The sequence below is a fragment of the Apodemus sylvaticus genome, chromosome 13 (genome assembly GCF_947179515.1).
Source record: "Apodemus sylvaticus chromosome 13, mApoSyl1.1, whole genome shotgun sequence".
Lineage (NCBI taxonomy): Eukaryota > Metazoa > Chordata > Mammalia > Rodentia > Muridae > Apodemus > Apodemus sylvaticus.
Window position 1 is genome coordinate 71,001,825 of NC_067484.1, and position 141,296 is coordinate 71,143,120.

The 141,296-nt window shown below is 45.6% G+C and overlaps 4 protein-coding genes, 1 long non-coding RNA gene and 3 other non-coding genes across 10 annotated transcripts in view; 4 read left to right on the forward strand and 4 right to left on the reverse strand.

Moving 5' to 3' along the window:
* Positions 1 to 28,633: 28,633 nt before the first annotated feature.
* On the forward strand, positions 28,634 to 44,818 carry Hspa9 (heat shock protein family A (Hsp70) member 9). Its single transcript, XM_052155404.1, has 17 exons — positions 28,634 to 28,826; positions 30,182 to 30,240; positions 30,460 to 30,547; positions 31,492 to 31,673; positions 32,923 to 33,047; positions 34,114 to 34,187; positions 34,276 to 34,382; positions 35,434 to 35,596; positions 36,041 to 36,133; positions 39,396 to 39,605; positions 40,258 to 40,485; positions 41,399 to 41,503; positions 42,243 to 42,360; positions 42,762 to 42,856; positions 43,201 to 43,293; positions 43,685 to 43,825; positions 44,054 to 44,818. The coding sequence occupies exons 1-17, from the start codon at positions 28,746 to 28,748 to the stop codon at positions 44,129 to 44,131; spliced, it is 2,040 nt and encodes a 679-aa protein (XP_052011364.1). The 5' UTR covers positions 28,634 to 28,745; the 3' UTR covers positions 44,132 to 44,818.
* Positions 40,040 to 40,113, forward strand: LOC127664326 (small nucleolar RNA SNORD63). Its single transcript, XR_007973171.1, has one exon. It is a non-coding gene; the product is annotated as a small nucleolar RNA SNORD63 (small nucleolar RNA).
* On the forward strand, positions 41,040 to 41,109 carry LOC127664327 (small nucleolar RNA SNORD63). The gene has a single exon (XR_007973172.1). It is a non-coding gene; the product is annotated as a small nucleolar RNA SNORD63 (small nucleolar RNA).
* A 3,634-nt stretch (positions 44,819 to 48,452) lies between the features above and the next one.
* Etf1 (eukaryotic translation termination factor 1) lies at positions 48,453 to 77,738 on the forward strand. 2 transcript variants are annotated; one of them, XM_052201367.1, is made up of 11 exons: positions 48,453 to 48,603; positions 48,764 to 48,867; positions 66,140 to 66,315; positions 66,758 to 66,897; positions 70,527 to 70,665; positions 70,846 to 71,036; positions 71,334 to 71,463; positions 72,642 to 72,797; positions 73,164 to 73,228; positions 74,401 to 74,548; positions 75,457 to 77,738. In XM_052201367.1, the coding sequence occupies exons 2-11, from the start codon at positions 48,782 to 48,784 to the stop codon at positions 75,537 to 75,539; spliced, it is 1,314 nt and encodes a 437-aa protein (XP_052057327.1). In that variant the 5' UTR covers positions 48,453 to 48,603; positions 48,764 to 48,781; the 3' UTR covers positions 75,540 to 77,738. The 2 variants fall into 2 exon arrangements, with proteins under 2 accessions (XP_052057327.1, XP_052057328.1); XM_052201368.1 differs by lacking the exons at positions 48,453 to 48,603; positions 48,764 to 48,867 and adding an exon at positions 48,894 to 48,994.
* LOC127664280 (small nucleolar RNA SNORA26) lies at positions 71,959 to 72,078 on the reverse strand. Its single transcript, XR_007973137.1, has one exon. It is a non-coding gene; the product is annotated as a small nucleolar RNA SNORA26 (small nucleolar RNA).
* Positions 73,238 to 92,345, reverse strand: LOC127698111 (uncharacterized). The gene is made up of 4 exons (XR_007980682.1): positions 92,130 to 92,345; positions 79,760 to 79,852; positions 78,610 to 78,736; positions 73,238 to 74,103 (listed from the first exon to the last, which is right to left on the reverse strand). It is a non-coding gene; the product is annotated as an uncharacterized LOC127698111 (long non-coding RNA).
* Positions 92,346 to 113,176: 20,831 nt separating this feature from the next.
* Positions 113,177 to 116,116, reverse strand: Egr1 (early growth response 1). The gene is made up of 2 exons (XM_052155736.1): positions 115,529 to 116,116; positions 113,177 to 114,850 (listed from the first exon to the last, which is right to left on the reverse strand). Exons 1-2 carry the CDS (start codon positions 115,824 to 115,826, stop codon positions 113,547 to 113,549), a joined length of 1,602 nt encoding a protein of 533 aa, XP_052011696.1. The 5' UTR covers positions 115,827 to 116,116; the 3' UTR covers positions 113,177 to 113,546.
* Positions 116,117 to 132,553: 16,437 nt separating this feature from the next.
* Reep2 (receptor accessory protein 2) overlaps positions 132,554 to 141,296 on the reverse strand; it is an 8,830-nt gene continuing 87 nt past the window's right edge. Inside the window, exons 1-8 of one of the 2 annotated variants that reach the window (XM_052155768.1) lie at positions 140,970 to 141,296; positions 139,225 to 139,297; positions 138,777 to 138,853; positions 134,582 to 134,702; positions 134,332 to 134,445; positions 133,933 to 134,074; positions 133,701 to 133,831; positions 132,554 to 133,619 (exon numbers count right to left, since the gene is read on the reverse strand). The exon at positions 140,970 to 141,296 is cut by the window's right edge and continues 87 nt beyond it. In XM_052155768.1, the coding sequence (XP_052011728.1) occupies positions 133,551 to 133,619; positions 133,701 to 133,831; positions 133,933 to 134,074; positions 134,332 to 134,445; positions 134,582 to 134,702; positions 138,777 to 138,853; positions 139,225 to 139,297; positions 140,970 to 141,001 (759 nt within the window). In that variant the 5' untranslated portion in view covers positions 141,002 to 141,296 and the 3' untranslated portion in view covers positions 132,554 to 133,550. Of the gene's footprint in view, positions 133,620 to 133,700; positions 133,832 to 133,932; positions 134,081 to 134,331; positions 134,446 to 134,581; positions 134,703 to 138,776; positions 138,854 to 139,224; positions 139,298 to 140,969 lie in introns of both variants that reach the window. The other variant, XM_052155767.1, reaches the window with a different exon arrangement.

The window sequence follows — 141,296 nt, forward strand, 5'->3', positions numbered from 1 at the left end:
CAAGGTGAACCAATGCAAGAGTATCATCATCAAAGACCAGAGAATTGTTGCAAGGTGAACCAATTCAAGAGTGTCCTCTTACTCTCTGGGGGTTGTGTTTATATTCTTTCTAAACATCAAACACCCTCTCAAGTGTCCACTCCAGCAAAACATCACAAGTCCTTTTATAAGACAGCTTCCAGAAAAACAACACATGACATAACTGAATACCCAAAGAATCTAGAAATTTCCACTTCCCTTTCTATATCAAAGCAGTCTCTGCTCTTCAAGATATATCAAACTAGTGAATTCTTGACTGGATACTAACTCAATAGGTGTTTTTGGACTTTTATTGTATAAGAAAGAAACTCATGCCATGTCTATGACTAAAGGGAACACCAATTCTCTACATTATTTTATTCTCTCCTTATTTTCAATATACACATGCCATTCTGGACTTTTCCTTTGAATCCAATAGCTTTTGTAGCATTAAAGATAGGCCTTGAATTTAGGAAAGAGGATGAAGAAATGAAAGTAACTCCTCCCATCTATATAGCATATTACCTCATATGATTTTGAAAATAGTATTCTGAGAAACATATTTAGAGACAGGGTCTCAATTTTAAACCCTTGCTGTCCTGGAACTCATTACATAAACCAGGCTGGTCTTGAACTCACATAGATCTGTCTGTCTCTGCCTCCTGAGTGCTAGGATTAAAGGTGTGTGCTACCACACACACACACACACACACACACACACACACACACACACACACACACACTTATTACTCTCAGTTTTGTTCCCATCTTGAGATTAAATACCCGAAAACATTAAGAATTTAGCAATAGCTCACACAAGTAAAGGAAGACACAATCAGAACCTGAACTCTGTACTTTTCACCTCTTAGTCAAGGGCCTGCTCCATATTCCCTCTTCTGTGGCCACTCCCAAACCAAGAACACTGACTCCACCTGACCAAGAACTTGTATCTGAGTAGGCTATACCCAGTTTTGTGACTTTGTAGGTAGGCAGCACCCCAAATAACTAGCTTAGGTTTTGAAAGTGAGTTTGAGTGTAAGGAAGCTAGTAGAAGCCTTCAGGTATGCTGGGAGCACAGTCTTGGATTAGAGCTCTTTTGCCTGCTTTGTCACACACTTCTCTCTGGGGAAATCCCCAGCAGCTGTGATATTGTAGGGTTCAATATTCTGCCCTAATGTGGTTTGACAGCAGCTAAAAGGCTGGTATGGGAAGATCCTAAGGCTGAAAATCCCTTAGTGGAGATGTGATTACTGTGGGCTAGGGAGTGGCCAAGTCTCAGGCCCCACAATTATCTGATATTTTGAGTGTCAGGCATAAGCCATGGTAAGAAGCAGCTCTTCCTTTCCTTGCTATTAGAGGGGGTCTGATCCTAAGTATTCCTTAGCAGACAATGAGTCTGTCTGTTTTATTTTCCTTTTTAGATCTGCCCCATCTCTCTCCTGCAACTCCTATACTAGCAGTTTCTTCACTCACACCCCTGATACAGAGTCCTGGGACTCACTTCCCTCTCCTTTGCCCTCTGCCTAACCAGTATCATTACAAAATCCCTCTGAGAGGATTCCAAGACCCCACTCCCCTTTTTGACATGCTGGGATTTGAACCCAGAACCTCACAGCTACTAGGCAAGCACACTGTAATTGAGCTATATACCCAGCTACTCTCCTATAGTCACATTATAGGAGCAACAATTTCTTCATTATAAGGGAAAATGTTAAATTATCTCCCTAGCTTGTGGAGCTGAAAAGAGGGTGGTCTAAGCTCTACCCCAGTTGCTAAAGCCAGTGATGGTACAGAGCATAAGGGACCCATAAAGTTTCCTCAGGAAACCAGGCAGTGGTAGCTCACACCTTTAATCCCAACACTTGGGAGACAGAGGTAGATGGATCTCTAAGTTTGAGCCAGCCTGGTCTACAGAGCAAATTCCAAGACTGCTAGGACTATATACAGAGACCTTATTTCAAAGAAGAGGAGGAGGAGAAGGAGGAGGAGAAGAAGCAAAAGGAGGAGGAGGAGAAGGACGAGGAGAAGAAGGAGGAGAAGAAGAAGGAGGAGAAGGAGAAGGAGGAGGAGAAGAAAGAGGAGAAGGAAGAGAAGAAGGAGAAGGAGGAAGAGGAGGAGGAGGAGAAGAAGAAGGAGAAGGAGAAGGAGGAGGAGGAGAAGGAAGAGGAGAAGGAAGAGAAGAAGGAGAAGGAGGAAGAGGAGGAGGAGAAGAAGGAGGAGAAGGAGAAGGAGGAGGAGGAGAAGGAGAAGAAGTAGGAGGAGGAGAAGGAGAAGATGATGATCCTGGGGTGGGGGAGGAAGGGGGAGGGGGAGCTAATTCTTTAGCTTTTTTTTTTTTAGACCAGACCAGCCTGGTCTAAAAAGTAAGTTTTAGGACAGCCAGGGCTATACCAGAAACCCTGTCTTGAAAAAAAACAAGCCGGTTGTGGTGGTGGCGGTGGCGCACGCCTGTAATCCCAGCACTCTGGGAGGCAGAGGCAGGCGGATTTCTGAGTTCGAGGCCAGCCTGGTCTACAGAGTGAGTTCCAGGACAGCCAGGGCTATACAGAGAAACTCTGTCTCAAAAAAATAAACAAACAAAAAACAAAAACCAAAAAATCCAAAACACAAAAAACAAAAAACAAAAAAAGAAAAATAACAACAAGCAAACAAACAAAAAAACACACAAAATAGACTCTAAGAAAATGCAAATAGAAGTTCCTATTTATGCTTCTTTGTGACAAAATCTCAATCTCTCTCTCTCTCTCTCTCTCTCTCTCTCTCTCTCTCACACACACACACACACACACACACACAAGCTGGGTGGTAATCCAGCACTCAGGAGGCACAAGCAAGTAGATCTCTGAGTTGGAGAGTGAGTCCTAGGATAGCCAGGGCTACACAGAGAAACCCTGTCTCAAAACAAAACAAAACAAAAAAAGAAAAAGAAAAAGAAGAGGAGGAAGAGAAAGAGAGAGGGGGGAGAAAGGAAGGAAGGAAGAAAAGAAAGGGAGGGAAAGAAGGAAGAAAGGAGGAAAGGAAGGAAGGAAGGAAAAGAGGAAGGAAGAAAAGAAAAGAAGGAAGGAAGAGACAGGATCTCTCGTGTAATCCAGCTTGCTTCAGTGTAGCCAAGGATGACTGAACTGCTGCTGGTCACCCTGCCTTCACCTCCAGAGTGCTGGAATAACAGGCATGCACCTCCACGAGTGGAGATGTGACCCACTTCAGTGCCCCTACCCATTTATTCACCCCAACCCTCTCAGGGGAGAAGCTAGTGGAATTGTCCAGGAAGAAGTTAATGGGGTTGCCCATTAAATGCAAGGCTTCCAGAGCATTGGGCCAACTGGGCAGAAGGCCTCAGCCCATTTATTACAAACTGCCACCCCTATTGTGTATTTCATTTTATTTTATTTTCATTTCCATGTTGTGTTACATCCAGATTACTGCAGGGCAACTCTGGCTCTGAGAATCCTTCCAGTTTACATTGATGCTGTCTTATGCATTATCCACAAAGGCTTGGGAAGGTGAGAGACAGGGCAGTGGGAATAGCAAAACAAACATCCATCTCTCAAAACCCCATCCGAGCACAAGAAAAAGCTTTTTTAAAAAGCTCTGGTTGGGGCTCTGGAGAGTTGGGTCAGCACTTAAGAGGTTTTGGTGTTGAGCAGAAAGCCCAGGTTCAGTTGCCAGCACCTACATGTCGGTTTACAACCATCTGTACCTCTAGTTACAGGGGATCCAATGCCTTCTTTTAGCCTCTGTAAACTTTTGCACACATGTGATACACACACATATACTCAAATACACATAAATACTTTAAAAAAGCAGTCAGGAGGCTGCAGCAGGAGGAACTGCAAGCTGACATACCAGGCATTGTCAGCATACCTGTAAATCTGTATTTGTAAGAGGAGGGATAAAGATCAGAAGTTTAAGGCCATTTCTGGTGTGTGTGTGTGTGTGTGTGTGTGTGTGTGTTTTAGACAAATGACACTTGAATGAAAGAAACAGCACTGAATGAATTTGGGGTGCAGCTAAAGAGTTGGGTACTTTTTCCTAGCATGTATGATGCCCCACTTTAATATCTAGCACTGGAAGACAAAAATAAAAGCCTGACTGTGAAATCTTTCTGGATAAAAATTGTCTATAATTGTAAAAATTTATAGCAATGTCACAAATTCTAAAGGTTACTCTCAGGAAGATTTCTGTTTTATGTTAAGTTAGTCTCTGAGGCAGGGTCTCTCCTCACAGCCGGTCTCAGCATCCTGACGGTTGTGACTACAGACATGTAAAACCACACCTGGTCTATTCCTCAAGACTGGCCCCAAAACAGCACTCAGAGATCAATCACTTCCTTGTCCTGCCTTTCACTGGGGTTTATTAGTTATATACTTTGCTTCCTGTGCCTGTTTAGAATGAAGACAACAGAACCACTTTATACTACAGTATAGGAAAATGCTAGCATAAGTCAGCTCTACACAATGTAGCAAATTGTAGGAATATAGTTTGATCAAAGAATAAATTCTGAGTTAGCACAGGAGTCTGCCTTCAATTTTCCCTTCTTCCTGCATCTCCCAGTTTTTATGATTCTCTGAGAAGACAACGATAAATACTGAGAGCCACAGTATACTAGACTGTTCTTCCTGGTAAAACCTTCAGATCCATAGGGAAAAAAATGCCTCCCTGCATGTGATGTTTTCCAACATAGTTTCCCAGATAGTTTTCTGAATACTATGATCATCAGGGTACTCAAAATAGCTGGTCTGATTAATACTTTTTATACTGATTTACAGCCATTTTTAAAATTAAATTTATTTATTCCCTTTTTTTGTTTTTTGTTTTTTGTTTTGTTTTTTGGATTTGGTTTTTTTCGAGACAGAGTTTCTCTGTATAGCTCTGGCTGTCCTGGAACTCACTCTGTAGACCAGGCTGGCCTCGAACTCAGAAATCCGCCTGCCTCTGCCTCCCCAGAGTGCTGGGAGTTTATTCCCTTTTTAAAAACAATTTTTTTATTTGTTTGTTTTATGAGAAAACACTGTTGCTGTTCTTCAGACACACCAGAAGAGGGCATAGAATCTCATTACAGGTCCCATTATAGATGATTGTGAGCCACCATGTGGTTTCTGTGACTCGAACTCAGCACCTCTTAAAGAGCCATCAGTGCTCCAAACCACTAAACCATCTCTCCAGCCCACATTTATTCCCTTTATAGACCAATATCAGCCCTTCCTCTCTTCCCAGTACTCCCTCACAAGTCCTTCCGCCATTCCCCTTCTTTTGAGAAAGGGAAGCCCCCCTCTGGCTGTCAACCCCTCACACACACACACACACACACACACACACACACACACACATACACACACACACACACACACACACACACACACACACACAATCTAGTTGCTGTGGGACTAGGTACATCCTCTCCCACTGAGACAAGCCTGACCTTTTTTTGTTGTTGTTGCTTTTTTGTCGTTGTTGTTGTTGGGTTTTTTTGTTTTTGTTTTTTTCGAGACAGGGTTTCTCTGTATAGCCCTGGCTGTCCTGGAGCTCACTCTGTAGACCAGGCTGGCCTCGAACTCAGAAATCCACTGCCTCTGCCTCCCAAGTGCTGGGATTAAAGGCGTGCGCCACCACCACCCAGCTAAGCCTGACCTTTTAAGGGCACCAATCCACAGGCAGGCAAACAGGCAACAGATTTTGGGATAGGCCCTGTCCAGTTGTTTGGGGAACCTTCACAAAGACTAAGCTGCACATCTGCTAAATATGTGCAACGGGACTAAGTCCAGGCCATGCTCATACTCTGGTTGGTGATTCAGTATTGTGAGCTCACAAGAGCCCAGGTTAGGCGACTCTGTTGGTCTTCCTGTGGAGTCCCTGTCTTCTTTGGATCCCTTAATCTTTTTCCCAACTCTTCCATAAAACTCTTTGAGTTCCATTTAATGTTTGGGTGTGAGTCTTTGCATCTCTTTCCATTGGCTACTGGATGGAGCCTCTCAGAGGAATTATGCTAGGTTCCTATCTCTACAGGCTGTCCCAGACAGACCAACTTCAGGCAGATCCCGCTAGGATGAGGGGTCCAGCAAGGTTCCAAGTTGGTTAGTTTTGGAAGGTTTACACAGAGAGGCAGGATACTCTTGGGGTCCTGCAAGATTCGCCCTGAACGGAGAACAAGGCCAGAGCTAGACAGTGGTGCTCAGGGTACCCTGATCTGAGTCTAGAAAGGACCATTCATAATTTATGTTGACCAACTGCTATTTTATTATTCTCTCTGTAAAATATGCTGGGGAAAATGTTATAGAAGTGGTTAAGAGTAGTCCCAAATTCTCCTGTTACCTTTAGGTCTAAACATGAGAGTCCAGATCTCTTAAGAATAAGAATTAGGCAAAGCATGGTGGTGCATACTTAGGAGGCAGAGGGAGGTAGAACTCTGTGAGTTCAAGGCCAGCCTGGTCTACAAAGTGAGAGCAGGACAGCCAGGGCTTGTTCACAGAGAAACCCTGTCTCAAAACACCAAAAAGAAAAGAAAACAAAAAAGCAAACAAAACAACAACAAACAAACAAACACACACTCTACAAAACAACACCCTTTCCAAAAAAAGAAGAATCAGGACTCAGTGTCATTGGAAAACACTGTGAGTAAACTGAAATATATACTAGAGAGACTAGAGAGTAGGAATATTTGAGATGTGCCCTGAACCCACTGCCCTGGGTGTTACTATGAAAACAGATCTTGGCCTATTCCAAGAGGTGTGGGAAGAAAGAGCTCTTTGCCTCTTTAACTTACTCCATTTTCCCATTAAATCTCTACCCTCAGAGCTCAGGGAAGCCCTCCGAAGGGGGGGGGGGGGGAGTTGGTGAGGCAGAGAGGATGGAAGACAGCAGGAGAACAAGGGCCTCTAAAACAAATGAACCAAGCTCCCTGAAGCCACAGAGAGTGAAGCAGCAACCACAGGGCATGCAGGTCTGTGCCAGTGCCGTGCACATACACTACAGCTTTCAGCTTGGTACTTCTATGAGACTCCTGCATATGTAAACAAGTGGATCTCTGATTCTTATGCCTTCTCTTGGGGTCTTTTATTTTTCTGTTGGTTTGGCTTGTCCAGCTTTGATATGATGGTTTGTTTTACCTGAAGATATTTTTTTATGTTTTATTATCTCTTAGAAGCCCACTCTTTTTCTTTTGTTTGTTTGTTTGTTTGTTTTTGTTTTTTGTTTTTTGTTTTTGTTTTTTTCGAGACAGGGTTTCTCTGTGTAGCCCTGGCTGTCCTGGAACTCACTTTGTAGACCAGGCTGGCCTCGAACTCAGAAATCTGCCTGCCTCTGCCTCCCAAGTGCTGGGATTAAAGGCGTGCGCCACCACCCGGCTGCCCACTCTTTTCTAATAAGACACAGAAAGGGAGGGAGTGGGTCCCTATGGGAGAGGAAGCAGGGAGGAATTGTAAGTAGAGGGAGGGTAAATTTTATTCAGACTGTATGAGAAAAGAATCTATCTTTAATAAAAGGTGTAGGGGGAGCTCACTTTTATCCCTCCCTGACAGAGCCAGGTCGATATCTCACAGGGATTAATAATAACAGTGAAACAGAAATAAAGGGCTAGAAAGGACAGAGTGGGGTGGTGGAAAGAGACAGTCTCAAAGTGTAATTCTGGCTGGCCTGGAGCTCATTGTGTAGACCAGGATGGCCTTGAAAACAAAGAGACACTCTTGCCTCTGCCTCCTGAGTGAGGCCCTCACCACAATACCTAGCAGGTTCTACAGGAAAGTCAGGCTGTGTGACTTGCAAGCTCATTCCTTATACAGTATCCTGTAGGTGACAGCTGACATGTCTAATGCTCCTACCCAGCTTGGAAGCAGAGCCATTGGCACTCTTCCCTCACTCAGACAGTTCTCTTCAACCCTTGTTAGTCTCAGTTTCTTTCCTTCTGACTTTTTCATCAAGAGCAGCAGCAGCTCCCTTGTTCCCAGAACCTTTTCTTCTCTACAAAGAATTTAAGGAGGCCTGTCACCAAGAGACTTGCCAGACAACTTTTGATTCTCAATGAAGAAACTGTACCACCTGCTTTGCAGCCAGGACTCCAAGCACCCTGACGATTACCTCCAAAGACAGACTTTAGGACTGAGCCAGAGCCAGGCAAGATGCCTGACATGCGGCCTTCTCTGGTCTCCAAGACAACTGCAATGGTTAGGACTTGCTTATGGAAGTGCTCCTGTTGAGTCCCCCAGTTTACCCCTATTTTTGGGCTTAAGCTATTTCAATAAAACAAGTCAGATGGAACTACAAGGTAAAAAGGGCCAAGGAAGGAATACCACAGTCCTGACTTGACCCCAGGCTGGGAACCAGGGCCAAGAGAAACAAGCATACCAATCTCTGAACATGTAATCCCACCAATCCCTGGGCTTCTTCCACACTCAGGACTTCAAATCTCAACAATTCCCTAGAAATTTCCACCCTAAAAAGCTTCTCCCCACAAAACCCATATAAGCCTGTCTCCACTCAGTTCCTTGCTGCTTCTCACCCAAGCAACGGCAGCCACTTTGTGTCCATCCCAATAAATCTCGTGTGAGGTTGTGATATTTCCTGACTCCCAGCTGCCAGGATACCTTTCCCCTCAGAGCTACATCTCCATTGGGAAGCTTTTCCTTTTCCTTTTAGAGTTGTAATGTTTTCATAGCAGAAGCCTGTCTCCTCAGAGCCGTAACACAGGTACAATCACAGGGTCTGGGCCAGACACAACAGAAGCTCATTTACTGTTCTTCTTTCATTCTGATGCTGGGAAAAAATGAAAGAACTCTCTGAAGTGGGAATTTCTGGTTTCACTGGAGACTCAATTGTGTCATGTGATGTTTTTTTGGAAGCTGTCTTATGAGAGGATGTTTTGCTGAAGCAGACATATGAAAGGATGTTTTGCTGAGAATAAACGTGGTGTTTTTCCGGAAGCTGCCTGGTGGAAGGGAATGTAATGTTTTGCTGGAGCAGAGGATTGAGAGGACACGTGATGTCTGGGAAGAGTCTAAGTCTAAGCCAGCAGACAGTGGACAATGGCCTTGCACTGGTTCACCTTGCTACTGTCTGCTGGTCTTCCCTGGGCTTTGCGGACACTGGACTTCACTGAAATGCTCTTGTATTGGTTCGCCTTGCTTTCTTTGCTGACCTTCACTTGTCGTGACTTCATAAGGGAGAAACACACCCAGGAACTCCTGGTGGTGTTCTTGCTGCTTCCAGGGACTTGTGCTGATCCATGGAGGAGCCTGCAGTTCCTTCAGAGTAGCGATGCCACTGTTGATTCATGTTTGGTGTTTTGATAGTGGATTGAACTGCTGAAAATAAAGATTAGAATCGCCCCAAAAAACTACTTGTTATAGGTCCACAACTCCCATTTCCTATTAGCCTTTCTTTTCCCTACCTCTGGTGGGAGATAGGCTAGAAGAGAGGTTGAAATATTAGGGAACCGATTAGAGAGATGGCTCAGTGGTTAAGAGCACTGACTGCTCTCCCAAAGGTCCTGAGTTCAAATCCCAGAAACCACATGGTGGCTCACAAACATCCGTAATGGGATCCGATGCCCTCTTCTGGTGTGTCTGGAAACAGCTACAGTGTGCTCATATAATTAAAATAAATAAAAAGTAAGAAATATTAGAGAACCATAATTAAAGTTGGTTTTTAAAAATCAAAGCCTTCAACTCTCCATTTCACAAATATCCTGAGGGCTAGAAAGGGGCAGAGGTTTTGGCGAGAATGCTGCCCAAATCTCTAGTATTTATTATGAGCTGCCATATGTTCAACTATGTAGCAGGTACTTAAAATTAACTATCCCCAAATTATTTTCTTAAGCAGTCTATAGACTTTAATAAGAGTTCCAATGCCTGTGAATTCAGGGAGGAATGACATTGGTAGATGAAAACTCAGTTTTGCTTTCCTCTCTGGTGTACACTAGTTTCCTCCAAGGTTGAATCTTTTATTTTGGAGGAAACTCCAGAAGATAAAGATGCAAAGCAGGAAATGAAACAACAGGTTTAAAAAAAAAAAAAAAGCTGGGCAGTGGTGGCACATGCCTGTAATCCCAGCACTCTGGGAGGCAGAGGCAGGCGGATTTCTGGGTTCAAGGCCAGTCTGGTCTACAGAGTGAGTTCCAGGACAGCCAGGGCTATACAGAGAAACCCTGTCTCGAAAAAAACCAAATCCCAAAAAAAGAAAAAGAAAAAAAGAAAGAAACAACAGGTTATTTTAGCACTGGGTGTTCACAAGGAGTGAAATAACAGAATATTCTAAGGGGAGGCGACATACTCCATCCTACAGGGAAACTAGTTAAGACAAGAAAGAAACAACTCAAAATAGCTTAGGAAGTTCATGAAACTGACCAGATTCATTAGGCCTCTCTGCCTCACCTCCAAGAGTATATAACCAATAAAGGCATAAAGACTGCTGAGAGTCACTCTCAGACAAGCTGAGCTCCTTAGAAGAGTTATAGACCAAACATCTTGAAGACCTAGAAGAAGCTCAGATTAACTGCAGCACCGGAAAGGACACTCTCCAATCTATTGAGCTACCCCAGGCTGTGCAGCGTGCTTCAGCTCTCCTGCTTTTGTGAGGTGTCATCTATGCTTAAGAACACTTGAAGCTCTTGAAGACCTGGGTTTGATTCCCAGCACCCATATGGTGGCTCATAGGCATCCATAATCCCAATTTCAGGGGATCCAACAGGCATTTATGTTGTACATATACATCTATGCAGGCAATTGTACTTATATGAACAAAAAAATAAACAGGACATAAACACAACATTCAAACAAAACAAAACCTCAGGGGTTAACCTAGTTGGATTTTGGTGGTATAGTACTTTGTGCTATCATTAGTTCCTTCTCTGGTGTAGGTAAATATTTGTTCATATCTACCCAGAAACAGTGTCACACAATGTCCTTTCCTACAAAGGCCACTAGATTTATGTTTGGATACTCTCAGGTTTCCCAGGTCTGAGAGAATGAGGCCAGTCCTCTGCTGCCCAGGCCTCAGTGCTGTCTTTCTTCTGTTCCCTCTCTTATGGCCTACTCTCACTCCTCACACTTGTTTCTGTAGTAATTCCAGAGAGGCACATGAAAACAGTCTGCCGGGGATCATATGTTAGCAAAGCCCTCTGCAGACAGGATAACAGTCACAGCAATGTGATGCAATCATTTTTATTCATTGCTTTGTCCCCTCTGGCCAGAGCTGGACCTTACATCACAAGAGTACCAGCCCAGCTAGGCCCAAAGGCATACAAAGAGCTGCTACTCCATCTGCTGGCTTGACAGCAGCTCTGGGTGAAAGCCTTAGTTCCTTGTAAGGTGGCCTCTGGCTCTGAACCTGGAGACCAAGATCTGCTTTGAATGATGATAAAGATGTCCATATCCAGCCATTTCATCAAAAGTGATGAGATCTACTCTTCTCACTTCAAACCTATAGACAGACACAGGCCCAGATACAATCAAACCTATAACACAGGCCCAGATATAATCAAACCTATAGACAGACACAGGCCCAGATACAATCAAACCTATAGATAGACACAGGCCCAGATACAATCAAACCTATAACACAGGCCCAGATACAATCAAACCTATAGCTAGACACAGGCCCAAATACAATCATATCTCCAACAGTACCTGGGGAATGAGCCACTCAGGCAAGGGCTGCTCTGGGACTATACTACAGACTTGCCTCAGCTAAGAGTGACATTTAGAATGCTGACAAAATTAGCCTTTTCTTCTTTTCATCAAGCCTTTCATCTCAGTCACTTTTATGAAAAAAAGCCTCCTCTGCAGGTTATTTAATTACTGCCTAGGGTCTGTGGCCCATCCAGAGGTATCGTAGTTCTTATAACTTGCTATTGCCTATCTTTCTTACTCAGAAATTACCTGTTTCCTGCAATCCTGGATACAGTAACTACCCTGCAATGTTGAATTCCCTCAGAGATTTCAACTACAGAGTGTGTATGTCGACCAAAGTGAAGCACCAGCAAAAAGGAAATTCACATAGTCAACCAGCCTTCTTTATATGTATGCTATATAGCCAACAATGTCCTTGAACTCCTGACCCTCTAACTCCTGAGAATAATCCATTGCCTTCTCCTGGCCTCTGCAGGCATATGCAACCCTCAATGCATAAACACATAATCTTTTAAAAAACAAAATCTTTTTAAGAAGGATTTGAGAGGATCAATAGGAAGTTAGTGGAATATATATATATATATATATATAAAATGTTCATTGGTGTGAGGGTGTCAGATCCCCTGGAACTGGAGTTACAGATAGTTGTAAGTTGTTGTGTAGGTGCTTGGAATTGAACCCAGCTTGTCTGGAAGAACAGCCAGTACTCTTTTTTTTTTTTTTTGGATTTTTTTTTGGATTTGGTTTTTTCGAGACAGGGTTTCTCTTTATAGCCCTGACTGTCCTGGAGCTCACTCTGTAGACCAGGCTGGCCTCGAACTCAGAAATCTGCCTGCCTCTACCTCCCAGAGTGCTGGGATTACAGGCGTGCCCCCCCACCACCACCACCACCCAGTGACACAGCCAGTACTCTTAACCACCGAGTCATCTCTTCAGCCCAGGGGATTATAAATATTAAGAACATGACAACTAAATCAAAGAGATAGCTCATGAACTACTCTTGTAGGAGACCCAAGTTCAATTCCCAGCATCCATACTACCTGCAACTCTGACTCAGCTCCAGGTGACCTGACACTTTTGGTGTCTGCAAGAAGGCACTCCCCGGCAGTGCATGCCTTTAATCCCAGCACTTGTGAGGCAGAGGCACATAGATTTCTGAGTTCAAGGCCAGCCTGATCTACAGAGTGAGTTCCAGGATATCCAGGGCTATACAGAGAAACCCTGTTTCAAAAAACGCAAACAAACAAACAAACAAAGGGGCTGGAGAGATGGCTCAGTGGTTGAGAACATGTATTGTTCTGGCAGAGAACCCATGCTCAATTCCCAGCACCCACATTGCCACATCAGGCAACCTTACAACTGCTTGTAACTCTGGCTCCATGGAATGCCCTAACCTTGGGTTCATGCACATACATATACAGACATACACACAACCTGGGAAGCTGCTAAAAGTGTGTTGATTAACCACAGATCATTAGGAGGATGATTACTTTGAACAGGTGGCAGGGAGGTTGATTTGTTCAAGAAGGCCTAGCTTCTTTTCCTGTTGGTGAGGGCTGGACAGGCAGCATGCAGAGAAGCCAAAGGACAGCAAAGGCAGAAGGAAGTACCCGAGCAGCCCGCCACACACCCTGACAAGGGGAGCTTGAGCACCATCGCTAGGCCACATTCCAGTGTGGCAGCAGCACTGGGAGGCTGCTCCTGCGGATGCAAACCAAGGACGGTGGTTATTAAAGCAGTAAGGAAGCCCGGCCCTTCTCTTCATCCCTTACCCTCGCTGCACAGCACACTGGCCACTAACTCAGGAGATTCACCTGCTTCTGCCTCCCAAGGGCTAGGATTTAAGGCATGCACCACCACACCTGGCATAAATAAATCTCATCAAACAAACATTCGGTGGTTAAGGGCACACAACGCTCTTCCAGAGGATCCAGCTCAAACCTCTAGCATCCACACCAGGCAGCTCATAACTGCCTGTAACTCTAGCTCTAGAAGTATGTGTCAACTCTGGCCTCTCCAACCACCTGCATACATGTTACACAGACAAGCACACACTTAAAAATATTTTCCTCCTGAGACAGGGTTTCTCTGTGTAGTCCTTGCTGTCCTGGAACTTACTTTGTAGACTAGGTTGGCCAGGAACTTAAGCTGTGAGTTACCACACCTAGCTAAAAATAAATTAAAAAAAAAAAAAAGCCAGGCGGTGGTGGGTGGTGCACGCCTATAATCCTAGCACTCTTGGGAGGCAGAGGCAGGCGAATTTCTGAGTTTGAGGCCAGCCTGATCTACAGAGTGAGCTCCAGGGCAGCCAGGGCTACACAGAGAAACCCTGTCTCGGGAAAAAAAACCCAAATCCAAAAAAACAAAATAAATAAATAAATAAATAAATAAATAAATAAATAAAAATTTAAAAAATGTATATTAGATGGAATTAGAGCATATAATTAGAGTTTATCTTTACTTAAGAATATAGCACTCACCGGGTGGTGGTGGGGCACGCCTGTAATCCCAACACTCTGGGAGGCAGAGGCAGGCGAATTTCTGAGTTCAAGGCCAGCCTGGTCTACAGAGTGAGTCCCAGGACAGCCAGGGCTATACAGAGAAACCCTGTCTCAAAAAAACCAAATCCAAAAATAAAATAAAATAAAATAAAATAAAATAAAATAAAATAAAATAAAATAAAATAAAATAAAAAATAAGAAAAAAACCAAAATCCAAAAAACAAAACAAACAAAAAAGAATATAGCACTGGACAATGGTGGCACATGCTTTAATCCCAGCATTCAGAGGCAGAGGCAGAGGCAGGCAGGTATCTAAGTTCAAGATCAGCCTGGTCTACAGAGCAAGTTCGAGGACAGCCAATGCTATTCAGAGAAACCCTATCTCAAAAACAAAACAAAGAGAAAAATCCCCCTCACCCTAAACAGGAATATGAATAAATGTGGTACTTCCTGCACACATGAATTTATGAACTGAGTCAGACCTCCTATAATTGCTATAGTTCAAGTGTGAAAAAGTAAGGATTTAAATAAATGTACTGAGAAAGTAAGGCTGTAGAAATTCTAGTGATATAATGCAGAAATGAAGATCAGGGCTTCATCTTATTCAGAATCTACAGAAAGAGCCCAGAACTCCCTAAGGATTCAGGAAGTTTCTTCTTGCCTGTTGCTCTCTACCCACAGGCATGCCTATGAGGGATTCCAACAAATGCAATGAATCAGTTTTAGTATCTATACATTATGATGAAATATAACTTTAAAAAGTTTTTTTCTCTCCCAAGGCTATATGCTAATGCTCAGGTGGGCAGATTCATATTAATAAAAAAGATTTAGTGACTAAGATTTTACTTATGTCCCACATATAGGATACTAGTAATAGCAAGATTACTAAAACTGTTCCTACCCTTGATACCAACCATCTATTGAGAGGGATGATACACTAACAGATAGTTAAATCCTCTGTGGCATGTCATGACAAAACTGCATAAATGCTCTGGAAGTGCCAAGATTCAAGTGACAAACTTTGTCTCAGGAAGCCAGATTAGGCTTTCCAGAGAAGGTGAGATTTAAGTTTTATAAGATGAGAAGAAGGTTGACATTTGGATAAGAGAACATTCTAGAGTATGGGGAAAGAATGCATAAAGGATAGAAGCATGCCGGGCAGTGGTGGTGCACATCTGTAATCCCTGGGAGGCAGAGGCCAGCCTGGTCTACAGAGTGAGTTCCAGGACAGGCAGAGAAACCCTGTCTCAAAAAATCCAAATCAAAAAAATCAACAACAACAAAAAAGGATAGAAACATAAAGAAATTATGTATTTTGATAAGAAATTATACTTTTATATTTTTTTTATTTTTACTTGTATATAGCTGTATGTGATGTTGTGTGCTGATGCCCATGGAGGCTTTCAGGTTCCTTCTGAAGTCAGTACCCTTTTGGCCCAGTAATCTCCCTTGAGGCTTACCCCTCAACAATACTACCACACTGAGGACCAAGCTTTCAGCACTCAAGTCATCGGAAGGAGAAACCACATCTAAATCATAGCTCAAAGCCCAAGTGAGAACTTGACTGCACTCAGTGAATAAACAAGTGGTTCTGCCTAGAACTGGCCTATGCACAGTCACCATAGGACTACTGAGGAAGACCAAAGGGAAGAAATCACATGTCATAGCTCTATAACCCTGTTCTGGCAACCTTACTGGGAAATTTTAATTATCTCTGTCAAAACCATTTTTCTGTTTTCTCTACAGTTTTCACTACAACCAAGTGCTTTTTACTAAAAGCACTAGTAGTTTTTCCATCTCAACAACAGTCAAACATAGCTTTCTTCATTTATCAAGTGAGGAACTTTTAGAAGACAAAAAAAAAAACCAAAACAAAACAAAAATTACCTTAGTTCTTGGACAGTCTGGAACTTAGAGGGTTATGTCAGGTACTGCACACATTCGGCTACGCTGTCCTGAAGATGGCTTCTCTTTAAGCCTGTCCCCTTCCCTTCCTCATGTTATGGAAAAGGGACAGACTAACCTAAGTACAGTATACCTTTAATTCACGGCAACTTCATGTAAAAAAATAGAAGTAACTCCTGCCCCCAACTCCAGAGAGATTTTTCTCCTAAAACTGAGCAAGATTTAATGAAATATCTAAATCTCATTAGCACATTAAATCTCAGCATATTAAAGATTTAGATTGCAAATGTTTGTGATACATTTTAGATAGAATTCAGGCTTCAGGGACTAAAAGACATTGTTATTGATAGATGCTTTGACAGTGAAAGGAGAATCTCAGAAAACTAACTTTGGCTTAGATCATTTGGTCTTAATTTTCAAACACAAAGGTCATTTGAGTTTGAGAAACAATCCCAGGGACTCACATCTTTGTGTTTAACAACCACCTTGACACTGGCCAGCCTCAGATGACAGCATGGTTCTGGGTACCTCAGCAGGAATGATTTATGGTGTTCATGAACCTGGTAACCACATCAGCTTTTCTAAACCTGGCACCTAACAGTACCTGCATGGTAATTGAGGATTTATGACTTATAAAACTCATCTCATTATGCAGAGGTACATGAATTGTCTTCTAAGTATAGTCTATAACTCCCAAGACAGATAAGACAGTCATGTCACAGAATTTATAGCTCCTTTCTTCTGAAGCTGAAGATTTAGGAAAAAACTAAAGAAATAACTGGCCTTTTGGAGAAAAAAAATGGCTTTAACTAACCATTACCTTCAAATAATGAAATAGCTGTAACCCACTCTCATAATCTTACAAAGAGGCCAATAGCAAAAGACACTTTAATCACAACCCTGAACTACATGCTCTCTAAATAATGTGGCAACAGACAAACCTCAGTGACTCCTTGGAATATCAACTACTCTGTCAGTTTAATTTTTCCTCAGTGTAGTGAAAGGCTTCTTGCGGGGATTTCTCAAGAGGCCCAGCCAGATCCACAGACATCAGTCTGGAGTGAAGACAGCATTACCTTATATTCCATGGCTTCCTGTGTACACCCTCAAAATGAAGAAGCTCAGATGCTGATTGGGTTCTGAGATGTAGCTTGTTTTCAGAAATATTTTAGGAATAAAGCAGATCATTCCCTGTACGATGGGGAAGAAAAAGGAAGTGGTAATCAAGGGACTCAGTGGAATAAAAACTATCTTAAGAAATAATTTAACTATATACATAACCATTAAAAACACAGGACCAGAATGGCATACAGAAAACTTTAATTTCAAGAAAGGGAAAAGGAGAACACAAAAGTGAAAGAAAAGAAAAAATGTGTTTTTGGCTTAGCCAGGTGGTGGTGGCACACGCCTTAATCCCAGCACTTGGGAGGCAGAGGCAGGTGGATTTCTGAGTTTGAAGCCAGCCTGGTCTACAGACAGGACAGCCAGGGCTACACAGAGAAACCCTGTCTCAAAAAAACCAAATAAAATAAAATAAAATAAAATAAAAAGAAGAGAAAAAACTGAAATTCTAAGCAGTTTTTTTTTTTGTTTTGTTTTGTTTTCAAAGTTCCCCCTCAGGAAACAGACACATAGACATGACTGCTGATGGTACTGAATGCAGAAGTCCTTTCCTGCACTGCAAACCTCTGTAAATAGTGATCTTCCCTTTCCCCTTTCGCTTTTAAGAGTGTATGGGCTGAAGCTTAATGTTCTGGCACATGCCTCCAGTCCCAGCATTGGGAGCACAGGCAGGTGAATCTCTGAGTTTCAGAACAGCCAGGGGTACACAGAGAGGCTGTGTCTCAAAAACAAAACAAACAACAATAAATATATAGAATGTAGAGATGGATCAGTGTCGTTCATGCAGAATACCTATCTAGGTTTGATTCTTAGCATCCACATAGCAACTCACAATCATCTGTAACTCCAGGGGATCTGATACCTTCTTTTGACCTCCTCAGGTACCAGGCCTCTATGTGGTACACATACATCATACAGGTAAAACACTCACACACATACACACACACACACACACACACACATCTAAAAAAAAGTAAATGAAAATAATATAGAACCATTAGTACTAAAAGAATATAGAAAAAAAAACCCTGAAAATTAAAAGGTCTTCGATTAGGGGTAGGAAAATTACTTGAACAAGAGGAAGGTAATGATTAGGGTATGACTTAATGGTTTTTTGGTTGTTGTTTATTTGCTCAGCATGTATCAGTTTCAATTCCTAGACTACACACACACAAACACATATACACATAATCTACCCTTCAAATTTAAAATCTATCTTTTAGGAAGATTGTTCCCTTGCTATTTATTACATATGCATACACCCATAACCAGGGCAAATCAGACTTCTTTTTTGGAATTTATGCCATGTTGCAGTGCATAGGCAGTACATAGCCGTATCCACAGTCTCTGAATTGCCTGTGCACTTTAGCAACCTTAAAAACAGTTCAGTAGCTGAGCTCAGTAACAAATATAGCCTAGGAAGGCATCAGACTCATTATGTAGCCAAAGATGGCCTCCACCTTGAAAATACTGGGATTACATGTATGAACCACTAGTCCGCATTAAGAGCAAGTCTCTGCTTTTGTCATTCCTACCCTTCCCACAAATAAGAGTCTTCTCATGGGTCTGTCACCTGTCTTATATGCAGTGTGCTCCATGTCTGAAGGAAAATCCAGAGCAAGACTGATAACTTCTACCTCTATAGTGTAATTTCATTATTCCTGAAATGTAGATGTCACAGCTAATCAAAGTGATATCTTTGGGGAGGGGGAAGGGTTGCTTCAAATAGGGTTTCTTTGTATAGTCTTGGCTGTCATAGAACTTGCTCCATAGACAGGTTAGCCTCAAACTCACAGAGATCCACCTGCCTCTGCCTCCCAAGTTCTGGGATTAAAGGCATATGTCACCACAACCCAGCATGACACCTTATTTTGATGTACTGTAGTTCTTTTTTTCTATCAGAAGGCAGCCAAGCTGGTGGGTTGGTAGACATCTCATAGAACAAAAGCTACTAATTATCATCGTCCCTGGGGACAGAGACATTACCCGATTTAAAAGTTTTTCCCAAGGGAAGCTCAATAGAAAACTTGAGAACAGCAGAACCACACAATGCTCTCCAGTGCAGTGTAACTAACACCAAAAAGACAAGCTTGAGAACTGACTCCTGAAAGCTGTTACAGGAAAATGAAAAGTTATAAGAACCAAAGTGATGCCGGGCGGTGGTGGCACACACCTAATCCCAGGACTTGGGAGGCAGAGGCAGGCAGTTTTCTGAGTTCAAGGCAGCCGAGTTCGAGGCAGCCTGGTCTACAGAGTGAATTCCATGACAGCCAGGGCTATACAGAAAAACTCTGTCTTGGGGAAAAAAAAAAAAGAACCAAAGTTTCAAATTCCTAGAGTACCCCAAAGTTTTATATCCTGAAGATGGAAGGTGCCACCACATGACATTTATCTTTGAGGAGATTGAATAAGATGTCTTATGAGTCACCAGCTTAAAGAGACATTAATTTAAAAACATAAAAGTAGCCATGTGCTAGAGCCAGCAGCAGGTCAGTCAACAAGGGAACCACGACTAGGGGAGTGAGGATGATTATAGGAAAGGCAGGAAGAAGATGCAAGAGGCAGAGACAGCAGGAGGGCCACTGGTCAATACCATGCCAGCAAGCAAGTGCATTTTCTGTGGCTTTTAAAAGCAAGCAACACAAAGCATAACCGATTTTAGGAAGGTAAACAATGACCACAGATGCTTCCATGGTAATTTTATAGTCCACGGTGTCTATGTTTGACTAAGGCCATTTCCTTCAGGCTTGGACAGTCTCTCAAGGATGTATGCATAAGTAGAGGAACTTGGTAGGGTATATAACATGTCTTCATTAAAAACAAAGATTTCAGTAGACTCATTCATGATTAACCATGAGCAAGAAGTCAGCCAAAGTTAATTCCTGAAGTGTTCCCCACATGTCCCCCCCCCTTTTTTTAATCTATACAAGCCAAAGCTATTTCAGCTATTGGCACAGAAAGACTGTGCCTGTTTTAGCTTCCCCTCAAGAAGTATAGACCTTACCCATCATGAGTACATGAATCCTAGCATTCATGCCCTGTCTTAGGTTGATCCACCTCTGAGAGAATCTTACCCATCTTTTTTATCTATAAGAGGTACTTTATCAATCACAAAGCAGAAAGTTGTGCCTGTCTTAGGTTGCCATCTGAAAACACAGTTCTTACCCATCACTGGAACATGAATAATCTTGGATTTGTGGCCTGTTGTAGATTGAGGAGGTTTTCAACACGATCTTACCTGTCATTGACTACCAACTTCTGCTAGGGAAAACATTGCAGCTTGAACTTGTGTAACTCTGTTTTTACATCTGTAAAAGATCTAATGATTTCTCTCAAAAGAAGAGGTAATAGACATGCTATAAAAAGGATCATAAAGCCAGGCAGTGGCAGCATATGCCTTTAATCCCAGCACTTGGGAGGCAGAGGCAGACGGATTTCTGAGTTTGAGGCCAGTCTGGTCGACAGAGTGAGTTCCAGGACAATCAGGGCTATACAGAGAAACCCTGTCTTGAAAATAAAAAAAAAAAATCATAAAGCCAAGTCCTGCTATGCCCACTAAGAGAGATATAAATGAGTACCATGAAGAAAAAATGGCCTGTAGCATTTTCAGAATATCATTTGCAATTCTAGCAGCATCAAAAGGCAAAGGCTTTGCATTTCTTCAACTTACACCATCCTTATGCAGGACTAACAAATCTAAAGAAGCATTAGTATTGTGCCAAATACCCTGAAGGTGTCTTTTTACTCTGGTCTAGTTTTGCTGACTCTTATTATACATGTTTGGGTTTATACAAGCCCAGAGATACCAAGCATGACAATTCCAAATGGTTTCTGACTTTCATTCCTGTGCCTCGTCTCCCATGATCTGCATTATATCATATAATAAGTCAATTCTATGTTCTAGCTATCTATCAAAATCCTCTTGTATGCTCAGGGCATTAGTTACATTTTCTGTAAGATGATTAACAAAACTAGCTGTTTGTACCTCTTGTGCTAAAGCTAATGCAGAAGTAGCAGCACTGGCTATGGGAGCTATGAGAGCAACAGTACCGACAATGATCAGCCCAACTATACGTTTGTTCCTTGCCAGAGCATGATCTAATTCTTCCAACATTTGTAAGTTTTTTTCAGATACCAGGGCTCAGATAAATTTATAGGAATCATAATAAAAGCTGGCTGATGTACTATTATTATAGATTGACCATCATACAGTGCAGAAACACAATTAGACAAGAGACAAAACAAGAAACATTGAACTCATCAGAGCGAATAACAAAGGTAACATTCCAAATTAGGTGGGGTAACACAGAATGTCACATTTACCTTAACCCCAGAACCTGTTCCAATTTTTTCCACAGCAAACATACAAAGCAGCTGCCAATTTCCAAATATGTCTCTGAAAATGTCCAGAGTCAGCCTTCCAAATGCCTATTATCATTTCCTTTTGTCCAATATTGGATTGATTTCTAGACAAGTTCATAATTGAGTTAATCTAGCTAGTCACAGTAAAGAAAAGAGGAGGGTCATTATAACAACTTCTCCATTTGATTGATTTTTCGAAGGCAGAGTCCACAGTCTCCATGTTCCCTGTCCCACAAGATTTTAAAGCCTGAGGCAGGATAACTTATCCAGTCTGGGACATAGGCATTCTCATCTTAAGACTCTAGTCTTAAGGGTAAGACTATAGTCTTAGAGGTATTCTTCTTTCAAGTCTGAGGGTCCACAGAAACACATTCAGCATTGGTAGTACTTCTAATAAAACAAATAGGTCAGCCCTGACCCACATCAGTGTAATTCACTAATTTGGAATACTTTTTACTCTCAGACCAAGGAAATCCTAAGAGCTGAGTATTTTTTAGGTCACAAGTACTTTCAGCCTTGATCATACAGAAAGTGTAGCAAAAGTGGGTCCAGAACCTATGCCCAGCACAGCTTCCCGGCAGCATTGCCAGGGCACTTAGCAAGATCACAGTCAGCGCCATTCTATGTTCCAGCACCAGCATGGCTCACCAAGCCCTCTTGCAACCACCATGCTACTTCAACATCCTGTGAAAAAACACAAGCGTGTGCTCGTCCCCATATTAATACAAGATCGGCACTGTGCCATATGCCAGTGAGTGGATTCTTCCATTTCACCTGTGCATAAGTATGCCAAGTTGTAGGATACCAAAGACACTCAGGGAGTGGGATGGGGGAGTGAGGGGAAGGACTGCTTCTCGAAATCCATTCCTCTCTCCTAGTCTAATCAAGGTCCAAAGACTGAAAGTATCTACAGGCACTTCACATAGTCCATGCACATCATAATAATCTTGAAGTCTTTCTCCAACTTTCTTACTGGTTGGTAAATTTATTGTATTTTACCCAGAAAAGAGAGTTACCAAAGAGAGTCTCTTGGCATCCAAGATCAAAAACTTCAAAATAAAATTTTGTAGTGAAGTAGTATACAACTTCCTCATTTTTAATTATTCATAACTAGTTTTTTTAGAATTCCATAATTCCCTGTCCTTAATGACATGTGAAATATATATTACACAGATTATAACTTATATTTTATGGATTTAGCTCATATTTAATTCATATCTTAACATTTCTATTTAATGTATATACTTTTAAAGTAAGTATTTAATGCATATAATTTACTACATATTAACATATAAAAATCATATTCAATGTATGATTTATATATAGCTTGTATAATCTATAATGTATAATTTGTATTTAATATGTACAATTTATATATAAATGTGTGAACATGCACATAATTATTACATACATGTTTCATTGGATATAATTTCCAATTTGTATGATGTTAGTTTATATAATTATATTTGGGGCCACCTGCTGGATTGTATCTGAATAGGAGTCCATTTGATCTGTGACAGGTGGTTCCACGTCTTAGGACTCTTGATTCTCTGAACTTTAGTTTACAAAAGGATGTATATTAATATTTACCATTACATTGAAATCCATATTTTAGAAATAGATTTAACAGGTGTCTGTTAGAAAATAGGAGTGCACTCTTGCCTTTGAGACCTAGTAAAAGCTATAGGTTTGGGTTAAAAGGCACAGAACATTTTTTCCTCGATCCAGAGGGCTAGTTATACAGAGTGAACACAGATGTTTTAAGCTTAATGAGAAGCATTTTTAAGTTTATATTCAGGAGACACCAAAGGGAAATTAAAATCTTAAGCTTGTGACTGAATAGTAAACTGCCAGGGTTCCATTAGCTTATCAGAACTCCACTGGTCAATGTTAGCATTCTGAACTGTAAAATAACAATAGCATGTGGGGGGAATACAAAATATTTCCCTTTTTTTATACCTTAAATCATATCTGACATCTCTATAATTTGTATTTATATACCTTAAAACATCTTCTTAGATCTTCCAACATGTATAACTTGCATTTACCAATTTAAACATCTTTACTTGCAATTACTAACTTTAAATATTTTAAAAACTTGTTGCCTCTGCAGCCACCCAAGAAGGGAGTGGAATCAATCTCAAGCCAGTGCTCTAGGAGGGAGGGGAGCAAGCCCCAGATGCAGCCTTGGGACTGCTTATTCTCGAAACCCACTCCTCTCTCCTAGTCTGATCAAGGTCCAAAGACGGAAACTTATCTACAGGCACTTTACATAGTTCATGCACATCATAATAATCTTGAAGTTTTTCTCCAACTTTTTTTTTTTTTTGAGACAGGGTTTCTCTGTGTAGCTCTGGCTGTCATGGAACTCACTCTGTAGACCAGGCTGGCCTCGAACTCAGAAATCTGCCTGCCTCTGCCTCCCAAGTGTTGGGATTAAAGGCGTACGCCACCAGCTTTTCTTCAACTTTCTTACAGGTTGGTAAATTTATTGTATTTTACTCAGAAAACCAAGGACAAACCTTCTCTACAAAATATAGAAACTATGTAATTGCTGCTGCTTTATTTTAGTGATGCATATTAAGCATTCAGCTTTTCCACTTTTTTCTCTTTTGACTTTTACTTTTTATGACTTCCCTTGTTTTTTTTTTCCTGAGTTCCCTTATCTGTATTTTCCTGTGTCTTTTTTTGTTTGTTTTTGTTTTGTTTTTTGGATTTGGTTTTTTCGAGACAGGGTTTCTATGTATAGCCCTGGCTGTCCTGGAACCCACTCTGTAGACCAGGCTGGCCTTGAACTCAGAAATCTGCCTGCCTCTGCCTCCCAGAGTGCTGGGATTACAGGCGTGCACCACCACCGCCTGGCTTCCTGTGTCTTTTAATCCTGAGAAATACTCACCAAGCTCCCTTTTTCCAAGCTCCCTCATAGTGGAGCCACTCGCTGGGTGGCATTCTGTGGGAGCTAGTTGGTCAGTTAACTTGGGAATCACGATTGAGGGGGTACGGATGATTATAGGAAAGGCGAAAAGAAGATAAAAGAGACAGAGATGGGAGGGCCACTGTCAATACCATGCCAGCAAGCAAGTGTCCTTCTTCAGTGTCTTTTAAAGGCAAACAACCCTTCCACTTCCAGGAAGGTAAACAATGACCACATATGCATAAGTGGCAAGTTTGTGGTACACAGTGTCTATGCTTGACTAAGGCCATTTTCTTCAGGCTTGGACAGTCTCTCAAGGACGAATGTGTAAGTGGAGGAACTTGGCAGGATATAACACATCTGGCAAATTCATTCATGATTATCACAAGCAAGAAGTCAGCCAAGGCTAACTCCAGAAGTGCTCCCCCAGTCATGGATGGTGGTGAGCATCTGTGATTCAAGCAACAGGGAGGTGGAGACAGGAAAATTTCAAGTTTAGAGCTAGCTTGGGTCACACTATATGACTGTTTCAATTTTTTTCAAAATAATATATAGTTCTCACAGTCCACAAGTTATAGTATAAATCCTACGGATTATATCACAGATTAAATCTTCTCCCGACTTTTTTTTATATGTTCTGCAGGGCTGGGGATTAAGCTCAGACACCTTATGCTTTCTTGGTAGGCACTGTACCACTGATTTACCTACATATTATGCCCTGAACTTCACTGTGGTTATTCTATAATAGCTATTTTTGACTATTCTTTTTTTTCATTCTACCACCTAAAATTATTGCTATTAGCAGTGGAGTAGGTCAGTATTACACTACTCATCTTTATATATGTGAACACAAATGTAAAAACCAAATTTGGTTTTGGTGTGACATGCAGGTTCTGGAGTTAGACTGGCTTCAAATTCTGGCTTTATCATTCACATATACACACTCAAGCAGTCAATTCAAGACCAGATTGTGCAACTTAGACCCTGTCTAACAATAAAAAAAGGTACTATGTATGGTGGTACACACCTTTAAAAACCAACATGAGGGAGGTAGAGCCAGGCAGCCCTGTTCTTTGAGGTTAGCATGCTCTATATAGCAAATTAGAGGTGAGCCAGTGATACACAGGGAGACTGGATCAAATAAGAAATGGAACAAGTAAATGTCATCTATGGTATTATGCACAGGTATTGGACTATCACTCCTGTTTGGTAAACAATGAACCTCAGGAAATTATGCATTAGTTCTTTCCTTTTCAGTTGATAAAATATGCCAACAAAGAAATCAAATGTAATGCTGTATAGTGAACTGTATCATTGGGCGGTGGATCTCACTATCCATTTCAGTTACTTGAATTCTTCTTAGATTCAATTTATTTCTCCCAGCCTTCAGGCTGTGCATGCTCATTTGCAAGGCAGTTTGCAATTCAGAAGGCTATTCTTCATACTGGTAAATATTAAAGCCATTATGTTCATACTTTGAACATTTAGCTACAACATCCCCCTTGTGGTCATAAAGAATATTTTTGAGTGGTTTAACAAAACCGTAAGAAAAAAAATCAGTAAATACATATATGTACCTCCCATAGAACTGTGGTTACCTTTCAGGTAATACCATTTGGAGTAAAGTCAGTAGTTTTTGCTTAGCATGCACATAACCTTGGGTTCCATGCCTCAAATAAATTTAGTGAATTTGAGGTAAGTCTAGGATATAAACTAAATAAGATAATATAACAGTGGATTCCAGGGGTCTTGCTCTGGCTTTTAAGTATGTGGAACAGGAAGAAAAGCAATACTTAACTTTGTTGTTGTTGCATCAGGACTTATAAAGTCTTGCTATCTTAGAGCTGTTCATTCTGGAACTCACTTTACAGACATGGCTGGCCTCCAGCTTTTGGCCATGCTAGGCTAACTTTATCTTTTTTAAATAAGATCTTGCTATGTAGCCCAGGCTGTCTTTGAACTCCTGCTTTAGTCTGAGACAAATGACACCACACCAAATTTCTGAGAATGCACTGGCTTCAATTCTCTTCACCTGCCTTACTTCTTGTTATATTCAATGTAAGGTGCAATGGTTCCAGCTTTTTAGTGTTTAGTATCTGTCATTTCTCTTTATGTCCTTTCATCAGGAAATTATGGCAGAGTATCTCTGTTTTTAGGAGGTCAACAATTTAACTTTGGCCTTGGCAATGTAGCTTCTTAGGTAATTCCTAGATCTCCTAGTAAGAGTATAATGACAAGTGTAATTTAATGAAGACAGGTGCGAGGTTCCCTTTGATTTGAGAATGTCTCCTATGTAGCCTGGTACTGGTAATATAGCCCAGACTGGTCTAGAATGTATAATGTTCTCCATCAGCATCCAGAGAGCTGAGATGAAGTGTGCCACTTCAATATGGGATGAGGAAGATGGAACTCATGACCTAGTACATTCTAGGCTAGCATGCTACCAACCGAAATATAATTCCAGCCCTTTTACTTTTCGAGACTGAGTCTTCCAGTGTAGCTGTGTTAAAATCAGACCCTCCACACATCTTTGATAGATCACAGCATTTATCACACAAGGCTTTTTTTTTTTAAATGCATTATCTAACACTAACTGTAATGTCTGCCCTGTTTAACGTAACCTTTTTTTTGAAACAGGTTCACAGTCTCTTAGTGTCATCAAGCTGGTTTCCAATTCATTTTATTATCAAAGGTGACCTTGCATTTCTGATTCTACTCCTCCCAAGTGCTGGAGGCTTACAGCACCATTCTTTTCATAATGTAAACTGTATAATCTCCTAATTTCCCCACATGTTCTTCAAAACTTGTTACAGTGATGACCACTATTACTTCTTTTTCTTTGAGATAGTCTCCTGTAGCTCTTGTTGGCCTGGAACGAGAGATGAAGTCAAAGACAACCGCTGCAATCACAGGCCGGTTCGACCACTTCCTACCCAACTATTTTCTGTTGCTATCAAACTGCTTACCTCTAAAACCAAGTTCTACATCAGTTTTTGAATCATTGAACTATTTTTTTTTTTACCACCGTCGAGAAAAACCTGCCACGACATTTGTTCAGTTGGTGTCCCTGAAAGCCTCTGGACAGTCTTGCCTCACATCTGTAATCTAAGCACCTGAAAGGTTCAGGCAGTAGAGCCTTGATTTGGAAGACAACTAAGGCTACATAGCTTAAGCTAGTAAAACACTGGGGTTGGGTGGGGTGGTACAGGTCTTTACATGGAGCACTCTGGAGGTAGAGTGGTGGAATCAAGTCCAGCCTGGTCTATATAACCAGTTCTGTGACAGCCAGGGCCATATATAGACCCTCCCCGGCGCCCCGCTATTAACACCCCGCCAGAAACCTTGTCTGTGAAAAATAAAAAATAAAACAAGCCACAGTATAACTAACACCCGGCAAGCGCAAGGTTCGAAAAAAGTAAAGAGGCGCCTCTGGCCCAGCAAACCGGTCGCTAAGAGCTCACGTAGTTTCCCTCCCCACTATCGTTCCCAAGACAGCTTTAAAAGTGAATCAAAGCTCCGTGAATCAGATTGCTGCCCTAGGGACTGGGAACCTAACCCGACTGAAGCAATGCGCTGCAACACGTCTGTGTAATACCGCGCCTATTCAGGTGTGCCTATTTCAAGCTGTGAATACACGGGGAGCGAGAACAAAGGTCCCCTTAACAACGCCCCAGGACAAGATGGCGGCCGCTGACTCCCACGCGCCTACCAGTGAGCGCGCGAACTCGCGCCCCTGGTGCTCTCTAGCAAATTCGCGTGCACTGGAGCATCCAATAAACGCTACAGTTAAGTCCTAACCCTTTTCCTCCACGCCCCTTACACATGCGCTCCAGGGCCTCTGTCCGGAGCCGATAACGCAGGCGCAGGAAGCACCTCCTTCTGCGCAACTGACGCAAGGAGACTGTAATCTGTTCGTAATTTCTCCCGTGTGACCTTGAGTCTTTCCGGCCGCAAGGACCGGGGCTGTCTGAAGCAATGCCTGTACACCTCTCTTCCCTCTCTCCCTTCTCACTTCTCCCACAGCCGCGGAAACCGTGATGAGAGAACGGGAGTTTTCAACGATTATGCTGAGGAGCGTGCTCGCGGCGTGCGCCGATTCCGGGAGCAGCGGACAGGTAGTCTCTGGTCAGGCACCACGCCCGGCGCCTCGGCGGAAGAGCGGGCTTCATTGCTGCCGCGGCCAGCCCCCGTCCCCCACCCCACGTGGTTAGAGGTTTCCAGAAGCGTAGCCACCGCCGTGCGCGCAGCACCGGGCCTGTGGGGCGCTTGTTCTCGCCCTCGTACCCCCTCTGTCCAGCCGCCATGATAAGCGCCAGCAGAGCCGCGGCCGCGCGTCTCGTGGGCACCGCTGCGTCCCGGAGCCCCGCAGCCGCCCGTCACCAGGTGAGAAGCTGCCATGCCTTCCGGTAGGGGCTCCAGGCCCGGACTCGAGTGAGGCAGGCCTTGCCCTTCGGGGTCAGAGTCTAGGAGAAATCGGGAGCGAAGGAAGGTAACGGATCTTCGGTGGTCATTGTTGGCCGCCTTTGAGGGCTTTAGCCTCGAGCTATGCTGAGTCACAATCCTTGGCGTTCTGAAGTCTTTACCCAACTAATTGACGACGTGTTTGGTCCTCCCTCGAACCTGTGGCGCATTGAATGTGCTTGGTCTTAGGCAGTGGATGTAGTTTTCTGGGAAGGCAGAACTGTGTACTCTAGGCTTTTCTTAAGAGTGGATGGACAGTTTCTCTACTATAAATATTCGTGAATGTCGCTGCTATGAAGAAACGGAGGAGGGTATCTACATTAGGAACTAAAAATTAAATTCCAACTTCATTCTTTTACGTTATAGTTTGTTTATTTGTCTATTTGTTTTGAGACAAGGTGTCTTTGTAGACCTGGTTGCCCGGGAATTGACTTTGCGGACTTCACAGAGACTCATGCCTGTCTTGTCTCTGCCTCCCGAGGGCTGAGATTGAAGGCGAGCACACCCAGCCCCAATGTTAGAGACTCTTCTCCTCCCCACCCCCCGCTTAGATTTACTTGTGGATTATAATAACAAATAGAAAAAAAAGTGTGATTTTGATCTGAAATAAAAAGTACGCCTTTAGACAATGAGACCTGTAACTCTCCAAAATAGTTGTTTAATCAGGCCAGTGGAAATGTCTCTGAGTGCCTTAATTGAGGCCAGGTGTACAGGGTTGTGAGTTTTATTTTGAGATAGGGTCTCACTATGTAGCCTTAGCTGTTCTGGAACTTAGTAGGATTAAAGGCATTTGCCATTAGGCTGGTCAACTGAGTTTTCAATTTTTGGTGTCACCTTAGTCAGGTCTAAAGAGGAAGTGGTTCCCAGACACACACACTACACACATGGGGGGTTGTGTGTGAGTGAGCAAATCTGCCAGCTTCCAGGTGGTCCTGACTTTGGGGGACCCTTAATTTATGGGCTTCTTGTTGGTAAAGGCCAGAGTTGCTTCTAAACATCACACACTCAGTTTGTCACAGCAAATATTGGTACAAGATCAATAATGTCAAAGTTGAAAATCTATTGGCAATGTAATTATTTCTCTTTTGGGGTGAGGGCAATTCAAGACAATTTTATGTATGCTTAATTTTACCAGACAAGTCTGGAAAATGTGTGATATGCAAATAGATCTATGTATTTTACCTACTAAGGATTAAAGCATGTGTTTCTGAGAATAATTGGAAAAAGACCAAGTTTCTTTGTGTAGTTGATGGCTGATGCAATTTTTTTTCCCCTAGGATGGCTGGAATGGCCTTAGTCATGAGGCTTTTAGATTTGTTTCAAGAAGGGATTATGCGTAAGTATAACCTCAGTTTTCTATGAGAAAAACACACATATTGAACCTCAGGGCTTGGATGGGTGCATTTTGTTAACAATTAACTATTCCTCTTTATAACTATTCATTTGTATTTGTTGTTTATGCAGTGTGCCACTGTTAACGCCAACATAAAACATAGTTCTTCCTGTCATATTGGAGACCACTGTTAAAATGACCATGCTATTTCATTTCTTACAGATCAGAAGCAATCAAGGGTGCAGTTGTTGGTATTGATTTGGGTACCACTAACTCCTGTGTGGCTGTTATGGAGGGCAAACAAGCAAAGGTGAGAATCATTGGAAGCCTGAGGTCATGTAGATGTCCAGTCTGTCATAGGAATGCTGAATGGGTGTTAAGGTTGGTGGTGGACACCTTTAATCCCAGCAAAGGCGGAGGAATCTGAGTTCAAGGACAGCCAGGGCCACTCAGAAACTCTGTCTCAAAAACAAACACTGGTGAATTTAGTTTGCTGGTTTTACTTCTGAGATACTGTATCCTGGGCCAGCCTCAAGGGTGCAGTGTTCAGTGCTAACATTACAGGCATTAACCACTCCAGACTTCTAATTTGCATTTAAAGGCTGTTTTTGCTTTTTTAAGACTTAGAAATTAACCTTTGGATGTTCATAATTGAATGGATCTAATTTACAAGAGTGCAATTTAAACAGGTCTTTAGAGGATTTGAAATGGCTTGCTCTGTTAGGAGTCCAGCAAGACTCAAGGTTGGAAGCTTCTACTTGCTAGAAACAAGGAGAGCTCCACATTTGTGTTATATAGAGATTGTTGAAGCCTCTTCACAATACACAAACTTTTTCTTTTTGAGTTGTCAAGAGTTAGAACTCCTGGGAATCTACAGTTCTGTTTCATCCTTGATACTTCAAGCTGCTTTACTCATGCCGGGGCTGGGTAGAGGCTGAAACCCCACATGTTTGATACTAAGATAAGCCCCTCCTTAGTCCCAGTTTATGTTGCTCAGCCTTTTTTGTTCTCCTCTTTGTCTGAAATTTTAGCTTCTGTATATAAGAGTGGATGTAATAAAGGTGGTATGGCCATAGACTTCTGCATATATTTGAAATATTTACCATGTAGGATTCACAGCAATAAAACATGCCAGTTTAATGATTATCCTTTTAGCATTTTTTAATATGATTCAAGACATGGTTGTATTCAAGTCACGGTTGTAGAGATTCCAGCGATGACTAGTACTTTAATCAGTGTCTTTGGGAATTTTAGGTCCTGGAGAACGCTGAAGGTGCCAGAACTACCCCTTCTGTGGTCGCCTTTACAGCAGATGGGGAACGGCTTGTTGGTATGCCAGCAAAACGTCAAGCTGTCACCAACCCAAACAACACCTTCTATGCTACTAAGCGTCTTATTGGACGAAGATATGATGACCCAGAAGTACAGAAAGACACGTGAGTAGTAGGAAAAGGAACCCAGGAAACTCACTGACGCTTTGATCAAAGTTCTGTGAATACCTTGATCACTTTTTTGTAATTCTTGGGGAAAACTCACATCGCCAACAGAGGAGTATAGGGTTTTTGTTGTTTTGAGAGGGTTCTGTGTGTACTGTCATGAACTCAGATCCTCGTACCTCTGCTTCCCTAGGGCTCAGACTAAAGGTATGCAACACCGCTGCCTGGCTTTTATTTGTGTGACAGAAGGCCAGAGCATACCTTGCACAAGTCCATTTTCTTGTATGTAGCTTCTATCCATTGAAGGTTAGGTTATTAGACTTGGCATAAGAGCCATTACTTGCTAAACTATCTTCTCCAGGTATCATGGTACATGCTTAATTTGCTGTTTTGTTTTTTTTTTTTCTCCCCTCCCTTTCTCCCTCTTGTTCTGGGTCTGGGCCTGCTCGCTGCAGCCCTTGGGTTTGTTTTGTTTGTTTCACATTGTGGATGGTTGTGAGCCACCATGTGGTTGCTGGGATTTGAACTCGGAACTTCCAGAAGAGCAGTAGGTGATCTTAACCTCTGAGCCATCTCACCAGCTGGGTACATGCTTTTGATCCTACCACTCAGGAGGCAGAGAGTGAGGTAGATTTCCGAGTTTCAAGACAGCCTACACAAAAACATCCTGTCTTGGAAAAGAAATCCAAAAGAAAGGCAGGGTGGAGACTGCTCAGCAATTAAGAGTGCTGACTTCTTCCAGAGGCTCTGGGCTTGATTCCTAATGCCTTTATGGTGGCTCACAAGCCATCGGTAACTCTAGTTCCTGGGAATCTGGCACCTCCTGGTCAGGTCTATACAGACTTCTGCAGACTAAACACCAGAAGGCATTGAATCCCTTTACAGATGGTTGTGAGCCACCCTGTGATTGTTGGAGATTTAACTCAGGTCCTCTGGAAGAGCAGTCAGTGCTCTTAACTGCTAAGCCATCTTTCCAGCCCAGGAATCTGCTTTTTAAGCTCTGGGGATGAAGTGTGAATTTTATACAAATGGAGCCGAGTGGGCCTGGTTAGCTTCAGGTTACTCTGAGTCAGTGTTCAACTGTCTCCTTCCTGCTTCTGTACTTGCTTGTGACCGAGTAATGTTACACAAACGTTCTCTTAGAGACTACCTGGGCTCTTAAAATTTAAAATGGGTGTGATATATAATGACCTTGCAGTGCTAAGTTTTACAAGGATAGTTTTCTTACATAATTCTTTTTGTCTTTAAGTAAGAACGTTCCTTTTAAAATTGTCCGTGCCTCCAATGGTGATGCTTGGGTTGAGGCTCATGGAAAACTCTATTCTCCAAGTCAGATCGGAGCATTTGTGTTGATGAAGATGAAAGAGACTGCAGGTAAGTAGATTTATTTCACATCAGGAAAATTGGAAGTGCTATTTGTTTCTCTGCATTAATACTGATTAATTTCATGTTCTGTAGATAAATGGGGTCTGGAGCTTTTTGCACAGAAAATTTAGGAAGGGTAAAACTTTGAGACTCTTCATACTTAATCTGCAGATTGAATTTAACTTTCTTAATGATGCCTACTGGGTTGTTTGTTTGTTTGTTTGCCCCCCCCCATAGGGTGCACTGTAGTATTTTGTGTTAAAAGCCAGAAAGTTACATGTTAAATTTGAGTCTAAAGGTCACTGGATATTGATAAGTCTTGACTGAAATGCTAAAGGTAATTTAGAATTTCCACCAACATCTCTGCTGTTGAGCTGCACAGAAGCACTTCCCAGACCTTCAAACACTTGGAGGGAGTGTAGCAACACAGGCTGGCATGAGCTTCCTACAGTTGTAAATACCTAAGTACTAATGTACTTAGGGTGATTTGTTTTTTTGTTTTTTTGGTTTTGGTTTTTTGGATTTGGTTTTTTCGAGACAGGGTTTCTCTGTGTAGCCCTGGTTGTCCTAGAACTCTGTAGACCAGGCTGGCCTCGAACTCAGAAATCTGCCTGCCTCTGCCTCCCAGAGTGCTGGGATTACAGGCATGCGCCACCGCCCAGTGTGAGTGCTTTGTTTTTGAGACCAAATTTCATACTGAAGTCTAGGCTATCTTGGAACTCACTTTGTAGCAAAGACTGGCCTCAAACTGTAATGATCTTTGACTCTCAACTTTCTGAATGCCAAGATTATAGGCATGAGCTACTGTGTCTGCAGGTCTTGCCTTGTAACCAAGGACAGCTTTGAACTCATGTTCCTCTTGCTGCCTTCTGTGTGCTAGATCACAAGGTGCTAGATAACAGTACTCTAGTTTCTTGGAGGGTTTCTCTCCATGGTCTCTCCGCATGTTAAGCCACAATGGAGTCTTGCTCCACAAGGGGATGAGATGGGAAATGTTAGGCTTCATTAATAATTTTGTTGCTTTTTTTTTTCCCTGACATAGTACCACAATTGAATTTTATTCTTTGTTTCCCAGAAAATTACTTGGGCCACACAGCAAAAAATGCTGTGATCACAGTTCCTGCTTATTTCAATGACTCACAGCGACAGGTAAAATTAATTAGATCTCTCATTTGCTGGGAGTGGGGGTGGGTGCCTGAGTTAAAGGGTGGAAAGATAGACTTAATTCTTTCTCTAGGCCACTAAGGATGCTGGCCAGATATCTGGGCTAAATGTGCTTCGAGTGATCAATGAACCTACAGCTGCTGCTCTGGCTTACGGTCTGGATAAATCTGAAGATAAAGTGTAAGTTGATACAGTACATAGTCTTACCTGATACACAGGTTTTTGGTGTAATTTTACAACATTTTGTAGGGGCCGTGTGCTGTGGTACATTTGTTCCGTGGCATAGATATGGAGGTAAGAAAATAAAAACTGGCATTTGCCTTTCCCTAACGTAGATTTTGGGTCAGGTTGTCAGGTGTGGTGGCAAGTGTCTTCACCTTCTATGGTTCTGCTCATTTGTTAATTAAAAAATTACTCTTATTTTCAGCTATTAATTTATTTGTATATAGGTATATGCATGTTATTTCTGACACAGATGTCAGACTCCCCTGGAGCTGAAATTGCAGGTGGTTGTGAGCTGCCTGCTGTCGGTACCTGAAGTGAGACTGATTTGTCCTCTTAGCTGTGGAGGTGGGACAATTTAGAGAGCTCAATTCTTTCCTTCCATGTAGTGTTCTGGGATTGATCAGGCTTGGAACCAAGCATCTGCAGAGAAGCCATGTGTTCTGACAGCCCTTGTGCTTGGAATTTGTTTTGGAGACAGTGTCTTTATGTAGCTCCGGCCCTCCTGGAATTCCCTTTGTAAACCAGGTTATTCCAGAGGTTTGCCTGCCTCCCCCACCCCTGGAATAAAGGGTGCACCACCGCCACCTGACTTGTGCTGTAAATGTAACCTAAACTCTGAACTAAGTTATAACAGCTATAAGATTTTTCCCTAGAGCATTACCATTTCATAGTGTGAAAGCATTGTGCTTAGGCAAAAAAAGAAAAATGTACTTTATTCTCGCTAAATTTATTTGTATGGTCATTAATTCAAGACCATTTTACTGTTCATTTTAGACCCTTGATAATTTTCTTTTTGTTATATGTTGACTTTGGAAACCATAGTTGGTGCGTTACTAATTTTACTTGTTTCTGTATTACAGTATATTAACAGGCATGTCGCTTAGGTTGTTAACTATATTTCAGTTATGAAATATTTCAGGAAAATATGGTTAATAATTAAGCTTTGGTATTTTAACCCATTCCTTTGTTTTGTTTCTTGGAATTTATTTATTTATTTATTTTTTAGCATTGCTGTGTATGATTTAGGTGGTGGAACCTTTGACATTTCTATCCTGGAAATTCAGAAGGGAGTGTTTGAGGTGAAATCTACCAATGGGGACACTTTCTTAGGAGGTGAAGACTTTGACCAAGCTTTGCTGCGGCACATTGTCAAGGAGTTCAAGCGGGAGGTCAGTTTCCACTGTGGGTAATGGGGAGGGAGCTGCAGGGAGCTGTGGAGAAGTTTTTGTTCACATGACTTTTTGCTTTGGTAATAGTTTTTCTACTAAGGTAACTAACTGCATTTTAGATTCATGGGTATACTAAACCATTTTAGTTATATAATCTTAGATTGGGAACAAAAGACCAAGTGACCTTGGCTACAATATTGGAAAAGGAATTTTAGGAACTCTGAAAAACAAGACCTCAGGCTTGGCAGAGTTAATGGGAGTTACGTCTACTGACATAGGTCAGATAACTTAATACTTGGTTATTTTCTATATATATATATATATATCTTTAAAGGTGATAATTTGTATTTCTTTATAGAGGATTGGCCCCTTAATAAGCAAAAAAATGTGTTCTACATCCATATGCAATTCTGTACTAATTGCCTCATTAATCCTATTTTGTAGACAGGGGTTGATTTGACCAAAGACAACATGGCACTTCAGAGGGTTAGAGAAGCTGCTGAGAAGGCTAAATGTGAACTCTCCTCATCTGTGCAGGTAAGGGATGGAAAAATCCCAGTGCTGAGCATATCTGAATAGTGTATTCTAATTTACCTGATGTCAGTGTTGCCTCTTTCTTGTACAATTTTATGTTTGTGGAAAACCTTCGCCATGAGTAAAAGAACAACTAGATCAATTCTTTTCATTTTTATGAATATGTTTCTTTTGCCTGCCTGCACATTTGTCCTTGGTTTCTGTGGAGGGCGGAGGAGGGTATCAGAACTGACATGTCATTGCTGGTGATTGAACCTGAGTCTTCTGTAGGAGCACTTAACTACTGAGCCATCATCTATCCCTGAACTAAAAGATTTTAATAAAAGATTATAAAGATAATGCTAGAGCCAAATAACAATTCATGCCCCTGTTTGAATGAGATTGGTAATCCACTTTTAAGTTAAAGATTTTTTTTCTTCTTTCTCCGCGCTCTCTCCTCCCACTCCCCATCTGGTTGCTGGGAATTGAACTCAAGACCCCTGGAAGAGCAGTCTTAACTGCTGAGCCATCTTTCCAGCCCCCTTTGGTTAGGTTTTTGAGACAGGGTTTCTCTGAATAGTCCTGGCTGTCCTGGAACTCTGTAGACCAGGCTGGCCTCAAATTCAGAGAGACCCACCTGCTTCTGCCTCCCAAGTACTGGGATTAAAGGTCTGGGAAGCCATCCCTGGCTTGAAGTAGCAAGTATTCTTAACCACTGATGTCTCCAGCCCACGCCTAAGGTTCTTAGCTCTGTGATTTTGGATGAGTCATTTTACTTTTTCTTTTTAACCAACAACTGAGGCTAATGAACGGTAACTTTCTCTACACTTGTGAGGTTTACTAGATGAATATATACCTTCCTAAGAACACTAGTAAATAGTAAGAACTATGCATTAAATAGTAATTTAAAGGTAAAGGTGATGACTTATATCTGGAATCCTAGCACTCTGAAGACAGAAACAGTTTTAAAGGAACCTGACAGCTGGGAGTGCTAGTTCACAGGAATATAAGAGTTTAAGGTCAGCCTTGCCTGATTAGTGAGACCCTTGGTGTGTGAGAGTTCTAAGTCTGAAAAAACATCTGACTAGGGCATGCAGCATGTTAAGGACAGATGGTTTGAGGTGGCAGGGAAGAGATGGCTTGTTGAGAGTTGCTATTCTCCCCAACGGCCTTTTGGTTCCCAGCACCTGCTTGCAATACCAGGGAGCTGACACCTTCTTGCTTTTTGCTTTTGTAGACACCTATACTTACATAGTACACATCTACATACATTTAGGTAACACACTTTTTAACCAAATTTTGAAGAAAATTTAGTGGGCAGATTGTATAAGACTCTGGGATAGAGATCTGGGGAAAGGTTGGAAAAGCTGAGTGCAGATGGAGGAGATGGTAAACCTAGACACAGATGTGGATCATTAAGTACAGACTTCAAAAGAATTATTAAACGTGGTCAAACTATGATTTGTGAAAAGTTGAAATAGAATGGAAAATGTCTTGGGGGAGTTCCAGGTCCCCCAGAGCCACATAGTGAGGACTCTGTTTTAGACACACACATAGATATAAAGACAGTTGTTAATCCTAGAAAGTTCTCAGTAATTACATATGGCTAGTGGTTGCCAAATTGAATGAGACTGTTTCTGTTGACAAAATGGCCAGACAGCATTGATTGCTACTTTCTGATTTGTTGTTGAAGTTTTCAGAGAAGTTGTCATTATTCTTTCAAGCAATATACATCTCCTTTATTTATATAGGCAGTGTATTGACTATGAAATACTTAACTGCCTAAGGTAATTTGTCCTGAAGAAAAGTGCTTAAGAAGTAGCTTTTCTCCGGTTGTATTAGCCTTTGATAGAAGTGTAAGCAATTTGGGGGTGGTGCAGGGGTGGGGGGGAAAGATCTGGATGTGTACTTCTCAATGTTAATAGCAAATTCGTAGACTAAGGAACTATAGAAGGATGACTTTGAACTTCAAGAGACCCACCTGCCCATGTGGCACTATACCCAGCATAGGACTACTACTGACTTTTAAGGCAATGCCATTCTATGACAAAGTTCTGCCTTCCTTCCTCACTTTAACTCTTGTTCATCCAAGACTCTTTTAAGAAAATTTTGTTTATCTAATTTTTAAACTGTTTTTCTAGTTACATATACACAAACATGTATTTATATGCTATGAAACAGATTGAGTGCTGAGATTAGATATGTGCTATATTCTTCAGTATATTATACATAATAGATGAGTTTTATTAAGATTTTCATACAAATATACAATATATTTGCCATATCAAGTCTTTCTTGATAGCACATTATATGGCCCCAAGCTATGGCATTTAGGATTAGATATTAGATGTTTTTTTAGGATGGATGGATACATAACATGCATGTATGCCAGTTCTCTGGGGGTGTCATGGCAATACAGGTCAAGTGTCTCGAGTCAGGGTCTTGAACTCAGTATAGCTGAAGACAATTGCATGTCTGATCTGCCTGCCTGCAGCTTTTTAGGGCTCAGGTTATAGGCAGTGCCATCACACCCAGTGTATACTGGTCCTGCTTTTTTTTTTTTTTTCTGGTAAGAGATCTGGTAACACTCTAATTTCCTGAAACTTAGGTAGGATATGTTAAAGAGGTTGATTGGGAACATTTCTCCTTATACATGTGATTTCTTTCCTTTTTTTATGATTTTATTTTTATGCAGAGAATGGAAGAAGGTGATTGAGGATTACCAGTGAAAGGTAGAAGAGAAATATCAGAATCCTTGAAACTATAGGCAGACCTTAGCTAGGAGCTAGATACTGAACTCTGGTTCTCTGTAAGAACAGCAAGCCCTCCTAACTACTAAGCCCTCTTTTTAGCCCAGACATGAGATGTTTTTAAACTTGATGTGAAAGACAACCCCACAGTACCACTCTTTTTTTGTTTGTTTTTCAAGGCTGAGTTTCTCTGTAGTTTTGGCTGGCCTCAAACTCACTACCTGCCTCCTGAGTGCTGGAATTAAAGGCGTGTGCCACCACTGCTCAGTCATAATATGGTTCTTAAAAACTTTTCTGCCACTACATATTTGTCAGATGTTAATTTTTTTAGCTTGTCTACTCCAGTCTTTATTGTTAATATGTGTAGACTCCATTAAAATAGATTCTGTAGTGTGTTTCTACGTAAGAATCATTGCTTTTGGTAGCTACTCAGAGCCTACCCTATGTTATGTGCTTTTCAAGTCCATGGTTATGGTCTTTGAATGGAGTATCAAAGTACCAATTGGGCTCCCTACTGACATGTAGTTCCTATGCAGACTGACATCAACTTGCCGTACCTTACAATGGATGCTTCTGGACCAAAGCATTTGAATATGAAGCTGACTCGAGCTCAGTTTGAAGGCATTGTCACAGATCTAATCAAGAGAACAATTGCTCCTTGTCAGAAAGCTATGCAGGATGCAGAAGTCAGCAAGAGTGACATAGGAGAAGTGATTCTGGTTGGTGGTATGACAAGGATGCCTAAGGTATGGACTCGTGGTATTCCTCATAGAGGAAAAAAGTACATTTGGGACAAATGGCTTATGTTGTGTATGGACACAAATGTGATCCATTCTACTAGAGTACTTTAAAGGGTGTTGTGACCAGACTTTTAGTTGCCTGTGATGGCTCATGCCTATAGTCTCAGCACTTGAGCAGGAGGATGGCCTTGAGTTCTAGGTAAGATGCAGCTACAGAATTATACCTTGTATATATACTCCCCCCTCCCCCCCAAAAGGCTTTTTTAGTTTATTGGAATTAAAGGGTGCAAGAAAATGTAGCAGAGAGAATCCTAAACCCAGGCTGGTAAAGATAATGTTAAGCCTTGATAGTAGCCAGTCCCTGGTGGGTGTTTTGGACACATCTTCCCAGTAGTACTTGGGGGTGGGGGGTGCTGCTTGAATTCCTTCAACAAAGATCTATGCAGTGATGCTATTTTATTAATCAACACATCATTCTGAAAACAGATGTGTAGAGATGTAATAACTGAGCACAGATTTGTTGAAGGTGCAGAAGTCAGCAATCTTGGATCTATGTGAATCTATCTGACTTGCTGTCTGGCAGGCATACTAGTGTTCTGTTTCACTCCAGCAGTTGTCCTGGGTGTTGGCTAACAGGTTCTTTCTCCTGGATGCTTAGGTTCAGCAGACTGTGCAGGATCTTTTTGGCAGAGCCCCGAGTAAAGCTGTTAATCCTGATGAGGCTGTAGCCATCGGAGCTGCCATTCAGGGAGGCGTGTTGGCCGGTGATGTTACAGATGTGCTCCTCCTGGATGTCACTCCCCTCTCTCTGGGTATTGAGACACTGGGAGGTGTCTTTACCAAACTTATTAATAGGAACACCACTATTCCAACCAAAAAGAGTCAGGTAAGAGCCATTCTTTCTTCCTGCCTCTTTGCCTCTTAACAGTTTTAAGTTCTACAATTGACGTGCTTCCTGTCACTTTATGAACTGTTTCTTTAAAACTTTGTTACTAAGTCTATGCTAGCTAGACTGAGTATTGAGACTCAGTTTTTGTTTTCTTTCCTATTTTTTTTTTTTCCAGTTCCTGGAAAGGTTGTTAGACCTCAATTAGCAGTTGTAATTGTGGGAAAGATAATGCAATTTCCTAAAAAGACTGTTGTCATTTGTTAACTAAGTCCTTGTAGTCTTCTGTTATCAAAAGCAGATGAAGGAAAGCCTGGGGCTAGGGACATGGGAGTAGGTTGATGCATTGTGCACCACCAAACAGGAGTATATGGGCATGGTCTTAGATGAATTACTTTTTTTGGCTGTTAGATCATCCCAGCACTTGGGACATTGAGGCATGAATGAGAATTTGAGAACTGCCTTGAACCATGTACTGTGAACATGTCTCCAATATTTTATTTCTAGACTAATTTAGTTGTCAGTTTTTCTTGAGCACTCTAGTTCTGTTGTTTGTGCAGTGATGTATTTGTCAACACATCATTCTGAAGGAAAGTATGTGGTGACTTCTTATTACTGAGCACATGGTACATTGCCTATCTTTGATCCTTTTCCCTGGACTGGCAAACTAGTATTTAAGACCTTGTTTTTTGATGCCTTAAACTTTTAAGGCTTAAAGCTTCACCCTGTACACATTAACTTGCTTAATTAGCTGAAGTAACAGCTATTGTGTATCCTTTAAAACTAATCCTGCTCCTGTGTTTTGTTTTATATACATTAGGAATTACCCAGTATCTGAATAAATTTCTCTCGCTAGCCTTTTTCTCGTAATAGGTGTAGTTAAATCAGATTATCAAGTTTTCTTTTTCCCTAGGTGTTTTCTACTGCTGCTGACGGACAAACTCAAGTAGAGATTAAAGTGTGTCAGGGGGAACGAGAGATGGCTGGAGACAACAAGCTTTTAGGACAGTTCACTTTGGTAAGTATTTTGAGTCTAAATATCATGCTTTTGGAGCCTATAACTTGCAAAGATGATAGTATTTTAATCTTGCCAAACAGCTCACATACAGATATGTGTATATGTGTGTATATATATATATATTGGGGGGGGGTTGGATTTGGTTTTTTTCGAGACAGGGTTTCTCCGTGTAGCCCTGGCTGTCCTGGAACTCACTCTGTAGACCAGGCTGGCCTCAAACTCAGAGATCCACCTGCCTCTGCTTCCCAGAGTGCTGTGATTACAGGTGTGCACCACCACGACCTGGCAGGTATATTATATTATTGAAAAGAAGTTTTTAAAAGTGAATTATGAAACCCATGATTTTAGTTTTTACCTAAAAGTGCTTTGTGTGTTCAGAATTTGAAAATTTTAAAAGCCTGGGAAATGTTCAGACTCAGAAGAAGCAATGTTAACTCAGAAGTTAGTTTTATCTCATTTCAAAAAACACTTAATAGTTGTTTCTGGTCAGCATTGCTACAGTAGAGAAGTTTATTTGCTGTAAACTCTGGGCACCACATATAACCATCATGGTTATTAACTCCTTGAAGCCCAGTGATTTCAGAAAGCACTAAAACTACCACCATCACTTAAAAATCTCAACTTTTTGGACATTTAGTAAAGATACCACTTGTTTTAGAAAGCAAGTAGTTAGTTGGCCTGTTTGGAAATGAGAGTACATGGGCCTCCCAAAGGAACTCACTCTGGATGTTTATTTTAGATTGGAATTCCCCCAGCCCCTCGTGGAGTGCCTCAGATTGAAGTTACATTTGACATTGATGCCAATGGGATTGTGCACGTTTCTGCCAAAGATAAAGGGACAGGACGTGAGCAACAGAGTAAGTCATCAGACTTCTGTGAATGGTTTCTCCAGTGCCTCCTCTTCTCCTCCCACCACCACCATCCCTTTTTTTTTAAGGATAGCTGCCTCCCTTACATTGATACATAGAGAGTTGTGTTTCTGGGTGGTTTGGGTGGGGGGTGGTATCAGTTTGCTTGGAGGAAGATCACTTGAACTTTTTTATACAATTTATACATGATGATGAGTATTCATAATTTGAATCATTCAGATGAATTACTATATAAATAGTGGTGGTCTGTAGCCATGGCTGGCCTTGAACTCAAATCTGCCTGCTTTCTCAATGCTTCAATCAGAGGTGTGTACCACCATGCCTAGTGTAATAATTTCTCAATGCAATAAGAGAACTAAAGAGCTGCCTTTTTTTTTTTTAAACTACAGTTGTAATCCAGTCTTCTGGTGGATTAAGCAAAGATGATATTGAAAATATGGTTAAAAATGCAGAGAAGTATGCTGAGGAAGACCGGAGGAAGAAGGTGATTGCTTTTGCTGAACTTGTTAATTGGGCAGGTTACAGATAGCCAGTTTCTCTTGCCTCCCATCTCTTAACGTCTTTGTTTAATGTGATATTGCACCATGTAGTCAGGATGTTTGAGACAACCCTCCCATTTTCTCAACCTCTCTAGTACCTGGGATCAAGGGCACATACTGGGTTTGCAATGATAGTCTTCCACTGTTAAAATTTCCATGTCACAAAAGCCCGCTCAGCTCTCTGAGACAAGCCAAGTAATTCAGCTGTGTGGCAAGTAACTTTACTTGCTATAGAAGTTAATGAAACCTTGATTGGAAAGTTTTTTTATGTTCAACTAATTTTTCTAAGGAACGTGTTGAAGCAGTTAATATGGCTGAAGGAATTATTCATGACACAGAAACCAAGATGGAAGAATTCAAGGACCAGTTGCCTGCTGATGAGGTAAGAATTCAAATAAAATCTCACTGGTTCATTGAAGCACAGTTTTCTTTAGGTTTGATAGTGATTTGGTTTCTTAAAAATATGAATAAGGGGGGCTGGAAAGATGGCTCATCAGTTAAGAACACAGACTGCTTTCCAGAGGTCCTGAGGTCAATTCCCTGCAACCACATGGTGACTCACAATCATTTGTAATGGGATCTGATGCCTTCTGGTGTGTCTGAAGACAGTGTATTCATATACATAAATCAATCTTAAAAAATAAAATAATGAATAAAGGTTGGAGGTGAGGAGACAAAAACTATTTAGAAATCTGAACAGTAAATTAAATGTAATGAGACAAGAGACCTAGATCAAAAAGATGATTTGTGTGTGTTTTGCTTGCCTTTTCCAGTGCAGTAAGCTAAAGGAAGAGATTTCCAAAATGAGAGAACTCCTTGCTCGAAAGGACAGTGAAACAGGAGAAAACATTAGGCAGGCAGCATCTGCCCTTCAGCAGGCATCATTGAAACTCTTCGAAATGGCATATAAAAAGGTACAAGGGCTGGGGGGGAGCGGTAATTGAGACCTAATTACTCTGGTTCCCTATATACCATTTATAGAATTGAGAATGCGACAGTAAAAGATGGGGAATACCATTGCTATACAAGGGAGGAGGGGGAATCAGTACACGATGAGGTCTGTATAATGAATGAAGCCTGTTGAACAGAGAGCAAACTTGTGGCTGTGAAATATTAGTGATTCTCAAGTATTTTCTCAACAGATGGCATCTGAACGGGAAGGTTCTGGAAGTTCTGGCACTGGGGAGCAGAAGGAAGATCAGAAGGAAGAGAAACAGTAATAGTGGCAGTGCATTGTGGAGCCAGGAGGAGGACATACTATGAAGCTTGGGAGTAAAGGGACTTCCTGAGCAGAAAGGGGGCAGACTTCCGTCTTTTTACTGTATTTTTGCAGTATTCTATATATAATTTCCTTAATATATAAATTTAGTGACAATTGCTAACTCATTTAATGGGTGATAAAGTCAGCAATAGCAGGTTCATTCTGTTCTGTCACTAGCCTGTTATTTCCAGCTGCATGTAAAGGGGTGGGATAGGGCTGTGTACCAATCATTAAGGTAAATTTGGTTTGTACTCAAGTGGCTGTGATTTCAAGGTGGGAAGCCCGTTTCACATGCAGTGGAGGTAGTCTGTCGTGGACCTTGAATTGAGATCATATGCAGATGCTTGTTGGCCAAGAGCACTACTATAAAGAATGACTCCTGTGCACATTTGCTCCTTCAACTGATGCCTCACAAGACTAAGCTACCTGTGCCATGGTCTACAGGTGCAGAAGCTAGGTCAGTGGGTAACAGCTATGTTAGCCATAGCTTAAAGTGATATATGAGAATGATATGAGCCTCTCATGGGCCTAAGGCATACCTCTAGCTACCATCTTGGCCACTGTCTGGCATCTATATTCTTGATGATTGTTCCTTTTCCATCCATTCTGGATTTTTTTTTTAAATAAAATTCTGAAAGCCTCTTGATCTCCTTTGTGAATGGTGATAGCTCAAGGACTGTGACTGTACTATCAGGTTTGTATGGAGAAGTAAAGATCAACAATGGCTAAAAGTGTTTAAACAAATTAAACATGGGGAGGGACTAATGTTGGCATGTCTGCTGAATGTGGAAGTCCACTCAGGAAGCAGTTTGAAGACAGGCAGGGCTGAGACACCCTGTCTTAATAAAAGTACTAGTGTAAACAAATCCAGTTGTTGTAGTCTTCTATCTAGAAAAACTTAAGTGTTGTTTTTACCTTGAACTGAGACCTGGTATCCTTGGTTCTGGTATCCTTGGCCCTAATGTCTGCTGAGTTCAGTGATTAGAACAGTTGCCCTGAAGTTTTTTTTTTTTTTCCCTCCCAATCCTTGGTGTTATCTCCACTGTCCTTCAGAGAAAGACTTTTTTTTAAAGTCTATTGTTATGTGCACATATCTCCTGGAGCTCTAGTTACAGACAGCTGTGAGCCCTGGTGGTGGCAGTTCATGAGCCATTATGTGCTGTTGATCTCTACCTAGATCCCTTTATTTCTTGAGACAGGACTTTGATATAGAATGCTGGGATTAAAGGAATGTACTACCAAGCCCACCCTACTTCAAAAATTTTGAAACATTAGGATAGGGTTTCCAAAATAGAAAAGTAGCAGGATATTCAGGTATTATTTGCTATACATATTTCATGTGGAAACAAATCATGATTCAGACAACAAAGGTTTTGTTCCAAAAGATTCACCTCAGATGAAGCAACAAATCTCAGTTTTCATGTTCTGCTTGACACTTTAGGTTGTTGAATTATTTGTAATGATGTACTAAGCAAAGTATTGTAAGGATTTTCCCTTGATCTTTAAGTGCTTGCTTTAGATCCCTTCATAGTCTTCCATCTTCCACAGTGCACCTTTCTGCTCTTGGTCTTATGGCAAAATAAATACACTAAAACTAAGATTGTTCAAACCAATTGTTTAAAAAGCTGTCACTTGGGATTGTCCTAAATTTTCTATTCCAGTGGATCAGGCAGCCTCTGTCTACCTTATATCATGAATGAATGTAGTATACTTAAATACATGGGAGGCAAAATAACCATGGCTATATTGTAGAAATTAAGCCATATGTGCTAGTGGGTGCAACGTTTATCAAACCCCAAAACGCCTCAGATTTTTATAGTTTTCTTTTTTGTATATGAGTACACTGTAGCTGTAAAGACGGTTGTGAGCCACAATGTGGTTGCTGGGATTTGAACTCGGGACCTTCGGAAGACTAGTCCTAACTGCTGAGCCATCTCATCAGCCCTCTTTAACCTGAGTGCTAGGGTCATAAGCATTATATCACTACACCTGGCTACATTTATTTACTTTCTCATCACTGGAGATGGAACCTAGAGCTTCAAGCCACTAGGAATAAATCTCCCAGCACATAAAGGTATTTTGTGTGTGTGTATTGCTGCTAAGGATCAAACTCAGAACCTTGCTTTAAGCTAGCTCAATTGACAGCCTTTTTTGTTTTGGTGTTTTTGTTTGGGGACAGCTGTGCAGTGTGCATCAACATGCTCAGAAAGATAAATTCTTAACCAGAAAGAGCATAAGGCCAACTTCCAATCTCTTAAGCTAGAACATGACCAAACACATTACACACATTAATAGTATAGGGAACACCCTTCATACGGATATTTTATTTACCTAGCACATTCACACCCAAGGTTTTTTAACCCAAAAGTATTTCAGCATGAATTTTCATGATTCTCATAATTAACAAAATCAGAAAATTTAACATTGATACATTTTCATATATAATCCACATTTAAGACTTCCATCAACTGCAATTCCAGCAGCTAGGAGGTTGAGGAATTCCCCAAGTTTGGAGCCAGCCTGGACTGCAGTTAGACACTTTTTTTTTTTTTTTTTTGGCTTTTCAGAGAAAGCGGTTTCTCTGTGTAGTGCTGGCAGATTCAGAGCAGTGTTTCCCAGCATCTTTAACACCCAGGAAAGACACTTTAATTTTAGTAACAAATTGTTTACATTCAACCTCTGTGGCAGAAGGCCTAAGTTTTTTCCATACTAAGCAGCAGTTGGGTGTTCAGGTCAGTTCTAACAGTACCGGGAGTCAGTACTAGATCTCACAAGTAAAGAGCAGTCTCTAGGTCTACCCCAGCTTTGGGTGCCCATTAAGAGAGTACCTGACAGGTCTGGCTGGGTCTGATAATTTGCTAGAGTGACTCATAGAATTCAAAGCAACAGTTTATCAATTCCAAAGGCTATTACAAAAGATACAGAATAACAGCTTGAAGATACATGGAATAAGGTCAAGAGGGGTTCTGAGCCCTGGACATGTGTCCTCTGGTTCTTCCTGCTAAGATGGATCCACTGCCTTTCAAATGGTAGGCTTGGCCTAAAAAATCCCGCAATGTCTTCTTCCCCCGCGGCTCCAACACACTGCCTTTTTTGTATCTCCTCAAATATGTTAAACCCCCCTCTGACAAAAATCACTCATTCTCCATTTCTCATTTCAGAATTAGATTTCTTGTCATACACTCTCGGAGTACCTAAAGTACTTGAATATTCGTGCAATTATTTTATCATATAAAAATGAAAAAATAATCATCTGGGTTTAAGTGGTTCACACCTGTAATCCCATCATTTGGAAGGCTGAGGCATGAATATTGTCAAGAGTTTGAAGCCAACATCAAGATCCTGTCTCAAACACGAAAGTAGAAAAATTACAAGCGATTATAAACTCAACTAGACTGAACTCCATTAGGGTTATCTGACTTAGATCTAGTACTTGCTTCAAGGTCAAATATTTGAATGCTCCCAAGTGAAGCGAAGGGAGACAGACAATTGAAAAGCTTAACTCATAAAGTAAAAGTTCTAACGCTTTCAGCATTCTCCCTACCTCCACGCCCAACAGATAAGAACAAAACACGCATGCTCTGAGATACCTTGGGTCTCCAACCTCAGGCAACCCCTGAATCCTTCAACCCCCCCAAAAGTCCCAAGTCCAAAGTGAACCCATACTCGTTAGCACTGAAACCCTTCTTCAGCCCTGCGCAATCGATCGGCTCCAGGCTCGGTGAAGTTCCCGATCTCGACCTAGCCGCCAGGATTCTGAACTTTTTGTTCGCAAAGCCATGATGCACACAGCCCACCGCGCTCGGTCGGCAAGCGATAAAGTTGAATCTCGTTGCGACGTTTCCTCCTTGCTTCTCTAACGCGGTTGACCTCACGCTCGTTACGTACGTGTCCGAGAAACTAAACTTTGCGTCGCAGAGCTTCAGATATTCATTCAGGTCAAAGGGGAAGAACGAAAGACAACGACCACTCCCTCTCTCTCTTCTCTCTCGCCCTTTAAGAAGCACTCCCATTCTAACCCTTAGAAGCTGGGAAAATGCTCGCGAGAACCGCGGAATTCGGCCGCTTCCTTCTCCAAGAGAGCCGGGCCGGAAGGAAGACCGTACCTCCCGCTCCCCACCCATACCTCACAAGGCAGGAGCCGCATAGGCAGCCAATCAGATCGCCTCTTGTAAGCAAAGGCGCGGAGAGCCAATGGGAAGTCGCGGCGCGCGCAGAGCCTCTCCTCGTCGCACCGGCCCCCTCCCTTCCGCCCGCCGCCTTCCACTCCGCCCCTGGCGGAGGAAGTGAGATCAGAGGCCCCATGTGAGCGGATTGCAACACATGCAGCTGCCTGGAGAGAGGGAGCCGGTGTCCTACGTCAGAGCCGCCGCCGCCGCGGAGCCGCCGCCGGGGAGGAGCAGCCGCTACCGCCCAGGACTGGGCCCTTAGGTAAAGCGGGCGTGGGGAAGGCCGGCGCCCTATGCGGCGGGCCGTCGGGGCGGGGAGAGGAGGGCAGCTCGGGGGGTGGTGAAGAAGGGGGCCGCTCTGCCCCAGCGGCGGCGCTAACTCTGTGGTCTTGGTGTCTCCGGGCCCCGCCGGGCCGCTCTAGGGAGGAGGAGGCGAGAAGATGGCGGACGACCCCAGTGCTGCCGATAGGAACGTGGAGATCTGGAAGATCAAGAAGCTCATTAAGAGCTTGGAGGCGGCCCGCGGGTGAGCGCCGCGTCCGGCACCCCCGTGCTCTCTTGGATCCCGGACCCCTCAGGATGGCCGCCCCCGCGCCGCATGGCCGGATGAGGAGAACCCGGCACTAGCCAACTCCCGCCTTCTGGACCTCTGGGTAGTAGCCTCTGACTGGAGGGCGAGGGTCGGCGCGGCTGGCCAGGAAAAAGTCCTTACTCCTCTTGGTGGTAATGAGGCTGGCTCCACGGCTCAGATCACTCGACCCCCTCTCCGGATAAAGCCACTGCTACTTTTGTACTCCTCTCAGGCCTTTAAATCCAACTCCTCACTTTTAGGGCTCCTGGTGCTGCCACCCAACTTGGGTACTGTTAGGGGAAAGTACTTGGCGTTCCTTCCCGAACGCCCTACCCTGATTTCCTCTCTTCCTCTCGCTTCACGTCCCTCAACCAGGCCTCATTAAAATGGCCTCCCCCACTTGGACTTACAAGTCCTGTGTGGGTGAAGTTTTGATAGGGTGTAAAAGAGTTGACCAAGAGAGAGCTTGTTCTTCTTCGCTCCCCTTTATTTTTCATGGTCATAGACCTCTCTGAAGATGACTTCCTCTAAGTTTTCTAATTACCCGAAGCTTCCTGGGTTTAGCTGTTCTAAGACCCGCCTATAAACCGAAAATGCCAGCGTGTGCGGGATGGAATGGTGGTGGTTTTCGTTAACAAATCTGTTATGTACATATTCAAGAGAAATCCAGGGAATAGAGTCCCTGATAGCTTTTCTGTGGGACTTCTTGGGAAAATCTCTCCAGTTGCCTGGTTGAGTAACAGTGCTTGTGGGAATTCAAAAGTGACTTAAAGTGAGCTTTCTTAAGTTTTTATAAGTGAGTCTCTTAAGTTTTTATAAGAACTTATGGGTGTTGCCTCTAGGTGTGTGAATAACATAGGTTGCAAGTAGCCATATGTTTGTTTTTTGTGAGAGTGTGCCGGAGGCATTTGTGTCTCTTTCATGTGTTGCCATGTTTTGTTACTTTCTCAGTTATAGAAACTTTTTACCTCTTGGGGTGCCCTTACCCTAAAAGTGGAACATTGTAAATTCCTGCACTTCAGAGCATTCTTAGAGTGACTCTTCTCAGATGCTATGTGGAAATTCAGTTTGAGCACACAAACCATACATTCTCATTTTCAGCTCGTTTGTCACTGATGGGTAGGTTGCCATCGATACCGTGACCACCTTAGTGCTGTGCTCATTAACTGTTATAAATGGATTCTGATTGATTACTCTTAGTCCATGATTTTTAAGCAGTATGGTTTTGCTGTGGTATTTTTCTTTTCTTTTTTTTTAAGAATTTATTTATTATATGTAAGTACACTGTAGCTGTCTTCAGACACTTCAGAAGAGGGAGTCAGATCTCATTACAGATGGTTGTGAGCCACCATGTGGTTGCTGGGATTTGAACTCGGGGCCTTCGGGAAGAGTAGTGGGTGCTCTTAACCACTGAGCCATCTCTCCAGCCCGTGGTATTTCATTCTTAATAAGTAAGGAACACTAATTTCTGTTTGGGATTAGACTTCTGAAAGTTTGGATACATTTGGTGTGTTGCTCATTCCTTTGATGGATGAATTGTAAAAACTTGAATTGAGGGTAGATATTATTATTATTATTGTTTCTTAGAGGTTTTTGTTGTTGTGTTTTACTTGAATATAAAGATTTCCAGAAAGGAACTTGCATCATGTGGTAGAATGACAATAAAATACCAATGTAAAAATGTATCAGGCGTGTTAATAAAGATCATGGTTTGTTGTGAAGTCTAGACTTAGCCAGGCACTTTTGCTTTGAACCTGTAGGTTGTCGGGTGCTTTTTAAGGCAGGTTCCTGGATTAGAATGTGGATACAATTCATTCTCTGAATTCCTTACTAATTTGTTTGAGTGAGATGACATTGAAGATAACAGCTAGCTGGGCAGTGGCAGTGCATGCCTGTGATCCCTGCACTTGGCAGACAGAGGCAGGCGGATTTCTGAGTTCGAGGCCAGTCTGGTCTACAGAGTGAGTTCCAGGACAGCCAGGGCTACACAGAGAAACCCTTGTCTCCAAAAAACCAAAAAAAAAAAAAAAAGAAGAAGAAGATAACAGCTATATTTATTTCTCCTGCTTGGTGAACAAATTCATTCTTAGATTTCTTTGTTCCTAGCCATAGTTCCCAACTAGTTGAAGTTTTAAAGGCCTTTGGAAACTTATTTTCTAGTTTAGAAAAGTTAAGTTTGAATCACACCAAACAATATTGTAGACAGGATTGCACTGTCTACAATAGCCAGGAGTTGTAAATGATGTGACTTATTGTCCTGTCCTATCTTGCTTGATTTACCATGGATTTGGTCGCACCCTGAGCACACGATAACTAACGTCCTGTCCATTTCTGGTCAGGGAATCAAGTTTGCTGTATGTGGCTCAGAACTTTTTTTTTTTTTCTTAGTACAATGGCAAGATTTAATTTTTATTCTGAGTTGTGCTAGATTTTTATAGTGTTTTATACAAAAAATAATAATGATTTTTAAGCCATTTTTTTAAAGTTGGTCTCCAACTTATGTGGCTGGCTGAAGCCGGCTTGCCCTCCTGATCTGCTTTTGTCCCCTAGGTGCTGGTGTCACAGGCATGTGCTGTGCCTGGCTAATACTAAAATATTAGGATACTTGTGTTGAGCTTTAAAGACAAATTGCTTGGCAAATGGATCCATATGTGCCAGTATTGGGCATGTTCCAGTTAGACTTTAGTAGAAAACATGTATGTTGTCAGATGCAGCAGCACAGGAGAGAAGGTAGTGACAGGTGCCTAGTGTTGTCTCTAAATGAAAAGGGATTTATGGGCTAGATTAGCATGTGGGTCTGCCTCTCTCTGTCCAGTTAACTTTGTGTCTTTGTATATGCATGGTCAACTTTTGAGGGGTTGGCTTTCTCTTACCATAGGTCAAGTTCTGGGGCTAGGGTTTTTGTTGTTGTTTGAGTCAGATTTTCACTGTAGACTTGGCTGGCCTGGAGTTCAGTATATAGCCCAAGGATGGCCTCTGGCTCATAGTGATCTTCATGTCCCTGTTCATACCTGCTGTCACAGCAGCAACTCTAAACACTAATTTTTTTAAAACATTTATTTATTGATGTGTAAGTACACTGTAGCTGTCTTCAGTGTACTTCAGAAAAGGGTATCAGGTTTTAAAGTTCACCAGAATGAGAAATTTTGAAGTTTACTCAGTATGTGGTTATCTTTATTATGTAGACAAATGTAGTATAGTTTTAAAAGAACTACCGGTAAGATGGACTCAATAGTTAAAACACTTTGATGGATGAGGTAACCACAAAATTATTTATTGAGCATTTTGTCATAGACCTTTGGAATAATACATTGTCATTTATTATTCACAATAAATGTCAACATTTGATACACAAAGTAAATGAGACTGAGATTTTAGATGACCTGCTGTCTTGAATGTCATGGTATGAAACTGTAAAACAAGATGAACTTAAATTCAGAGGTCTACTTAACCTATAAGAGGCTATTCTAAGCTTTGGTTTCCGTGTGTGTAATTGTATAGTAATCTGAATATATGCAGATTCTGATTTGTGAACTAGTGTGCTATATTTTGTGCTCTCCAAAATCTCCAAGAGTAGTCTTTGTTGTTGTTTTGCCTTTTTTGAGACAGTTTCTCTGTGCGGCCTCACCTGTCCTGGAACTCATTCTGTAGATCAGGCTGGCCTAGCCTGCCTCCCTCGCACTGGGATTAAAGGCGTGCACTGCCACCACCAGGCTGCAAGTCCAGTCTTAAAACTTATTCTGAGTCCAGCCAGGTGTATTTGTGAAATGACATCTGCAAAGACCAAGGTACTAAAGGGAGGCCTCGGTGACTGTTTCGTAGCATCTGGTTGGTTCCTCTGTACCTTCTTCGTTATCCTTTAAATGAGGTTGAGTATGGAGTGTGTACATACGTAGGATAACCAGCCAGTTGTTTTCATACTGACTTCCCTTAACAATTGACTATGTATGATATTTCTCTCAGTTTATGGTTGTTACTCTTGGTATATTATTCTCCAAAGATGACTTATAAGGAAAAACATGTGCGTAGCCAAAATGGATATAGGACCATGTGAGTTGAATCACAGTTGGTTTCAAATAAGGAACTTAAAGCAGATGAACATTTCTAGGCCTCTTCGATTTTCCTTTTGAGATACGGGTCTCCTGTATTCTGGGCTGGGATTGAACTCTTGGTCTTCCTGCCTCATCTCCCAAGAGCAGAGATTACAGGCCTGAGTCACCATGCCAGCGTCATTCCAGCTGCTGAGAAAAGAATGGCCCCTAGTTCAAGGTCAGTTGGCTACCAGAGACTGGTCTGTACACATTTTTCTCCTACTCTCCCTGGGAGGAAAAAAAAACTTTTTTTTTTAAACTAGTGATTTCAGGAAGTTTTGTTTTTATTTTATTTCTCAATACTTTTAAAAATTCTTTTAAAAGTGGGTTTTAAAGATGTTTTAATAAGGTTTAAGTATGAGGGTTAAGAGAATGTGTTACTCAGAAGATACACTCAAAGTGGTGTGGGCTTTTCAGAGAAGACTAAGAAAGTAAGCTTTTCATGTTGACAGGGTGGTCAAGACTGGGCTAGAGATATAGCTTTGTAGTAGTTACAGTGCTGGTATGTTTGGTTTTCAGCACTTCCTCCAAAAAGAAAGTCCACAAAGTAACAACCTTACCATCATTCTTTTTCATCATTCCTCTCTCCATCCCTCCCTCCCTTCTTTCCTGTTTTGCATATGCAAATATGTTTGAGGAAGGACATTAAGAGATTGAAGTCAGGGTTTTGAGCCACGACTCCTACCACTGAGTGAATATTCCAAGCCATTTTTAACCATACTGGTTTTGTTGCAAAGGATTGAACTCAAGGCCTGTCCATTGTAGGCAGACACCCTGTTTCTAAGCTACAAACCTCAGTCCTCAGAGACTTGGGAATAAGAAAGGATCTCACTCACTTTGTGCTCCTGGCTTGTCTCAGGCTTGGCAGCCTCCTCGTAGGCTTTCATATAGCTACCTAAAGCATTAGAGATTCAGCCTCTGAAGGGGGCTTTTATTCATCCCTTACCTTGTGTGCCACACTGCCATCTCTTTTAAAAAATTCTTATAAGAGTCAGTAATTAGAATGGTTATGATTTGGGGAAGAGATGGATATATAACAAAACTGTTGGTGTCTGTTTAGGCTATTCTTTTAAGTTTTGATTTTTTTTATGCATAGAAATCTTGGATTGAAGCTGGGCGGTGGTGGCGCACGCCTGTAATCCCAGCACTTTGGGAGGCAGAGGCAGGCGGATTTCTGAGGTCGAGGACAGCCAGGGCTACACAGAGAAACCCTGTCTCGAAAAAAACCAAATCCAAAAAACAAAACAAAAAAGAAAGAAATCTTGGATTGATAGTGATGTTTGGCATAATGAGGGTTAAAATGTCTAACACTACATTTCTCACACAGTGAGTCTTGGTATGTAGCCTAAGTTTACCTCCACTGACTATTCTTCAGGATTATAAGCATGTAATTCCTGGCTGCAATGTTGTTAGTGCTTTCCTATTACTTACACATTGATCCTTTAGAAATATCTTAAAGGAGCTTGGTCTAATGGCACAGGATTAATTTAGCTACCTATGAAACTGAGGCAGGAGGTTGTTGCATGTTCAAAGTCTGCCTGGGTGACATGGGTGACATCCTGACTCAAAACATAAAAAGCAGTTGGGGTGTCACTCTGGTAGAGTACTTGACTAGCATGTTCAAGGTCCTGGGTTCAATCTTTTACCTAGTCCTACCAAAAAATAGAAATAACCTAACGGAGCATTATATTAAGAGATGAGAACAGACAGATGGGGTTCAGAATACAAGTTAATGATCAAGCAGTTGCCTAGCATACACAAAGGCACAAAGTTAATTCTGAGCACTGAAGAAACAAAAATATTGGGGGACTAGTAAAATAGCTCAGTAAAAGTACTTACAAACTTGGGGGCTCTAGCCCCCACATAAAAGCTGAGTGCTAGCTTACCCCTGTAATTCTAGAACTGTGGTCATAGAAACAGGAGAGTGATTGAGTTCCAGGTTCAGCAAGAAACAGTCTCAAAAGAACATGATGGAGAGCAATTGAGAAAAACCTCTGTTAACCTCTGGCCTCTGCATGCATCCACACAGAGAAAGACATGGACAAAGAGGAAAGGGGTGGATGAGCTCATCCATAGTAGGATGTGTTGGTCTTCTCAGATACTCCACACACCTTAATTCAGAACTTATCTGAACTGTAGTATTCTGGACAAGTGTCCTATGTTTTGTGAAACACTGGAGTTTCAAGTCTTGACAGACTTCCCATTGTGGTAGGAGATACAGTTATTCTTCCAGGGAAAGAAACCTCTTTAGACACACTCCTCAGTAAGCAAGAGAACAGTGTAGAATATATTTAAGGCAGAATATAGTAAGATTTGTCCAGTCCTTCCTCTACCATACCACATAGACCAATTGGATCCTTTAACGGGAGGAATATTTTTCTCTGAACTTAGGGGTTGAGGGCGTTGTTGCATGCTAGTTATGGTAAGATACTTGCTTGATTACTAGCTTTATAGCAAGGTTTTTAATGGTCTGGACTCTGCTTGAAGGTTGGGAAGAAAATTTTTGTTTGCCCATTACCAGGTTTGTCCAGTTGATCATTTCCAGCAGCAATCTCTGAGTCTGGCCTATTCTCCAGGAATCTCAGAATAGAATCTTCTCCTAGGATACATTCTGTAGGTGTCTTCTCGTTCTTTAGCAGCCTGCTGTCTTAAGAGGGAGTAAGGGGGTTGGAGGGTTCGAAGCTCTTTTCTGTCAGGTTAGAAATTATGTGTGACTTCCCACTCAGGAGCCAAGAGCTTGGTGAATCTGCCTCTACTAACAGACATTATCGTTGCCACATGACATACTTTGGACCCTTGACTATTCTTATTGTATCCCTTCCTATTATATTCAGTGGGCTTGGCATTTTGGGGTTCCTAACAGTTCATTCTTGCCATGCAGATAACCTGGGGCTGTTGGCCTGTGTTTGGTGTTTAGAAACAGGAGTTTGCTTTGTTTGTCCAGAATAGTCTTGAGCTTTCCACAATCCTTAAGTAGATGTATGGTTCTTTTTTTAAGATTTATTTATTATATGTAACTATGCTGTAGCTACTTCAGACACACCAGAAGAGGGTGTCAGCTCTCATTACAGAGGGTTATGAGCTGTGGTTGCTGGGATTTGACCTCACGACCTTCGGACAAGCAGTCAGTGCTCTTACCTGCTGAGCCATCTCTCCAGCTCAATGCTCTTTTTTTATCCCCCTAGTTTTTGCATTTTATTTTGTTTTTGAGACAGGGTCTCCTGTATAGCTTTAGCTTTCCCAATACACATTCAGCACACCAGGCAGATCCACCTGCCTTTGCCTCCCAAGAACTGAAAAATTAAAGAGGTGCACACCTGTCCTGCACCTAACTAAAGAATATCTGGAAGGAGTGGGAGTTAAGACACGGATTTTCTGTGACCCCTGGCTGTTCTAGAACTCACTTTGAAGACACAAGGCTCTAGAGATCAGCCTGCTTCTGCCTCCCAAGTACTGGAATTAAAGGTGTGTGCCACCATCACAAGCCTAAAAGGTTTTCTTGTTTTTCATTTGTTTGTTTAAATGAGAACATGGTCTGCTAGCCATTCCTGGATTGGTGACACAAGCCATTTTCAGTCTCATGTTAAGTACAGAGTAACATAATAGTTTGAGGGGTTAGTGCAGGCAGCAGAATAATTGTGTAACTACTTAGACAAAAGTTAGAAAGTAGCTTAGCAAGGCAGGTAGTTTGTTTCTAATGTTACTTTGAGGGGCTGGAGAGATGGCCCAGCAGTTAAGAGCCTGCATTTCAAAGATTGTTACTTTGTAAGCCAAGTGACAAGGAAGCCGTGCCAAATTTATAATCCATAGTCTGAGGCTGAGCGGAGGGAGGGTCACCAGTTCAGGGCCAATCTGAGCGATGAGACCTTTGCTCAGAACAGAAAAAGGATTACTTTGTGCTGGTTTAGCATGTTCAAGACATTGCAGAAAAGTTGGCTTGGGCGTTAGTGCGAGTCTTTGGCATGGTAGAATAAAACTATGCCTACAGTTTTGTAGTTGTCATTGTGATGTTTCATTGTTTTGACATAAGATCTCTGAAGCTTACAGCCCTGTCTCTACTTCCTCATAGCTGGTGTGGTTCATTCTAGTTTTATTCTGAGGTTGAAATAGTTACAAAAATTTTGTGATAATGGAAATTGAACCCAAGACCTGTAATGCTAGACAAGTATTCTTAGACTGAACTACATTCTTGGGCCCCCAAATTCCTTGTTTTTTGTTGTTTAGATTAATTAATATATTCTAATTGTGTGTGTGTGTGTGTGTGTGTGTGTGTGTGTGTGTGTGTGTGTGTGTAAGTGCCCAAAGAGACAAGAGGAGTCAGGCGAATTATAGGAAGTTACAGGGAGTTGTGAGCTGCCTGTTTGGATATTAGGCATTGAACTCAGATCCTCTGGAAGAGTATTACTTGATCTTAATGGCTGAGCCACCTTTTCAGCCCCTAAAATTCATTTTTGATTAAAAGCAAAGTAGCCTCAAATTCAGCGCAAAGGCTTAGTATTAGTTAATGGTTGATCTGACCTCAGGATACTGAAATAGTAGCAGAGCGTTTGCATGTGTGCCTGCCTACTAAAGTTGGCACACTAGAATTTAAGACCATATGTTTTAAAAATTAAAAGTGGGGCTGGAAAGGTGATGTGAAAGTTAAGATAATTGATTGTTGCTGTGCTTGAACGTGGAGCTGGGCCTTGCTAATGCCAAACACAGACTAAAGAGTTAGGCCCCGGCCCTAATTTTAAAAGGTTCATTTTATGTGTGTATGTCCAAGTTTGTGTGTGTGTGGCCCGTGTTTATGTATGTGTGACCCATGTTTAGGAGCCCTCAGAAGTCAAACGAAAGTATTAAATTCCCAAGAATTGGAGTTACCTGAATCCTCTGCCAAAACAGTGGGTATTCTGAACCACTGGGCATCTTCCCAGTCCCTGATGTGTTTAAATAGTTAAAACTACTTTTTCAAAGACAAGTAACTAGCATGCCTTTAACTCTATAACAAGCTTGTTAATGAAACAAAAGGCTCCTAATGGCATTCCCTGGACAAAACTGAAGTCCAGAGAATATCTAGTTGTCTATTGCCAGGCAATTTTAGAGGTCCTGTCAGTTTCTGTTCCCATCTTCCACTTTCAAATCTGTCTTCCTGTTATGCACACTACCTTGGTTTTTTTTGTTTTGTTTTCTTTTGTTTTGTTTATTTTCAGACACTGTCTCTGTAGCCCTGGCTGCCTGGGAGCTCACTCTGTAGACCAGGCTGATCTCAAGCTCAGATTGCCTCAGTGCTGAGATTAGAGGTGGGCACCCCCATGCTTAGACAATGTGCTGCTTCTTTTCTTTTAATTTTTAGTTTTAAGTTATGGGTGTTGTGTCTTCTGTACCATATGTATGCTTACAGAGACCAGCAGAGGGTATCGGATTCCCTCAAACTAGAATTACAGAGAACTATGAGCCGCCATGCAGCTGCTGGACAGTGAGCCCTGGTCCTCCAGAAGAGCAGCCAGGCTCTTACTCCAGCTGTTTTTAATGAACATCTGGTGATGATGGAAATCGTGACAAAAGTATGTATTAAAAAGACAATTAGGATGGGCTGGAGAGATGGCTCAGCGGTTAAGAGCACTGACTGCTTTTCCAGAGGTCCTGAGTTCAATCCCCAGCAACCACATGGTGGCTCACAACCATCTATACTATGATCTAGATCTGATGCTCTCTTCTGACATGCAGGTGAACATGCAGATAGGACACTATATACATACAGTAAATAAATAAATCTTGAAAAATGTATTTTTAAAAAAGACAATTAATGGGAGAATTGTGAATTCTGCTTTATTTCAAAATACTTCCACGTGGGTCACAAGAAGAGTTTTCATTCCTAGTTCCCTGGCTAGAACACTGACTGAAATCGCCGTCTCCCCATATCTCATTGTTTTGAGAAGATTAGAAAAAGATTTCAGCTTCTGCTGCTTCCTGGTGGAATATTCCAGTATGGTATTGGGATGTTGACCTAGGTAGAGAAACTTCCCTGTCCACAGTTGTTGAGTAAGGAAAGGGAAAGCTACTGACTGTCTAAATCTTTCCTTTCTGAATTTTGTTTGCTGCTTTAATTTGGCCTGCTTGTATTTGCTCTGTGTATCTACTCCATTTACAAGTTTTTCTTCTGTGTCTCCCAGAAGTTAATCCTCTGGGTAAATGATTGAAGAGAATTCTTTGATAATGGAAGGCACATTGGTGAGCATAAGGAGGGCGGGGCCTTGGGAGCTCTGGCAGTGTTCTATGTAGTAGCTTGTTTCTTGTGTCTGCCTTGAACTTTTTAAGACCTGTATATGAGTGAGTCATTGGTATATGAATCACTGGCCTTTTTAAAACTTACATTAATTTATTTTTGTGGTGAAGGGTGGGGTGAGGGGTCAAAACAGTCTGTTCTGTCCTGTCGTGTGGCTTCCAGGGATTGGAGTGTCATTACCTGATGAAGCATCTCACTGGCTCATGTGTTGAGACAGGGTCTTACTTTGTTCCCTGCTGTACTGGAACTGAATATGAACCAAGCTGGCCTTAAACTTACGGCCATCCTCCTGACTGTCTTCCAACACCTGGGATTATAGGCATGCACTGCTAACTGGAGCATGCCGTCTAATGACTTTTTATCTTCTTTGTCCTTTTCCTTTGCATGGGGTTCACGGATGCATGTGTAGGTAGAGGACATCATCGGGTGTGACAGTTCCACCTTGTTGGAGAAGGGGTTTCTTTGTTGCTCGGCTTCCTGCTTACATAACTTATGGGAATTCTCTGCTTTTCATCTCACTAGAGGAGTGTTGTTTTCTTTTTACATGGGCTCTGAAAATTCAGAACTCAGCCTCCCAGCCCATAGGATGGGTGTTCTCATCCGTGGTGCGCTGCCACTTGTGAGTGCTGCAGATTGCATGCAGATCATGGCTTGCGGAGAGAGATCTCTTCTGACTGGATTATCTCCCCAGCCTTTAATACCGGCTCGTTTCCTACTTCTTTTCTTTTTATTTATTTTGATATTGAGGCGCAGTCTTCCAGTGTAGCCCAGGCTGGCCTGAGCTGTTTCTGTGCTACCCTCCCAAGTGTTATGTATTCATTGGCTCTCCTTTAATTATTATATTTATGTATATAGGTGTTTGTCTGAGCATCATGCAAGTGTCTGGTGACCTCAGAGTCCCGAGAGGGCATCATATCCCTTGGAACGAGCCACCACGTCATATCTCCAGTTCCCTCACTGGCTCTTGCTTAGGTCTTTAGATTTGGGAAAGGGAGTGTAATGACAGCAAAGAAGGTGGAAAAAGGACTATTAGAATTAGAAAAGGCAAGAGCAGACCTTGCCAAGTAATATACACCCTTAATTCCAGCACTGGGGAGACCAAGGCAGGCTGAGCTGAGTGCAGCCTGGTCCATATATAAGCTCCAGGCCAGCCAAGTATTCAGAGTGAGAGGGCTGGGGAGGGGTGACAACGAGAGTGTGCTGTAGTTTGGTCTTTGCAGTCAGCTTCTCAAGTGAGAACATTGTCTTTTTTTCCTAGTGTCTGGTAATCTAAGGGCCTTTCATATGGTAAGCAAATACTTTTATCACTGAGTCCCTGCTGCAAGGGTTTTATTTCTCATTTTCTCTCTCTCTCTCTCTCTCTCTCTCTCTCTCTCTCTCTCTCTCTCTCTCTCTCACTGATTTGTAATGAGATCTCACACCCTCTTCCGCTGTGTCTGAAGACAGCTATAGTTTACTTAGATATAATATAGTAAATAATTATTTACCTTTATTTATGTGAGTACACTGTCCCTGTCTTCACACATACCAGAAGAGGATATTGATCAGATTTCATTACAGATGGTTGTGAGTCACCTTGTGGTTGTTGGGAATTGAACTCAGGATCTCTGGAAGAGCGGTCGGTGCTCTTAACCACTGAGCCATCCCTCCAGCCCCCTCTCATTCTCATAATAGTTATTTGTTGTACATGAACATGAAATATTCCATTTCCTTGAGATTTTATTGTGTTTACAAACTCTGGTCTAACAACTTTGGCTGCTTATGGAGTAGATGAGTGTATCTGCTTCAGAACTTTCCTGGCAGGGCCCTTTACTAGTGTTAAAGCCAGCGTAAAAATATCAGGCAACTTTAATAGTTTGAACTATGGCTTCCTAAACCTTTGGAGTACTGGTATACTGCATCATGCACCATCGTGCCCCCTAAGGCATGTTTTTATAATCTGGATTTTAACTCTAATCAAGTGTCTTACAAAGGTGAGTTCAGAAACTTAAAGGTTTCTCCCTACAGAGTAGAGAGAGTTATACATGAAAACTAGTGAAAGGTTGTTTTGTTCCTAAAATTTGGTGGGTCAGAGGGAGGTGGACAATGTGTATCTTTGGGTGAAAAGACAAGGTGTCTCTCTAACCCAGAGCTAGACTGGCAGCCAGCAGGTCCCTGTGACCCTGTCTATATCCCACGGCTCCAGGGTCATGTAGGTTATGGGATCTGAACTCATGTCCTCATGCAAGCACTCTTATCCAGAGAACCAGTTTTACACTTCAATCTTGGTAGAAATACACTAACCAGAAAAATTTCTGGCAAGCTATATGTACATCTTATCCTGTTTGTGTTTTTGAGACAGGGGACAGGCTCTGTCAGTGTAGTCTCAGCTGGCCTTGAACTCAGATCTGTGTTTCTCCGCCTTCGGTGTGATGGGATTAGGGAGCCAACCTCCATGCCCTGAGTCCTACTTCTGAACCTTGTAAACGGGGTCCCCGGGACAGGGTTGCATCCTGTCACTAGATGTGTGCGCTTGCTCTGGAGTGTTAAGTGTGTATGCAAGTAGGGTTGTCCTACTGTTCTTACCGCATCGGTGCTTAATGAGTGTTTGTCATCTTCATGAAAGTAAATAGCAGGTTATCTCAAGGTCATTTCCCAGTCGTAGCAGCATTATCTGGCTTTGAGGCATTTTTCTCCTAGGGTCACTCAGTTTGCTCCAACATTCCCTTCATTTAGCTTTAGGTTTTCCAGCCCTTTGGGTTGGGGCTCCTGTGGCGTCATTCTCTCTGCTCAGAGCCCTTCTCATTTTCCTTCTTAATGTCACCAGTGTCGGGTCTGAGTGCTGGCTCAGAGCCAGGCTCTTTTAAGAGAATGCCTGTGATCCCTAAAGATTCCAGACATATGCCTCCTTGAGAATTGTATATAAGAAAAAACACACACATAGAAAAAATAGTTTGTATTTAAACTGACTAATCTGGGGCCAGAGATGGCTCAACAGTTAGGGACACTGGTATTTCTCAGAGAGAACCCAAATTTCAGTGGGGTTCAGTGTCCCCTTCTAGCCTCGGAGGCACTATTCTGTGTACAGGCCAAGCAGCATACACTTAAAACATAGTAATCTTCTCTGCAAAAGTTGTTCTTGACATACACACACACACACACAAGCACGCACCTCAAAGTCTTTAAAACAAGCCCTGACTTGAGGCTTCTGTGAAAATCTATAGGCTCAGTAACAGGCGTGGTTCATATGTCTCAGAAAGTATCTTCATTCTCAGTTTATTTAACCCCACCCATTCCTGTGACACTAATAATTATTTGCTTTTGTAGCCTTCAAGTTAGGCCTGAACTTTGTTTTGTGGTGTGGTGCGTGCGTGTGTGTGTGTGTGTGTGTGTGTGTGTGTGTGTGTGTGTGTGTGTCCTTGCACCTCATGCATGCCTAGTGGCCTCAGATACTCTGAATGGGATTATAGACAGTTGCAAGCCACCATTTGTATGCTAGGAATTAAGCTTCCTTTGGAAGAACTGGCAGTGTTTTTAACTGCTGGGCCATGTCTTCAGCCTCTGACCTTTATTTAAGTACACATGAATTATATAAAATGAGTTTTATGTGTTTTCATATGTGTACATAAATCATTACAATCATATTTACCCCCTGTGTCTTAGTTACTTTTCTATTCTGATAAAACACCACTGAAGCAGGCATTTCTTTGGGTTTATTTGTGGTTCTAAAAGGCTAAGACCATCATGGGGTGGAATCTGCTGGGTGCTCAACATCCTCCCACCATAAGCAAGAAGCATAACACACTGGGAATAGCACCGCTCTTGAAGCTGCATGTTCCCTGTGACGGAACTTTCCTAGCAAGGTCATATCTTCCAAGCATTGCTACCAACCAGGGCATTCGAATGCCTGAAACTATGGTGGACATCTTACTCAGACCACCATAGCCCTCGCCTTTTCTTGTTTCTCTCCCCAATCTGCCTTCTTTCTCAAGCTGTCTGCTTGTTGTACATGTGTATGTATCCACCTGTCACAGTGAGTTATTAGCATTGTATGCAGGAGCACATGCAGCAGGATGAACGTCAACTTCTGATGCCCCTGCCTCAGTTTCCCAGTGCTTATAGGAGTGATGGAGATTGAGCCCAGGGTTTCATGCATGCACAGCAAACACTCTGACCAGCTAAGCTATGGTCTAGCCTAACTGATTTTGTTTCGTTTTTTTGAGACAAGATTTTTCTGTGTAGCCCTGGCTGTTTTAGAACTCATTTTGTAGACCAGGCTGGCCTCAAACTCATAGAGATCCACTTGCCTCTGCCTCCTGAGGGTGTGTACCACCCCAATTTTTTATTATTATTAAATATAATTTACGTACCATAAAATATACCCCTGTTAAAAGATGTAACTCGTTTTTGTTTTTAGGATTCTGTCCTAGTTGTCTGTTGCAATGATAAAACACTGACAAAAAGCAGTTTGGGGTGTTTCTCTCTATTTATACATATGAGTCCCAGGAATCAGACTCAGGTCATCAGACTTGGCAGTACTTTTACCCACTGACCCATCCTATCACTTTCAATCATCCCATTTTACACCTATAACAAACAGTACTGAGTTCTTGTTTTCCTACATCCCCAATCTCCTGACCTTTTTACAAAGGGGAAAGTCACTTGTGTATATGGAGATCGGAGACCAACACTGAACGTCTCATCCCTCTCAGGATAGTGTTTGCCAGCATGTATGTTAGTGCACCATGTGCTTGTAGTGCCCACTGAAGCCAGAAGAGGGTATCAGATCACCGTTGACTGGAGCTGCAGACAGTTGTGAGCTGCAGTGTGGATGCTGAGAACTGAACCACTCTGGATCCTCTGCAAGAGCAAGTGTTCTTAATCGCTGAGTCATCTTTCCATCTCTTGTGTGACAAAACTCTCCGAGGAGATGCAGTGTACAGCTTTACCTTCAGGTCGGAAGCCTGCTGCAGACCCAAGTACTGACTTTCTGAGATCTTTACAGGATTGTCTCTTCAAGGTCTTGGCCGGGTTTTATTTTGTTTAGAGTTTGTACTGGTGATTGAACCTAGGCTTTGTGCTTGGTTGGCAAAGCTCTGCCACTGACCTATGTCCTTGCTAGCTTTTGTTGGTGTCATTTATTTGTGTAAGCCTTGGGCAGGCCTGGGACTCACTGTGTAGACCAGATGGTCTCATGCTCAGATGATCTGCTTGCACATGTGCTGGTCTTTGCTGGCTTTTAATTTGGATTGTGTTTTTGTTGTATGCTGAGAGTTATTTACATGGTCTACATAATTGTTGCAGAAATCATACCACACGGTTTTCAGATATTTCCTCCTATCTTATATGCTATCTTTGTGTATTGTACACGCATGCATGCTCCTGTGTGTATGTGCATGTGTGGAAACCAGAGGCCATAGTCAACTATTTTTATTACTCAGCGCCTCATGTTGTGAGATGGTCTCCTCTTGACCCTATGAGCTCTGGGGATCCTCCTATTTCTACCTCCCTGGTGCTAAGTCTACAGGATGGGCGGGCCAGATGCCTTTACCTGCTGAGACTTTAACCAACTTTATGTGAATAGAGCATTAAAGATGAGTATATTCCCATTGTAAACCAGCCTTCAGAACACTTTGCAACTTGCAAAACTGGTTTATATTGCTGCCAATACATGCCCTGCCCTACTCCTTAATGTTAGAGTTTGAACCTATGAGCTCATGCTTGCTAGGCAGAAACAACTAGAAATATTGAAACCAGGTGTTTCTTTTTGGTTCTTCGAGACAGGATTCTCTGTGTATCCCTGGCAGTCCTGGAACTCGCTCTGTAGACCAGGCTGGCCTCGGACTCAAAAATCCATCTGCCTCTGCCTCCCAAGTACTGGGATTAAAGGCATGTGCTACCATTGCCTGGCGAAACCAGGTGTTTCATAACTGCAGCTAATGATAAGTACCATGAAAGTACTGGTTAAAGAGGTGCTCTGTGATTCAGTCTCATCTTGTGGTTGTAGATAATTGAATTTGTTTGCATACTTAATTCGGCTTTTAGTGTATTCTTTTAGAAATTTGTGTTTGCATGTGTGTTGTGTGATAGACTTTCTGTCTGGTCTGCCCCCTCCTCGGAGATGGTATTACTAGGCATGTGCAGAACACCTGGCTTGTTGCAAGGCTTCTGGGATCCCCACGACAGGTCATTATGATTGTGAAGCAAGTGTTCTTAGTTACCTAGCCGCTGTAGTCCTCTTAGAAAAAAGCATTTTAATCCTATCAGTGCACATGCCATCAAAGCACATGCTTAGCCCCAGCACAGGGCGGGGCAGGGGCAGGCGGATCCTGTAGTCTGGAAAGACCCTATCTTAAAAAAAAAAATACATTCTTGAGTTACAAATTGTTTCATAACTGGGATGTTTGTGAATTGCATTACTCTCCTATCAAGAAAACGCTGGGTATGCTGAATTAGTATTTGAGGATTTTCAGAAAGGAGTAATATTAACTGGAATATTTGTCTGGACTTTGGGAAATTTGTTTCTTTGTTCTGACATAGCCTCCCCACTAAGAGCCACCAGGACCTCAGCCTCTACTGTTGACAGGTTTCATTTATTGACAAATTGCAGCTTGTGGGTCCTCCACAACCTTCTCTCTTCATTCCTTGAGAGTGAGATACTTCCTGGCTGTCCCACTGAGGGCCTTGTTAAGAGAATTGAGCAGCTACTCTCTTCTAAACTGTGGCTGGCTCTTGTTAGTTAGGCTTTCTTTAGACAATGTGCTCAAGTAGCTGCTGCCTTCCTGGTACTGTTCAGATGGTGTGTTTTTGTGAATGCCTCACTGTATCTTACGTTCCCGATAGTACCCGATAGTACGCGTGAATTTAAACGGTGCATTTCTCTCTGCAGCAATGGCACGAGCATGATATCGCTCATCATTCCTCCCAAAGACCAGATCTCACGAGTAGCAAAAATGTTAGCAGACGAGTTTGGGACCGCATCTAACATTAAGTCACGAGTAAACCGCCTTTCAGTCCTGGGAGCCATCACATCTGTACAACAGAGACTCAAACTTTATAACAAAGGTAAACCTTGCCCTCTCGCTTTGTCTCCGTCCTGCCTTTCCTGCTGTGAGCCAGCTGCCACCATGTCCTTCAGTTCCTTCCTTCCTTCCTTCCTTCCTTCCTTCCTTCCTTCCTTCCTTCCTTCCTTCCTTCTTTCTTTTTTTCTTTCTTTCTTTCTTTCTTTCTTTCTTTCTTTCTTTCTTTCTTTCTTTCTTTCTTTCTTTCTTTCTTATCCATTGAGTGCTAAGTACTATTTACTATATACTTAAGGAATAAATCCTATTGAAACATCTCAGAGGAAGCTTTACAATAAGGATGAGAATTTTGCCAGTGAGTCTTAAGAGTTTCTGTGGAGTTTTTTGTTTTTTTTGTTTTTTTGGTTTTTTTTTTTTTGTTTTTTTTGTTTTTTAATTATGGCTATAGGAATAATTAAAGTGAAGAAATTGTTTATGTTCTTTTGCAGTACCTCCAAATGGTCTGGTTGTTTACTGTGGAACAATTGTAACAGAAGAAGGAAAGGAAAAGAAAGTTAACATTGACTTTGAACCTTTCAAACCAATTAATACATCATTGTATTTGTGTGACAACAAGTTTCATACAGAGGTAAGTGTGGGCGCAGAGCATGCGCAGAGCGTGCGCGGTCACAGCCCTGCCCACTGCTCTCTACCTCTCAGCTCCCCAGCTCCCTACTTGGTATTAGTAGATTGGCTTATGCAGTCAGATAATGAATCCTACACTCTTATCTATCTATCTCTCTCTCTCTCTCTCTCTCTCTCTCTCTCTCTCTCTTTTTTTTTTTTTTTTTTTGGTTTATTGAGACAGGGTTTCTTTGTATAGCCCTTATAGCCCTGGCTGTCCTGGAACTCACTCTGTAGACCAGGTCGGCTTGGAACTCAGAAAATTGTGTGTGTGTGTGTGTGTGTGTGTGTGCGCGCGCGCAGCGCGCGCGCAGTAGCATACATGTATTTGTACTAGTTGACCACTCTGTGGTCTTTGATAAGCTACATCATTTATGTGTTTATAAGTTGGTGCCTTGGGTTGTTTTCACTGTTTGGCTTCTGTGAATAATGTTACTAAACATTCATGCACAGGGGGATGTGTTTGTAACGATTTGCTTTTATTTTTATAAGTTATATATGTAGAATAGTTAATCTTTCAAGAAGTCAATTTTCTAAACTATTGACAGTTGTGACCTTTACATAGGTATTTTCTCTCTCTCTCTCTTTTGGTGGATTGAGGGTTTGGGGTGGACAACAGAGTCCATGTTGCTGAGGCTAGCTTTGAATTCCTGATCTTTCTGCCTCTACCTCTGAAGTGGACAGCCTCCATCACGACTGCTTTTGTTTGTTTTGGTTTTCGTTTTTGGCTTTCAAGACCAAATCCTCTTTGTAGTTTCTCTTTGTGGCCCTGGCTGTCTTGCAGCTCACTCTAAAGACCAGGCTGTCCTTGAACTTACATACCTGCCAGCCTTCTGCCTCCCAAGTGCTAGGATTAAAATTATGTACCGCCACCACCTGGCCATCATGAGTTTTTTCAAAATAACATAGGTTTATTATACTACTCATCATAGTGTTTGGGGAAGCAGCTAAGTTGGCTTTGGATAACTGGTGAGACAGGTCATTCATTGGCTGATTCTGATTGACTGCCTCTATGCAGCAGTGCTGTTCACCTATAATCTTTGCACCTTTAGCGATAAGCAAATAAAATGCATTTAGTGACAGGTTTTTCTCTTTTCCTGTTCTTATGAACCCTGAGTGACAGAGCTAACTATGATGAACGTTAATGGTGGGAAAGAAACCTCATTAGACTGACCTAAATCAGTCAACAGTAAACAATCAGGAATTCACAGCTGGCTCCCACTTTAGCCTCTTGCCTTTCATCAACCCTGACACTAACCTCTGCGGTGGGATTAGAGTTGACATTTGTCCACAGTTTACAGTGGGTGGCTTTTGCTAACTTGACAGGAAGACCAATTCTAGTTGAACCTGGGTAACTGTGTGGAAATCTAGCTTATTTTCTCTTAGCTTCTAGTGTTCTGGCAAGAGGCCTCTTCTGGCTGTTAGCAATTCTGTTCACACATTTGCTTATATCAACTTTGTTTAAAAAAACAAACAAACAAAAAACAGATTTTTGGATCATTCTGACTTAAAAAGTACTTGATGACTGTATTGTCTGGCTTTATGTCAGCTATTATATTAGCATAAATGGTTTTCACTTTTCTCTCAATGATCATTAAAATGCTTAGTAGAGCTAAGTAAGGGTGTAAACTCAGCTACCCCCAGCACCCAACATTCCCTCAAACCCAATTTTTTACATGGATACTGGGACTCCAAACTAAGCCCTTATGCATAGCAAACACCTCACCTACTAAGCTCCTCCTCAACCCCTATTGGAGTTTATTGTGTTGACACAGGTTCTCAGATAGAACCAAGGATGGCCTTATGTTACCACACCAGATTGAAAGTTTCTTATTTCTTGGTTTAAAAGGAATGAATAATTTCTTAAGTTTAAAGATGTATGGCAGTTAATGATGTTTCAGGCCTTAAGTGTCTCAGTGAGTCCCAGGGCTGCTTCTATGTCTCTCAGGAGAGACAAATAGGAAAATAAAACTCTTTGAAGACTAGTTGAGTGGTAGTGGTGCACGCCTTTAATCCCAGTTCTGGGAAGCAGAGGCAAGTGAATCTATCTCTGAGTTCAAGGCCAGCCTGGGCTACACAAAGAAACCCCATTTTGAAACAAAAAACCCTTTTTCAAATTGAGCACAGTAGGTTTTTTCTTTTTAAGACACTTAACTACTGAGCTGGGCAGTGGTGGCACATGCTTTTAATCCCAGCACTCAAGAGGCAGGCAGATTTGAGTTTGAGGACAGCCTGCTCTACAGTGTGAGTTCTAGGACAGCCAGGGCTATATAGAGAAACCCTGTTTCACCCCCCCACCCCCAAATTAAGCTTTGGTATTTTAACTCGTTGTTTCCTGGAATTTACAATACATTTAACTGTTTTCCTTTAATTGTTACTATAGAATTAGCTTGCAAAATTATTTTACCTTGATAGTACTAATAATGGCTGGGGTCATTGATAGTAACAGAAAGTTGGCAGCGGGTGACACTGGCCCAGAGTGTAAGCACCCTTAGGTACATTTCAGAGTACTATGCTAGAAAAGCAAGAACCAAGATGCTAAATGAAATCTTTATAGTTTAGATGGTGTGCGTTATACAACATCTATCTAAATTAAATGATGAAAATGAAGAGACTGATTTTTGTGTTGACATTTTATTTGGTTGGTAGTTGCTTTGTAGTTGGTTGATTGGCTTTGGAGATGGTCTCTTAAGTATGCAGTACAGGTTAGCTTTGAACTTGAAATTCTCTTATGTCTGCCTCCCAGTTGCTGGAGTTCTAGAATGACACTGTACTGTCTCCACCTCAAGTTTCGTGATTGTATGTGTTGGGTGGTGGGGGCGGGATGTGTCAAGGGGGACAGACCCTGTGGCTTGCCTGTGGCGGTCAGGACAACTCTGTGGAGTTGATTCTGTCCTCCCAGGTTGATTCTGGGGATCAGGTATAGTCACTGGGCACCTTTAATTGCTGAGAAATCTTGCCTGCCCAAGAATAGGTTTTGGGTTGTTTAGTTTCTTCCTGTTATTACTGTGGTAATCGCTGTGCTGGAGAGATGGCTTAGCAGTTAAGAACACTGGTTACTCTTTCAGAGGTCCTGAATTCAATTTCCAGAAACTACATGGTGGCTACAACCATCGGTAATGGAATCTGATGCCCTCTTGTGTATGCAGACAGGGCACTCATGTATATAAAATAAATTTAAAATTAAAAAAAAAATGCTGAGCGTGGTGGCGCACACATGTAACCCCAGCACTTGAGAGGCAGAGTCAGGCAGGTTTCTAAGTTTGTGGCCAGCCTGGTCTACAGAGTGAGTAGGACAGGACAGCCAGGGCTACACAGAGAAACCCTGTCTCGAAAAATCAAAAGAAAAAAAAAGGAAAAAAAAGGAATTGGACTGCTTTTAGTTGTGTAGTGTGAACTGTCACCACCATCTTATCTCTAGAATTAACTCTATAACTGTAAATAATAAATCCTTCCCTACAGAATGGAAACCACCACTCTAATGAATTACGTACTAAAGCTGAGGTCTATAAATTGCTCCCCCATAGTATTGATACCATGGTGAGTCAACCAAGTATTGGCGTTCATTGTGTAGTGCTTGTGTTTGTGTTTTAGGCTCTTACAGCGTTACTTTCAGATGACAGCAAGTTTGGTTTTATTGTAATAGACGGCAGTGGTGCTCTTTTTGGCACTCTCCAGGGAAACACCAGAGAAGTCCTGCACAAATTCACTGTGGATCTCCCAAAGAAACACGGTACGGAGAGGGCCGCTCAGTCGGGGCCTTTACTGTCTGTCACAGTAGTCACTGTCAATAAGCACACTTGTACGTAGCAGTGACAGAGGTGGTGATTAGTTTGGCTGTTTTGTTTTTGCTTCGTAAGGCTTGTTGTACTTTTTTAATAGTTGCTCTTTTCCCACCACTTTTGTGTCACAGGCAGAGGAGGCCAGTCAGCCTTGCGTTTTGCCCGTTTAAGAATGGAAAAGCGGCATAACTATGTCCGGAAAGTAGCAGAGACTGCTGTGCAGCTGTTTATTTCTGGAGATAAAGTGAATGTGGCTGGTCTGGTTTTAGCTGGATCAGCTGACTTTAAAACTGAACTAAGTCAATCTGACATGTTTGACCAGGTAAGAGAAAGGGAACTGCCAGTGCAGGGTTCCCTGTGAGATCGTTCATTCCAGTGCAGGGTGCATGTGTGGCCCTCCAGCCATAAACGCCCCAGGTTAGAAACAGTGGCTGGAGAGTTGCCTCGGTGGTTAAGGGTGAGCACCGCTCATGCGGAGGACCTAAGTCTGATCCCAGCACCCATGTTAGATGGTTATAGGTATAACTCTAGCTCCGAGGGGTCCAATAACATTTTTTTAAGAGTGGTATTTCAGTAAAGAGATTTGAAGTCCTAATGTTTTTGTTTCTGTTTATGTTAGAGGTTGCAATCTAAAGTTTTAAAATTAGTTGATATATCCTATGGTGGTGAAAATGGATTCAACCAAGCTATTGAATTATCTACTGAGGTTCTCTCCAACGTGAAGTTCATTCAAGAGAAGAAATTAATAGGTATCGGTGAAATCCTACTATTTTTATTCTGTGAAATGTCTTTGGTGTGTATGCATGGCACTGGGAAGGTGTAAAAGAAAGGGCTAGGTATAGTAGTTCACACTTGTGGTCCCCGAACTTGCTGTGGTGAGGGGGGTTGTCAATCAAGAGTTCAAGGTCATGCCTGGTCACAGTGTTAGGCCATTCTGGGCTATATGAGACTCTTATCCCAAACAAAACTAAAATAAAGAGTAAAAGAATGGAAAGTTAAACATTTTTACTGAAGGAAAAAAAGAAGTAGTATCAGTTGGACACATGACATATACTTCTATAACCCAGAAAGCTACGATGGTTGTATTGCCACAAGTTCCAGCTGGCCTGCCTTTGAGAGGGAGGCTCTGGGCTGAGAGTAGGGGCTACTGGGAAAGAGGGTCAGTTGATACAGTGCTTGCCCAGCGGCATTCACAAGACCAGTATTGTATACCCCAAAACAAGAACTTGTATAGAATTTTTTTTGTTTTTCTCCCACACAGAATCCAAAGAGGAGGCATACAGTCTCCTCTCTGGGTTTTATAGAGAGTTCCTTTACCCTTCTGTGTTAGCCTCTCAAGTACGGTACCAACCTTAAAGGGGTACAGGAAAGGGCAACTGGGGACAACTTAGGCAGGTCAACAAAAGATGGTGTGTGAACCTTCAGTCTCCTTGGCCCTATAGCCTGGCCTTCCTTCACTCAAGGCCAAGGTATGTATGCCTGTTCATGGTCCCTAGCAGCATAGAGCTAGGTACTAGGAACAGGCTCTGGTGCGTCAGCTGCCAAGTCTGGGACTGAAAGTGGAATCCTCTTTAATAGTTAGCGATTAGGACTGGTAGAAATGATTTCAAATCTTGTGCATACCAAAATCCGTAACTGTGAAAGGCTCTAAAAGAAGTGGTATACTATATATGCCTATGTACACCCTCCCCTGTACTTTAAACTATCTCTTAATTATTGGTAATATCTAGCACATTGTAAATATTACATTAATAATAGTCTGCTATTGTTTGGATTATGAAGACAGGTCTGTGTATGTTCCCTGCAGATCCAGAGTACACACTGGCATGTCATGCTTAGTTTTCTAAATATATTTAATCCACAGTTGGTTAAGTTCATGGAAACCAGGTGCCACCATATATTTTATTCTTATGTCCCTAATCCACAGGGCGATACTTTGATGAAATTAGCCAGGACACAGGCAAGTACTGTTTTGGAGTTGAAGATACACTAAAGGCTTTGGAAATGGGAGCTGTAGAGATTCTAATAGTCTATGAAAATCTGGATATAATGAGATACGTTCTTCATTGCCAAGGCACAGAAGGTAAAAAAAAAAAAAAGAATATAATTTTTGCTGTGACATTTCTCTGTTCAGAAATCCTTTGTTTCAGACAGTTTAAGGTAACATCTAAGTGTCGTGGGTCATGTGGTCACCCCCACTATCCTACCCCCTAGCTTTATAATGCCCGTTCATCATTAGATTAGCCAAGAATATGGGCTATATCATGAATGTCTGATGTTTCCTTGTACAGGGACGGGGTACCAGGTACTTGGTGTGCTGAGATGTTTGTGGGAAGGTTTGGTAGTTAGTCCAGGAATCCTTTTCTTATCTGATCTCCTGCAGAGCTTATATCTGTTAGTACTTTGTGAGCCAGGTTAACATTTTTTGTTTTTAACTTTTATACTACAGAGGAGAAAATTCTCTATTTAACTCCAGAACAAGAGAAAGATAAATCTCACTTCACAGACAAAGAGGTATGTAAAGTGTTCTTCGCTTAGTGATAACATACAAAAAAGCTTGAGTGTTAAAGCACTGGTAACATACGGTATCAGCTCTGGGGACAAAGCTTCATTCTAGTCAGACAGTCATGGAAGGGCAGCAGTGTCTCTGCCGCACACTGATCTGTGTCCACGGAAGGCAGAATCATGGTCATTATAGACCATAAGCTATAAGCTGAGTGAGAGACGCAGGCACTCTGGGTTCAAGGCCATCTGGAACTACATAAGACCCTATCTCTAAAAATAAGCTAAGGAATCAGGAAAACATTGTTATCCTTGAAATAACAGAAATTTAATTTGAGTAGCACTGTCCTAGCTCTGTGTGTGAGCCTTGTGCTTTGTTAGTTGTGGGGTGGGGGGCTTTGAGACAGGGTTTTTCTCTGTAGCTCCAGCTGTTCTCTGTTCTGAAACTCACTCTGTAAGCAGACCGACCTAAACCCAGATATACACCTGCTTCTGCCTTCCAAGTACTGGGATTAAAGGCATGCACCACCAATGCTTGGTTTGCTTTGTTGTTTTTTAGGATTTTATCATCTTTTCCTTTGCACTGCTAGGTTTAAATGCATCACCATAGTTTAAAAGGAATGCTACCTTTCTCTTTTTTGGGGGCGGGTGGGGAGGCGGTTGAGACAGGGTTTTGGGTTAATGATGACCAAGCCTGAAAACTGACTTGGGCACAATGTCTTCTGATCATTGTGCATGCACACTCCACACACAACACTGGACACCTTGGAAACAAGGCTGTGGGGCTAAAGGGATGCTCAGCAGTTCAGAGCACTTGTCCTTGCAGAGGTCCTAGGTCTGCGTTCTTGCATCTTCATGGCAGCCCACATGGTCTGGAATTCCAGTTCCTAGGCACAGGCAGATTATTTATTTAGGCTTTCCTGTTGTGTATGTCTCTTCTGGTTTGAGAAATGAAGAGAAACCACAATAGCCTAGTTTCTGGAATCAGCCACAGGAATTAAGTTGACAGCTAAGAATGGTTTAGCATTTTGTTGCTGAGCCCACATCCTAGGGGGAAATACTGAAATAATCAGTTTATCTACCATTTATGCTTAGGTTTGTGCAATTACAATATTCAAAATGGTGAGGGCCCTGGGTATGTCCTAAGCTGTATGTCTGATCCCGTCGTTTCTGTTCGTGTGCAGACTGGACAGGAACATGAGCTGATAGAGAGCATGCCTCTCTTGGAATGGTTTGCTAACAACTATAAAAAATTTGGAGCTACACTAGAAATTGTCACTGATAAGTCACAAGAAGGATCACAGTTTGTGAAAGGATTTGGTGGAATTGGAGGTGAGTAGCAAACTCAAACCAGGATCTTCTTAGCTACCCTGAAATAGTTTACTTGAGTGACATATGTCTTCTCTACTTGGAAGAAATGGTTGGATCAGCATGTGATGCCATATTCCTTAATTTTGACCAATTTTTGGTAATTTTTAATGTTTTCTATTAGCATTTTGTTGGTTTGTTTACTTTTTTGAGGCCGGGTTTCTTCATGGAATCCTGGCTATCCTAGAACTCACTTTGTAGATCAGGTTTCCGTAAAACTCACAGAGATCGGCCTCCTCTGCCTCCTGAGTGCTGTAGACACGTGCCACTGCCCATTTTTTTCATGCATGTACGCAATGTATTTCATCTGCGGCTTGGTGGTATTGTGTGTGTATTTATGTGGACACAAGAGTCCCATGGCAGGCATGTGGAGGTCAGAAGGCTTGCAGGAGTTGGTTCTCCTTCCTCCGTGTGGGTCCTGAAGAGTCTGCAAGGGCCTTACCTGCAGAACCATCTTGCTAGGCCTGTGTTTTGTTTTGGGGAGTGTGGTTTTGTGCCTACAAACATTCAGGTGTCACACAGTAACCGTGAAACTGTTCTTCCCATTATGTGAGTTCCTGGGATGAAATTTGAGTCGTCAGGCTTAGCACATGCCCTGGAATTCACTGAGTTATCTGTCCCCTCCCCTTTGTGGGTTTTTCTAGGGGATGGGGAACTAGCCTGGGATTCAGTGTGCCGTCGGAACTGGCCTGCAACACTGGCGGTCTTGTGCCTTGTGCCTTGGCCTCCCAGGTACTAAGATTTATATTTGTGAGCTACCATGCCTGGGGCTAATTGTTAGGACTGATTCTAGAGTGGGCTGGGCCTGTGCTGTCAGAGCAGTCCCTCTCTGCTTTAAGAGCCCAGGGTACTTATCTGCTTTGTTTCTGCAGGTATCTTGCGGTACCGAGTAGATTTCCAGGGAATGGAATACCAAGGAGGAGATGATGAATTTTTTGACCTTGATGACTACTAGGTAGTCGACATGGGTCCGGCAAAACGTGCCTCACCCTCCAGCATTCAACCCAAGGAGCATACCCGTGGTGGAATCCAAACAGATCCCTGCCTTACAATTGGAACATTTCCAGAACTTAATCCGCGAGCATTGGATACTGAAAAGTGAAACAAAACCAGACCCAACCCTACACTTTGGTTTGTCGTGGTATCAGCGCAGCAGCCTACAACTAAGTCCCTAAATGCCACTTTGGACTAATTTAAAAAGAATCCCAGTTTTTACTTTTACTTGATGGTAAAATTGGTTGCTCTTGTATTTTATGAAAAAAATGATTTTTTTAACCTTCATACATAGAAGCAAAATACTTTAACTGCTGTAAACCTTCAAAAGTTAGTAGAAGTGAGATCATACTGGTTTGTTTCTTCCTTTGATCGGAGAATAACTAAATTGCTGCATTTCGCAGTGACCCATTTACATGGCATTCTCGGCTTAGACTGCACAAGAAGAAATATATGTGAACTATTGGAACTGTTTCTCTCTCGGTCTCTGTTTAATGTTGAAAGGGTGAGCTAATAGGAGGCAATTTCATCTTCTCCCCCTCATGCTCCCCCATTCCCAGACTGTCCGTCTCACAGGTGCAGGTTGTGTTGCAATGAGGCTGAGTGCCGAGACATTGGGGCCAGTGCACTCTTGACATCCATCCGTGGAAGCACATTTGGGCCCCGCATTTGGGAGCCCTTTGTGCCGTCAGCGTCACTGAGGCTCCCTGTAATCTCAGCCTACTAGAAACCAGTCTGGGATGGACACGATGGGGCTTCTGTGCTACTGCTGGGATTGGGAGAAATAAAACATGCAATTTAAGTGGAACCAAAAAAAAAAAAATTCAAAGATGATTTGCTTGGATCTATTCTTGGTAAAGGGAGGTGGTGGTGTTCCCTTGTGTTGGATGGCATGAGATTATGTGAATGTTTTGATTTTTTTTTTTTTTCTCAAATGAACTGCAAGATTTTTCACAGGAACGACAGACAAGACACGTATAACCGTGCATGTATCTCAAACCCCTGGTGGGGCTGGAGCATCTGTTTCAAAAAGTGGGATCTACAAGCACCTCTCAGATGGGAAAGTATGGAGGCGGGTGGGGAGGGCAGGGGTGGGGTGGGGAGGACACAGCTGCTGGCACCATGGACTATAAGACCATGTTAGAGCCGACAGTTGGCCTGAAAAACCTGAGACTTGTGCTTCACAGCTGGGCTGTAAATTGGATTTAAACCCAGTTGAAGTGAAAGTCATGGTGTGCTCAAGATGGTGACAGTGAACAGTGTGGGGTGTGCCCAGTGGTAGCAGTGGGAAAGGGTACCGAGTGGACTTTGGAGGTCTTTTAAGTCACCTGGCATCACCCACACACTCACCAGGGTGGTAGGGTGCATTGGGTTTCCAATTGGGTACTTTTAACACTTTAGTGCCTGACTGCTGTTCCTCACTGACTTGACGCAGTCACTTGTAGCTTTCTTGGTCTGAACCAGCTCCGTGTTCCCAGGTTACAGACCTGCCTACCGTTCAATAATCCTGTTTCACTTGAATGAAGGGAGTATGTCTAAATGTAAAGCTTCTGGTTCTCACACTGTACTCTGAGGTCCAAATGACTGTCTGTCCTGTAACCTGATGTCTCAGCCCCCGTGAGAAGAGTCGATTCTTCAGTGTTCACCGACAGGGGAGGCTTCACCACAACAGGCTTTTGCTTTGGGCTCTGCTGTTTGTTTGCAGAACACCCGCGAGCAAACGAGCGAGCGAGCGAGCGAGCGCACTCTCCCCAGCAGCACCGTAGGGCTTTGCCATTGTAAATGGGTCTGATGTGATATGACAAGACCAGAGAAATTGGATGTAAATTTACATTTTTGAATATGCTTGTTTCACATGATACATTTAGGGTATGCAGCTCCTTTTGTAGTTTTTATTTTTACTATTTAAGTTTGGAAATGATGCCAAATTTTTGTATTTCTTTAATCAATGTGTTCTCCTTGGTGATATATATTGCATTATATATTGATGTGTGTATCAATATATACTGATATGTGTTACACTTACGCATACAAACACACATAAGTGAGGGGTGAAACCGTAGCCTGCACTCCCTAGCCTCTGCAGAGAGACCCTGAGAGCAGAATCTCGGTGTTGTGATGTACAGAAATGGAGAAGAGTATTAAACCATATTTAAGAATATATTTTGTGTGCTTGAGATTTTTTAGGAATGTTCCTAGAAAAGTCTGCACTACGAGGACTAAATTCTTCCGTTTGTCAGATTAGTCATGCCTAATAAATGATCAGCCTTAGTTATTCTCACTGTCTGTCTATGTGAAGGATAGCCGAGGTTGCAGTCCTAGGGATATGTTCTAGGGAGCTTCCGCTTCCTACAGCCACGCTGGTTTATAGCTTCCTCCATTGTACATGTAAGTCAGGCAGTGTGCATGTGTTTGGCATTAGTGCATGAGTTTGATTAGCAGCTCTTTAGTAATGAAACCAAAATTTTATCCCAGTCTCAAGTTTTGTCTCCTTGCGTTTGAGTCCGGTAAAAGGTCCAGTGAAGTGTTACATACACTGAAGGCAGAAAGATTGCACGTTTGAGGCTAGTTTTGGCCACGTAGCAAGATCCTGTCTCCGAAAAAAAGAACAAAAGACTAACTATAGCTAGTCAGGGGCTGAATAGTTGGCTTAGCAGTCAGTTAAGGACGCTGACTACAAACCAGGCATAGTGGTGCATGCGCTTGGGAGGCAGAGCCAGGTGGTTCTAGGACAACCAGAGTACACAGAAACCCTGTTGTGAAAAGCTGGGGAGAAGAAAAGGTAGTGGTGCTCTTGCACAGTGCCCACATGGTAACGCCCAGCAGGCTAACCACAGTCCTGGTGGGTCCACTGCCTTCTGACCTTCCAGTGGTACCAGGCACCCATGAGATGCACAACTATGAAGGCAGGCAAAACACTCAGAGTTCAGATGGCAGAGCAGAAATTAGCCTGGCATTAATTCTTTGTCCCCAAAAGTTGAGGAGCCTACAGGTCCTTAGATTCAGAAGCCTGGTTAAGAAAAGGGTTATACCTGGCTTGCTGTTTCCAGGCTGGGAAGAAAACTGGCCACCGACCGTGCCGCTCTTACCCATCACTGACTGCTTTTTCAGCATGCTCCGGGCTCATCTAGCACAGAAGGTACTCAAACCAGTCTTCCTCTGGAAAGAGATAAACACAGTACAGGTAGTTTTTCTTCTACAGCATGCCTAAGTGGTATTCTCAGAGTCAAGCTGTCGGGCGTGCAGGATACGTGGGCTGCACTCTTGCCTGTCTGGGCCTGCATTGCTTCTCCAGCTCCCATTCCCATACCACAGCACTCCCAGACAGGCCCAGTCAGTCGATGGAGGGCTGCCTGCCAGGGTGGAATGTAAGATTCACGCCAGCTTCTCCCTTGTAGCCAACTTGAATGAATGCCAGTTGGGATTTGCATCTGCCAAAGTCCCACCCTGATGGGACTTTACTCAAAAGATGTAGACTGACTGGCTAGGGGTGAGGAAACACGGTGCTGGAGCTTGTGAGGCAGGACATGATTTCCTTGTCTTGCAGCAGTTTGGGTGCCACAGTGTGACATGTGTCTGAATGAAATGAGAGGCACACATGCAGATGTTCATCTTCAAGGTTTTCTTTAAGTATGTTCCGGCCCTTGAGCTCTGGAGATCCACCCCCAGGAATCTCAGAGCATGGCAGGCACATCCTCACCTGGGCTCAACCAGGAACCAGCCTGTAATCCCTGCTCCTTGGGAGGCTTGGCAAATCAAAGTCAGCCATGACAAATTAGTGAAATCCTTTCTCAGAGCATAGGGCTGGGATGCAGTTCAGTGGCAGTGTTTGTACAGCTTTGGACTTGGCCCCTGTTGCCATGACTATCCCCACCCAGTTCCCCAGCCTAAAGAAGTCTTAAAAGCCCAGGCTCTGAACTCTGATGACACACCTGTAACCGCAGCACTCCGGAGGCAGGAGGATGCTGAGCTTTCCAGACCTGCCTTTTACCTGCCGACACCCTCTTACAGGTTGGCTTAAGAATTTCATGGAGAAAGGCATGTAAATTGTATAGTCTAGATCCTAGCACCTATGGTGACACTTGGTATCAAGATTCCATGGCTACCAACTTCCTGTGGAAGTGTCCAGAGTGACTTTATGCTGATGGGCACAAGGTGGTGCTATACTACAAGGATACTTACTAGCTGTGGAGAAAAGTTGCTTCATTGGAAAAGACAGGATTTTCTGACCCAGCATCAGCAGATTTCTGGGACTTCTTGCTCTGTCCTTAGAATCTGGAGAAAGAGATGGCAGCTAACCAAAGGAAGGAGGGTTGGCTACAGAGGACCCGGGAGGCTCATTTCACCTCTGCTCAGTTTTTGCCCTTTCATAATCTAGATTTGAATTACCCCTATAAAATAACAATAGTAAGTTACATAATCCTTAGGAAAAACTCAGGTGTTTCTGTCAAGGTTCCCAAGCTATTACATAACATTCTAGGGCTCTATTTGATTCCAAAGTCATGAATTGCAGACCATGATTTAAGAGGAAAAAAAAGGAAAAATACCTAGTGGTGCAGGTAAGATTAGGTGGGCATGCCTGACCCCTGGCGTGCCTGCTTTCCAAGGGGACCACCAGCTTCACTTGTATCTGGAAGGCACCCGTTAGCATTTCTTTCCCTCAACACATTTTTACTGGTTGGCCATCCTGTCCCCCTCCACTGTTGGGAATAAACAAAAGGAGATCCCATGACTCTCCTTGGAGAGGGCACCTAGAATTCCTCCAGGATCTTAGGCCCGGCTTTAAGCACTTAGGAAATAGAGTTAGGAAGATCAAGGAATTGAAGGCCATCCTCAGCAGCTAATATAGAGTGCGTTTAATGCCAGCCTGGGTTACATGAGACCCTGTCTTGGGGCAGGGGCAACATTTTATCCAATGTCTTCAAAAAATAGTTGGAATTTTGAAATGGTAGTGTTTGTCCTTGTAGTAAGTTAGTTTGCTGTTCTGGAGTTGAACCAGGACCTTGATATGCTACTGCTCTACCACATTGCTGCCTCCCACCCTTGGAAAAGAAGGGCTTGCAAACCTGCCCTGGTTGGCCACAAACACTTGGTCTCAAGCAATTTTTGTTGTTGCTGTTTTTGTTTTTTGAGACAGGATCTCTACATAGCCCTGGCTGTCCTAAAGCTTACTCTATAGACCAGGCTGGCCTCAAACTCAGAGATCTGCTACTTCTGCCTCCCAAGTGCTGAGATTAAAGACATGGGACCCCACACACCTGCTCCAAGTGATTCTTTGTGCTCAGCCTCAAGTAGCTGAAGCAACAGGCGCATGCATTGTGCCGAATTTGCCCCCACTAAGTTTTTGTTTGTGTTTAGTTATGTCACATTTTTATTTGTATATAGAGAGATGCATGTGCAACAGTATATGTGGAAATTCGAGGACAGCCTGTAGGAGGTGGTTCTTTCCTGACCATTGAGCCCTCTTGCCTGACTCCTGCCCCTGCTCTTCAAATTAAATTGTTGATAGGATAGATAACACTCATAGAGTCAGTAAACCACTCTAGTTAAATAATTACTGTGGTTTTATTTTTTTTCTGTTTTCTTTTTTTGTTGTTGTTGTTTTGTTTTTTGGATTTGTTTTTTTCAAAACAGGGTTTCTCTGTGTAGCCCTGGCTGTCCTGGAACTCTGTAGACCAGGCTGGCCTTGAACTCAGAAATCTGCCTGCCTCTGCCTCCCAGAGTTCTGGGATCACAGGCGTGCGTCATCACCGGTGAGACATCAAGGAGTAACCGTGCGTTCCTTTAATCCCAACAACACTCAGGAGGAGGGCAGATGGTCTCTGAGCTCAAGGCCAGCCTGAGTTCCAGGACAGCCAGAGCTACACAGTGAGACCATCTAGGAGGAAAAAAGCATTGCTGGACACGGTGGTATACACCTGTGATCCCAGCACTCAGGAGACTGAAGCAGCAGCATTACCTGGAGTCCCAGAGTAGCCTCAGCCCTGTAGCCAGTCCCAAACCAAACCACAACATCATCATCATGTAACATGATTTCGGGGCAGTGTGGGTGTCCATTATACATCAGGGTGATGGAGTCCTAACTAGTTCTGAAGGTTCTTAAATTGTTTTGATTCTTTGTGCAAGTTTGTTTTGACTCACAGTTTTGGTTTGGCTCAAGTCAGTTCCACTAAGTCAGTCGGCCTGGATCTGAAGCCTGGGAGTTGCCTGGAAAGAGGCAGGGCCAGAAAAGAGGCTGCTGTCCTGTGACCTGGAGTTAGTCGGTGGTTTTGGGCTTTGAACTGGATGAGATGAAGGAGTATAAAGGACAGGTTTGGTTGGGGGACTTGGATGCTAACTAGACCAGCAACAGCTGACGGGGAAAAGCACAGCTATCTGAGAACCTGGAGCCCAACCTCAGGACAGAGTTATGTCTGTTCATCACCACAGTAACATACTTTTATTTAAAAAAAATAAAATAAAGCAATGTTTTGGGGCAGGAAATAGAGCTCAGAAAGAGCAGAGGCCGCCCTTCGGAGGACTCACTTTCAGTTCTCAGTGCCCATTCACAGCAGTCCCAGAGGATCTGGTGCCCTCTTCTGACATCTGAAGGTATTACACATATGCACAGACACAAGCATGGAAAACACTCATACACATTTTTTTATGTGTATGACTGCATGTATGTGCACCAACAATGCAGTGCCTGCAAAGGCTGGAAGAGGAAATCCGATCCCATGCAACTAGATGGTTGTGAACTGCCACGTGGGTGCTGGCAACTGAACCTGGGTCTTCTACAAGCCCAACAAATGCTCTTAACGCTGAGCCATCTCTCCAGCCCCCTAAGGCTTTCATTTTTGAAACAGCATTTGCTTTGTGGCCCAGGCTGGCTCCACATCCAAGTGCTGGGCTTACAGTCACTTGTTACCATACCTGACCCTATCTTTCTTGAGAATCATGATTTTAGCCCTCAAAGGAGCCTTGGATCTTATCCTGTAACCTTCACTGAAAAGACAGCAGAAGCCCAGAGAGCAGCATCTAGACAGCTACTCAGCAAAGTAGTTGAGTTAACATGAGTGTCAGGCATGATGACTCCAATGTCTGTGGCCTCAGCAAATAGATGACCTTGTTCTTCACCTAAATCCTGTTCTCTCCAATGCTGTGGGTGAGAAAGCAGATGACAGGGGACAAGTGCATGGCCAGAAGCCAAAGAGAGCTGGGAGGGGGCAGGTGGCCAGCATCTAGGTAGTAGAGTGTTCTCAAGTCACTTCCCTGTGAGGCAGGGTTGGCTTGAGCCTATGACTCAGTTGCTCTTCCTGTCCCAGGATCCCAGCCAGCACTGTGCCAATCTGCTGAGATAGCCAACATGGCTGGCTATATGTAGCCCCTATGTTAGGTTCTCCAACCCCACTCAAAAGGAAAGCTAGCGGCCTCCTCCTAGTGAGGCTCAAAAAAGAACAGCAACTTCAGAGATAGGCTCCGAGCAAGAAAGAGCTGGGATCTTGTGGAGCAGAGGCAAAGGAGACACTGCTCTCTGGGAGTAGGAGGGCCGAATGGCCAGTCCCCGCCCGTCACGTGGCTGTCCGAACTGAACAGGTTCCCAGTCTGGAGAGGGGGTATTTGAATGACAAGATCATTCAGGGGGCCTACAGTGCAGACTGTGAAAAGGGAGCATGACTGAGACCTCAGGGTCCTGGTAGTCATATTCAGTATTTCTCATTTGTCTATTAACTTTATTAAGGTATAGCTTGCACATAGAGTGAGACCACTCCTAATATGAAACTATAAAACTCACGCTGAGCCGGGTGTGGTGGCGCACACCTGTAATCCCAGCACTTGGGAGGCAGGGGCAGGCGGATTTCTGAGTTCAAGGCCAGCCTGGTCTACAGAGTGAGTTCCAGGACAGCCAGGGCTACAAAGAGAAACCCTGTCTCAAAAAAACATAAATAAATAAATTAATTAAAAAAAAAACTCACACTGGGGCTGGAAAGATGGCTCAGTGGGTAAGAGCACTGACTGCTCTTCTGGAGGTCGTGAGTTCAATTCCCAGCAACCACATGGTGGCTCACAACCATCTGTAATGGGATCTGATGCCCTTTTCTGGTGTGTCTGAAAACAGCTACAATGTACTTATATATAATAAAATAAATGAATAAATAAATAAATAAAACCCTCACACTGTAATTTCACTTTTTGAGGCAGTCTTACTATATATCCTGGATGGACTGAAACTCAGAGATCTTCCTGCCTCTATCAGGATCCCATGGTGTGCACCACTATGCCTATCTACTGTTTCTTTTTTCTTTCTTAAAATCTAAGACATGGTCTTATCCCAGAGTAGCATGGAACTCACAACACAGTGAAGGCTGGCCTGGGATCTTCCTGTCCTAGCCTTCAGAGATTGCAGGCCTGCCTTGCACATCTAACAGGACTGAACCCTTCAACTATGGGGTCTGCACTTCAGCTGTCAAAGCTCGGTTAAACTGTTGGGCATCCAATTCATGTCTGGAGAGGCGGGAGAAATGGTTGGTATGGGAAGAGACCCCACACGATTGGTGTTGAAGTGTTGCAAGTAAAAATCACAAGAAGTACACTGCACTGCTATAAGGGGGTCACAGTCAAGGCTTGCCTGGTGAGCCTGGGTCCTTCCCAGTGTCAGCTGTGGTGAATGATATTGCTTCTGGCATTCATATGTTTTCAGTAACAAGAGAGTGGGGAGGTGGCTGAGCTGATAACATAGGAAGATCTGAGTGTGAACCCCAGAAGCCATGCAGCTGGGCGTGGCAGTGCGACTTGTAACCGAATACTGGGGAAGCAGCACAGACCCCTGTGGCTCTGTGGCCAGCCAGGCTGGTAGCCTACTTGGTAAGTAAGCTCCAGGCCAGGGAGAAATCTTGTTTCAGAAAAACAAAGTGGTGTGGAGCCGGAGAGATGGCTCAGCAGTTAAGAGCACAGAAGACCCAGGATCCATTTAAAACAATCACAGGACAGCTCACAACCATACAACTGTCTGTAACTTCAAAGAAACAAAAAGGCACTGGGCAAGGTAGCACAAGCCTTCACTCCCAGGCAGATAGATTTCTAAGTTCAAGGCCAGCCTGGTCTACAGAGTGAGTTCCAGGACAGCCAGGGCTACACAGAGAAACCCTGTCTCAAACAAAACAAAACAGGGCAAATTGGTAAGCAGGCCAAAACTCTTAGGAGTTCAAGGCATCTACATAGCAAGTTCAGGCCATCCAGGGCTACACAATGAGACTCTGTCTAAAACACACACAAACACAAAGTAGACTAAGGGAGATGGCTCCCAGATAAAGTATTTGCCATGCATGGGTGAATGAATTCCATATAGCATATGGGTGAACATGATCCCAGCTAGTGGGATATGGAGGGCACGGAGTCCCAGCGAAGCAGGCTAGCCAAAATGGTGAGCTCCCAGCTCAGCGAGAAACCTTGTCTCAATATACAAGGTGAAGAGCATTCCAGGAAGACACAAGCTGTGTCAACCCTGGGCGTCCATAGGAAAGAACAGACCTGCACCCCACACATGCAAAAAAGACAGCCAGTGCCTGGGTAACACGTGAGGTGGCATGAGCTACACACACTGTTTTGGCTTCTCTTCTTGGTGTCTTTTTACTTTTCTAGGGCTGTGACAAAAATACCATGACCAAGGAAACTTGTAGAAGTAAGAGTTTATTTGGGGCTTACAATTCCATTGTGGTGGGGAACACAGCCGCAAGCAGGCTGCTGTGGACTTAGAGCAGCAGCAGCTGAGAGCTCACATCTTGATCCATGGACAGGAAAGGGCACACGAGGAATGGCACGAGTCATTTGGAACCTCTAAGCTCACCCCCAGTACCACGCCTCCAACAAGGCCACACCTCCTAATCCTTCCCAAACAGTTCCACCGGCTGGCGTCAGCCATTCAAGCTCATGAACCTCTGGGGACCTTTCTCCTTCAAGCCACAACAGTCAGGTTGACCCCTCAGAATAGAATCATTGGGTTTAAAAAAATTTAGTATCTTGGGTATTTTTTTTTCTGGATTTCATTTGGTTCCTTTTTTTGGTGATTTTCTTTTTGGAACCAAAGCGTTGGGCAAGGCCCAGGCTGGTGATATTCCTGTTTCAGACTCCTGAATGCTTGGATTACAGGAATGCACTGGAATGTCTAACACCCAAACAAGCCTCCAAAAATCTCCTTCAGTTGACTCGTTCTATATTCCCACCAGCAGTGCAGAGTCCGGGCTGTCCACCTTGTGTTGTTAGCCCTTAGACAGCCCAGACTTATTTGTTCTAGCTCCTTCCTGGGTGGGAAGCAGGAGCTCAACTTAGTTTTCATTTGCATGGGCCTAAGGACTAATTAATTCTGCTTCAAATTTTCTTATGAACGTTGGCCATTTTTATAATATTGTTTGTCTCTGTTTTTTGTTCATTTGCACACACGCACATACACACACACACTGTCTCATGGGCACACATCTTGGGTTTCCCCCACATTTCATATGTGGAGATCAAAGAGAGATAGTATACATCCGTGTTCTTCTGTTTCCTGAGTCCTGGGGAACAAATGGGTCGTCGGCCTTGGAGGCAAACGCCCTTCCTCACTGCACTAGCTCAAGAGCCTCTTTAGTTCACTGTTTTCTCTTTTTGATGCTCTTTTTGTTTTGATTTTTGTTTTTGATGCTCTTTCATGCACAGAACTTCATATTATGTTGTTGTGATGCTGGGGCAAACGCGAGGCCTCATACATGCTGCACACCCTCATTGGGTTGCATCCACAGTCTGCCAAACTTTCTGAAGACTGGGTTGTGAGCCTTCGTCTTTCCTGGAGGAGCTATCTCTCTATCCCTCTCAAAAGCCTTTCATTTGTTTTCTTAAATGTTCTGTGTGTGTGTGTACATACATGCGTGTGGACGCCCACCTACAGAGGCCAAGTGTCAGACCACAGCCTGGAATTCCAGGCAGTTGTGAGCTATCGAACATGGATGCTGAAAACCACACCGGCGTATTACAGCATCCTCTCTCTCTGTTTTTTGAGACAGTGTCTCTCTATGTAGCCCTCCCAGGCTGCCCCAGAACTTGCTATTTAGACCAAACTGATCTCAAACTCACAGAAATCCACCAGCTTCTACCCCCCAAGTGCTGGGGTTAAGGGCACAGTCCATCACACCGGCTCTAGGATCCTCTGGAACGTCCGTGAGCTCTCAACCACGGACCCATCTCTCTGCTCCTCAAAGCTTTATATTTGGATGGAGTCGGGCATATTTGTCTCTTGTTGCCCTTTAAGAATCCTTTCTCAGCTGGGCGGTGGTGGCGCACGCCTGTAATCCCAGCACTCTGTAATCCCAGCCTGGTCTACAGAGTGAGTTCCAGGACATTCAGGGCTACACAGAGAAACCCTGTCTCGAAAAAACAAAAACAAAAAACAAAAACAACAACAACAAAAAGGACCTCATGGCCATGTTATTTTGATTTATACAGCTTTATAGTAAGTTTTGAAATCATGAAGTATGAGTCCTCCAAATGTTTTCTGTTTTTAGGATTTTTCTCCTGCTTAGAGGTCTCAGAATTGCACATTGAATTTTGAGAATAGGTTTTCTGCTTACAGAAGAGGCTTTAAACTTTGAAAGGCTTCCGATCAACTGTAGGTTCTTTTAAGCAGCACTGCAGCATTAAAAAGAAAAGGTTGGTTTTTTGTTTTTTTTTGGGGGGGGGGGTGTTTTGTTTTTTTCGAAACAGGGTTTCTCTGTATAGCCCTGGCTGTCCTGGAACTCACTCTGTAGACCAGGCTGGCCTCGAATTCAGAAATCCGCCTGCCTCTGCCTCCCAAGTGCTGGGATTACAGGTATGCACTACCACTGCGGGGATTAGAAAGAAAAATCTTAAATCCAGGTGTGGTGTGGTGGTACACACCTGTGTGTGATACCAGCACTCAAGAGGCAGAGGCAGGTAGATCACTATAGGTCTGAGAACAGCAAGGTCTACAGAGTGACCTCCAGGCTGGCCAGGGCTACACAGTGAGACCCTGTAAAAAAAAAAAAAAAAAAAAAAAAAAAGAACATCTTGCAATCTAAGAACATAGAATGACTTTCTATTTATTTAGATTTTCTTTCTTTCAGCAATGATGTATAATTTCCATTGTATAAATCTTTCTATCCTGAGTTAAATTTATTCCTGGGCATTTCTTTTGTGGTTAAAAATGGAGTTTTCTGAATTATTTTTTTGGATTTTTCCTGGCTGGCACCTTGTGGTTTTGATTTGCATTTGTCTGAGGAGTCGTGGGGCGTCTTTTCAGGTGTGTAGCAGCCATTCCAGTGCCTCCAGTGATCTTTCCATCTCAACTTTGCATTTCCAGGGTTACAAAGCAGCTCCGGCTCTTCCCAGACACCTTTCTCATCTTCCCTTCTCTGCATTTTGCTTTTTGATAATTTTAAATTTTTTATAAATGAAAACGAGTATTTTGCCTGCATTATGTCTGGGCTGCAGACATAATGTGTGCCTGTTGCTACAAAGGTCAAAAAAGAACAGTGGATGCCCTGGAACTGGAATTACCGACAGTTGTACATGCCCATGTGTATGGGTGCTGGGATCGAACTTGAGTCCTCTGGGAGAGAGCGCTGGCCATCACTCCACACTCTCCTCTGCTGTCTTACTTTCCAGAAGTAAGAGCTGTGGGTGGAGGCCGGGGCAGCTGTCCAGGCAGCACTGGCACTCCACCTTGAAGCTCTGTAGCTTGGAGCATGTTATTTAGCTTTTCTTCCAGGTTTAAGTTTAAAGTTGTGTTACATATACTAAGTTGTTTATCCCATACTATAAAAAAGCCAAGGGCCAGACTCAGGAATATTTCATGAACAAAAGAGATAACCCCGGGCTGGGGAGGCGGTTCAGCGGTTAAGAGCACGGACTGCTCTTCCAGAGGTCCTGAGTTCAATTCCCAGCAACCACATGGCGGCTTACGACGATCTATAATGGGATCCGATGCCCTCTTCTGGTGTGTCTGAAGACAGCGGCAGTGTACTCACATACATAAAACAAATAAAAGTCTTGTGAGAGAGAGAGAGAGAGAGAGAGAGAGAGAGAGAGAGAGAGAGAGAGAGAGAGAGAGAGAGAGAACCCCTATCCAACCGGCTTCCACACTAGTGGGCAGTTCTAACTGCTGGAAGTTCTAATTGTGACAAGGGTCTGAACAAAGAAGGGGTACACGTGGTGCCAGTTGACCAGACAGAGAGAAGCTTATCGGGGAGGCGCATGTGAATAGAATCTCTTGAACTAATGGGGATTGTAAAGCATGAAATTGGAGAGACCAGAAAATAGAGCCAGGTGTGGCACACACCTGTAATCCAGCCCTTGGGAGCTCAAAGGAAGGTCAGGAGTTCAAGGCCTGCTACCAATACTGGGCAAATTTGAGAAAGGGCTGAACTCTGTGGCGGAAGGGGAGGGGAAGGAGAGGGGAAGGGGAGGGGGAGGAGAGAGGAGGGGGAGGGGGGAGAGGGGAGGGGGAGGGGAGGGGAGGGGGAGGGGCGGAGCAAGCCAGGGAGCAGACCCAGATGAGTGTGAAAGGCGGCGCTAATGTCACAATTTAATCTGAAGAATATGAGAGACTGCTGAGGTATTGTCAACAGGGAGGTAACAAACTCAAACCGCTTTTCAAAACGTCCTTAATGCGCGCGCACAATGCAGTTGGGGAAAAGAGCCTGCGATGTCATCCGGAAGCTCTGAGGCTCCCTCCTATCCAAGGAGCGGAAACTTACAGAGCCTGTGAGCGTGATATCGGATGAGATTCCGAACACACAGAGGGCTCAGAGTGTGTGCTGCTTGTAGCTACAGAGGGACCCGGTTCAGTGTCCAGCACCCAAGCTCACAACTGCCTGAACTCCCGCTCCAGGGGCTCTGACTCCCTCTTGTGGCCTCTGGGAGCATCTGCACCCGTGTGCACGCTCACTCATGCATATCACAGGCATATACATAACTAAAAATAAACTTTTTTTTTTGTTAAGATATGGAAGCAGTGGAGACAACGCCTCATTGCAGAACGGTTGCTAGCATGGAAATACTGATTCCCTGGGGTTGGGAGAAGGACGAGGAAGAGGAGGAAGAAGAGGAAAGATAAAAGCATTTAGGAGGCAGGGGCATGAGATGGCTCCAAGTTTAAAGCCATCCAGGTCTACATTGCAAAAAACTGCCTTTTGTTCCGTTTTGTTCTGTCAGGACTGAACACTAGTCTGAAGCCAGACATCAGATCTTGCTTATCACAGCTCTGGGGGGGGGGAAAGACACCTAACTTCCCAAGCTGCTTTCCAACCCATAAAACACCATGACGACGACACATGCCATTCCAGCAACAGTACTGGCAACCATGGCTCCGTGGATTCACGTGACAATGGGACTGCCCCCGTCAGCCTGGCAGGCATGTCAGTAAGGGCACCAGGTCTAGAAGCAAAACCCGGAGAAATGACAGGCACGGCCCCCGACTTTCTCCCTGAGCTACCTCGTTCTCCTAAGTCTAGTGATTAAAAATCTATAAGAACTGGAGGGAGGCTTGGCATTTAAGAGCATGTATTGCTCTTGCAGAGGACCTGAGTTCAGTTCCCAGCACCCATACAGCCATAGCACCAGGGGCGGGACACTCTCTTCTGGATGCTACAGGCACCTGTGCTCACGTGTTCTCACACACACACACATACACACACACACACACACACAGACGCACACTTCCACAATTTTAAAAAATAAAATGTTGGGCTGGAGAAATGGCTCAGTGGTTAAGAGCACTGACTGCCCTTCCAGAGGTCCTGAGTTCAAATCCCAGCAACCACATGGTGTCTCACAACCATCTGTAATAAGGTCTGATGCCCTCTTCTGATGTGTCTGAAAAGAGCAATGGTGTACTCATATACATAAAATAAATAAATGAATCTTTAAAATAAATAAATAAATAAAATGTTCTTTAAAATCTGTATTGAGAACTTCAGCGAGGGCTCAGCAGTTAAAAACACTCACTGCTCTTCATCAGAAGTTAGTTCCCTGCACCCCGAGGCATGGCTGACACATAACTGACCATGACTCCAGTTCCAGGGACTCTGACTCCCCCTTCTGTCCTCCAATGACACAGACATGGTGCATATACATACATGCAGGCAAACTCATACACGTCTTAAAATGTATATTAATTTTTTTTCTTTTTCTTAATTTCTTTTTTTTTTTTTTTTTTTTGGATTTGGTTTTTTCGAGACAGGGTTTCTCTGTATAGCCCTGGCTGTCCTTGAACTCACTCTGTAGACCAGGCTGGCCTCGAACTCAGAAATCCACCTGCCTCTGCCTCCCAGAGTGCTGGGATTACAGGCGTGCGCCACCACTGCCCGGCTTAAAACTTCTTAACAAGGGTTGTTGAAACGGCTACATGGATTAAAGATATGGGGTGGGGGTGGAGGAGAGAAATTTATCAACCCAGATCAAATATCCAACCCCCAAAAAGGAACCTGAACGCTGGCATTAGAGCTTTCATGAGACCTAGGACCCTTGACAATTCAAAGGGCTTTCTGGGTCTCAACGCTCCTTAACCGAGAGAGAAGCTTGCCAAGCAAAAACATGGGGTTCCCGCGAATTCTGTAGCATCCGAGTGGAGTTCAACACCTCCAACGCCTCCTCCTTCCACCCCGCTCAGTTATAAATAGCTCTCTGGTTTCCAGCCCGGGATCTCCCAGCTTCATAAGGAGTCAACGCCTCCACAGCCTGAACTGCCCTCGACCGTGAGGAGGCATCGGCCAGCAGAGGGCGAAGGGTAGCGGGGCGCCAGTGGGGAGCCACAGGAAGTCTGACCTTCCGGGACCACTTGATTCACAGGAGCCACGGCCTTGCTAAGGCAGGAGACGTGAGGGACCTAACTCCTGGGCCGTCTGGACCCTCGACAGCCGCACCGTGCCCCCTGTTCACAGGCACTCAAGACGACCTGTGAGGACACACACAAAACTCAGCTTCTGAAAGTGGCAGTCACAGCGCATGTGTGTTTGGTAGCCGGCTGGTGGTGGCTGTAGATGGATTTATTCTAGATCAAAACCAGAAAAAGGAAGAAGGAAGGAAATCTGGACAGAGGAAGAGAAAGACCGAAGACGGGATGCTTCTGCAGAAGGTTCCTGCTGCCAAGCACAATTACCTCAGGTTGAACCCTGGGACACTCATGGTAGATGAGACGCCTGCTTACTGTCCTCTGTCCACATACGTGCTGTGGCACGCACGCGCGCGCGCGTACACACACACACACACACACACACACACACACAAATAAAAATGTAATAAAAGGGCCGGGCAGTGGTGGCGCACGCCTGTAATCCCAGCACTCTGGCAGGCAGAGGCAGGTGGATTTCTGAGTTCGAGGCCAGCCTGGTCTACAGAGTGAGTTCCAGGACAGCCAGGGTTATACAGAGAAACCCTGTCTCGAGAAAACCAAAAAAAAAAACAAAAACAAAACAAACAAACAAACAAACAAAAATGTAATAAAAACAAACACAGCAATCCACAGGCTGCCTGGCACTAGAAACCCCAGTTATGGCGCTAAGACTACTAAGATGGTTGTTACCTGGCAACGTGGAGGCTTGCTTGTTGGATCTCACTGACTGTGGTGCCCGTTCCTCTCTAACCTTTTCTTAGGGCAGATCACCTCAGGGTACCCAGGTTTAAGTCTTGCTCTAGCAGGGCATGTAGGAGCTTGCGGGTTCTCGCTGCGGAGGATTAAAAGCTGGCAGGCAGAGAAGAGAGGCCACTCCGTATGGTGGGGGCCCCTCGAGGGCACTGTTACTCCCTGTAGCTGTAGTTCTGGCTTAACCGTTGCTATTCCCCCACCCCAGCCCTCCTCCACACCCCCTTACCCCCTGAACCTCCAGGCCACAGGAACCGTAAGAGGACTGCAGAGGCCTGATAACAGGGTCCTTTCCTGCTTTTTTTTTTTTTTTTACTCAAAAATTGTATCGTTATCTGATGTGGGAACTAGGAATGCAACAATGTGTAAGACTAAGGCTGCAGTCTGGAAACACCAAGGTGCACAGAAGTGCTAGGTGCATCGTTTGCGGACCTGTGGGATGAGGGCCAACAGGCTGAACTACGTTAGGGGAAGCTAGGATCGTTCGTTCTACCGCAGGGGTGTGAGGAAGGCATTAGAGGAAAGGCGGGGGTGGTGAGAAGCAGCCGGATGGTCCCAAAAGACCAAATCGCTAAGTGAGAGGGGGGATGGCTCTGGAGTCGCGAGCGGCTGAAGGATGTCCAGCCAGGGGGCTGCTGCGTCGCGGGAGGGGGAGAAAACGGGGCAGATGAGATGGATGGCGAGCATGGGCGCCTCTGACCTTGCAGGGGTGGGAGGCGGCGCTGTTTCGGGGAGCTCCGGAGACCGGCCTGTCCGGCGTTCCCCTCCTCGGCAGGGTCACTGCGCAGCGGGCCGTGCTCCAGCTCTCGGGCAGCCTGCCAGCCGCGCCGGGAAGGAAGCGCCATGTATGGGCCGGTGACAGAGAAGGAAACTCCTTGTAGGGCTCGGGAAGGAAGCGCCATACATGGTGCGGGGCGGGCGGGGGCGGGGCGGGGCGCGCGGGACCGAGGCGCTTCCGCCGCCCCGGGCCACCGAGCCCGCGCCGCGTCCCCGAGCCTGGGACACGGGGCCCCGCGCGAGCTGCTCGCCTACCGTCCCGGGGCGCTCGGCCCCGCGGGAGCTGCACGCACCTCGCCCCGGGATGCGTGGCCTGGAAGATGCTCCAGCTGGCTGGGAATCCCAGTTCGGTCCCGCACGTTCTGCAGCCATGAGGGACCCGCGCTCTCTGATGTGGGGGAAGCATGCAAAAGCGCGGGCACGGCCCAGAGGGGCGCTCTTCCCAGCCCGTCTGCTGACTCCCCTTAGCCTCCTTCAGTTAAAGGATGGACCGGGGAGCTGCTTCGGAAGACAGGCCTGGAAGAAAAGAAATAGACGTCCCTAAGGTGTGGGGTTTCCCCTTCCAGAGCTCAGAGGAAGTCTAATTCCAGCTTCTCCCCTTACCTGCTGGTTAATGTTGGAAATGACACCTTCCCAGAGGTGTGTGTGTGTGTTAGTGGTGATGTGGTGTCTAACATAAAGTAGTCCTTGGCTTGAGGGCTTTGGCATTCTTCTGGAAGGCCTGTCTGGATGAGGAGAGGCTGCCCGACTCTGGCACTGCTCACAACATCCTTTGAATATGGAGACTGGAACTCAAGGTCTTGTGCATGCTAGGCAAAGACTCTCCAACTGACCGGCCTTTTGGCTTGTTTGTCTGTTTGGTTTCCGAGGAGGCAGAGTTTCTCTGTGTAGACCTGGCTGTCCTGGAACTCACTCTGTAGATCAGGCTGGCCTCACACTCAGAGATCCATCTGCCTTTTCCTCAGGAATGCTGGGATTAAAGGCATGCACACCCACTACTGCCCAGCTCCTTTTTGTATTTCTTATTTGGAACCTCAATTGCACCGGCTGACCATGAACTCCTGTAGTGCAGGCAGATCTTGAATTTGCCAGCCTCCCATCTCAGTCTTGAGAGTAGCTGGGTTTACCAGCCTGTGACACCAGGCTCAATTAAGATTTTATTGCTTTCCCGACTTCCCTTTCTCACTCTGGCCATTGCTTCAGTGATCTGCCTATTGCCTTCCCCGACTTCCTTGAGAAGGTAAGGGTGGCAGGGCCAGAAAAGAACCCACACGAGGTTGAGTTCCCATCCTGGCCGGAACCTGGTATGTAGGACACCCTCTCCTCCCACGCCTGCTGTCAGCACCACACCCACACATTTCACCAAGAGATGGGTATCACTCTCAGACAAGCATTTCCCAATCAGCCCTTGTCGGTCCAGCCTGTCCTGGAGTCCCACTGAAATCTAACCTGAATTTCCCTGCCCCATCCCACTGAGCAGCAGTTAACAGCTACTGATAGATTCCAGGCAAGTCTGTGAGCGCACAATGCTGCCTGTCACAGGGCCTGGATTCCTTTCATCCCTGTTGGGCAAGGAGGCTGTGGTTGGCATGGTAACCTTCCCTGCACAAGTCGCAGCTTTCAAGGATGTCTTTCGATTCCACCAGGGACACAGCTCCTTCTGTGGGCCACAGAGTGACATGTAGCTGTGTCACCCAGGCCTCCCTGGCAGCAGAAAGGAAGAACTGGTTCCCAGGGAGCCAGAGACTCGAGGGAGATGCCGATTGGATCTCCTTCCCGGTGTGTCAGGCCTCATCCACCCAGAGGAACCAGTTCTGAAGCCTTTTTGGGATGGCACTGTGAATGGTAAACATCTCACTACACAATCAGGCACCCAGCAAATTGAACCGCACTTAGCATCTTCCATCACTGTAGAATAAAACTGATACGTCACAAAGCCTGCCGAATTCAGTGGTTTTCCCTTCAGATATCTGTGGGATAAATGAATATTGACTATGTCCTATGTTTCAATCTCCCATACACTATTTCAGCTAATTCCCTGCTCTGTTCTATGAGATCTTCAGATACTTGTTTTTAGAAACAGGGGAGTTAGAATTCAGACGAACAGCTGGGTGGTGGTGGCGCATGCCTTTAATCCCAGCACTTGGGAGGCAGAGGCAGGCAGATTTCTGAGTTCGAGGCCAGCCTGGTGTACAGAGTGAGTTCCAGGACAGCCAGGGCTACACAGAGAAACCCTGTCTCCGGAAAAAAAAAATTGGATGAACATCTTAAAAAGCGTGACCTAGAATCACATGGTTCTAGCACTCGAATTAGAACTTTGGCCTTCAGAGCTGCTGCCCCAAGTCCTTCCTGTGAGGTCTCACCCTCTATTATTTTTCCTTTGTATTTGCTTCTGCGCTTGGAGCAAGCCAACCTTCCCCCAAAGCATTGTCTCTCATAGGATTGCTCAAGAAAGATGGTGTCCCCAGCATCTGTCTCTGGCCTGACTGTTCCTGTGTGGCCTTTTCTGGCTGCAAAGCAGCCCCAGTAGCCTCAAGCCAGCTGTCTCCAGCATGGAGTTTTCCCAGCAGAGGGCACACCGAGGGAAAGTGGTTCCCAGCTGCCAGCTCCATCTAGGCAAAATCACATTAGAGCCAGCCCGGCTTCCCTCAGTCCCTCCAGAGAGCAGTCAGCTCCCCCGCAAAAGGGAGGGGAACGTGGACTGGGAGAAACGGAGGAAACTTCCACTTCTCTGGCTGGCTGGCTGGCGTCAAGTGCCACCGCTGTACGTGGGAAGATTGATGTGGATCCCCACGGGATTTCAGAAGTCTCTAAAATGAACTCTGGGCTGAGCTCTGCAGCAGGTCCTGGGCTGAAGGGTGTGGAGAGGCAGCTCTCAGGAAGCAGAGGCCCCCAGCTCTCCTCCTCCTTCCCTCTTCTGCCCTTTCCCGATGTCATTCAACTGTCAGTATGTCTTACTCCAAAAGTGACAAGCCACTGAGCCTGAGAACCTGAGTTTGAGCCCCAGGAGTCTCCTGAGAGAACTGGTTCCCATAAGCTGATCTGCCTATATACACTGTGGTACACCTACCCACACTGAATGAATGAATGAATGAATGAATGAATGAATAAATAAATAAATAAATAAATGTAACTTTTCAACCTTTTTAAGATGAGGCTGGGGGGGGGCTTTCGTGCGCAGGTCTCAGAGAATGTGCCAGCCATCAACTAATCCCGAAGCGGCAGGGCAAAGGGTTAGAATTCATTCAGATCTGCAACTCTGCACCCGCGTATGACTGCTCTCCTTACTGCCTCCTGACATAAGACTTCTCTCTCCTGAGGCGCCTGCTCAGAAAGGCTGAGATCACAAAAATCTGTTAGTGTTTATCAAATATCTAGCCACCAAACACTTGGCTTCATTCAGATGATCCATCAGAATCCTTTCTGGACATGTGGGCCTGAAGGGGAGAAGGTAAGGCCTTGGGTCGTAAGAGCTGCCTTCAGCTGGCCTCTCTTCGGCATCTAGTCATCGATTCCCAAGGCAGAAAGGAGCCCAGAGGGTCCCACTACCTCTCCCACCCTTGAGAGTCCCCAGGCTGGAATGCCTGGTGGGTTTAGTCAGACAGACAGACTAGCCACACCTGCTGGCTAACAGTCCTTTCTCTCTGCCACAGGTCTCCAGTGCATTGGCTCCCAGAGCTCTTTGCAGACTGCTTCTGCACCAGACTCCATCGCTTGCACCCAGCAGCAGCCTGTGGGGGTGGGAAACACTTGAAACTCTGAGTCAGAGGAAAGGTTCCACTCTCCTGAAACAGAAAGCCAAGGATGCAGAGCCTGTGGAAAGGAAAGGGGACTGGAAAGAGAGGGGAACACAGCACTTCCTTCCTGGCCGACTCTTATTTAGTTTTAAACACTTTTTATTGCAACATGCGTAACACATGCTCATTGCAGACAATGCAAGTACTGGAAATAAGATTCGTTAATTGTTTCTCCATTAAAACAAAAACAAAAACAAAAACTCTCGGGGCTGGAGGGATGGCTCAGCCTTAAGAGTCAGTATTTAAGAGCACTGACTGCTCTTCCAGAGGTCCTGAGTTCAATTCCCAGCAACCACATGGTGGCTCACGACCATCTGGGATGGGATCCAGTGCCCTCTTCTGGTGTGTCAGCAACAACATACTCATGTAGATGAGACAAATACACACATAATTAAATGAATGTTTTTAAAAATTCTCTCACATATCCACAAAAGATGTCCGGCTCAGGCTCCATGCCCACTCGCCCACTCGGAGTCTGGCTGTGGGGGTGGGGCCTAGTCCTGGATCTTTTCTAATGCAGAAGAAGGTACTTAGAATGGGGTTCAGTTGGAAAGAATGGTTGTGGGCACCCGAGAGGCTGGAAGGAAGGAGGCTTTAGCAGAGAAACTGCATCCACTCACGAAACAGAAGATGCGGAAGGATGGAGAGAAGAAAGGAGGGCTGGCTCTCTTTCCTCTCTTTTAAGGTTCTGGTTTGTTTAGTCATGTGTGTGCACGTGTCTCTGTGTAGGTGTGTGTATTCATGGTCAGGTACCCACAGAAGCCAGGAAGGGATGCCGGATCCTCTGCAGATGGAGCTACAGGTGGTTATGAGCCTTTTGATGTGAGTCCTGGGAGTCAAAATCAGGTCCTCTGTTGAGCCACCTCAAGGAGGAGGAGACTTTTGCTTCAGGTGTTAAGTAGCTACCCTTTTAATCCCCTATACAGTTTTGTTTGTTTGTTTTGTTTTGCTTTTTTTTTGTTTGTTTTGTTTTGTTTTTGGTTTTTTGGATTTGGTTTTTTTCGAGACAGGGTTTCTCTGTGTAGCCCTGGCTGTCCTGGAACTCACTCTGTAGACCAGGCTGGCCTCGAACTCAGAAATCTGCCTGCCTCTGCCTCCCAGAGTGCTGTTGCTCTTTTTTTTTTTTTGAAAACAGATTTAGCTCAACATGGTGCCACTTGCCTGTAATCCCTGCACTTGAAGGCAGAAGCAGGCAGCTCTTTTTGTGTTTGAGGTCAGTCTGGTCTACAGAGCAAGTCCCAGAACACCCAGGGCTACACAGAGAAACCCTGTCTCAAAAAACAATAACAAAACCAAATCAAAACAAAAAAAAAGCGAAAGAATGAAAACAGGTTTATTGAGTCCACTACAAGAGTCAGTCAACTGAACAACAGCTAGAATTCTACCAACAACAGCCTGTAACGTTTTATTTGCCCTTGACCATTTAGGCACCTAAAAGTTATCACTATTTGATAAATTAAAAAAAAATAGTCAGATATTTGTCTTCCTGAGGATAGTCTGGCAAGCTTGTAATACAAACACTTAAGATGCTGAGGCAGGAGGATCAGGAATTCAAGGCCAACTTCAGCTAAACAACCAGCCCGGGCTATAGGAGTCCTTGTCTTTAAAGAAGTAAGACACAGAGGAACCCAGGAGGAACTGAAAGTGGGGGGGGGGGGGGGCACGTGATCAGATTGCATTGTGTGCATTTAACCAAATTCTCAAAAAACAAATTAAAAATGCACACGAAGTCTAAGTGAAAAGCATGAGTGTTTAAAACGCATTTAGCTTACCTTTTTCTCACATCTATGATTCAGTCTAGAAAAATCCTGACCAATTAATGCAAATGAAGCAGTATAATTACGAACATCGTTGCAACACCTAATGAGATCAGGGTTAGACAATAATCAATAATGGGAAGCCAGCAACTGCGCTGCACTCCGGCAGCTGAGGTGGAGTATGGCTTCTGTCCAGATATTTAAGACCGGACGATGCAACACAGGAAGAGCCAACCTTAAAAACAAAGCAACAACAACAACAGCAAAAGCCAGGAACAGGGGTGAAGGGGAAGGTTCCTGTGGCCAGAGAGCAGAAGGGCTCTTTATATCTTTATAATATGGTGAAGAGAATTGGAAGCACGTGTTCATGAGGAGGCCTGGCCATGCTGTTCGTGTAATTCAAGCAGCCCAAAGCTGCTGCAATAAGCCAGTGCCCACCAAACGGCAATAGGATAAGATACTGCGGCATGGTCACTTAGTGGAATATTACTCACCCATAAGAAGGAATCGAAGTACAGATCGACGCTACGACATGGGTGTGCCTTAAAAATCTCATGATAAAACTAGACCCAAAAGGTGACACGCCATATGATTCCTCTTATAGGAAATCCCTCCCACCCCCAGAACAAGGAAATCTAGAGAGACAGAAAGTCAGGCTAACAGTTGGCAGGTGCTGGCAGGTGCTAAGCAGTGAGGGACAGCTAACTGGTACAAGGCTTCTTCAGGGAATTAGATGGTGGCAATTGCTTTACAACACTGTGAATGTTCTGAAAACCAGTAGGAATATGCGTTATTTATTTACATAGTTTAGGGTGTTTGTTTTTTCTTTTTGAAACAGCCTCTTATAACATAGACTGGCCTTGAACTCACTATTGAAGATGACCTCGAACTTCTCAGCCTATTCTACTCCCAAGGGCCAGGTTCTTACGAGTGTGCACCACCACACCTGGTTTATGCATCACTGAGATCCACTCAGGACTTCCTGTGCTCCCAAGCAGGCACTCTGCCAGCTCAGCTCATCGACAGCCCCCGACAGTACCATTTAAAATGAAACACGGCTCTGAAGTTAGCTCTTGTTGCTCTCACAGACAACCTGGGTTAGGTCCTCAGCACCCCGTGGTGGCTCACATCTGTGAGTCCAGGTCCGGGTGGTGGGGGGTGTCTGACACCGTCTTCTACATGAGCACCAAACACACGTGGGACATATACAGACAGACAGTCAGACACACACATACATACAGGTAAACACACACACATAAAGTAAATAACTCTTTTTTATTTTAATTTTTTAATGTTTAAAAATTTTCTATATTCAGTAAATAACTCTTTACAAAAATTAAATGCTTTATGAATTATTTTGTAACATTATCATATCTGGAAAATTAAAGAGGGGAAGAGAAAGGAGAAGACAGAAACTGTGTACTCCTTATGCTGCACTACAAAGTGCGTAGCATCACCTAGAACCTGGGCCTCACCCAGCCTCTGGGCCCTGCAGCCAGCTCATGAGGAGGTTATGAGATTAAAAGACAGATGAAGCAAAGATTAGGAACAAATGCTGCCTGTCAAATTCTAAAAATGGGAAATTGTTTTACCACACGGTAAAAAGACCCAGTTCCAGCTGGTCCTCTGATCTCTACAGGTGTATGGTCCACATAATAAATAAAATGTTAAAATAAATAAATACCAAGAACTTTTCAGCCTTTTCAAATCTAAAAAGAAACTTTAGGCATATTGACCACATGAAAAGTGTCATGTTTGAGGGTCTAATTCAAACAAACGTATTTCAAAACGTTTATAAAGGTGTCCACTGAATTATTTGTGGATTGGAATTATGTGAGTGTAGGATTTACTTGAGTGGGGTTTTGTGGATGAGGAGGGGGGCTCTAGGAAACTGTGGCTGGCTGTTTGAACTGCTTGATACATAGAGATGGATTTATTATGGTGTTCTCTCCTGCTCCTGTGAATATTTGGAACTTTCTATATTAAAAATGCATGAAGCTTTGTGCATATGTGGAACATTTGGTGTTTCCATCCCCAGCACTGAGGAGAAGTGTGTGTGTGTGTGTGTGTGTGTGTGTGTGTGTGTGTGTCTGTCTGTCTGTCTGTCTGTCTGTGTATGTCTGTATATGTGTTCCTGTGTGTGTATTATATGAGACTTGAAGTGTCCATGTAATCAGAGTGTATTTATATACATAGATATTCTTGTTTTTTGTTTTGCTTTATTTTTGTTTGGAGTCAGGGTCTGTCTATATACCCTGGATGTCCTGGGACTCACTATTTAGAGTAGGCTGGTTTCTAACTTACAGAGATCCTCCTGCCTCTGCCTCCCGAGTGCTGGGATAAAAGCCATGTGCCATCATGCCTTGCTTATTAGGTGCATAACTGTTCTAACTTAGAGAAAATGAAGTTAAAATTGAGTAACTCAGTCTACAGTGGCACTTAATTGACTGAAACCTAACATTAAAAGCAATGAAAGAGGCAGATTTGGGGACTGTCCTGGTTAATATTTTTTTCATTAGTTTTATACAAGGTAGAGCTCTTTGCAAAAAGGAACTTCAACTGGGAAAATGACTCCATCACATTGGCCTGTAGGGAAGTGTAGGGAATTTTCTTGATTAATGATTGGTGTGGGAGGGCCCAGCACAGTGTGACGGTGTCACCCCTGGACAGGGGCTCCTGAGTGCTATAAGACAGCTGGCTGAGCAAGTCATAAGAAGCAAGACAGTGATCCCCCATGGCCTCTGCTTCAGTTCCTGCCTCCAAGTTTTTATCTTTCGCTCCTGCTCTGACTTCTCTGGACAATGGATGACAAGCTATAAGACGAAACAATCCCTCCCTCCCCAGGTTGCTTTTGGTCATGGTGTTTTATCTCAGCAACCGAAAGCAAACTAAGATGGTGGCTCCCACTGAAATCCCAGCACTTGAGATGCTAAGACGGGAGGACTCTTGTGAGTTTAAGATCAGCCTAAGCATGGCTGGCCTGAAACTCATAACCTAAAAAGCATGCATGAAACCTGAAGTGATTAATCTAAATTATTGTCATTATTGTAATAGTCGGGTCAAGGGCAGGTACTTGGGCCTGTCTGAGAAGGCCGGAAGCACACAGCCTTTCACACACAGCCAAGTGCCTGCTCCTGCCAGTTCAACCTATGGGGCCATCACTGAAGCTCTTCCAAATCTGGCTGCAACCTGCCTTTCCAGCTGCATTCCCTGTCCCTCCTCTTGTTTCCTGGCCACACCGCAATTCACTCACTGGCTTCTGAACACCATCGTCTAAGGCTGTGTGCTTACTGTTGCCCAGCCTGGAACCTTCTCCTGTAACTCCCCTGGCTTCCTTCTCCACCCTGTTCCTGCATCCCTCCTCCTGGACAGAGTGAGTCACTCCTTGTCCTGTACACACCTTCCACATGCATGCTATCTGGTAATTATTTCTTACCAAATGTCCCCCCACCCAATTCTGCACTTCCCCAGACCATTTGTCCCGTTTCTGTTGCTGTGCTCCAGGTTGGACACAACGACAACGCTGGTTTCGGCTAAATGGAAATAAACTTTGACCACAGAGCTAAACGAGCCAATAGATTCTAGATGGCCCAGGGCTACTCCGTGCTCTCAGGAAAGTCACACTTGGGATCTTTCTTTAGCCACTACTAAACTAGGGTGCTCTGAAGCCAGGAGTCTGACCTGTGAATCACAGAGACCACCAACTCAGTAACAAAGGAAAGAAAGAACGTGCAGAGAAGGTTTCTGACCTACTGACCTAGTGCTGCGTATGAGTTATGGCTGGAAGTGAGGATGGAAACAGGATTCAGTGGCTGGCAAGCTCTCCCTGGTTTTCTAAGAAATCGGTGAGGAGGGGCCAGTGACATGCAACAGGTGCCTTTGCCCACTGAGTCATCTTACCAGTCCCAGAACAAGATTCATAACAACTGCCCTGTAGACAACCGTGTACAATAACAATTTATTCCAGCCATCACTCCCTGGATTCTTATGTGCATTTTCCTCCACTATGATAATGCTATGCCTAACAGCAGTCTGGTAGAACTGCTGAGAGAAGGGGCATGAGCTCTAAATTATCCCTCATGCTTCCTCTAGTCATGCATGAGATATAAGGTAGCCAGGGGTTTTGGTTTCTTCTTTGTTGTTCTTGGTGTTTCAAGACAGGACTTCTCTACACGTCCTAGATGTCCTAACACTCACTCTGTAGACCAAGCTGGTCTTTGAACTCAGAGATATGCCTGCCTCCCAAGTGCTGGCCTTAAAGGACCACTGCTCTGCTAAGGTTTTTTTCCTTCTTTCTTTCTTTTTTATTTTAGCATATCTGGAAAGGGTAGGATGCTGTCTTAGTAGCTGTTCTATTGGTGTATAAAGATACCATGATCACCGGGCAGTGGTGGCACACACTTTTAATCCTAGCACTTGGGAGGCAGAGGAAGGAGGATTTCTGAGTTTGAGGCCAGTGTGAGTTTCAGGACAGCCAGGGTTATTCAGAGAAACCCTATCTCAAAAAAACCAAATAAAATAAAATAAAATAAAATAAAATAAAAAAGACACCATGATCAAGGCAACTCATTACAGGAAGCATTAAATTGGGGCTTGGCTTACAGTTTCAGAGGTTAGCCCACTATCATCATAGCATGAAGCATGGCAGGAGGCAAGAAAGGCACTGGTGCAGTAGCTGAGACCTTAGACTGGTAAGCATGTGGCAGAAGGAGCATGAGACTGCACATGGTATGAGAGCTTTTAAAGCCTCAAAGCCCACCCCCAATGACGTACTTCCTTCTGCTAGGCCACACTGTGTGTGTGTGTGTGTGTGTGTGTGTGTGTGTGTGTGTGTATGTGTGCATGTGTGCCTGTGTGTCTGTGTGTCTGTGTGTGAGACAGCAAGTGAAAGAGAGATAGTGACAGAGAGAGACACAGAGAGAGACAGAGAGACAGGGAGGAGAGAGACTATGCACTATGTCACCATGTAGCTAAGGCCAGCCCAGAGCTCTCTCTCTCTCTCTCTCTCCACTCCCTACCTCAGTCTTGTAAGTGCTAGGCTGGCATTACAGGCAAGTACCACCAAGCCCAGCCCTATTATATTTTATAATATGCAAAAGTAATGTCTTGTTCTGTTTTTGCAATAGTCTCACTCTATATCCTGGAGTGACTTGGAACTAATTATATAGTCCCAAATGGTCTTGATTTTGGGTGCTGAGATTACAGATATGAGACACCATGGCCAGATGATCTATCTTTTTAAGAAGAAAATTATTTAACCCATTAAAGCAAATGGGGAAATTGAAACCTATAGATGAAGGTTACAAGATTTTGCTCCAAAAATGCTAACAGTGTGGCCTGAGGTGTTTTTGAGCAGACCCAAGATACACCTGAGAAGAAAGTTCTAGAACCTTAACTATTTAATTAGCATAAACTAAAATGTGACTCTGAAGAGAGGGAAAGATAGCTCTGAGGAGACAATTTTAAAAACCATCTCACATCTCAGGAGAAGAACCCTCTGAAGTGTGCAGTGGGATGGGAGCAGCCACCACCATTAATTTTTTTTTTTATTTAATGTTTGTGTTTGTGTGTGTGACATGCTTCTTGTAGAACTCAGATTAGTTGATTGATTTGATTTGATGTGTGTGAGAAATTGTTCTGTGTACTACATGTGTGACACCTTGGGGTGGGAGTCACCACGTGGGCGATAGGAACCAAGCCTGAGTTCTCCGCTAGTGCGGCCTGTTCTCTGAACAGCTGAGCCCCCCATGCTGCCTGGATACATATATCATCTCGGAATGGGGCAGAAATGTGGTAACTAGCCAGTGAGTGGGAATAGTGTTCTAGGAAATGCACTGGGGTTTGGGGGGGGGGGGGCACACACAGTACAGAAGTGCCTCTCAGGACCAGTCTCCTGGGATAACTTCCTATTTTTTTTTGTTTTGTTTTGTTTTTGTTTTTGTTTGGTTTGTTTTGGTTTTCGAGACAGAGTTTCTCTGTGTAGCCCTGGCTGTCCTGGAACTCACTCTGTAGACCAGGCTGGCCTCAAACTCAGAAATCCGCCTGCCTCTGCCTCCCAAGTGCTGGGACTAGGGTGTGCACCCACCGCCCAGCAATGACTTCCTATATTACTGTGCTGGTTTGAATGGCAGTTGCCCCACAGGCTCGTATTTGAATGTTGTATAGGCAGCTGGTAGAATTGGCAACTGTTTGGGAAGGATTAGTAGGTGTGGCCCTCTTAGAGGAGGTATGTCACCGGAATGAGCTTTGAAAAGCCCATCCTAAACCCAAAAGGCCAGGAGAATGAGTGGTAATGTGGAGCTGGGGTTGCAGGGGTGGACCGCTAGAAAATCCAGAGAGACCTGGGGTGAGGGGCTTCCAGGACTCAAGGCGGATGACCTCAGTAAAAAAGCTTAAGAACAGGAAGTAGGAACCTGAAGAGACCACCTCCACTAGATAGTCAGGGTCCACAGTGGAGGGATGGGGTTACCAACATACCTTCAAAATGTTTGACCCAGAATTGTTCCTGTCTAAATGAAATGCAGGGACAAAAATGGGGCAGAGATTGAAGGAAAGGCTATTCAGTGACGGCCCACGTAGGACCATGAAAAGCAGCCCAGTTCCCAGTTGAGCTAAGGCTAGAAACCCCAGTGATCCTAAAGGGATGGCAGGTGTCCCCCACACCAGGCTCCTGGCATGCGGCCGCAGCCCTCCATAGATTTATAGCCATTGGTTACAGAACGGCAATGCTCCGAGCCCCTCCACAGGTGAAGGAGGTGTCCTGTGGTCACATAGCCTCAAGACAGATCTCCGTTTTACTGAGGTACCTAAAGGCCTGGAGGCTTAGCCGATAAACTCTCCTTCCCAGACACTCATCCCTGCAAAAGGTATTTAACTTCAGGCTTGCCCTGAGAAGGAGGGTACAGTTTCACTCATCCACTTTCCGTCATGACAGTACATGCCTTAAAACCATGGACGGCCTCTTTTCATCGGGATCTGCTGCAGGGAGCCATGGAGGCCTTCACCTGTAGAGCTGCCATCTAATCTCCCATAGAAGGTCACTCTGTACTCCCAACCACAGCTGCCACCAAGCCCAGCCCAACCCTGAAGCCACCAAGAAGCCAAGGACTATCCCAAGGGACCAGCCCAGCTCCCCCTTTTCCCTCGGGCCTAGATCCAGCCTAAGGCCCCCACTATGTGGTACTGAGGCAGGAGCCCAGGACCACAGGCTTGCAGGACACACTTCCTGCCAATGAGCTGCCCTTCGAGCCTGCGTCATTATTCTGAATCATTCCTGTTGTAGATAGCAATCTGACCTCCTTTTTCCTTCCGAGTAGTATTCTACAGCATGCCATACCTCTCGTCTAAGGATGATTTGGGTCAGCTCCTTTGGAACTATAGTGAAGAAAACCAGTGGACATTTGAGGATAAACGTTTGTGGAGATGTGTGCCTTTGAATCCAGAATTTCCCTCAGACTTTCCAGGTCTTCCCTTCCATCCCTTTCAATGATCACAGAGTCAGGATTTGGCCTCCTAAAATATTTTTTCTTTTGACTTTTCCTAGAGTAAACAGCACCATCCTCTTTCATTTTTATTACTGAATTCCAAACTTGCTCCCATTGATTTATCTCTTCCTGGTAATGAGATGTCTGGGCTAAGCAAGGTATATTGTCATTATTTAGCCAGCTCAGCAAGTATGCATAAGTCCTTGGAAATGTTCTGCATGGAGGAAAAATTATATGGCAGAGAGTGGACCAAAGATCCATGAGACATTCCTATTTTATTTTATTTATTATTATTGCCTGTGTATGTATATGTTGGGATTCATTAAACCCAGGACCTAGTAGTGCATTGTGGTCAAGCACTCTATAACTAATCTACAGCCTCCAGCTCTAAATTACATCCTATAGCCTTTTGAACAGCCCTATGGAGGCAGAAGTGGGACACACTTTTAATCTCAGCACTAGGAAGGCAGAGACAGGAAGATCTCTGAGTTAGAGATCAGCCTGGTCTACACAACAAGTTCCAGGGCAGCCAGGGCTACACAGAGAAACCCTGTTTCAAAACAAACAAACAAACAAACAAACAAACAAAACATATAGAAACTACTACTTCTAAAGATTCTTTCTAAGTGTGTAAGAAATTTAAACAGTCACCATTTATAGGGAAGACTATGCCCCTATTAAACATCTTAAGCCAAAAAATAAAACCTCCAGAGCAAAGAGTAGGTTCTCTCTTGAGCTGTTGCCCCATTGACCGCCTCCCCACAAAAACCACACACTGTTGCTAAGGCTGCTGGTTACTCTTCATACCCTGTTGGTTACATATGTCATCAAACATGGAGAAATTGACCTGGAGCCCAAGCAGAAACTTCACCCACTACTGACTAGTAGGTGCTAGAAGGTACTTTGCATAATACCAGGGGGGAAAGGTAGTCATTAATTAACCCAGATACAAACTCTGCAACCTCCAACAGTGACTGGCCTGTCAGATGCGCTGGCGCAGTAGTGGCACACACGTTATGAGAGTAACCAACCACTTCTTGCTTGACTTTACAGCCCACCATGTGAGATGGAGCCCATACCCGATACTGCAAAAGTAGTCAAGAACCTGAGACTAGGCCATGGGGCTAGGGGGAAACTTACTACTATTACTCTGCTAAAGGAACACAGCATATGTTCCTTTGACATACCATTAAATCTATAGATTGGTGCACCACTCAGCGCTCATCAGAGATGCTTCTCCTTGCAGTAGACGGGAATATAGACAATGACATTGGAACAGTCAGCCCTCAATGGGATCTCAAACCCCTCCCCTCAAGGTTCAGGGGTCTACGAAGGAGAGGAGGCCAGATGATTAAAAAAGCCAGAGGTGGTGGCTGTCTCCAAGAAAAGAGCAACCTCGAGACACAACAGGGCTGACACTCATATAAACACACAGAGACTGACAGCACACACAAGGGCTGCACAGTCTCAAGCCAGACAAAGCCTCAGCTCCAAGAAGGGTGTGTGTGTGGGGGTGAACACAAACTTCCATTCTTAACCAAGAAGCTAGCGATAGCTGCCAGGGAAGGAAAAATCAGTATTTCTCACTGGAGACTCCCTGTGTCCGTTAGTCACACCAGGGCAGGGCCCTTTTTCCCCCCAAGCATTTTGTTTTGTTTTGGTTCTTTTAGTTTATTGAATTTTTCTTAGTTCATATGTTTTGGTTTTCGTAATTTTGTTGGTTTTTGTTGTTTTCCCTGCTTTTTGTTTGATTGCTGTTGTTGTTGTTGTTTGCTTTTGGAGACATTAGAGAGAGAACATGAATTTTGGTGCGTAGGAGATGGGGAAATCTGTGAGGAGTTGGGGGAAAGAGAAGGACTACAATCAAAATGCATTATATAAAACATCTTAATAAAACATTAAAATATACATATATCATTGTTTAAATACACGTGTCATTTATTATTTATAAGTTATACCTCAAGAAAGTTGTCATAATAAGTTTGTTTGCTTTCTGAGTCAGGGTCTGGCTGTTTAGCCTTACCTGGCCTGGTTACTATATAGACCAGGCTGGCTTCAAACTCACAGAGATCTGCCTGCCTTTGCCTCTTAAGTGTTAGGATTAAAGTTCATATACCTCCAAGCCTGTCTCAATAGTTTCTAAAAACTTGATGACAGCCAGAGCTACATACCTCATACAAAATAAAACAAAAACAAACTTTAGCCAGGTGTGGTGGCTCACATCTGTAACCTCAACACTTGGGAAGGTGTGTTAAGAGGACTGCCTTGAGTGCAGGGCCAGCATGGTCTGCACAGTAAAGTCCAGGCTAGCCAGACCTCGTCTCAAAATAATTAATCAATTAAAAAATTAACTAAGGTCATGAGTCGGCACAGTGGGTAAAGGTTTGCCATTGAGCCTGAGTCAGCCCCAGAACTCACAGTAAAGGAAAAAAGCCACCCTTCAAAAGTTGGCCTCTGACCACACATGCACACTCACACATACATACACAACCACTAATAACAAATAAATAAAATGTATAAACTAACAAAATCAAATCCCCTGAGTGCTGAGGAGAATGAGTCTATTGGAGTGAGACCACAAATGGAAGACAAGATTCATCAGGCCTGAGCCGGCATCTGAAGTCACGTGATCGTCTCAACAAAACTTAATCAAGAAAGAATCTCCTGGGTCCCCTGACTGGGAAAAGAATACTGGGGGAAGAAAACAGTTCAAACCTGGGCCTGATTTGCTATCTAAGTGCAAATTGTTTTATGTATCTAACTGTTTTGTTTGCATGTATGTCTTTGTACCACATGCGTGCCTAGCCAAAAGCCCATGTCTGCTACCCTGGAATTAGAGTTGTGGTTGGTTGTGGATGCTGAATTGTACCGGGGTCCTCTGTGAGAACAAGTGCTCTTAACTGATGAACCATCTCTCTAGTCCCTGATTGCAAAAACCTTACTAGCAGTTGCTGTATGAAACTTTTCTGGCAGCAACCTGAACACGTGGCTACTTGCCCACATAGGGCACTGTTGATAGATCAAAGTCACAATCCCACAAAGTCCAGTTTGTGGGATCCCACAAAGTCCAGCCAGTGAGTTCACTGGAGTTGCTTGCAGGAATACGGGTAAGGGGTTATTTACAGGAACTTGAGTGGCTCAAAGCATACCCCAGCATGGGTCAGGCTTCACGAGAACTGCGTTCCTGCGTCTGTCTGCACAACGTGTAGGCAGCTGGTGGGTCAGACTGTCCTCTGGACTCTACTACGATGGGAACTGGTCTCCTCTTCCTAGCTTTTGTTTACACTTCTATAACCTTAGGGAGGGGCCTTGGGAAGCTGGTGAGCTTGCTTCGGCTTTCTCAAACTTAGGAGGCTTGTTGACTTTCCTGAGTCTGGGACCTCCTTCCTCCCTCCAGGAAGGAATGTTTCAATTGGAGGAAATCACCGCACCACGGTATCCAAAGGTTTCTGGATAAAATGTTGTAATCGAATGGTTTTGACATCTGATTCTTTGAGAATCAGTCTCATTTAGGACACTGCGGTCTCCATTTGCCTTCTCTCCCCCTCTCAAACAGTAATAATGTCAGCACGGAGCTAGGAAAGCACTCAAGCCGGGGATGGGGACCTGGCAGGAAACACCCACCCTTCGCTATGCTGACCTGGCTCCATTTCTCCTGTGAGTCAGGAGAAGGAGAAGGAAGCTCACAGGGAAAAAACTGATCGTGACAGTGACAGGGAGATCAAGTTCTTTTCTTCTGAGTAACCTTTCCAAATGCATGGGGCTGAATATTCCTGAAATTCAAGAGAAAAACAAAACAAAACTATTGAGAACTACAAGGGAGCCAGGCCATGGTGGTACACACTTTTAGTTCCAGCACTGGGGAGGCAGAAGCAGGTGGATTTCTTTGAGTTCAAGGCCAGCCTGCTTTTATAGACTGAGTTCTAGGACAGTCAGAGAAACCCTGTCTTGAAATGGCTGACTCTGCCAAAAAAGGAAAAGAACCTAGAAGATGCCTAGAGGGCCAGGGTGTTCTTACCGCAGAGCTACATCTGTTTCTCTCCCTTTCCTTGTTTTTTCCATGCTATGGTCTTGGTCTTTCTCATATTTCTGAGATGCTAAACAATGTCCCCAGGTATCAACCCATTGTTTAACACTCTCTCCAGATGTCAGCCTTTTCTATGGTCACAGCTTTTATCAGCCCTGCCCCGAGCCTTGCAGATGTCCCTCCTAGGAGCAAGAGATGAAATTAATACTGTTGTCATGTTGGCTGCTTCTTCTGGAATCCAGGTTTTGCACATGTTCTGAAAGAGCCCCGTTGAAGAGTTATACCCTCAGACCCTGCCAACACACCTATATTCTTGGTCTATACAACAGGGCAATTTTTTGAGTGGTGTCCTATTTCAATCATGCAAAAGAACTTGGGTTTGGAATGTTAGAATCTAATAAAGCCTTGGTGCCAAGACTGGTAAAAATTGGCTAGCTACCTTGGCAGAATTTCTCAGCCAGCCATCTGCCTAGGAATGACCTTGTTATCAAGGCCGATACCAAAAGCCACCCCGGATACAGGATAGCAATGGGACTCTCTGGGAAACAAGGCCAGTTATTTCATCCCGGAGCCCTCACACTCCACTGTAAAGGAATAGCCTTTGCTTCTTCCTTCCCACATAATTGGACTTCTGATGCACTTTGTTTCTTGGAAATTTGGGGTGAGGAAGGCTAAGGAATGCTTAGCAGGCACAGACCTGTGTTCCTGAGCACAGAGGGAGATGGAGGAGGGTAGGCGGGGCTAGGAAGAAGTCTGCCAACACAAATGTCCTATGGGGACTTGGCAGTTTTGCCAGGAGGTTGGCAGGGATGTGCCCTTGTCTAGAGAAGGTGCCCGGTTCCCCTGCTCTGGGCTGAGGAATCTGGAGTCATAAGAAAGGGCAGGGAAGGTCTAGAATTCCACAGAACCAGGCTGATGCCCAGGGACTACTGGAATTCCCCAAGACAGGGGGCAAGGGTGGAGAACCTGAGGAAAAGGAGTAGTGGAGGTGAGTTTACTCACTCCACTTAGTTCCTGTGACCACGATGGGCAGAAGGGATACTCTGGTGTCTGGGGTCAAAGGTAAGTGTGGAGCCAATGCTTGAGCATTCAGCACACCAAATTCACTGTACCACCTGACAAAGGGAAGACTTAAGACACATTAGGGTGAGCTGGGCAGTGGTGGCGCACTCCTGTAATCCCAGCACTTGGGAGGCAGAGGCAGGAGGATTTCTGAGTTCAGGGCCATCCTGGTCTACAGAGTGAGCTCCAGGACAGCCAGGACTATACAGAGAAACCCTGTCTTGAAAAAACCAAATCCAAAAAACCAAAACACACACACAAAGACACATTAGGGTGGCAGGAAGCACTTGTCCAGTACTCCATTCTAGCGACACTCCACACTTTTGGCCGCCATCTTTCCTGTCTCAGCATCACATAGGCATTGAGGTCCAACCCCTCCTTCAGCTTCTCTGTTTACTTTCCTCGCCTTTTCTAAGGCCCCAGCTGGACTGGACAACAGTCTGTGTGCTTCCAGGGAGAGCCACATGCGTGTCCTTCTTGTGTAATATGCCATTGTGCTGTCATCGTTGGCTCAACATCTCCATCTCTCCAACCATCTGCAATCCTGGACCAGGAATTGTTCTTGATCTGTCATGGCCAGGTCAAAGGCTCTCACTGAGGAGACAGATGCTCCCACTCCTGCAGGATCACTCCAGCAGTGAGCAGACCCGCAGGCACCAGGGTCAAGGGAACCTCGTACTGCATACCTCTCACCCAGTGGGAACACACTTTGCCACCCTCCCACTCACTCTGCCCTGTCTCCCAGGAAGCTGCCAAGAATGGCAGCTCCAACTGGCAAAGGGGTGAGCTTTCCTTCCTGGAAGGATTCTTGGCTGGACAACTAGCCCTTGTTTCTAAGTTGCTGGGGACATGCAAGGAGGGAGAAGTTGAGTCAGCCTTAGCCTTGTAACTGTTTCCCAAAGCCTGTGTTGTCCACCTCTTATCTTCCACACGCACATCTGGCAGGGAGCAGATTTCCCCAATCCTGGGTAGAGATAAGGGGTTGGCTTGGCTACTGCCTCTGGCCACATGGCCTTTGGTTCCAACTCATCAACACAAAGCTATAGTTCACCAGCCTGAAGCAGAACCAACCCTGGCCCAGGCCCGGTGTGAGGAGGAAGGCCTGTTTAACCTGTGCATGGTCAGTTCCTAGAACCAACACACACTCAAGCCGAAGAACACTTCCACCCAGCTTTACGGTTACTCAACAGCCCTCCCCCAGCCCAGGACAAATGACCAGTTACAGTTTCTTTATTTTCCTTTTAATTTTTCTGAAGGATACACACCACATATCCCATGGGCAATAAAGCGCATTCAATGTGTTTATAAGCCAAACAATTCACTTTGTTTAAGCAAACACAAGTACAAAGTAAAATAAAACCACAAAATGATGAACTTCATGTTCATAACATACAAAAATTGCCGCCTACTCAGTAGGTAACTACAACATTCCAACTCCTGAATATATGTATAAATTTACATTTTCAGTTAAAAAAATAGACTTTTGAGAGTTCAGATTTGTGTTTTAAGTTTTTTTCTTACATTCTGGAGAACCAAGGCTCAGCTCAGTCCTCTTTCTCATTTTGCTCTCAAAGCCTCCCCCAAAACATCACTCCTACCCCTTTAAGGCTAGAGGTGAGCGTGTCCCTCACAATTGCACATGTCAAGCCATCGGCAAGGCGTGTCACACAAAAGGCACCAAGACGTGAAACTTTTGAAACCAAAGGGACGGGCAAAAAAATTTCTTTTTCAAAAACAAAACAAAACCCAACCAAACAAACCATACTTTGTCACATGTGAGAGTTACAGTCGAGCAGTATTTACAAAAATAACGGAACAACACTCTGACACATGCTCCAGTTAATACCTAGGACTGCTGCTTCAAAGAAAAAAAAATGCTTCAAACCTAATGTCACAGCAGAGTCATCACAAAATAGAGGATCACCATTGGTTTGCTTGGCTTTGCTCCCCCCTCCCCCAACGTGAGGATTTAACTCCAAAAAATACAATAGAGTATGCAAATTATCTTCACATCAAGAATACCCCAAGGAAAACAAAATCCATGGCACAGACGCTGTACAAAGATGCAGGGCAGGGTTCTGAGGGCCCAAACCCATATTTTTTTTTTTTTTTTGCCAAATTGATCGTCTAGCGCTGAAGGGAGCATGGGCCAGGCATGTGACGGAGATGATACTGAAATGATTTATCCAATACCATGCAAATCAAGTCCTTTGGATAGAGGTGAAGAACTTGGACATGGCCGATTCAGGCAGCTGAAGTCAAAGGGAACAGGAACGGGGCAGCAGGGACAGTAAGTGAAGGGGCTGGTGGCCAACGGACCTTCTACTCGTGACTAGAAGGACTTGGCTCGGAGATCTTCCATCTGACCTAAGAGGTGGCCCCTCTTACAGCCGTCTCTTCCCTCCTGTCCTTTATGTCCTTTCTGCCCCTCCCTTTGCTTTCTTTTATTCCCTTTAGCAGATTTCAATTGTCCTGGGAGAAAAGGTTGCTGTCACGTCTGAAAGGCCCGTTGAGGTGCTGAAGGAGTTGCTGACACCTGCTGCCGGGAAGCTGCTGACCTGGGCCGGGAAAGCAGGTGGAACCGAGGCAAAGGTGGTGGCCACTGAGGGCGATGGGAAGCCACTGTGCGCAGGAGATGGGTAGGTAGAGGAGCCAGGCGAGGAGTAGGAGGTGGGCACAGGGGATGGAAATGAGGTGGTGGCGGGGGATGGGTAGGAGGTAGCCACTGGGGAGGGGTAGGAAGAGAGGGAAGAGGCAGCCGAAGAGGCCACGATACTTTTGTCTGCTTTCTTGTCCTTCTGTCTTAAGTGGATCTTGGTATGCCTCTTGCGTTCATCACTCCTGGCAAACTTTCTCCCGCAAATGTCACAGGCAAAAGGCTTCTCGCCTGTGTGGGTGCGGATGTGAGTGGTAAGGTGGTCGCTACGACTGAAGTTACGCATGCAGATTCGACACTGGAAGGGCTTCTGGCCTGTGTGGATGCGGATGTGGCGGGTAAGCTCATCCGAGCGAGAAAAGCGGCGATCGCAGGACTCGACAGGGCAAGCATATGGGCGTTCGTGGGGGGGCGTCTTGCTGGGACGGTTGGGGTACTTGCGCATGCGGCTGGGTTTGATGAGCTGGGACTGGTAGGTGGTATTAAGAGCCTTTAAGTCCTGGGAGCCCGACTGAGTGGCAAAGGCTTTAATAGTGGATAGTGGAGTGAGCGAAGGCTGCTGGGCACGGTTCTCCAGACCCTGGAAGGGCTTCTGGTCTGGGGTGCCCAGGCTCAGGTCTCCCTGTTGTTGTGGAAACAGATAGTCAGGGATCATGGGAACCTGGAATCCACCTTTGGTGGCAGGGTAGGCAGGAGGCGGGTACTGCAAGGCTGTGCCTGCCGAGCCGGGAAAAGCCTGGCTTTGGGACTCAGGAAAAATGTCAGTGTTGGGAGTAGGAAAGGTGGGCGCAGCAGAGTAAATGGGGCTACTGTCGTTGGACGGCACAGCACAGCTCAGGGGCGGGCTCTGGGAGGCAGAGGACGACGAGGAAGCAGCCGGAGAGGACGCTGAGGATGAAGAGGTCGGAGGATTGGTCATGCTCACGAGGCCACTGACTAGGCTGAAAAGGGGTTCAGGCCACAAAGTGTTGCCACTGTTGGGTGCAGGCTCCAGGGAGAAGCGGCCGGTATAGGTGATGGGAGGCAGCCGAGTAGTTTGGCTGGGATAACTCGTCTCCACCATCGCCTTCTCATTATTCAGAGCGATGTCAGAAAAGGACTCTGGCAGGAAAGAGAACAGAGAGGCCCGGTTACTGAGAGCAATCACTGGACGATGAGACCCGAAGCGGCCAGGCAAGAGGTCGCCCGGCTACCACAGACTCCCGATGTGGTTAATAATTGATAGCAGCAGATTGCAATGTTCCTGGACCCGCTCCAGCGACAGAGCCCATTTCAACAGCTGACGCAAACAGAGAATCTCCCCTCTACTGCAGCTCCGAGAGCGCTCCGCAGCGAGGCTGCGCGGGCGAGGGAATCCCGCCAGCACCCTAGTGGCCGCAGCTAATGCGCGCCCCCTACCCTGGGCGGCGGGACATCCCCGGTCACAGATTTCAGCCCTTCCTTGGGAATAAGCTGCTAGCAAGGCGCGCGTCATCGCGCGCGGGGGAGGGGGCAACCCTGCTCATCAAAACAAACCCTCCCCCCAGCCCCCCCCCGTCCAGCCACCCACGCAGCTTGAGCTCTCCATACAAAACAAACAGTCTGCCCTCCGCGCACCCGCAAGGATGGAAAACGGGGGTGTCCCCAGACATCCCTCAAACACAAGACCCCGTAGCTGTGTGAAGTAGTGGGAAATCCCAGTCCTGTTCCTAAGGTCTAGGAGTAGTCCGTGCAGGAAAGGACTGGACGTCGGGGGTCGTCACGAAGGGGGATTCAGCCTCGGCGCAGACCACCGCTTACCTGTGGTCAGGTGCTCATAGGGTTGTTCGCTCGGCTCCCCTTGAGGATTGAAGGCGCTGCTGCCGCTGTTGCTGCCGCCCCCACCACCGCCCCCGCTGCTGTTGCTGCTGCTGCTATTGCCGCCGCTGCCCTCTGGGGTTCCGGCAGCACCGAGGAACTGGGGAGCCCCGTTGCTCAGCATCATCATCTCCTCCAGTTTGGGGTAGTTGTCCATGGTGGGTGAGTGAGGAAAGGAGCCGAACGGATCAGAGATCTGCAGCGGAGACATCAATTGCATCTCGGCCTTGGCCGCTGCCATCCCGGACGAGCGAGCTGGAGAGCTGATGTTGGGGTGGTGGGCGCAGCCCGGGGCCGAAGCTACTGAGGGCACACTCGCCGGGGCTCGGCCGGGTTACATGCGGGGTGCAGGGGCACACTGCGGGGAGTGTAGGTGGGCCCCCAGGCTGGCGGTGGCCGCGGCCCGTGGTGGACGCAGGGCTGCCGCGAAGGCTGGGGTAGGGGCCGATCTTGCGGCGGCGGAAGCTGGCGGCGGCGGCGAATCGCGGCGGCGGCTCCCCAAGTTCTGCGCGCTGGGATCTCTCGCGACTCCCCGAATCGGCCTCTATTTGAAGGGTCTGGAACAGCACTGGCCCGCCTCCGCCGTGACGTACATGGCCATATATGGGAAGCAGGAAGCCCTAATATGGAAGGACCGGCCGGGAGGACCCGGAGTGACGTGAAGCCCTCCCATCCAAGAGCGGTGGGCACCTCCACCCTACGACCCTCTCCGGCATCTCGAGCGCTCAGGCTCCTGGAAAGCCCAGTATTGGAAAGGCGGCAGTGGCCTCCCGGGCCAGGCGCCTGGAGTTCCCAGCTTGCTCCCGCCCCAACCCCCGCTCGCCCCTCCTCCCAGAGCCGGAAGCGGCAGGGCCATATTGGGCCACTCCATATAAGGCGCTGCCCAAATAAGGTCTGTTCCGGCGGGGGATCCTTCCTGCTCCTTATATGGTGTTTCCGGGTCGGCGCACTCCCACCCCCCCCCCTCCTCCCGCTCCTTGGTTCCCAACTGGGAGCCCGAACGCGCGCGGGAGTCGGGGACGCCCGCGTGGGGAGGACGCCAGGCGCGTAGAGCTGGGCGCGCGGCGGCTCCGACGGCCCCCCGGGTGCGAGCTGGGCTGGGGAAGCCCAGGCCCGACGCGGGGGCGAGGGCGAGTCAGGCCGCGGTTCTACAGCCGTCATCCTGGGCTCGCTCGCCCACCTCGGGGACCGTGGGAGCGAGCCTGCGGAGAGGAGGAGCGGCTGGGCGGGCTGGGGCAGAGGCCGCCCAGGAGAGGCGGGGCACTGACCCGAGCCTCTCTTAATGGCAGGGTCACTTTCCAGGTGTCACCGGGAAAACTGAGGCCAAGACATTTGGCTCCTGATTCTTGGGACACTGCCTAGCAAGCAGTAGGGTGAATACTCGGCCACCAGTCAGTAGGTTGGGGGTGTTAGAGCCTGGGGCTCCCAATGCGCCACCCAGAATTGAAAGGCTATTCCCTCCGCTCTGCGGTCGAGGAACCCACCTTTGGGGACCTGGATTGAGGAACCCTGATTGTTCTAGGACAGTCCTAAGTCCCCGCCAGGGACAGATGTTGGTTCTTGTGGTGGTTGGACACGTCTTGACTTTTATCCAGTCCAGCGACTGGTCGGGCGGACCCTGCCCTGTCCTAAAGAGGGGGACATTGCTTTGGACAGTCTGGCGACCCCAGGCTTGCGGTGCCCAGGGCTTGCTTACGGCTCGGTGCTGCCCTCTGGAGGTCTCTGGTTGTATTCCGGGGGCCCCGGGCGCGGCGGGCTCTTCCGTCGCCTCCACGTTCCCCCTCCCGCAGTCAGGGCTGGGCGCAGAGCCAGGCGGGGAGAGCCTTAGACGCAGTGAGGGAGAACTGAGCTTGCGCGGCGGCCTGGGCCTTCCCCGCAGTCCCGAGGGAACCGCCGCTGCCCGAGCGCCCAGAATTAGGGTAACACTTCCTTCACAGAGCCAGCCAAGGGCAGGGAACGGGGGTGGGGGTGAGGGGGTGGGTGATGGCAGAGATCCCGCTGGTCTCCAGGGACTCTGACGCAAGCAGTGAAGTCCTATCTCCGAAGCAACCCAAAGGGAGAAGGGATTCCAGGAAGGGAAGGCTCTTGTTTCCAACTTTGAATCCGTGGAAGGTGCTGTTATTTTAATTTAATTTTTTTTTTATTTAAAAAGAAAGCAGATAGTGCCTGTGTGGAAGGAGATGGAGAGACAGAAGGAAGATCAGGGTGGTCAAGGTTAACGGGGAGGTTACTGTTTAGCATTCTCTCTCTCTCTCTCTCTCTCTCTCTCTCTCTCTCTCTCTCTCTCTCTCTCTCTCTCTCCAACCCCCTCTCCTTCTGTGTCTCTCTCTGAACATCCCCATCCACCTTCGTTCTGTTAAAAATAAATAAAAACAGCTTAAGGAATCCAGAAATGAACCAGGGTTCGCCATCCAAAGTTATTTGGTTGTTACTAATTTAGGAGCCATTAATGTGCCTTTCCATAGCTTCCTGGCCAGAACAGGCAGGGCCAGGTGCTTCCTGCGTGAGAATGTCCACTTTGCCACGCTGGTGGGATTCTCTGACCAAACCTTCTGTGTCTCACCTGCTCTAGTTGTAAACTAAGGCTAATGCTATCTGTTTTCATGAGGAAGGATTGTTTGTTCGGACGGAAACCTGTGATTACCAAACGAGGAGCTTGTGCTGCAGTTACTAAGGACTGAATAAACAGGGTGGGCATATTGTTACTTTTGCCTACCCAACCTCGCTCAACCTTCAAGAAAACCCAAAGGGGGCTGGGAAACTCAGATCCTGATAGAGAGCGTCATGAACCAGCCCTGTGTTGGTGATTCCAGTACTTAGGAAGTTCTAGCAAGCGGTCCAAGGAGTCCTTGGCTACTTCCCCACCTTTGAAGGCAGCTTGGTCTGTGTGAAATACTATCTTTTTTAAAATAAGAGAAAATGAAACAAATTCCAAAACAACAAAAAATTGTGCAGCGAGAGAAACGTTCCAGTCCTAACACAAAAGACACTGTCCCTAACAGATCAGTATCCCTTTAAAAAAAAATCACTTTTATGCGTTCAAGGAGGATTTTGCCTATGTGTATACCCATGCATCGTCTCTGTGCAGTGCCCATGGAGTCTAAATGCAGCCATCAGATCTCCTGAAGCTGTGCTTACAGAAGGTTGTAAGCCTTCCTGTGGTTGCTGAGAACCAATCCAGGGTCCTGTTTGCAGAGCAGCCTGTGCTCCTAACCACGAAGCCATCTGTCTCTTCAGCCCCTAATCTGTGTTCTTGTTGCAGTAGGACTTTTTTTTTTTCCTAGAGCAGAACATTTTCAACCTTGGGGCTCTGGAAAAGAATGCTCTTACAGAGCAAATCATGGAACCAAGAAGGCTACTCAGGCAAGGGTCCTTGTCCTACCCCTAGAGCATTTCTTGGACTCTGAAAGAACAGCACCGTGCCTCCCCACAGGGGGTTGGTCTGGTGATGCTATGTATTCAAATGCTAAATTCTGTACCCCAAGATCTGCCCAAAAGGAGCCCCAACACCAGCTTTTGTTGGGCAAACCTTGCTCGCCACTTTAAAACTATTTGATAAATAAAAGTTGCTGACAGCCAGTTACTGGGCAGAATAAAGGTAGGCTGGTCTTCAGAGGTGGGGAGGTAGGAGGGGTCTGCAGGTAGGGAACATGGGGTGGGGGGGTGGGGGGGAAGAGAAGGGAGAAGCAGGGCGTGGCTGATGGAGTGGGTTCAGCACATTGGCCTGTGACTTGAGTTCCAAATAGTTTAGGGGTAATGGCCTGGTAATTGTGCTAAAGTGGTTCAAATAAATCCATAGGTCTCTGTCTCGATTACTGGGGACTGGCTAGGTCATATTAAGAACTAATAGAGTTCTAAATATCCTATTCATACCCCTGTGACTCTAATGTGCAAGTCCCACCTGGGGTATTTGCATCTGTGCATCTTCTGTGTATCCCAGCACCTGTTATTTTTGAAATATTCCTCAGACAGCAATTTATTCTGAGAAGCTACTGTCACTCCTGAGGTTGTGGGAACTCCACCCCGAAATCTAAGTGTAGATCTGTACCCCAGGCCTGGCCATTCATATGAGACCCTCTGAACTAGGAGCATTCTGTTTCCTGTGGTGATTACTTTGGGATGGGCACATGACCCAAAACAGGCCAATGAAGATTACTTCTGGGATTTTCTCTTGAACTCTTGAGAAAACATCCAAAGCCAGGGGAATATGACCCGGAGTCCGCTCTGCTCTCAGGATTGGCGAGCCTGCCTGAGAATGAAGCAGGGGTAGGAAATCAGAGAAGAGAGGTTTCCACGCCCAGAGTTGGCTTTGGATTCAGTCTGGGCTCCTCAGTTACACAAATCAATGGATTCCCTTCTTAGCCCTTTCTCTTCCTAGTAACACAAGACATTCTAATCAAAGCACCCTCTCAACTGAGTTCCAAACTTCTGTGCGGAGCTGCTGTGGGTAAGGCCTATGGTGGAGCCCCCTCCCCCCAAAAGGAGCTTACTGTCAGGTAGAAGCAAGCAGGATTCTTTTATTAACAAATTAAGGGGCTGGAGATATGGCTCATGGGTTAGGAGCACTGACTGCTCTTCTGAAGGTCCTGAGTTCAAATCCCAGCAACCACGTGGTGGCTCTTAACCATCCGTGAAGAGATCTGACATCCTGTTCTTCTGATGGCTGAAGACAGCTACAGAGTGCATATTTATAATAATAAATAAATCTATTTATTTATAATAATAAATCTATTTATTTATAATCATAAATAAGTTGATGAATACCAGAACTATCAGGGACTGAACGAGCAAGGTTAACCAGAGCGAGCTGGGCCGACCGGAGCGAGCCGAGGTCCTAAATTCGATATCCAGCAACCACATGAAGGCTCACAACTATCTATCTGTACAGCTACAGTGTACTCATATACATTAAATAAATAAAGCTTTAAAAACATTAAGAACAAGAGGGAAGCAGTCCCTTAGCTACCAAATGCCAGCAGCAGCAGCAGCAGCAGCAGCAGCAGCAGCAGGGGACTTACAAGTTAAAAGTGTGGAGAGAAGCTTGTAACTTGGTGATTCTAAGCACCTGGTAGTCATAGGTACAGGGCCATCTCCATTTCAGGTCACTAGTCTGGGCTATATAATACTGTCAAACGGAAAAAAAAAAAAAAAGCAAAGCAAGACTTTAAAAGAAGAGGGAGATTCCGAGGAGTTAGGGCGACAGACAGTGGGAAGATCTTGGAGGAGGAAGAACATGGAGGACGGTACTTCACAGTGAGACATAAGAGTCTCCGCCTCTTCTAACCAGCTGACGAAAATGACACTGGAATGTGGGAGAGAGGCTCGCCATCACTGAGTTTATTTTACCAAATACTTTTTTTGTTTTTAAGGAAGGGTCTCACTATGTTGTCCATGCTGGCCAGACACGTGTGATCCTCCAGCCCTGCCCAACCTTCTGAGTATTAGCTGAATCCATTCTTTTTTTTTTTTTTTCCCCATAAATGTTTTGTTCTGTTTCTTTGTTTTGGTTTTGGTTTTTTGGATTTGGTTTTTTCGAGACAGGGTTTCTCTGTACAGTCCTAGCTGTTCTGGAACTCACTCTGTAGACCAGGCTGGCCTCGAACTCAGAAATCTGCCTGCCTCTGCCTCCCAAGTGCTGGGACTAAAGGTGTGCGCCACCACCACCCAGCTGAATCCATTCTTTAAAAAAAACATTTGGGCCGGGCTTTGGTAGCACATGCCTATAATCCCAGCACTCTGGGAGGCAGAGGCAGGCGGATTTCTGAGTTCGAGGCCAGCCTGGTCTACAGAGGGAGTTCCAGGACAGCCAGGGCTACACAGAGAAACCCTGTCTCGAGAAAAAAACAAATCCAAAAAAAAGAAAGAAAGAAAGAAAGAAAGAAAGAAAGAAAGAAAGAAAGAAAGAAAGAAAGAAAGAAAGAAAGAAAGAAAGAAAAAAAAAGAGTGCCCAGTGCTTAGCTGGACCCAGCCGTCTGTCAACTCTAACCCTTTGCCTGGTTTTATGGTTCATAGACAAAAAGCCCTCACGACCTTGCCCGGACTCCTTGGTGTAAGTCACTGGAAGGGAGACTGCCCGGGAACCGTGATGTCTGCCACACTCTTAAAGAGGGTTGTGTTGCTGGCCCGACATCTCAGCGGCTGGGAGTCATCCTCACCCTCAGTGGATATGTTCCATAGCCGGCGGCACATTTCTGTTTGCTGTGATTGGGCGGGTCAGGGGGACGATGGTGACGGGGACTGGGGGTGTAGGGGGCACTGGTTCCTCCCAAGGAGCCAAGTCACCAAAGGCAGGCTTCATGGGCCTGCAGGGATGCTGGGTCGCAAGGAAACCCGAGAGTCTAGGGTCTTGCTGACCAGGTGACGAATGCCAGAGGCTGGGAGGAGGCTGGGCGAGGGAGAACCAGCTACTGAGTCTCCACTAGAGAGCAAGTACAATGGGCCATGTTGACTCGGCCAGGCAGGCCGCAGCTCTCAGAGGAAAGCAGGTCCCCTTTCCATCGCCACTTCCTCCTCCCTGAGCTAGATTTCGTCAGCACCCACATGTGCCGTGGTTTGCCACTTCTGTGGCTAGCCTAGGGCTCAGGAAGTGACTCTCTTTCAGGTTTTGTCTGGGTTGCCCGTCACACTTTCCGATGGCTGAGGGGCCCCAACGGAAACCTAGACAATTTGGCCTGGAATGGTTCTGAGGACAGCTTTGCTTCAAACCCACGGGGAGGGGGGGGGGCTTGGAGAGACCAGAAGAAGCCTGCTGAAGTCACGCAAGAGGTGGGAAAGAAGTTGGGGGACAATGGGGAGTCATGGGAAAAGACAGGTTCCTGAGAGAGAGAGGATTATCCCAGAGTGTGGAGGTGCCAAACCACCCTGTCTTTGAAACCCCTGAGACCTAGGCTAGGTGGGAAGGGCCACACCGAGTGGTGCTGAGGCCTGAGGCAGATAGAATGGTGGTCTGAGGGGGCCCTTCATGGGCTGGGGTGTAGCTCGGTGGTAGAAACTTTCCTGGTATGTTTGATGCCAGATTCCCACCAATACACACACAGACCCACATGCACAAACAGACAGACAGACAGACAGACACACACACGCACACACGCACACAATGGAGGAATTTGGCACTAGGTGCAGCTTGCCTAAGGCAGTTATGGTCTGGGTGACTTGAGTGAAAGCCCTCAGAGTCCTACAGAGAGTTGAGCCAGACAAAGTAAGGTTAGGCTTAAAATGGAGGCACCCGAGGCCTACAGAGTTGTCTGTACCTTAAGGAGGTGTGTAAGGGAGGAGGCAGCTGGCTAGACGGACTGTCAGGCTCTTTCCTGGCTGCAGGTTGCCACTCGGAAAAGAGGCTGCAGTCCTTGGCCCTCAGTCCCCCCCTGCACGGCCCTCCCCTGGATCTGAAGCTGCGAGAATCAGAGGACAACCCATCCTGTGGCGTTTTCTCTGCTCTCCCCACCCCCAGCTGCGTGTGCAGCAAAGCCGGCTGCAGAAATCTCTGGAAGCTCCCTGGGCAGGAGAGGGAGGGAAATGTTACATAAGAGCCCTACTGATGAGGAGCAGGAAGTCGGAGCAGCCTTTAGATTCAAAAAGCAGCGTTTCCACCCAGCCCAGAAAGGCAGGAATAGAAACAGGGGTTATTTCTGGCCCCTCACCACCGCCCAGCGCCAGGCTGCTCAGCTTCTCGGCGGGTAAGCTCGCATTCTGCAGACCTGCCAGGAGGGGAAGGAGGGAGGAGCAGGCACCTTCTGGGGTTACCTGATTCAGAACTGTCCTCGGCTACCCCATTCTAACCAACCGGAGAACGCCAAAATGCAAGCATTAGTGTCAGGGTGCTCGCTTCCTCCCTTTACTCTCCGGGAGGTTTCTCTTCCCATGATCACCCCCTCCCGACACACATTTACTCTGTGACAGGCTTTGGGCTCAGTGCTTCCAAGTGTCTGTCCTCCCAGTGTCTTATGAGGTAGGTCTGTCTCAGCCTCGTTTCATTGATGGGCAATGAGGCACAGAGAAGGCAGGTAACTTGTTCAAGGTCACAGAGCTGGTCAGAGGTAGAACCAGGGTTCTATTCAAAATGGTCCAGCCTCAGAACCCTTTGTCTAAACCTTAGCTTATATCATGATCTGTTCTCTGGGGTCCCCATCATTCTCTGTGCAATGCTTGGGTCAGTTGGAAATAGGAGACAGACAAACAGATCATTTCTGTTCATGTCATATTTACTGACCAAACATGTCTGCTCGACGTTATAAAAAAAAGGCAAGGAGACGCCTCCCACCCTGCTGTTGCTGCTGCACAGTCTGTGAAGCAAGCCGGATGTGGCAGCCCAGGCCTGTAATCCCAGCACTTGGGAGGTCTAGACAGGAGGGTCAGGAGTTCAAGGTCATTCTCAACTACACAGGGAATTTAAGGGTAGTCTGGGAAAGTCAGAAATCAGTTTCCCTCCAATCCAGGTGCAGAGGGTCCTCATGGTGGTGCAGTGCGCATGCCTTGAAGCTCACACTGGATGTCCAGCTGGCTTTTGCTGACTCAGAATTTTAAAAGAATGGAAAGAGAAAAGAACAATGGCAGCAGTATGACATCATCTCTCACGGCAGCAGTATGACATCATCTCTCACGGCAGCAGTATGACACCTTCTCTCATGGGGAAACACAGCTAGTCCTTGATCTAGCTCCCATCTCCTCACACACACCCCAGCCAATCAGAGAGCCAAGTCACCATTTGTAAAAATCACAAGAAAGAGCAGGATGTGATGACACCCATCCAATCACTATCCCAGCACTTGGGAGGCAGAGACCAGAGGGTCACCCGCAGACTGGAGACCAGCTTCATTTACAAAGTGAGACCTTGGGTCAAAAACAAAAGAAAACACTCTACATAAACAAAGCCCCAAAGAAAAGAATGTTATAAGCACAGGGGCTGAGTGAGAGTGGGGGCGGGGGGGCTGTAGTCCTGGACAGGGCGTCTGTAGTCCTGGACAGGGCGTCTGTAGTCCTGGACAGGGCGTCTGTAGTCCTGGGCAGGGCGTCTGTAGTCCTGGACAGGGCGTCTGTAGTCCTGGGCAGGGCGTCTGTAGTCCTGGGCAGGGCGTCTGTAGTCCTGGGCAGGGCGTCTGTAGTCCTGGGCAGGGCGTCTGTAGTCCTGGGCAGGGCGTCTGTAGTCCTGGGCTGGGCGTCTGTAGTCCTGGGCAGGGCGTCTGTAGTCCTGGACAGGGCGTCTGTAGTCCTGGGCAGGGCGTCTGTAGTCCTGGGCAGGGCGTCTGTAGTCCTGGGCAGGGCGTCTGTAGTCCTGGGCAGGGCGTCTGTAGTCCTGGGCAGGGCGTCTGTAGTCCTGGGCAGGGCGTCTGTAGTCCTGGGCAGGGCGTCTGTAGTCCTGGGCAGGGCGTCTGTAGTCCTGGGCAGGGCGTCTGTAGTCCTGGGCTGGGCGTCTGTAGTCCTGGGCAGGGCGTCTGTAGTCCTGGGCAGGGCGTCTGTAGTCCTGGGCAGGGCGTCTGTAGTCCTGGACAGGGCGTCTGTAGTCCTGGGCAGGGCGTCTGTAGTCCTGGACAGGGCGTCTGTAGTCCTGGGCAGGGCGTCTGTAGTCCTGGGCAGGGCGTCTGTAGTCCTGGGCAGGGCGTCTGTAGTCCTGGGCAGGGCGTCTGTAGTCCTGGGCAGGGCGTCTGTAGTCCTGGACAGGGCGTCTGTAGTCCTGGGCAGGGCGTCTGTAGTCCTGGGCAGGGCGTCTGTAGTCCTGGACAGGGCGTCTGTAGTCCTGGGCAGGGCGTCTGTAGTCCTGGACAGGGCGTCTTTAAGCACCAGTTTCCCACAGGCAGCATCCACAAGCAAAAAGACATTGCAGAAGCCGACAACCATAGGCACTGAGAGCCAGCCTACCCCACCTGTCTTGGCATGGCAGCGTGGGAGGGCTGGACGCTGGGTAGAGGGAGGGGCCTGTCCTTTTTCCCCCCCGGTCATTCTCCTGTCTGCCTCTGTATGGGAATGCAGATCCCCTGTATCCTCAAGGTGAGCTGGACCGGGAAGTCGTGCCTCACACCAGGAGAAAAGCTTCCTGTAGGAAGGTAGCCGCTGTCCTTAGAGCATGCAGGGAGGGCTCTGCCTTACTCTGCACAGACAGCATTGCTGCTCCTACACACAGCAGAGGGGGGCTTCGGAGCTTAGAGGACTCGTTTCCCTCCAATGTAGGGGCAGAGGGTTATCACGGCAGCATGCGTGCCTTGAGGCTGACATCGAACTAAAATGTTTACTTAGATGAAACTCATGAGGTCCTGTGATTCTTTTTTTTCTTTTAAAGATGTATTTATTTATTTTATTTATATGTAATATACTGTAGCTGTCTTCAGACACATCAAAAGAGGGCATCAGATGGTTGTGAGCCACCATGTGGGTGCTAGGAATTGAACTCAGGACCTCTGGAAGAGCAGACAGTGCTCTTAACTGCTGAGCCATCTCTCCAGCCCCCTGTGATTAATTCTTGATGTTATCAAAAAATTGTCTGGGAAGCAGAGGTAAGCAGGTCTCTGTAAGTTCAAGGCCATCCTGATCTACATAGTGAGTTCCAGGACAGCCAGGGCTAGGTAGAAAGACCAAAACCAAACCAAAACAAACCATAAAGTAGTAAAATACTGTATACTTAAATTATTATAGAATTGCAACCTCTTTAATTATATGTATGACCCTGGGACATTAATTACATTCAGTATCAACTATCCACTTCCAGAACTTCTGAATCCTTCCAAACAGAAAGTCTTTGCCTGTTAAACAATGACTCTGCCCCTTCTCGACCCCTTGTGGCCTCTGTCTCGTGTCCCTTTGGAGTCTCTTGTAAGGCTAACACACACTGTGTAGACTTTGGTGCCTGGTTTATTTCTCTTGGTATGATGCTTTCATGGACTGTTTTTTTTTCTTTTATTTTTTTTCTTTCAGACAGTGTGTGTGTGTGTGTGTGTGTGTGTGTGTAGCCTTGCCTGTCCTGGAACTCATTCTGTAGACTAGGCAGGCCTCAAGCTCAGAGACTCAGAGACCTGCCTGTCTCCTTCCAAGTTCTGGGATGAAAGGCGTGCATCGCTACACCTGACTATCATGGTTCTTATTGTTGTAGCATTCCTAATACAACAATAATTCCTAGGATTGAATTATGCACCATGTTACGTGTATTCCACATTTTGTGTGTCCACTTAACATGGGTGAAGGATGGTTTCCATTTAAATATTTTTTTAATGTGCATTGATGTTTTGCTTGCATGCGTGTCTGTGTGAGGATGTCTGGTCCCCGGTAACTGGAGCTATAGACAGTTGTGAGCCGCCATGTGGGTGCTGGGAATTGAAACCGGTTCTCTGGAAGAGCAGCCAGTGCTCTTAACCACTGAACCATCTCTCCAGACCCTAAGTATTATTTTTGTTTTATGTGAATGTTTTGCCTGTATGTATGTCCTTGTACCACGTGTGTGTGTCTGTCTGTGTGTATGTGTTACCTGTGGATGTCAGAAGAGAGCATCTCACGGCACCCTGGAAATGGAGTTACAAATATCTGTGAACCACTATGTGAGTGGTAAGACTTGAACTCACATCCCCCACAGGAACTGACCTGTCTCTTTAGCGCCTCACTTTATTTTTTTATTTTTTTAGAGACAGAGACAGAGTTTCTCTGCATAGCCCTGGCTCTCATGGAACTCACTCTGTAGACCAGGCTAGCCTCAAACTCAGAAATCCAAATCCGCCTGCCTCTGCCTCCCAAGGGCTGGGATTACAGACGTGCGCCACCACCGCCCGGCTTGCTTCTCACTTTTTTTTTTTTTTCTGATGCCCATTTCAGGTGTTTCTTTCTTTTTTTTTAAGTTTTAATTTTTTAAGACTTATTTTATTCATATGAGTGCACCGTTGCTGTCTTCAGACACACCAGAGAGGGCATCAAATCCTGTAACAGATGGCCGTGAGCCACCATGTGGTTGCTGGGAATTGAACTCAGGACCTCTGGATGAGCAGTCGGAGCTCTTAACCTCTGAGCCATCTCTCCAGCCCGCTTCTCACTTTTTGACTACAGTAAATAAGGCTGCTAAAAAGATTGATAAGTATTGTGGATGTAGAATTTTAATTTTTATCCTGTGGGGACAGGTAAGTGACAGCCGACGGCTATGAACATGGGCCCCTCAGATGGCCTCTGAGGGTGCAGTTGTTTTGGTTGCACTGTCTTGAGACAGAGTCTCACTATACAACTCAGTCTAGATTTGGGCACACAATCCCCCTGCTCCTAAGTGCTGTCACAGGTGAGCACAGCCACACCCGCTGCTCTTTCTGGGTAGCTTTTATACAAAGACTCTGCTCCCCCAAGCTCTGCCCACATACAGCTGCATGGAGGACAGGTCTGGGGCTGGGTCTTTCAGTGGCAGAGCCCCTGGGTGATTCTCTTTAGGAGTGAGTTGACAAAGGACCGATCGATGCTCTTCCCCGGGGCTCTGGGTAGGTTTCCCACCACCCAGCCCAGCCTCAACCTGCTTTCCCTGGTAACACCCATGCTGTCTCACTTTTTCTCTCCCAAGCTAAATATGGAGTGTGAAACTGCTCTTCTTCCCAATTTAGCATTTGAATTAAAGCGAGAACTGAATGTGGCTGGTTTGCCGACTCCCATCTGTGTGTGTGAGAGAGGGCTCGCAGTCTGATGGGGGAGTAGACTGGGGAACCAGCACTAAGGGCATGGTCTGATGGCAACAGCAGGTGTGTGTCAGGACAGGTGTGGCGGGGCCTTGAGGGGACACCTGACAGCTTGTGGTGATGATACAGTCTGAGCTGAGACTTGCGCACCTGTAGGAGCTGGCCTAGTGGTGTTGGAGAGTGGGAGAGGAGTGGGAGTTGGGCGGAAGGAAGCATTGGGTAATGATTTGAGCCGACAGGGCTGTGTCTGCTGACCAAAGGGCACAGAGGGTGGGGCGTGAGTTGGTCCAGGAGCTTCCTGGCTCTTTGATTCTCCCCTTTTCCTCTTCTTACCCCTCACGCTGGAGAATGAACCCAGCGAGAGTGACCTGGACCAGAGACGTCTGATCACATGATTCCTTTCGTTTTGTTTGCCTGTTTTGTTGTTAGTCTCCTATGAGGCCCTGCCTGGCACGGAACTTATGTAGACCAGGCTGGCCTGGAGCTGGGAGTGATCCTTCTACTTCTACTTCCTGAGGGCTGGGATGACAGGTGTTCTCTACCACGCCCCACACATGACCACCTTCTGCTTCGGTCACTCAGAAAGTGGACCCAGCAGGCCCAAGGCGGACATGGAACAGGAGGGTCTGGAGGGCATCACGGGAAATCAGTTAAGAAGGGTCTTTGCTCGTTTTAGCCAAACCTTCCTTCTCAGGGGAAGGAGCTAAGTTATTCTCACATCTCTTCCTCTTACTGATTGAAACTGAGTCATGATTTTGGTTCAGAATGGATAGGGTGGAGATCTTGGCCAAAGCAAACCTTTTGTTGGCAATGTGAAAGGCTGTCTGGAGGGTCATGCCCCTGTCAGACGCAGCTAAGGGATGCTGGTGTAAAACTCTCCATCAATATTTCAAGCAACATTATTTATTGATCACTTATCTGGGACAAAAGGAGAAGGTAGCTCTTCATGGACATGGGCCTGCTGGGGTGAGTTTGAGCAAGACGTCAGAGAAAGGTAGGGCATTGACGAGGATTCTCTACCCTGCCAGCCCCTGTAAGAATTCTTGGGGATCTGGAGCTGGGTTTGGAGTTTTGTTTTCTCGTCCACCTTCACAATATTCTAGATGAATATATAGGAAAAGACTAGATGTTAGGGAGGCCTGGAGCAGACCGAAGCTGCCACTGTGGCCAGGCCCAGAGCTGTAACAGCAACAGGACATCTTTCCCCACAGCTCCAGCTCAGCCCTTCCCCCACCCCACCCCAAAACCCACTTTAGTAGGTGTCTCTTCGATGCTGCTTTGGAAGCCCGGGTTAGGTCCCTCCTGAAGGAAACCTGGCATTTCCTCTGCACCCAGAACTGGGCACACGGTTCCTTCTCTGAACCTTGTTCCGAGCGGTGGGGCTACACAAAGACTGGGCTCGGACAGAGATTACCGGATAATTAACAGCTATCCTTTCTACCCTCAAAAACGTCTTTTTCCGTCTTTAGATTCTCATTCCAGGGAGCAGAGTATGAGGTGTTCTGGTCTCCAGGCCCTGAGCCATTGGAGAGATTGTTCTCAGCTAAAGGGCAGAATCCACATCGGAAGGAAGCTGCGCCACCTAGTGGGCATTTCGACGTCTTGCAGGTAGAGCAACCACAGCCGCCACCTCCAACCTCCTTTTGGGTAAAAACCAAAACGGAAGCCGCTGTCCAGCTCTCAGGACTGCCTTGAGATGCCCTTTTCTTCCTCAAGCCAGGCATGAGATTTAGAACCGAGAGAAAGCAACTATGGCGTTTGGGAGGGAAATGATAATGCACTAGATGAAATTTAGTAGGAAAACCAATAGGGTCTTTTGTGACCCGGAAACAGATTGTTCCTGTCATCTAGAATGCCGCAGATACAGAGACCACTGTTTAGGGTCGCAAGTTCCTCCCTCCAATCTCTGCTAGCTTTCCAGTAGGCTGAGCAAGGCTGAACTTAGCTCTGCTAATCGCGGTAGAGCTGGCAGAAGCTAGAGGGAGCTGCTGGCTTTCCTCTGACGTCAGGGCCTGGAAATCCCATTTTAAGCAGGTTCTTGGGAGGTTGGAACACCCACAAAAAAGGGAGGAGAAGCCAGAAGAAGCAGCTTCAGGCCAGACGCCATCACAGTCTGGAACACAGGCCTGGAGAGTTGGCTAATATTCTCAGGAGACCTGGGCAGGTGACATGGCACTAAACCCTACCCCTAAAGCCAATAATACTTCTCAAAGGCCGCTGAGAACCCCTTATTTAGTGCTCTCTAGCCTGAGAAGATCTGCGGCCGAGGAGTGAGGCCGGTGAACCTAGGGAATGCGCGACAGTATGAGGTCACCGGACTCAGTGCGTCCTACCAGCCAGCCTTCTTCTCAAAGGCTTTCCAGTTACTCTTTGTCACCCTCAGGCTCTCCTCCCCGCACCACAGGGGGGAGACCCCGTGCCTAGAGTTCCGGAAGCCTGACTGTTTCCATGGCAACAGAACAAGGAGCTTGGAAGTCTGAACATATTCCTTTTGATACAAAAAAACCCAGATGTATATATATGTAGAGAATGGCCGTTCAGAATCTGGCAGTGGTCTCCTAGCCACATGTGTGTGTGTGTGTGTGTGTGTGTGATGTAGCAAATGAAACTTACACGAAATCCCTAACTTGTTTCCTGACTATATGGTAAACACTAGCATAGTACTACAGCCTTTTACTTTCTGGGAATCTTAAAGAATGAGTCTTTCCCTCTCCTTTTCAATTAAAAAAAAAAAAGAGCCAAATTCAAGGGCTATGCTGGCTAGTTTTTATGTCAGCTTGACATAGAGGAAAAAGGAAATTGAAGAGGACATTTTCAGGAACTGCTTCCATCAGATAGGCAAGCCTGTGGTGCTGTGGTGCATTTTCTTAGTTGTTGACAGTTTTGGAAGAGCCCAGTTCCCTTTGGCCAGTGATGCTCTGGGAAGGTGACCTTGGGAGGTGTACAAGAGTGGACTGGAACCCCCGAGGAGCAAGCACTGTTCGCCCACGGCCTCTGCCTCCAGATCTGCCTTGGGCTCTGCCCGGATTCTCCTCAGTGACAGTGTGTGACCTGAGAGTCCCATGCTGAAATAAACTCTTTCCTTTCCTCATGGTGTTTGTCACAGCAATGGAAACCTAACTTAGACAGGGGCCAATGGTAGAAGGAGTGTCTTCAGAGGGCTGCTTGTCTAGAGGACTCCAGGGTAGGCAAGGGGCCCTCATATACTTACTTTTACATATTTTTAGATTATAGATTTCTCTTTTTATATATTTATGTATTCATTTATCTATTTTTTGTTTGTTTTTTTTTTGTTTTTGTTTTTTTTTTTTGAGACAGGGTTTCTCTGTGTAGCCCTGGCTGCCGTGGAACTCCCTCTGTAGACCAGGCTGGCCTCAAACTCAGAAATCTACCTGCCTCTGCCTCCCAAATGCTAGGATTAAAGGTATGCGCAACCACTGCCGGCTTATCTATTCATTTTTGAGACATAGTTTCTCTGTGTAGCCCTGGCTGTCCAGGAACTAACTCAGTAGATCAGGCCGGCCTCGAACTGAGATCCACCAGCCTCTGCCTCCAGAGTGTCAGGATTAAAGGCTGCTTTCGCTCTCACCCTAAGGGGCCTCTTACATTCTCACATCTTAGTTCTGGAGGCTCCGATAGTTTGGCTCCAGTATGTCAGGCGTACTTGCCCGGATGCCAGGGAGGGAGTCTATTGCACTTGGGGTAGTTGGCCACCGCAGGGATTGGAGTCACTTCCACCATGATGTTTTCCTTCCAGCCCGAGAGGTTGCTGTTTCTCTGTTCCCCTTCCCCTCTCTGCTGCTCTGCCATCCTGGACCCCTCCTCCTAGGTTCTGGCCCCTCAGAGCCACCTCCCCAGCAAGCCTGCTATGTCTCCCAGACCGGACTCCTCCTCTTCCCCCTGCACTTTTCTGGTTCCATGCTAAAACACCTCTGGTTCCAGGCTTTGGTGTCCTGTTTCATTTGTCCCCAATGGCTTGCCCTTCCTGAGTCTTCTCTCTCCCACCTACTCCAGCGTCCTGGGCTTTTCCGCCCCATCTTCAGCTCCATTTAACAGCCCCTATCCCATTTTCCCCCCTGGGAACCTCACTGGGAACCCGTCCCTAAAGTTCACATCTGGCAATTTCCTCGGGCTACTAAAGGTCTTTACTGAGGTCTTGGGACATGATTCCAGGGTGTAAAACAACGTATGGGGTGAGGACCCCTAAACTACCCTTCCCACATGGACCAGCTCTCCTGGGCTCCACTGGGCTCCTCTAAGGCCCTCAGAGCTAGGCTCTGCTTCCCAGTGAGGTTCCTCCCGCTGGCGGGTGGGGGCAAGAACAAGGCGGAGACCACAATAAAGGAGGTGTCAGAGTTTCGTGTATTGGCTCATCCAGTGCCCAGGTCCAGTGGGCACCATGGAATGGGGAGCCTGCAGCTCCTGCATCTCTCTCCTGTCACAGGTTCCACTTGGCCCCAGTGAGGCTGGCAGAACCGAGGCCAGGGGTGGGGTCCGGGTTGGTTCTGTCAGGGGTTTGCTTGGCCCAGGAAGAGGACCTCATGGTGAGGTGGGATGGGTCCCCTTTAGAGGAGAGGAAAGGGGACACAGAGCTTGGCAGGGCCTCTGTGGCGGAGCAGGAGGAGTCCAGTCTACGGTGTGAACGCACGCGTAAAAGGGGTCAGGGTGGAAGGGGAGGGAGGGGTCCCTCAGAGCCTCGTTCTGTCAAGGGCTTGAGACCTCTGAGGTTCAGAGACCAGCAGGGGTGGATAAAGAGGAAGAAAGACCAGGGCTGATGTAGGGAGCAGGTGACCCCTTTCACCCAACCTCCCCGGCACGCACACCCTTGGAATCTCGCCTCTCTTGGTAGAATACACAGCCCTACCAGCTGCAGTTCTCGCATGGCCATGTTGCTTATTGAAAGCCCGTGTCTCCACGCATAGCTGTACCCAGTACCGCCCTCCTCCCAGGCCTGCCCCGATTCATTCCCTTCTCAAGGCCCCCTCCCTGGAGGGGGTGGTGGGCAGGTCAGGCCTCAGAGAAGGGATGGCCATGGTCAGCAAGGCACTGGACGGGCAGGGCGGGACTAGAGCAGCAGCAAGAGCAGCGCTGGCCACTGAGCCTCCACCTCCCAAGGCTTTAGTCATCGCATCTGTCCTCAACCTCCTCTTCGCCACGCCCCCTCCGGAGGAGGGTTCCTGGGAAGGGGGGACTGGAAACAGCCATCTGGAGGGGGGGGGGGTTGCAGGTCTGAAACACTTGGGGCTGGTGGCCCATTGCTGGAGGGGACAGGGCTGCGGCGCTTCTCGGTGCTTGCTACTGTCCTATGGATGGAGGGGTGGGCGGGGCTGAGCCTCTCAAGCCGAATCGCCCCCTCCAGAACTCTTCTTCTTGGGCCGGGTCTTTAGCGTCTTGGAAGCTGGTGGCTATGTAGAGAGGACAGTGGGATTCAGCTCGCCCCCACTGTCTCTCCCCCAGCTCCCCAAGGCCACGGCCCCTGTTCTCACCTCAGCCTTGGGTACTTTTTTGATAGGTTTGGTCCTCTTGGGTGCCTTGTCTCCGAGGTCATCTTCTGAGGTTTCTGTCCGGGGATCTGCCTGGCTTGTGCTTGACCTTAGACTCATTGAAGGCTCATCTCCTGGTTTCAGGGGAGGAAAAGAGAACGAGGGCCCAGGGGTCCCTCTGGTTTGTTTGTTTTTAGCCCTGGCCTTCTTCCCACAGCCCAGGGCGTCCCAGTACCTAAGTCTTCGATGGTGTCCAGGAGACCCGCAGGGCCAGGTTGCAGGCGGCCATCCGGGCCCTGCAGCGACAGCGCATCCTCATCTCGAATGAGAGTCAGGTCCTGCATGCTAAAGCTCCGCAGCTTTTCCGACAGCACCCCCTGGCCCTAGGGTCACCACCACGCACCAAGAGAGCAGGAGGAAGGGGCGGGGTGGAGACAGAGGTTACCATGGTGTTGGGATAGTTTCCCTTTGGTCAGATGGGGAAACTGACCAGACAGTAGAAGAAAACAGGGCTGGAGCCTGGAGCTGCACAGCCCAAAGTCCCCAAGGCCTAGGGTGGATGCCAAGGGGCCTGGGCAGGACGGAAGGTGGACAAGGTGGGGGCCCTGGGGGTCTGGACCCATCTTCATCTCACCTTGGCAGCGGCTGTGACTGCAGCGTTGGCGGCGAGGTTCAGACCCCTCTTGCCCACTCTCATCATGGTCTCATAGCTCTTGTCTCGGGCTTGTGTGATGTATTCGTCGATCTCCTAGGGGGACGAGAGACCCGCCAGGTAGCTTTGCTGACAACTGTGCAAAGACAGGGAGCTGGGCTCTGCCAGGTAACTGCAGGCAGGGGGATGTCTCAGCTGGGCCAGGCCGGAGGAACTGAAGGTAGAGGCAAACCTTTTCCTTGTTGGACAGTGTTGGATGCACGAACTTGCGGTAGAGAACGCTGGAGCCCTTGGTGTAAGGGGACAGCAGCCATATCACAAAAGCGATCTTGAGCTCAAAGTAGAAGGGGAACCTGTTGGGCGGAGAGAAGTGTGCTCAGAGCATGCGCGGGAAGAGAGAGACACACACTGGATTTAGCAGCGCGGACCCTGGACAGCTCCCACCCTTTAAGTGGTCTGAGGCCACGTGGTTTCCAGGAGGGGCGGGTGTGTGGGAGGGGTGGAGACAGGGTTGGGGAGAAGGCTAAACTGAGACTCATGTGGAAGGTAAGAAGGGGGCCCCATTTAGGATACATACCTATAATCTCAGTATGGGAGACCCGATCACAAATTTGTGCCCGCTCTAGGCTATCTAATACCCTATCTCAAAACAGACCACAAAAACAAAGGCCAGGCATGGGGGCATAAACTCGTGGGCATAAACTATCATACTCGGTCTGTGTGTGCATGTTTATGCATGTGCATGTGCGTTCTTGAGTACGGAGGCCAGAGGCCACCCTGGGCATTCTTGCCTCTCTGGCATGGAGCTAGCAATCTCTGGTGAGCCAGCTGTCTCTGCTTCTCCCCGAGGGTGTCACAAGTATGGGCCACCATTTCTTTTAAACACAGGCTCTGGGGACTGAAGTTGAGGCGTCATGTTTACACAGCGAGTGCTTTACCCACCAAGCTGTCTCTCTGGGCCTTTGATAATTTTTAATTAAAAAAAAAAAATTTTTTTTTTTAAAAATCATGGTGATGCAAGCCTTTAGTACCAGTGTTTGGGAAGCAGAGACAGGTGGATCTCCGAGTTCCAGGACAGCCAGGGCTACACAAAAAACTCCTGTCTTGAAAAACCAAATAAATAGCCGGGTGGTGGTAATCTCAGCACTCTGGGAGGAAGAGGCAGGCGGATTTCTGAGTTCAAGGCCAGCCTGGTCTACAGAGTGAGTTCCAGGACAGCCAGGGCCATACAGAGAAACCCTGTCTCAAAAAAACCAAATCCAAAAAACAACCAAAAAGAAAAAAAAAAGAAAAAAAAGAAAAACCAAATAAATAAAATAATTTGTTTTTCCTCAAGGTGCTGTCCTAGTGGTTCACCCTAGCCTTGACCTCCTGGAGTCACGTGACTGCTCTGCTTCAGCCGCAAGCAGGCAGCTCTGGGCCTTCCTCACATTCTCATCTTCCACAGCCCCACAAAGCCCTCTCCTTCACCTGTACCCAGGGAATCTAGACTTATCACACCCCCAGGCTTTTTAAAAAAAATTATCTAAGCACACTGCAGCTGTCTTCAGATGCACCAGAAGAGGGCATCAGATCTCTTTACGGATGGTTGTGAGACACTATGTGGGTGCTGGGATTTGAGCTCATGACCTTTGGAAGAGCAATCGGTGCTCTTACCCACTGAGCCATCTCTCTAGCCCCCAGCCCCAGGCTTTTAACACATCTCTGATTGCCTCTCTTTAAAACTATAGGTGGCAAAGGCAAGGGCTTTATAGCCAAATCAAATGATACTTTGTCTCTCAATGTTTAAGTTCTTTTATCTGTCACTTAAAATATGTCTTTTGAAGTCAAGGACAATTTTATTGGCGCTTTAAAGAAAAACAAAGACAAACAATTTCAGGGTAAGCAAGCTTCAAACTCAGCAGCTTCCTGGAAGAAAAGAAGGGGGGCGGGGAGAAGGAAGGATGCCGGGCCATTGAAGCCAGTACAGAGGGTAGAGTGCAGATGCGTGACTCACAAGCTGTCACGTGGTGGGGAAAGAGTAAGAAAACCCAAAATGCTGGGGACGCCCTATGTAACAAGGGAAGCACGTCTGGAAAAAGACGACTTGGGTTGAGAGCACTGGCTGCTTTTGTAGAGGACCTGGGTTCAGTTCTTAGCACCCACGCGACAGCTCCCGATTGTCTGTAACTCCAGCTCCAGGGGATTTGACACTTTCTTCTGGCACCAGGTGCACGGCAGGTGCAGTCATACAGACAGGCAAGACACCCGTGAACAGAAAATAAGGGCTTTGTTTTGTTGCTTTTTTAAAAGAAAAAGTCGGGTTGTGGTGCAGTGTACACCTGTAATCCTAGGATAAGGGAGCCTGAGGCAGGTGGATAATCACAATTTTAAGGTCAACATAGACTACATAATGGGTTCCACTGTCAACCCAGCCAGAGATACACAGTGAAGCTCTATCTGGAGGGAAAGGAAAGGAACGAAAAGGAAAGAAAAGAAAAAGAAAATTATGCTTTCCTGAATCCAAAAAAAAGCAAGAAGCCTCAGGAAGAAGGTGCAGGGCTGTGGCCAGGAAGCTACTGCCTCTTTTTAAAAACCTTCATCACGGGGCTGGAGAGATGACTCAGTGGTTAAGAGCACTGACTGCTCTCCCAAAGATCCTGAGTTCAAATCCCAGCAACCACATGGTGGCTCACAACCGTCATCATAATGAGATCTGATGCCCTCTTCTGGAGTGTCTGAAGATAGCTACAGTGTACTTACATACAATAAATAAATAAATAAATCTTTTGGGGGCGGAGAGGGGCTGGAGAGATGGGTCAGTGGTTAAGAGGGCCGACTGCTCTTCGGAAGGTTCTGAGTTCAAATCCCAGCAACCATCTGCAATGAGATCTGATGCCCTCTCCTGATACATCTAAGGACAACTACAGTGTACTTAAATATAATAATAAATCTTAAAAAAAAAATACAGGGGCTGGAGAGATGGCTCAGTGGTTAAGAGCACTGACTGCTCTTCTGAAGATCCTGAGTTCAAATCCCAGCAACCACATGGTGGCTCACAACCATCTTTTTTTTTTTTTTTTTTTTTTTTGGCTTTTTGGATTTGGTTTTTGTCGAGACACGGTTTCTCTGTGTAGCCCTGGCTGTCCTGGAACTCACTCTGTAGACCAGGCTGGCCTTGAACTCAGAAATCCGCTTGCCTCTGCCTCCCAGAGTGCTGGGATTACAGGCGTGCGCCACCACTGCCCAGCTCTCACAACCATCTGTAATGAGATCTGATGCCCTCTTCTGGAGTATCTGAAGACAGCTACAGTGTACTTACAAATAATAAATAAATCTTTAAAAAACAAAAACCCTTCATCATGTTTATGTATGTGCCTATATGCGCATGCCTGCAATTGTGCATGTGTGCATAGTTTGTCTGTGGCAGTCAGAAAAGACAGTATCTGGAGCTGATTCCCGCTCTCTACTCTTATACAGCTCTCAGGGGTCAAACTCGGGTCAGCAGGCTTTGAGCTGATGCAGCAGGAACTTTGTTGATGAACCACTCTGCTGCCCCCTGCCCTGAGATTATGTAGCCCAGGCTGGCCTCAAAACTGCAACGATACTCCTACCTTATAGTCCCTAGGACTGGGATTATGGGTGATTCAAATTCCAATATACTTTATTCTTCATGAGGTATTTCTCACCCAGAAAACATTCTGAGCAGATTCAGACATATTCCCCATCCCTGTAATGCTCAGATACTTTAGGGCTATTTGTGCCTGTTGGAAATACCAGCATTCAGTGTCGGCACAATAAAACATGCTTGGTCCACAAACCGGGGAGACAAGGTTTAGGGACTGGTGACCTGTCTAATGTCACAGTGAGAGCAGATGCACACTCATTCCCTCAGTTTCCCTGTGGCATGTGGCTGTCACCAGAAAGAAATGTGGCAGGTTTTGTTTGTTTGTTTGAATTAGGATAGCCAAAAAAAAAACCAAAAAAAACAAAAAAACCCAAAAAAGTTGGGCAGTGATGGCGCATGCCTTTAATCCTAGCATTGGAAGGCAGAGGCAGGTAGATTTCTGAGTTTGAGGCCAGCCTGGTCTACAAAGTGAGTTTCAGGACAGCCAGGACTACACAGAGAAACCTTATCTCAAAAAAATAAAACCACCACCACCAACAACAAAAAAACCAGAAGCAGGATAGCCCCAGCTGTTCTGGAACTCGGGACATAGATCCACCTGCCCTGCCTCCCAGGTGCTGGGATGAAAGGAGTGTGCCACCATACCCGGTCTGTCCTTACTGTCCCGACACCAGGTGTGAAGAGCCGTATTAAGGGTGCTGAGGGACTGTTGGGAGTTGGGGGTGACTCTAGCCTGGGTCCAAATCTTCTGCCTATCTGTCTGACTAGAGAAAGGAAGAGCTCTGGGTTCTGAGATGCAAGGAGGGCCACTGGACCTCACCAGGACAGTATTATATCCGTAAGTGTCTCGGCTGTGGTGAAGAAGGCGAAGACAATCCAGTACATCATCCATTTTACCTGGGGGACAGAGGGCAGTGTTAACCAGGGCTTAGGGCTGGGGTGGGGGGGGAGGGGGGAGGGGAGGAGGTGGAAACACCCGACGTCCCTGGTCTGTCAGCTCCTCATACCCGGGCTAAGCTGAGAAAACAGAACCCCATAGCACTGTCTGCTCCACATTAGCCGTCCTGGGAGAGCGATACCCAAGACCTCACACTTGCCAATCATGCCAAGCCTGGGCAGGGATAGGGAACATCCCAGAAACTCTTTTTCCCAGGGTCTTGTTGGATTGTGTGGCATAAAGCCACACTCTACTCCCATGTTCTACACACACACACACACACACACACACACACACACACACGTTACACAGGGTACGGTCATGCACTCACGTATTCCTTCACGTTTTTGGTCTTCACGGCCTTGTAGGAAGAATAGGCTGGGTACAGGGTGCCAAAGACGAGCCTAGGGAGGCAGGCATGGTTACTGGGCTACCCTTCCTCCTAGCTCTGCACCATCCCCGGGGTGCTAAGGAGCAAAGGGCAGGCTCTCCACTCTCCACGGCACCAGCTGTCCGAGGAGCACTGGTCAAGGATTATGAAGTCAAAGCCTTTGGAGAGACACACATGTGGGGGTGGGGCCTCAGCCAGTCTGGGTGGGACCCTCTCCCTGTCCGCTGTTCATTCCTTTAGCCCTTGAAATGGAAGACAGAGGTAGGAGGCCGCAGGAGTCCCTCCAGTCAGGATCCTTGGCTATCCACAGGCGTGTCATGGGAGCTGAGGGGCTGGTCACCGCCATGAGATGTCTTCCTTCTCTGCCTAATGCCTCTTTAACCATCTGTTCATACCCTCCCCCTGCTAGGGGCTGGGTAGGGCCAGGTCCCCAAGGGACTCTAACATCACCAAACAGGGCACCCAACTTGGCAGCCAGAGCTGTTGTGGCCCTGGGACTAGAGGACACAGGTGCAGGAGGCCCTGGAAGACACAAAAGACTTACAACCCCAATATCAACATGGCCCAGGGTCAGGTACTGAAGACCTGGGCTTAAGACCTTATCTGAGCACCCTTCTACAGATTACAGAAAGGACACAAGAGAGGAAGAAAGAAAGTCCTGTATCCTGTAGGGAGTTTGCCCAGGCCAGAAAAGTAGCCACCCTTGGAAGTTACATGGAGAGATAAGGCCTGTAGGGGTGGGAAGAGGAAACCCCACGGGTTGAGAGGAAACCAGGACACATGTGACAACACTCAATGGGAAGAAGGGTGGGGCTGCTGGGATGCCAGCCTTGACGGAGGCTGCGGGGCAGAGCCCTAAAGCAGAGGAAGGGTTGGCTCTGAAGCGGTACCTTAAAGTGTGGGCGCTTTGCCAACGTAGGGCACTCACTGCCTGTGCTGATGCTGGAGAGAGCGGGGCAGAATCCACAAGGCCAAATCTGGCTTGTGTGTGTTTGTGGGAGGGAGGTATTTGTTCCTGTATCTGGGGGAGGTGCCAGGACCACAGCTCCACAATGTGACTGTTACAATGTGCCTGGAATCAAGGCCACCAAATGGCTTTTGCAATCCTAGGCAGATATGGATCCATCCAGTTACCTCCCCACTTTTGTCTTCCCAGCAACTCGGCTTCCATGCCCAGCCCTGCTTTCCGGATGCCTTAGGACAGGTGTCCTCCTCTTATCACTAGTCGGAACCTGGAGGAAGGCCTGAGAGCTTTGGGGAGGCCCTAGGGAATGGGCGGTGGATCTGAGCTCCGGAATGATGAGGCCCCTGTCATACTCCCCTCTTAATCTCTTCCTGGAGGGAAAGGACGGTCTTGCAGGCTCCTCCAGCCTAGATCTGCTCGGTGGGGGAGGGGATGTGCCCGCCTCCCCTTATAAATCAGTAGCTGCTCAGCGTCTAGGATGGGGGAGGGCGCAGGGGCAAGGCAATTAAGAATATACGGGTTTTAAAAATAATATGGGTGAGGTCCCTGGGAAACCAGGCCTGCCATGCTCCCCTTCCAGTCTTCGGTCCCACATCTCTGTGTCTGGGGACACCACTCAGGGACCCTGGGTTAAACCACCCCGGGCTTGAATACCGCGCCCTCCGCCCCCGGCCCCCTCATCCCCCAACCCGGGCGGCCCCGCCGCAGCCTCTGCACTCACACCACCAGGCGAGAGATGATCCAGGACACCATGGCGGGGCGGGGACCCAGCCCGGGTGGGGATGCAGCTGCCCGAGGCCGGCGGCTGAAGCAGCAGGAGCTGCTGTTAGCAGCGGCAGCCGCCGTGGGGTCAGCGGAGCGCGGAGTTGCCGCCGTTAAAGGGGAGGTCCCTGCCGCAGCGGCGGGCCGTGGGCGGTGGCGCCTCTTAAAGGGGAGGCCGCGGTGTCGGCGCGCCCCCCCAGCACCTGCTGGGCCTGGGCATGCGCTTTCACCCCCGTGCCCAGCCTCCCTCTAAATCGCCTGTTCACTGTCCTGGAGCTTCAAGCTG

Coding starts and splice junctions, on each gene's coding strand:
- Hspa9 (XM_052155404.1), top strand. CDS start 28,746: ATGATAAGCGCCAGCAGAGCCGCGGCCGCGCGTCTCGTGGGCACCGCT. Junction 34,188..34,275: donor TCAATGACTCACAGCGACAG/GTAAAATTAATT, acceptor TTCTTTCTCTAG/GCCACTAAGGATGCTGGCCA. Junction 42,857..43,200: donor AGGAAGACCGGAGGAAGAAG/GTGATTGCTTTT, acceptor AATTTTTCTAAG/GAACGTGTTGAAGCAGTTAA.
- Etf1 (XM_052201367.1), top strand. CDS start 48,782: ATGGCGGACGACCCCAGTGCTGCCGATAGGAACGTGGAGATCTGGAAG. Junction 48,868..66,139: donor AGCTTGGAGGCGGCCCGCGG/GTGAGCGCCGCG, acceptor TTCTCTCTGCAG/CAATGGCACGAGCATGATAT. Junction 71,464..72,641: donor TCAAGAGAAGAAATTAATAG/GTATCGGTGAAA, acceptor CCTAATCCACAG/GGCGATACTTTGATGAAATT.
- Egr1 (XM_052155736.1), bottom strand. CDS start 115,826: ATGGCAGCGGCCAAGGCCGAGATGCAATTGATGTCTCCGCTGCAGATC. Junction 114,851..115,528: donor CTATGAGCACCTGACCACAG/GTAAGCGGTGGT, acceptor CTTTCCTGCCAG/AGTCCTTTTCTGACATCGCT.